This window comes from Hemitrygon akajei, chromosome 12, assembly GCF_048418815.1.
Source record: "Hemitrygon akajei chromosome 12, sHemAka1.3, whole genome shotgun sequence".
Lineage (NCBI taxonomy): Eukaryota > Metazoa > Chordata > Chondrichthyes > Myliobatiformes > Dasyatidae > Hemitrygon > Hemitrygon akajei.
The window spans coordinates 56,472,256-56,616,434 of record NC_133135.1 but is presented as its reverse complement, the minus strand read 5'-3'; the positions used below and the strand labels follow the sequence as shown (position 1 = coordinate 56,616,434).

Genomic DNA, 144,179 nt, shown 5'->3' with positions numbered 1-144,179 from the left:
CTCTGACAGAAATATTTCAAATGTCATTAGAAACATGGATGGTGCCGGAGGACTGGCGTATTGCTCATGTGGTTCCATTGTTTAAAAAGGGTTCTAAGAGTAAACCTAGCAATTATAGGCCTGTCAGTTTGACGTCAGTGGTGGGTAAATTAATGGAAAGTATTCTTAGAGATGGTATATATAATTATCTGGATAGACAGGGTCTGATTAGGAACAGTCAACATGATTTGTGCGTGGAAGGTTATGTTTGACAAATCTTATTGAATTTTTTGAAGAGGTTACTAGGAACGTTGACAAGGGTAAAGCAGTGGATGTTGTCTATATGGACTTCAGTAAGGCCTTTGACAAGGTTCCGCATGTAAGGTTAGTTAGGAAGGTTCAATTGTTAGGTATTAATATTGAAGTAGTAAAATGGATTCAACAGTGGCTGGATGGGAGATGCCAGAGAGTAGTGGTGGATAACTGTTTGTCAGGTTGGAGGCCGGTGACTAGTGGTGTGCCTTAGGGATCTGTACTGGGTCCAATGTTGCTTGTCATATACATTAATGATCTGGATGATGGGGTGGTAAATTGGATTAGTAAGTATGCATTTGATACTAATGTAGATGGCGTTGTGGATAATGAAGTAGGTTTTCAAAATTTGCAGAGAGATCTAGGCCAGTTAGAAGAGTGGGCTGAGCGATGGCAGATGGAGTTTAATGCTGATAAGTGTGAGGTGCTACACTTTAGTTGGAATAATCCAAATAGGACATACATGGTAAATGGTAGGGCATTGAAGAATGCAGTAGAACAGAGTGATCTAGGAATAATGGTGCATAATTCCCTGAAGGTGGAATCTCATGTGGATAGGGTGGTGAAGAAAGCTTTTGGTATGTTGGCCTTTATAAATCAGAGCATTGAGTATAGGAGTTGGGATGTAAAGTTAAAATTGTACAAGGCATTAGTTAGGCCGAATTTGGAGTATTGTGTACAGTTCTGGTCACCGAATTATAGGAAAGATGTCAACAAAATAGAGAGAGTACAGAGAAGATTTACTAGAATGTTACCTGGGTTTCAGCACCTAAGTTACAGGGAAAGATTGAACAAGTTAGGTCTTTATTCTTTGGAGCGTAGAAGGTTGAGGGGGGACTTGATAGAGGTATTTAAAATTATGAGGGGGATAGATAGAGTTGATGTGGATAGGCTTTTTCCATTGAGAGTAGGGGAGATTCAAACAAGAGGACATGAGTTGAGACTTAGGGGGCAAAAGTTTAAGGGTAACACGAGGGGGAATTTCTTTACTCAGAGAGTGGTAGCTGTGTGGAATGAGCTTCCAGTAGAAGTGGTAGAGGCAGGTTCGGTATTGTCATTTAAAGCAAAATTGGATAGGTATATGGACAGGAAAGGAATGGAGGGTTATGGGCTGAGTGCAGGTCAGTGGGACTAGGTGAGAGTAAGCGTTCGGCACGGACTAGAAGGGCCGAGATGGCCTGTTTCCGTGCTGTAATTGTTATATGGTTATATGGTTATATGGATGAATAAGGTATTGCAAACTCAAGTACAGTGTCCCAAAGGATACTACATGTCTTATTCTATCATCACTTACTTCAACTGATTTTCGCTACTTTCTTATTACTGCTCCATATCTACCTATTCATCTTATTTCATTATCTGGACTTTATACTTCCATATGAAAGGCACATGGATTCAATGCTGTTGATGGTGATCGGTTGGAGCTTAAAAGAGTTCAGAAGGAACTCAGAGTACAGATAAGGGGGGCAAAGGAGCAGTATAGGAGGAAGCTAGAACAAAAGCTGCAGAAAAAAAGCATGAAGGAGGTGTGGGATGGGATGAAGATCATCACCGGATGCGGTGCAAAGCGGGGGGCGAACATAAGTGGAGATGTGGAGAAAGCGAACCAGCTGAACAACTTCTTCAACAGGTTCGACAGCTCAATCTCATCCTCACCGCAGAAATCCACACCAGGCTTACTTCCCTCACAGGAAAATAGCCACTCACAGGAGACCTTGCCCACGCCCAGGATTACGGCTGCACAGGTGGAAGGTCAACTGAGGAAGATCTGTACCAGCAAGGTGGCTGGACCGGATGGAGTTTCCCCACGATTACTGAGGGCCTGTGCGACTGAGCTGGGAGAACCACTACAGCGCATCTTCAACATGAGCCTGGAGCAGAGAAGAGTACCCAGACAGTGGAAAACATCCTGTATTGTCCCGGTACCGAAGAAACCACAACCAAAGGAGTTGAATGACTTCAGACCTGTTGCCTTGACGTCGCACGTGATGAAGACCATGGAGCGGCTGATAATACAGAATCTGAGGCCACAAACCAGGCATGCCCAGGATCCTCTTCAGTTTGCGTATAAGGAGAAGGTGGGAGTGGAGGATGCTATCACGTATTTGCTGCACAAATCACGCTCTCACCTAGGTGGGGTCAGTTGTGCTGTGAGGATTACATTCCTTGACTTCTCTAGTGCCTTTAACACCATCCAGCCCAAGATCTTAAGGCACAAACTAACGGAGATGGGAGTAGACTCTCACATGGTGGATTGGATAGTGGACTACTTGACAGATAGACTTCAATATGTGCGGTTGGGAGACTGTAGGTCTGACACGGTGGTCAGCAGCACAGGAGTGCCACAGGGAACCGTACTCTCTCCGGTCCTGTTCATCCTGTACACATCAGACTTCCAATATAACTCGGAGTCCTGCCATGTGCAGAAGTTCGCTGATGACACGGCCATAGTGGGGTGTGTCAGGAATGGACAGGAGGAGGAGTATAGGAAACTGATACAGGACTTTGTGATATGGTGCAACTCAAACTACCTGCGTCTCAATATCACCAAGACCAAGGAGATGGTGGTGGACTTTAGGAGATCTAGGCCTCATATGGAGCCAGTGATCATTAATGGAGAATGTGTGGAGCAGGTTAAGACCTACAAGTATCTGGGAGTACAGTTAGATGAGAAGCTAGACTGGACTGCCAACACAGATGCCTTGTGCAGGAAGGCACAGAGTCGACTGTACTTCCTTAGAAGGTTGGCGTCATTCAATGTCTGTAGTGAGATGCTGAAGATGTTCTATAGGTCAGTTGTGGAGAGCGCCCTCTTCTTTGTGGTGGCGTGTTGGGGAGGAAGCATTAAGAAGAGGGACGCCTCACGTCTTAATAAGCTGGTAAGGAAGGCGGGCTCTGTCGTGGGCAAAGTACTGGAGAGTTTAACATCGGTAGCTGAGTGAAGGGCGCTGAGTAGGCTACGGTCAATTATGGAAAACTCTGAACATCCTCTACATAGCACCATCCAGAGACAGAGAAGCAGTTTCAGCGACAGGTTACTATCAATGCAATGCTCCTCAGACAGGATGAAGAGGTCAATACTCCCCAATGCCATTAGGCTTTACAATTCAACCGCCAGGACTTAAGAACTTTTTAAAAGCTATTATTAATGCTTTTTGAGATAGTGATTTAGATGCATATCATATTTTTTACTGAGTTAAGTATTGTATGTAATTAGTTTTGCTACAACAAGTGTATGGGACATTGGAAAAAAAAAGTTGAATTTCCCCATGGGGATGAATAAAGTATCTATCTATCTATCTATATCATTGATGATCTATTATAAAATATAGGAGCAGAATTAGAGTATTTGGCTAATCGAGTCTGTTCTGCAATTCTATCATGGCTGATTTATTACCTCTCTCAACCCCATCCTCCTGTCTTCTCCCCATAACCTTTGATACATTTATTAATCAGGAACCTATCAACCTCTGCTTAAATATTCCCAATGACTTGACCTCCTGCCATCTGTGGCAATGAATTTCGCAGATTCACCACTATCTGGGTAAAGAAATTCCTCCTCATTTATGTTCTAAAGGAACGTCCTTCCATTCTGAGGCTGTTCCATCTCGTCCTAGATTCCCCCACTATAGGAAACAGCATCTCCACATCCACTCTATCTAGGCCTTTCAATATTTGCTAGGTTTCAAGGAACTCTTCCTTCATTCTTGTAAACTCCAGCAAGTATAGGCCCAGAACTATCAAACGCACCTCATATCTTAACTCTTTCATTCCCAAAAACATTCTTGTGAACCTCCCCTGGATCGTCTCCGATGCCAGCACATCCTTTCTTAGATAAGGGGCCCAAAACTGGTTTCAATACTCCAAATGATGTCTGACCAATGCCTTTCTCAAACTTCAGCACAATGTCCTTGCTTTTATATTCTAGTCCTCTCAAAATGAATGCTAACATTGCATTTGCCTTCCTACTGCAGATTCAACCCACAAGTTAGCATTTAAGGAATCCTGCACACATCTGATGTCTCAATTTTCTCCCTATTAGAAAATAGCCAAAGCCTTTTTTTCCTTCTACCAAAGTGTACAGCCATTCACTTCCTTGCATTCTATTCCATCTGCCACTTCTATGCCCATTCTCCTGATTTGTCTAAGACCTTCTGCAGACTCCCTGAACACTACCTGTCCCTCCAACTATCTTTGTATCATCTTCAAACTTGGCCATAAAGCCATCAATTCTGTAATTCAAAGCACTGGCATATAACAGGAAAAGAAGTTATCCTGTGGAACACCACTAGCCACCAGCAGCCAACCAGAAAAGACCCCAGTTGTTACCACCCTTTGCCTCTTGCCAGCCAGCTGATCTACCCATGCTAGTATCTTTTCTGCATTACAGGAAAGATGTCAGTGGATGTTGTTTACTTGGATTTACAGAAGGCCTTTGCCAAAGAACCACACATGAGGCTGCGAAGCAAGATCAGAACTGATATTATTGCTTATCAGGCTCACATATGGCACCTTGGCAAAGGCCTTCTGAAAATCCAAGTAAACAACATCCACTGACATTATTTTGTCCATCCTGCCTGTGATTTCCTCAAAGAATTGCAACAGATTTGTCAGGCAAGATTTCCCCGTAATGAAATCATGCTGATTTTGGCCTATTTCATCATGTGCCTCCAAGTACTCTGAAGCCACATACTTAATAATGGATTCCAACATTTTACCGACCACTGAAGTTAGCCTAACTGGCCCGTAATTTCTTTTCTTCTGCCTCTCTCCCTTCTTAAAGAGTAGAGTGGCATTTGCAATTTTCCAGTTTTCTGGAGCCATTGCAGATTTTAATGATTCTTGAAAGATCATTAATTATACCTTTACAATCTCTTCAGCAACCTCTTTCAGAACTGAGGGGTGTAGTCCATCTGGTCTGGGTGACTTACCTACCTTAAGACCTTTCAGTTTCCCAAGCACCTTCTCCCTAATTATAGCAACTACACTCACTTTATCCCCATGATACTCTTGAATTTATGGCATAATGCTGGTACCTTTGAAACACGCACCCTTTCAGGAAGAAGTGCACACTAACAGCTCTCTGGTCATTTGTGAGAAAAGGCATAGTGAATGAGGTGAAGTGAGGATCTGTGTGGGAAGACATGCCTAGTGCAATAGTCAGGAAACAAAAAAAAGGCCAATATACACATGCAGTCAGTGATTAATAATGCAAATTATTAGTTAGCCTTCATTGTGATAATATTTGATTATAGTGTAATACCCTGGTTCATACTTTTACTGTTATGCTGTATGTATTTCATTTTGGCAGTTCTGTAAGAGCAGTCTGTTCTGTTTTCATACTTGTTTGGGTTATTGTTTAAGATAAGAGAAGAGGAGAAATGTGTCCGTCCAATTAGGATGGTTGAATCTAGGGAGGTTTCTCTGGTGAGGGACACCGAGGGTGGGCTTGGGGCTTTTGTTCGAGAGGAGATGAAGAGAGAAGACACTGGGGAGAACCAGTCATAGTATATGATCCAGTGGGAGACCCGTTTGTTCGAAATAGATTGCAAGCGACATTAGGAAGTTGGTGCGTGCTTTCACTTTGACCAAGGGCCCAGTGCGTGAGTGACAGAGAAGTTCAAGATGAGCTCCTTCTTTCTTTCTTTATCAATCTTTTTAATAATTAAAAAAGTACATATATATAAACAAGAGGAGAATTATCTCAAATATCTATATTGATAACAATTCATATAAAAGGTAAAATAAACATCATCAAGTTCATACATAGTATTAATCTATTATTATATAATAAAAAATAAGATAATCAATTCCCCTCTTATCATTCCATGAAAAGAAGGAAACAGAGAAACTTTCTGAACAAATCCAAAGTTTCAAGAAAGTAACTGGAAGAGCAATAAATCAAACCATATGAAAATATTGAATAAAAGGTCGCCAGGTTTCTTCAAATTTAAAGGATGTATCAAATGTCCGACTTCTTATTTTCTCTAAACTTATACCGGACATAATGGAGGTAAGCCAATAAAAAAAACAATAAGTAGATTAGAGTCCTTCCATTTAAGAAAAATGGCTCTCCTAGCCAATAAAGTTGTAAAAGCTATCATCCATTGAGCGGAAACAGGAATATATCTTGCTTCGGGTGGAGTGATCCCAAAAATTGCTGTAAATAAATTGGGTTGTAGGTTGATAAAAGATGAGCTCCAATTTCTGCACATTTGACTGTTTAATTAGAACGGGCTCTTTTCTTTTGTTATTCTTTACTAATCCTTTAGTTAAGATTCATAAACACAATTCCGTTCATCGTATGCAGTGTACTGTCTGTTATTTCATGGCACTGATTTGTAACAGGGTAGCAAATTACACAGCATCCACGCAGAGGTTTGAGGTGGGGTCAGCCATCTCAATCTCACTCGTTTGGCGGGGCTTGAATAGGAATACAGGAATAAGGAAGTCTTATTGCTATTGTATAGAGCTTTGATGAGATTCTATCAGAAGTACCGTTTCCAGTTTTATTCCAAACACAGGAAGTGCAATAAAGATTTACTGTGGCAGGGTGGCTCTAAGAGAAGAGATTTTGTAGATTGGGGTTAGATTCACCAGGGTTTAGAGGAATAAAGATGATCTCACTGAAACATGTAAAATATATAAATGACTTGACAGGCTAATTTTCAGGAAAGGCGTTTCTTCTAACTGAAGATGGTAGGACCAGGGACACGTTTTTGGAATAAGGGGTATGCTATTTAGGACTAATATTAGGAGAAATTTCTTCACTTATATTGTGTTAAACTTTTGGAATTCTCAACCCCAGAAGGTTGCGGAGATTTAATTTCAAAGCACAAATTGATAAAATTCTTGACAATAAGGGAATTAAGGGATAGAAATTGTTTCAAAATAGCACACATATCAGCCACCATCTTAATGAATGGCAGAGCAGACTCAAAGAACTGGTTGACCTGCTCCTGGTGTTGCTATTGTTACGAAGGATGAACAGCTCTGATGGGCAGAAGGGTACAGAGTTGCCCATGTCCCCCTCCCCTGGGAGAATTACAAACCGTTACTGTTGCCAGGCTGCTAATGAGAAAGAAAGAGATGGAACAAAAACATACTGGGACTGGAACTTTTGCTTCAGATAAGGGAGAGATAACACACGGAGGAAGAGACTTGTTGTTCCACCATATTATGACTCCTGTAAGATGTATGGCTCCGGAGAGGGCTGTTTACTTGGTACTATTCTGTTCATTAAAATTGCTCAGCGAACAGCCGGAGTGGGCTGGTTTGATGGACTAAGCCATTCAAAACTGATTGACACCTGAGACCCCGTGAGTAGGGATAAAAGTGAGGTCTGGGGAGACACCCCTCAGAAACACCAAGAGACACACTAGTGAGCACTGTTTAAGTGTTGGAACCCATGAGAAAAGTGTGGGGCATCGGAGACCGAACAAAGGATCGGTCAATTTTAACTCACAGTGTTTATAACGAGGCCGGTGGGGGCTTGTATGTGTGTCCACCCTTGCCTGGGTGACGAGTCCACCATAGAAGAACGGTCTAGCTAAAGGACAGAGGGGTCATACCTGAATGGCCACAACAACACATCGACGGATCAAGAACATAAAGGAAGGTTTGACTGGCTGTCATTGTTTGCTCGCTCTCTCTCTCTCTCTCTCTCTCTCTCTCTGTCTCCAACAATTACAACACATTGACCAACAACTACCTCAGCCTGTATGAACTGAACTGAACTGTATATTCACATATGACAATTCATTATCCCCTAGACATCGATAGATCTTGTTTATTATTGATTATTATTATACCCACACTTTTAGGTTTAGTATTGCTAACGTGTATTATCTGTATATTTGCATTGTTGATATTGATTTGTATATTTTACTCATAAACACTGTTTTGATAATAGTACCAGACTCCAACGGATACTTCTATCTTTGCTGGTAAGACACCCAGTTACAGGGTACGTAACACTATGTTGTTACAACTGCCTTAAGGTCACTGCCCTCTTTCTACAGCCAATATGAAATGCTACACTGCTAGAAAAAAAGTAGAAGAAAATTATTGACAAATGGACGAAGTGTATAACTGTATCATGGGTTCTAATCTCACAAAACTCTGTAACAGTATTGATGTAACTAGGGTCTGACTTGAGATTCCCTGGGTTGTCAACTGATCATTTCTCTTCAGAATGCAACACAATTTTTCTTGGACTCTTTGTTCTAAAGAAAGATAATTGATATGAAATGTTGGCTTGCTTTCTCTTTCTACAAATGCTGCCTGATGTGTTGAGTATTTTCAACATTTTATTTCATCCATAAGCAAAACTAGTCTTAGAATGATAAATAGTGATGTGCCCCTTTCCGGTCCTATTAACTTTCTGCCTCTGTGGCTCGCTAGTATGTTTGGTGCTTGTGTGGCATACAGAGCAGAGTGGATTGGTATTCATATGTTTCAAAACATTTTTAGTCATTATTTTAACTGATTTTAATGCAAAGGTCAAAAATTCTTAAGTTTCTGATGTGCTTATTTGCCTTGCTTCTAGTGTTTGTAGAAAGTCTTTGTCAGTCAGGTTACGGAAAGATCATGAATAGCCACAGTTTCTGAGCCTGCTCTTACTCCTTTTTCTGATTGAGAAGTTTGAGCTTCACAGTTCTCCTGCCAGCCCAGACATTGCTGCAAAATGGCAAAGCTCTGGTGGCCACAATAAATTGAAGTTAAACAGTTAAAGATCCTTTGTGTTGGTCATCCTTGATATTTTGAAGATGATAACTTATCAAGAAAATCTTGAAGAGATATTCCTGCAACAGAATATGCCAGGTTGTCCAACAGGTTAAATATACAATACCAATTGTTTTTATCCACATTGTGTATTGAATGGACACTCATTGTTATTGAAGTCACCAACAATGGATCTACTTTCAACTTCTGCCTTTTCTGGTTCATTTCCATTTCTGCAAACTCTTTCCTTTCAATTTCAATGAATACCATCCCTAAAGTTTGTGAATCATCACGAAAGAAAGTAAACATGATCTCAAGAGCACCTTTACTATGTTATCTTCTATTGATGTTCTGATAAAAACCCGTTTGTCTTGGTGCTGACTATATGTTTTGTCAAGTATGACAGCGTGGTTCATGGATTTGTTTCTATGATCTTTCCAGCCCTTCCTCGGTTTCAAGGTATTAATCACCATATTTTTGTTAGGCTCAGTTTTGTTTCTGAAAAATTAGTGTGTTCATTACACCAAAAAGTGATTCAGTGCCTTTATCTGTTCTTCAGATTTCTTAATGGAGCTTATGCCTCAATAATCAGCCAAAAAGCACATCCATGCTTCCAGCCTTTGGCCTTCTTTTTCTTTCCTTTCCATTTTTCTTTGGTTCAGACTCATCTTCATCTTCCGTTAGCATGCTGACCTTTCCAGGCTTTAGACTGTATGTGTTTGCTGTGCTTCGACTGCTTTGCCGTTAGCACTGTGACCTAATTTCTGATAGTATAAACATCAAGTTATTCTGATAGATCTGAATAGTTTCCTTGACAACGATGACAGTCTTGTCATTATTGCTTCACATGGCCTAGATCTGATGTAGAAACCCTTTTTCACTCAAGGCATACATGTGCAGATCTGTTTCCTGCATCCTAACTGGAAACAAAGCAATCTCATACGATATTCCCTGCAAATACTTTAAAGTTACATTAACACAAAAAAATCATTTAATTCATTGTTCCCCTAAGTTTTTAATTGTGGGGTGCAAAAATATAATTTTCAGTATTTTCTGAGGGTAATTGATTAAAGTTGTGAATAAACTCTTCTGGGACTTCAAGTCAGGTGTAGATATCAATTGTAACTGACGATTCAATGACAAAGTCTACTGTCTTGTTCAGGGATGATGCCAAGGCATGTCTAGTCCAGAGGTATTTATTCACTGTTTATTTGTCATATAGCACTAGATCCTTTTTGATTAAAGTGGCCCCATGATATTACAGCAACTGTGTTGAACTGGTTGCAAAGTATTTGTAGGTAAACTAAGATGTCATAATTATCCTGGCCCATTTCCGCTAGCAGGACAGACACCTTATACTACCATCTGCCACCTCTGTTGCATTATTAATATGAAAGAATAATTCCAAAAAGATACCAAACATTTCCTGCTTCTTTGTGTACTCTCTGATTTCTATTAACCTATATAACTTTATGTTTGCTTCTTAGATACATCTCTGGACTTGCTGCACTTACTTGCAATGTTCCCAAGTTCATACACTTTCTCTAGTCTCGACTTTCCATAGGGTCCTTTGCTTATTACCATTGTCCGGGCTGTCTGCGCACCCTAGTAAGTGAAGAGCCAATCAAAGTCAAACACACTTCTGAAGGAGCAAACACACGTGACTGTTTATTCCAGCAGACACTCTAAATTGAACCAACAAGTCTTTGTAGACATAAGTCCAAAAACTGGAATTAATCAACAGATCAGACAACTCTTACAGCCAAGTACTGCAGACGGCAATTGATGATATGATTCTGCTGAATGAGGTGGTAAGCTTAAAGTACAGATATTTCGTAAAACCCATTACTAGGTATGTTGCAGGATCTGTTTATAAGTAAATGTTTTGAAGCAAAATAGCAGACCATATTGTCATATCTTGTTGGTGCCAATTTCCTTTATCTCACTCCAGAGACATCTTTCATAGGTCCCTCGAAAAGAGACCCAAAAGCTTTTTCTCTCTTGAGGGTGACCTTACTAAAATGGCAAGCTATTCTTTTGTCTCATTTTACAATACTCTTGTCTTCTTCCGGCTTGGCTATCCTAAACCATCAATGGAAAATGTTGTTTAAAAACTGGAGCAAAATCATATGTGTAGCACATTACACGACACTGAATTCTGTGAGTCAAAACTAATCTGATGTTTCCTCCCTTATTGCCAGCCGCGACCTCTTCTAGATTGTGCAGTACTTTCTTCATATGGCCTAGCAGAGGATGCCGCTTTTCAAGGGAGCTGTGAGGGAAAAATGTCAATGGATATTTGAAAAGCTGATCCAACAAACGTCAAACACAGAAGATTCTGTAGATGCTGGAAATTTTGAGCAACGCACGTGATGAAGAGTTTCGGCCCAAAAAATTGGCTGTTTATTCCCCTCCATAGATGCAGCCTGACTTGCTGACTTGCAGCAAATGTTGTCAGATTTAGTGCTATCATACATCAGTGGACAGAAATCTAAATTCATTAGTATAAAATACAAGATTTCCGTTAAGATACAGCACATGTACAGTATTTTGTATAAGATATGATGAAAATTTTTGTTTATCCTGAAGGAAATTATTGTTGCAAGGTTACTCAGTCAGAAATATATACTTTAAAATACAAAATGTAAGCATTGAGGTATGAAACAGAATACAAAATGTGCATTAAAAAGTAATAGTGCAAAATACAGATGTGTAATGTACTGATATATGTAAGGAGGAGGAGTTGTATAGTATGGTAGCCACAGGGAGAAAGGATCTCCTGTGGTGTTTTACATGAGAGTTGTAAGTGCCTCAAATCACTGTCAGGGGTTGTAGCTGAGGCTCTACATTAGGGACATTTAAGAGACTCTTGGATAGGCACAAGGGTGAAAGAAAAATAGAGAGTTATGGGTTATGTAGTTGGGAGGGGTTAGATTGATTATAAAGTAGGTTTATAAATTGGCAGATCATCTGGAACAAGGGGCTCATGTTGTGCTGTATTTTTCTGCATTCTATGTAATGGAAATGTTGTTACCAATTTACTGTGTCCTTGACAGTTGACATACTAACCATGAGGTTATATTGTGATGAAAAGTTGCAGCTATTAAGTTTATTGTGGTCAATGTGTCGTAGATTGAGGTTAACACTTAGCACACAGCTAATACCACTTAGAGAAGTTGAAAATGTTAATCAGATTGATTGAAAATCATCATAAAAATTAATTTTAACAGTATCAGTAGAAGACAGAATTTTTTGAAGGTATTATTCAAAAGATTAAGATATACTATGGAATTTATTAGAAATCCATATTTTTGATGATTATTTCAGAGAAGCCGAAAGGAACAGAAATCTTTTTTCGGCCATAAGACCATAAGACATTGGAGCAGAATTAGGCCATTTGGTCCATTGAATCTGCTCTGCCATGGCTGATCCTTTTTACCCTCCTCAGCGTTCCCACTCCCCAGCCTTCTTCCCGTAACCTATGATGCCATGTCCAGCCAAGAACCTATCAAGCTCTGCCTCAACGATCTGGCCTATACAACTGCCTGTGGTAATAAGTTCCACAAATTCACCACCCTCTGGCTAAAGATATTTCTCCGCATCTCTGTTTTAAGTGGATGTCCCTCTATCCCGAGGCCGTGCCCTTTTGTCCCAGACTCTCCTTCCATGGGAAACATCCTTTCTACATCTACTCTGTCTAGTCCTTTCAACATTTGAATGGTTTCAATGAGATTCCCCCCCCCCCCATCCTTCTAAATTCCAGTGAATACAGACCCAGAACTATCAAATATTCCTTATATGGTAACCCGTTCATTCCCAGAATCATCTTTGTGAACCTCCTCTGAACCTTCTCCGATGCCAGCACATCTCTTCTTAGATCAGGAGCCCAAAACTGTTCAAAATATGCAAGGTGAGGTCTCACCAGAGCCTTATAAAGCCTCAACATCACATCCCTGCTCTTGTATTCTAGACCTCTTGAAATGAACGCTAACGTTGCATTTGCCTTCCTCACCACCGACTCTACCTGCAGGTTAGCTTCTAGGGTGTTCTGCACAAGGACTCCCAAGGCCCTTTGCATCTCAGTTGTTTGGATTTTTTCCCCCATTTAGAAAACAATCTGCACATGCTAGCAGAGCTTGGATTAAATATGAGGCAGTATGGCAATATTCATTCCCAGAATCCAACATGTGAGGTTCCAAACTAAGTTTCATAAGCTCAGTATTTGCATTGTTACTCCCTTTTAAAAGTTGTAAAATCAGAGATCATGATAGTTACAGCATGCTTAATATGAATATGAAAACTCCTGTAATTCTGCCTCTGGTCCATTGTTGGTAAGACTTTGAACTCTTACTTTTGCACTTGATTAATATATTGAATTTGAATTGAAATCTGTGGCGACCCACTCGAGCGCACTCGAACCGGCTCACAAAGCGGCGCGCACCAGCATTGAGGCCGGTCCCAAAGAGGGCGCCAACCCTGCTTCACCAGCAAGGGGAAAAGCCCGCGTGCGGGACGGGACTGTGAATATGCGCCCACTACAGCATTCCCGCCCAGGGAGGGCGGGATCAGGAAAGCTTTAAAGCGAGGCCGCGAAGTTTGAATAAATCTCTTTTTGCAACTGCAGCTCACCAACTCCGTGTCGTTATTCCAGCGCTGCGTGTAGCACACCGCTACAATTGGTGACCCCGACGGCCCAAACGATATTTGGGCCGAAGATAAACGACACCGCATCTGTTCATGCAGTTTTGTTAAAACTGCCAAGCTTCTGGACGCTGCGACCTCACCTATGGTTCCAGCAAGCAGAAGCCCAATTCCACATTCGGCAGATAACCTCAGATGCCACACGTTACTACTAAGTGGTGAGCTCCCTCAACCAGGAGACAGCCGCCCAGGTTGAGGAGTTCATACAGTCGCCCCCAGCAGATGGCAAATACACAGAATTCAAAGCCTTGCTCATAGGGACTTTCGGACTCTCACGGCGTGAGCGAGCTGTCCACTTACTGCACCTGGATGGTTTAAGGGACAAGCTACCATCTGCATTGATGAACGAGATGCTGTCCCTGGCCGGAGGTCACAAGCCCTGCCTCATGTTTGAGCAGGCATTCCTAGAGCAGCTGCCCAAGGACATACACCTGCTGCTGTCCGACGCGGATTTCAGCGACCCCCGGAAGGTGGCAACCCTGGCGGACATGCTGTGGAAGGCCAAGAAGGAGAGTGGGGCATCCGTCACACAGATCACCAAGCCATGCGCCCAACAGCAGACCAGACCAAGCCTGGCAGCAGAGCCCACAAAACCCAGAGGCAGGGGTGCGAAGGCTAACAAACAATGGTGCTTCTACCACCAGCAGTGGGGCACAGAAGCCTGCCGCTGTAGCCCGCCCTGCAAGTTCCCGGGAAATGCCAGGGCCAGCCACCGCTGATGGCTACGGCGGCTGGCCATCGGGATAGCCTCCTGTATGTCTGGGACAAGCGGTCGGGCGCCGCTTTTTGGTTGACACCGGAGCCGAGATCAGCGTCTTACCTCCGATGAGTTACGACACCCGCAACAGAGCACCAGGTCCCACCCTGAGGGCCGTGAACGGCAGCACAGTAAGGACCTACGGCACCCGTACGGTGCAACTACAGTTCGACTCCAGCCGGTTCACGTGGGACTTCACACTGGCTGCAGTAGCCCAACTGCTTCTGGGTGCGGATTTTTTGTGAGCTCACAGCCTACTGGTCGACCTGCCAAGGAAGAGACTGGTCCACGCTGAGACCTTTCAAACGTTCTCCCTGGGTGAAGCCCAGTTGCCGGCACCACACCTGGACTCCATCACGCTGTCCGACAACGACTTCACCAGAGTCCTGGCGGATTTCCCATCGGATCTGGCACCGCAGTTTACGGCAGCCATGCCCAGACCCACATTTGGTACAGCACCACATCCCGACACAGGGACCACCCCTTCATGCCCGTGCTCGAAGGCTTGCCCCGGACAAGCTCTGACTGGCAAAGGAGGAGTTCAAGAGGATGGAGGAATTGGGAATCATACGGCGGTCCGACAGCCCATGGGCCTCCCCCCTGCACATGGTGCCCAAAGCAACAGGGGGCTGGAGACCATGCGGTGACTACCGCAGGCTGAACGAGGCTACAACACCGGACCGCTACCCTGTGCCGCACATTCAGGACTTTGCAGCAACCCTGCACGGTGCAAGGATCTTCTCCAAGGTAGACCTCGTCCGGGGATACCATCAAATCCCGATGCATCCAGACGATGTCCCCAAAACGGCACTCATCACCCTTTTCGAGTTCCTCCGCATGCCGTTCGGCCTGAAGAATGCCGCACAGACGTTTCAGCGGTTAATGGATGCGGTGGGTTGTGACCTGGACTTCGCTTTCATCTATTTGGACGACATCCTCATAGTCAGCAGCAGTCGTCAGGAGCATCTGTCCCACCTCCGTCAACTCTACGCCTGACTGAGTGAGTACGGTCTAACAATCAACCCGGCCAAATGCCAGTTCGGGCTTGACGCCATTGACTTCCTGGGCCACAGGATTACTAAAGACGGGGCAACCCCTCTGCCCGCTAAGGTAGACGCGGTCCGCCATTTCCCCCGACCCACCACAATCAAAGGCCTTCAGGAATTCGTAGGTATGGTCAATTTCTACCACCTCTTCCCCCCTTCAGCTGCCCGAATCATGCGCCCCCTGTTCACCCTGCTGTCGGGTCCGGGCAAGGACATTACCTGGGACGAGGAGTCCGCTGCCGCTTTCATTAAAACGAAAGAAGCCTTAGCAAATGCCGCGATGCTAGTGCACCCCAGAACGGACGTCCCTACCGCCCTCACAGTGGACGCATCTAACACGGCAGTCGGCGGGGTGCTGGAACAACTCATCGAGGGTCGCTGGCAACCCCTGCCGTTTTTCAGCAAACACCTGCGACCACCCGAGCTCAAATACAGTGCTTTCGACCGGGAACTGTTGGCGCTATACCTGGCAATCCGGCATTTCAGATACTTCTTAGAAGGTAGGCCTTTCACCGCGTTCACGGACCACAAACTGCTTACCTTTGCGTTCACGAAAGCATCCGACCCCTGGTCATCCCGCCAGCAGCGACATCTGTCCTACATCTCCGAATACACGACGGATGTCCGGCATGTCTCGGGAAAGGACAATGTCGTGGCGGATGCCCCTCCCGCCCTAACATCCAAGCCCTGTCCCGGGGGTAGACTGTGAAGCACTGGCGGAGGCGCAGCAGGCAGACGAGGAGATCCCTAGTTACAGAACTACAGTCTCTGGTTTGCAGCTCCAGGACCTCCCCGTAGGCCCAGGTGAGAGGACCCTACTCTGTGACGTCACCACCGGCCAACCCCGTCCTCTCATCCCGGCAGCCTGGCGGTGGCGCGTTTTCGACTCCTTTCACAACTTAGCGCACCCCTCCATCAGGTCAACCGTCCGGATGGTAGCCAACCAGTTCGTTTGGCACGGTCTCCGCAAGCAGGTCAGTGAATGGGCCAAAATGTGCATGCACTGCCAAACAGCCAAGGTGCAGCGGCACACCAAAGCTCTGCTGCAGCAGTTTCACCCCACCCGCCGGCGTTTCGGCCACATTCATGTGGATATCGTGGGCCCTCTGCCAGTGTCGCGGGGAGCGCAGTACCTCCTGACTATCGTGGACCAGTTCACAAGATGGCCAGAGGCGGTCCCGCTCACCGACACCACCCCCGAATCTTGCGCCCGGGCACTGATCGCCACCTGGGTGTCTCGCTTTGGTGTACCGGCCCACATTACCTCCGACAGAGGCACCCAGTTCACCTCCAGCCTGTGGTCAGCTATGGCCAGCCTTTTGGGGACACAGCTGCACCACACAACTGCCTACCACCCACAGTCAAACGGACTAGTGGAGCGTTTCCACCGTCACCTGTAGTCGGCTCTCATGGCCCGCCTCAAGGGGCCTAACTGGGTGGACGAGCTTCCCTGGGTCCTGCTCGGAATCTGCACGGCGCCCAAAGAAGACCTGCACACCTCGTCAGCCGAGTTGGTGTACGGCGCACCCCTGGTGGTCCCAGGAGAGTTCATACCAGCCCTAAGGGGGCGAGAGGAAGAACCCGCAGCAGTCCTGGACAGACTACGTGAGAGGCTCGGCAACCTGGTCCCCGTACCCACTTCGCAGCATGGGCAGAACCCGACCTGCGTACCCAAAGACCTGCAAAAATGTGTTCGTCTTTGTACGACAGGGTGGACATCGGGCTCTGCTACAGCGGCCCTACGAGGGGCCATTTACGGTGATCAGAAACAACGGGTCCACATTCGTGCTGGACATTGGGGGGAGAGAGGAGGTTTTCACGGTGGACCGACTCAAACCGGCCCATGTGGACTTGGCGCAACCGGTCAAGATTCCGGCACCGCGGCGCAGAGGCAGACCTCCCAAACAGGGTCCGACCCAGACTGTGGACATTCGGGGGTGTATTGCCGGTTCTGGGGGGGGGGGGGTTATGTGGCGACCCACTCGAGCGCACTCAAACCGGCTCACAAAGTGGCGCGCGCCGGCATTGAGGCCGGTCCCAAAGAGGGCGCCAACCCTGCTTCACCAGCAAGGGGAAAAGCCCGCGCGCGGGACGGGACTGTGAATACGCGCCCCCTACAGCATTCCCACCCAGGGAGGGCGGGATCAGGAAGGCTTTAAAGCGAGGCCGCGAAGTTTGAATAAATCTCTTTTTGCAACTGCAGCTCACCAACTCCGTGTCGTTATTTCAGTGCTGCGTGTAGCACACCGCTACAAATCCATAATTTTGACAATTTCTAAACTTGGAGATATGTTTTCATGCATCGTAGAAATATTGTCCCTCTCTCCTACTGTAGATGTAGACTAAGAGAAGGTGCTGGAAGGAAGTGACACCATGGCTTTACATACAACGAAATGCATTGTGGTTAATTCAGAGCACACATGATTGGATAGAGTTTGAACTTGCTGGAAGAACCAATTACTCAGTTTAGGATTGAAAATACAAGATAATGCATTATTAATTATAACACTGCAATAGATTGAGAGGGTATTACAGAAATAGGAAAATAATCTGGTAATCCTGTGAGTTGTTTCCTTTCTGCTTAAATGTTTAAACGGAGTACAAAGGGATCAGGGAATCCTAGTACATGATATACAAAATGTTAGCACCCGATTAGAAATACCAAGAAAATGTTGAAAGTTTTGATTCAGATTGGTGACTTTGTATCTGGAATACTCTATTCGATTTTAATCTCCGCGTTGAAGGAGGATATGATGGACTTGCATCAGAGGCAATGCAGAGAAGATTCACAAGGTTGATTTTTGAGTTAAGGATTTAGTGTGTGAACAGAAGTTAAACACATTAGCTTATTTTGTTTGTAGCTTACAATTAATTATAAGAAAATAATTTATTGAAAGATAAGATTCTCAGTGAGATTGATATTACAGATATCAAGATGGCATTTCCCCCAGTATGGGTATCTGGAACTAGTCGGCATTAAGATAAAAATATGGAAGAATTTCATCACTCATTTGGTTGTGAATCTTTGGAGGGTTGTTTAGGTGAAGTCATTGAATAGAAGTAAGGGTGAGACTTGCAGATATTTGAATAGGAGGGTGTCAAAGAGTATGTAGAGAGTAGGAGAGAGAATGAGCTATGATGTTGGTGAATGAAGGAGTAGACTTGAGGGTTGAATGGTCTACTCCTGCTTCTATCTCTTGTGTTCTTATATTCCCACCTGGAGATGATCATGGCCCATATTCCAAAGGAAGACAAAGCGATACTCCTGAGTGACTACAATGAAAGGGCTGGAATGTAAGCAAGCCTGTGGTAAGGCTTAAGAGGTAAAGAATGAGCAAGGAAAGGCAACGACATTGGAATTCTCCACCTGACAAAATGTTTGAATGAGGTATTGTCATAATCAAAACCTGTTTGGATTGAGAGACTAAAGTCCTCAAAGCAGCACATTCAATCCAGGGATTGACAATGTTCAGATTATATCATTATCCCAGCAAGAGACTGCAAGGACGTTGGCATCATCCATGCCATAACTGGTATTGATTGTAGTTTGACTGACCACTGCCTAATCTACTCTGTTATCTCTATTGGCCCAAAACAAAGAAAATGGCATGAATGATACTGCAGGTCCTTAGGACTTATCAAAGAAATCTCTTCTCAGAAGTACTCCATCAACTGGCAGATGAGTCCCACCCAATGAGAGGTAATGTAGTCCACCATTATTAACACCTGCAAAGGAACTTGTCAACTAGAAAATACCAGGAGGGGTCTGAAGAGTACAACCATAATATCCAGGAGCTAAATAACCACAAACCCGATACATTCTTAGATTGGAAACTCCACCAAGGGAAATAATAGCTTTAAAAGCATCTGAAAGTCAAGGTCTAAGGAGGGCCATGTGAGAGGGAACAGTTAGATTGATGTTGGAGTAGATTAAAAGGTCGGTATAATATCATGGGTTGAAGAGTACTGTGCTGTACTATTGGATGTTCCATGTCCAACCAAATGGATGTGATCTGAATAAAGTAAATGAGTAGAAAGAATGTGGGAGATCTTGCAACTCGCTGATAATCACAACTTGTACAGATTCTGCAGCAATGTCAAAACTATCCACAGTCGAAACACACAATATTGTTGAGAGCCAAAACTGAGGAGAACTTGTCAACAAGCACCACCTGTTCGAAGAAATACTTTGAAAAACTCATCAACTTAGACTCCGTCCTTTGAAGGAATGCCCTTGACTGCATCCCACAGTACACTGTCCATCCAGTCCTGCTGCCATCCCAGACTGACAAGAAACTGGAAAGGCCTCACCGCAACTGAGAAAGATTGTGTCCTTTAAAGTGGCAGTATCCTTGTTGAAATCCGAAGTTTTGCAGGAAAGGACCTTTGGACAAACATTTACAACTTCGTCTCCTTTGCTTGGCATGAGGAGGACTTGCTATGGGCATCAGGGATACTGTTATCATGATCATCCACAAGGGAGACAAATCTGGTGACTGTAGCTGCAGAGCAGCCTCTCTGTTGGTGTCTCTTCCATCGCTTGTTCCCAGTGACTGCTTCCACAATAATCACCCTGCTCCTGGCAGTAAAAGGTCACAATGAAACCTTTGCATTTCTTGGGGATCATTTCTCAATGAAGGTAAGACATTGATGATGAAATTCTCATCCCCTGCAATACCACAGCTGGGCCATTAGCTATCTGAGAAAAAATGTGTTTGAAAGTAACAATATCAAGCCCAACACGAAGCTCTTAGCTCTATTGGATAGCAGTAATCCTTGCCCTGTTGTACACTTCAATTAAATATTTATTTTTTTGAAGTACTTCAAAGCCCTAGAAAAGTATCTCTTGTGCCAACATCTGCAGATCCTACATTGACCTCATTGGCCACCTCAAAAATTAGATGGAAGTCAGTTATCTTTAATCCCAAGGGCCACGTAGGAAAGACAGGATAAGATTCAGAGTACTGTTGTAAAAAATATACCCTTGTGCTAAATGAGGTTATGTTTATGAAATCAATATGCAGTAAGTGCAACTATGTCAAGAAGTGGGTGCAAGGGACGTGTTAACTTGACTCAGGATCAACATGTATTGTTATGGTGATGTAAACTCTCAAGCTCAAGGCAATGCAGTTGAAGCAAACATCATCTGTTGTTAACGTGCAAAAGGACCATGGCAAAGCATGCTGTGTTGGTAATGATCAAGAGAGATATGATGCAGTATTCATTGTAGCATATCAGAAAGATGTCCAATCTATACCTCAGAGTGGTTGGTATACCAGATGGGACCGATAAAGGTACACTATGATAGTAACATGAATTCAATGTAATCTTATCAGCTGCCCAACTCAAAGTAGAACACGCAAATGTTTTTAGTCACACTTGAGAGAAAATAACCAATAGTATATCCATCAAGGTAAGCTCCAGTAGTCTACTTCAATGCACTATTTAGTAAAAATCTTTGGAGGAAAGTGCCATTTGGAATCAGAGCAGCACCACGGGAATTTCAGGGAAAGTTGCATGATATATTTGTAAGTGTTATTGGGTTTAGGCCAAAACTGATTACTTCTTCAAAGAAAAAGGACAGTGGAAAATACCGTGCTGGATCATGACTGAGCACGGCAGATACTCAAAAAAATAAACCCACTCAAACTGGAACAGATATAATCTGCACAATTTGCATCTGCTTTCTATAGTTGTCATTTCCTTCAAGATCTTAGCTTGAGCTCAGCTCTGGCTTTTTTTAATCTCCTCATCAAAGGGGAGAAATTAATTTTGTAAGTGTGGTACATCATAGAGCAGCACACAAGGGCATCCATTGGCCCAGATGCTGGCCATGCTCTGTTAGTGGGGTTCTGGAGCCCTTTGTGTGTAGCCATCAACTGCGTATTCAGTAATGATTATCAAGTACTGCAACACACTGCTCCAGGCATTTTTTGTCCTCTTGTAGGTACTAGTACTTACTGTCTACAAAAAGACTGGTTAGTACTGTTCTTAGCACATGTAGTATTTTGTTTCTTCACTGGGACGTTGCCGCTTCAAGGGGCACCTAAAACAGATGAAGCCATATTAAAAACTGGAAAGAAGATAAAAAATAAAATCAGCAGCCAGCATTGGAAGTAAATAATGTTAAACATTGTCATTGCTGAAATACTGTACAAGCTGACCCAAGATATAAACAAGTCCTAAGTAGGCCTACAGATTCCAATGCCCTGATAGGTATGCACTGAATATGTGTGTCAGTGGTCTCAGCTGCTGCCTAACACCTGAAGTTATCCAGTAATTTCTGGGCTGGTGATGGACAGTTCTATGGCCAAGGGAGAGGAGGACCTGTGGAGTCTAGTAATAGGTAAGGTGAGGGTTGGGTGAAGGGAAGAGGCAAAGAGACCTTGAAAATCCATGAGCAGAAAAACATCAAAACCTGGAGATAGGTGAGTGTACATTGAGGAAGAGGAATCAATGGTCGACTCTAGTATGAGTAAACCTCATTTCCTGATTCCTTAGGACTGTCAGTTCTAAGCTCCACATCATTTCCTGGATATCCTATGTAAACCTTATCTCTGTGTATAGACTCTCCCAGATACCGGTTCCACATTTGCGACGGTGCTAATGCCTCTTGACTCTGTCTCCGTGCTTGTGTCCTGCACTTGGGTTTGTCCCCAGCCATGTCCTTGCAACAGAACGAACTGGCCAACAATGAACTCAATGGACATGGACCCTGAGCAACAGGCCCTTGTCAGCCAGGGCTCCCTACTGGGCTTACATGATCAACTGCTTGGAGAAATCATGAAGGTCAGTGAGCAGGTTGACCAGGTATCCGCTCCCCTTACTCCGTCCCTTCCACGAACCCAGTCTGACCAAGCCGCACAGCCTGGGATGGCTACGCTCCTTGGGTCGGCAACACAATCACCTCGAGAGCCGCACGTACCTGAACCAGAACCCTACGCCGGGGACCTAGGGAAGTGCCGGGCTTTCTTACTGCAGTGCTCTCTGGTTTTTGAGCAACAGCCACGTACGTACAGCTCGGACAGATCAAAAATTGCGTACATCATGGTGCTGTTACGAGGAGATGCCTTAGCATGGGCCACCGCGGTCTGGGACAACCGGCCAGAGGTCTGTTCCTCCTTCTCCACCTTCGTCTCCGAAATGAGGAAGGTTTTTGAACTGCCCATTCACGGTAAGGACGCTGCTAGGCGCCTACTGACTCTCTGTCAAGGCTCATGAAGCGTAGCGAAATACTCCATAGAGTTCCAAACATTAGCGGCTGACTCTGGGTGGAATGATGAGGCACTACGGGAAGTGCTTCGACAGGGTCTCTCTGACAAGATAAAAGATGAATTAGCGGCAAGGGATGACACGGACAGCCTGGACTCTTTAGTCTCTCTAGCCACTAGGCTAGATAATTGACTTCGAGAGCGTCTGAGAGAAAAAAACGGTCACCCCACGGCCCACCTTACCATCTTTAGCCAGCCCTAACCTCTCTCTTCCTTCTGTTCCTTGCAGAGCTCCTACTCCTACTGTTCTGGTGAGTCAGATGACACCCTCTTCAGTTCCCCAAACCCAGATGCAGATCCCAGCTACCGTGACCTATCAACAACAGTCCCTATCCCTATCCGCCTTGGTGGATTCCGGTGCCAAAGGAAATCTGCTGGACGAGGACATAGCCTCCTGGCTGGAATACCTCGGGAACCCTCCGGAGGCCTGGGTGCTGGACGGCAAACTTCTGGCCCAGGTCACCCACTGTACGCAAACCCCCCCACCCCCCAACCTTGATTCTGTCCGGAAACCAACGGGAGAAGGTACGATTTAATCTCATCCATTCTCCTCAAGCCCCATTAGTTCTAGGATACCCCTGGTTGAACCACCACAACCCCTCCATCGACTGGTCTACTGGGAGGATAGTCAGCTGGAGCCCGTTTTGCCACGCCACCTGTCTGCAGTCATCTCCATCCCCTAGGGAGGCTACCGCGACCTCACCTGCCTTGGAACCCCTCAACTTATCCAGAGTTCCAGCAGAATACCATGACCTGGGACAGGTATTCAGCAAACAGCGGGCTCTTTCCTTGCCTCCACACTGGCCATATGACTGCACCATCGACCTTCTCCCCAGGGCCTTATTACCCACCAGTCACCTATATAACTTGTCCCAACCTGAGAGAGAGGCCATGGAGAAATACATTAGTGAGTCCCTCGCAGCCGGCATTATTCGACCCTCATCCTCCCCCATGGGCGCCGATTTCTTCTTTGTAGAGAAAAAGAATGGGTTGCTTTGCCCCTGTATTGATTACTGAGGCCTCAACAACATAACTGTTAAAAATAAATACCCACTGCCCCTCATTAACTCAGCATTTGAATCACTTCACCGAGTCACCATCTTCTCGAAGTTGGACCTTCTTGGACCTACCATCTAGTCAGGATAAGGGAGGGAGACGAGTGGAAGACAGCATTTAATACACCATTAAGCCACTTCGAATACTTGGTCATGCCGTTTGACCTCACCAATGCCCCGCCGTTTTCCAAGCCCTAATCAATGTTGTGCTGAGGGACTTCACTAACTGCTTTGTGTTTATCTAGATATCCACAGGAATCTTGATATTCTCCAGCAGCCTCCAGAAACACATTCAGCATGTCTGTCAAGTCCTACAGAGACTATGAGAGAACAAGTTATTTGTGAAGGCGGAGAAATGTGAGTTCCACATTGCTTCGTTCAGCTTCCTGGGCTACATCATCGAGAACGGGCAAATGAGGCAAGACCCTGAGAAGATCTGGGCAGTGGAAGAATGGCCCAGACCCATGACCTGCAAGCAACTTTAGCGGTTTTGGGGTTTGCAATCTCTTATCACTGATTTATCACAGATTACAGTCAGGTGGTGGTGCCTCTTACCCGACTTACCTCGCCTACAACACCTTTTTGTTGGGACTCCGAGGCTGATTTGGCACTCACTGACCTGAAGAGGCATTTCACGACTGCTCCCATCCTGGTTCAACCGGACCCCTCCAGTCAATTCATTGTAGAGGTTGACACCTTCAAGTCTGGGGTGGGAGCAGTTCTGTCCCAATGATCAATTCCGGACGAGAAGCTTCATCCTTGTGCCTTCTTTTCTCGCCAGCTGTCCCCCGCCGAATGGAATTATAACGTGGGGAACTGAGAGCCACTGGTGGTCAAGCTAGTATTGCAGGAATGGAGGCACTGGCTGGAGGGGGTGGAACAACCATTTATTGTTTGGACTGATCATAAGAACCTTGGAATTATCCAGACCGTCAAATGTCTGAACCCCCGCCAAGCCATTGGGCATTATGCTTTGGCCAGTTCAGGTTTACTCTCGCCTACTGGCCGGGGTCCAAGAACGGGAAACCTGACGCGCTCTCCCACCAATACAATTCCAAGGAGGACACTTCCAGCCCAGAGACCATCCTCCCACCATCCTATGTGGTGGCGACCCTCACTTGGGAGATTGAGATCATAGTAAAGGAAGCCCAACGGGACGACACTAACCCCGGCAACGGTCCCACCGATCACCTTTTTGTGGCCGATTCCATCAGGTCTCAGATTCTCCAGTGGGGGGCACACATCTCGGTTCACCTGCCACCTCGGGAATGATTGGATACTGTCTCTCCTGAAAAGACACTCTTGGTGGCCTTCCATGGAGGTGGATACCCATTCCTATGTCTCTGTGTGTTCCATCTGTGCCCATGGAAAAACCTCCCATCGGCAACCTGCAGGATTACTTCATCCCCTACCTGTCCCTGGTCGTTCTTGTTCACACATCGCCCTAGATTTTGTCACCGGTCTGCCCCCTTCACACGGAAACACCACCGTACTCACTGTGGTGGACCGGTTCTCCAAGGCTACTTTGTAGCCCTCCCTAAACTCCCTATGGCACAAGAGACCACAAATCTTCTGGTCCACCACGTCGTCCGCCTCCATGGGATTCCTGTGGGTATCATCTCCGATCGAGGTCCCCAATTCGTCTCACAGGTATGGAAGTCCTTCTGCCAAGTCCTGGGTATCTCCATTAGCCTGACATCCAGCTTCCATCCTCAGATGAATGGACAAACGGAACGGGTCAACCAGGATTTGGAGGCGGCGCTACGTTGCATAACAATCAATAACCCGTCTACCTGGAGTGACCACCTCGCGTGGGGAGAGTACGCCCACAACTCTCTGGTTAGTACTGCCATCGGATGACCTCCCTTTGAATGCTGCCTTGGGTACCAACCCCCGCTGTTTCCTGCACAAGAAGAGGAGATTGCGGTGCCGTCTGTTCAGGCCCATATCGATCGGTGCCGCAAGGTTTGGGAGGACACACGCACGGCCCTGCTCCGATCAGCTGATCACAACTGGAGGATTACCAATCGCCATTGGACTCTGGCACCTGAGTATCGACCTGGGCAGAAGATGTGGCTCTTGTCCAAGGACGTTCCTCTCAAAAATGAGCCTAAGAAACTCGCCCCTCGCTTCCTAGGACCTTTCGGAGTCGGAAGTATCATCAACCCCACAGCAGTCCGTCCTAAGTTACCTAAGGCTAAGCACATCCACCCTACTTTTCAAGTTTCCCATTTAAAACCAGTTTCTGTCAGTCCCTTGTATCCTCCGACCGAAAACCCTCCACCCGCCCATATCATCGACAACCATCCTGGATAAACTGTCCAGTGACTACTGGATGTGCGCCGTCAGGGCAGGGGCCTCCAATACCCGGTAGACTGGGAAGGATACAGCCCAGAGGAGCGTTCCTGGGTTCCCTGCTCCTTCATCCTGGACCCTTCCCTCATCCAGGACTTCCATCGGGACCATCCGGACAAGCCTGGAGAATCGCTTGGAGGCTCCCGTTGGGGGGGGAGGGGGGGATACTGTCATGGTCCCGATTGGGAATCCCCCATCTTGCTATTATCTCCTTGATTCTACGTTAATCCCCTCCTCTGATTTCCAATTGTTCCCAGTTCCATTAATTACAGCACACACGAGGAAATCTGCAGATGCTGGAAATTCAAGCAACACACACAAAATGCCGGTAGAACGCAGCAGGCCAGGCAGCAACTATAGGAAGAAGTACAGTCAACATTTCCAGCCGAGACTGACGAAGGGTCTCGGCCCGAAAAGTCGACTGTACTTCTTCCTATAGTTGCTGCCTGGCCTGCTGCATTCCTCCAGCATTTTGTGTTAATTACAGCACACCTGCTTTCCATCAGTGAATGCAGGATAAAAACCCTGCCAGTTACATAGAACAGTACAGGTCCTTTGGCCCACAATATTGTGCTGACCCTTAAACCCTGCCTCCCATATAATCCCCCACCTTAAATTCCTCCATACACCGGTCTAGTATTCTCTTAAATTTCACTAGTGTATCTGCCTCCACCACTGACTCAGGCAGTGCATTCCATGCACCAACCACTCTCTGAGTAAAAAACCTTCCTCTAATATCCCCCTTGAACTTACCCCCCCCCCCCTTACCTTAAAGCCATGTCCTCTTGTACTGAGCAGTGGTGCCCTGGGGAAGAGGGCGCTGGCTGTCCACTCTATCTATTCCTCTTAATATCTTGTATACCTCTATCATGTCTCCTCTCATCCTCCTTCTCTCCAAAGATTAAATCCCCAGCTCCCTTAATCTCTGATCATAATGCATACTCTCTAAACCAGGCAGCAACCTGGTAAGTCTCCTCTGTACCCTTTCCAATGCTTTCACATCCTTCCTATAGTGAGGCAACCAGAACTGGACACAGTACTCCAAGTGTGGCCTAACTAGAGTTTTATAGAGCTGCATCGTTACCTTGCAACGCTTAAACTCTGTCCCTCGACTTTTGAAAGCTAACACCCCATAAGCTTTCTTAACTATCCTATCTACCTGTGAGGCAACTTTCAGGGATCTGTGGACATGTACCCCCAGATCCATCTGCTCCTCCACACTACCAAGTATCCTGCCATTTACTTTGTACTCTGCCTTGGAATTTGCCCTTCCAAAGTGTATCACCTCACACTTCTCTGGGTTGAATTCCATCTGCCACTTCTCAGCCCACTTCTGCATCCTGTCAATGTCTCTCTGCAATCTTCGACAATCCTCTACACTATCCACAACACCACCAACCTTTGTATCATCTGCAAACTTGCCAACCTACCCTTCTACCCCCACATCCAGGTCGTTAATAAAAAGCACGAAAAGTAGAGGTCCCAGAACAGATCCTTGTGGGACACCACTAGTCACAACCCTCCAATCCGAATGTACTCCTTCCACCATGATCCTCTGCTTTCTGCAGACAAGCCAATTCTGAATCACTCTGGCCAAACTCCCCGGATCCCATGCCTTCTGACTTTCTGAATAAGCCTACAAGTGGAACCTTGTCAAATGCCTTACTAAAATCCCTGTAGACCACATCCACTGCACTACCCTCATCTATATGCCTGCTCACCTCCTCAAAGAACTCTATCAGGCTTGTTAGACACGTTCTTCCCTTCACAAAGCCATGCTGATTGTCCCTGATCAGACCATGATTCTCTAAATGCCCATAGATCTTATCACTAAGAATCTTTTCCAACAGCTTTCCCATCACAGACGCAAGGCTCACTGGTCTATAATTACCCGGACTATCCCTACTACCTTTTTTGAACAAGGGGACAGCATTCACCTCCCTCCAATCCTCCGGTACCATTCCTGTGGACAATGAGGACATAAAGATCCTAACCAGAGGCTCAGCAATCTCTTCCCTCGTCTCGTGGAGCAGCCTGGGGAATATTCCGTCAGGCCCCGGGGACTTATCCATCCTAATATATTTTAACAACTCCAACACCTCCTCTCCCCTAATATCAACATGCTCCAGAACATCAACCTCACTCATATTGTCCTCACTATCATCAAGTTCCCTCGCATTGGTGAATACCAAAGAGAAGTATTCATTGAGGACCTTGCTCACTTCCACAGCCTCCAGGCACATCTTCCCACCTTTATCTAATCGGTGCTACCTTCACTCCTGTCATCCTTTTGTTCTTCACATAATTGAAAAATGCCTTGGGGTTTTCCTTTACCCTACTCGCCAAGGCCTTCTCATGCCCCCTTCTTGCTCTCCTCAGCCCCTTCTTAAGCTCCTTTCTTGCTACCCTATATTCCTCAATAGACCCATCTGATCCTTGCTTCCTAAACCTCATGTATGCTGCCTTCTTCCACCTGACTAGATTCTCCACCTCACTTGTCACCCATGGTTCCTTCACCCTACCATTCTTTATCTTCCTCACCGGGACAAATTTATCCCTAGCATCCTGCAAGAGATCCTTAAACATCGACCACATGTCCATAGTACATTTCCCTGCAAAACCATCATCCCAAATCACACTCGCAAGTTCTAGACTTATAGCCTCATAATTTGCCCTTCCCCAATTAAAAACTTTCCTGTCCTCTGATTCTATCCTTTTCCATGATAATGCTAAAGGCCAGGGAGTGGTGATCACTGTCCCACAGATGCTCACCCACCTGACCCGGTTCGTTACCTAATACTAGATCTAGTATGGCATTCCCCCTAGTTGGCCTGTCAACATACTGTGACAGGAATCCGTCCTGGACACACTTAACAAACTCTGCCCTGTCTAAACCATTGGAACTAATCAAGTGCCAATCAATATTAGGGAAGTTAAAGTCACCCATGATAACAACCCTGTTATTTTTGCACTTTTCTAAACAATGCCTCCCAATCTGCTCCTCAGTATCTCTGCTGCTACCAGGTGGCCTATAGAATACCCCCAATAGAGTAACTGCTCCCTTCCTGTTCCTGACTTCCACCCATACTGACTCAAAAGAGGATCCTGCTACATTACCCACCCTTTCTGTAGCTGTAATAGTATCCCTGACCAGTAATGCCACCCCCTCCTCCCCTTCCCCCTCCCCCTATCCCTTTTAAAGCACTGAAATCCAGGAATATTGAAAATCCATTCCTGCCCTGGTGCCAGCCAAGTCTCTGTAATGGCCACTACATCATAATTCCATGTATGTATCCAAGCTCTCAGTTCATCACCTTTGTTCCTGATGCTTCTTGCATTGAAGTACACACACTTTAGCCCTTCTACCTTACTACCTTTACACCCTTTATTCTGCTTCTCTTTCCTCAAAGCCTCTTTATATGTTAGGTCTGGCTTTACTCCATGCACTTATTCCACTGCTCTATCACTCTGGGTCCCATCCCTCTTGCAAATTAGTTTAAACCCTCACGAACCATGCTAGCAAACCTACCAGCAAGGATATGGCTCCCCCTCGAGTTCAGGTGCAACCCATCCAATCTGTACAGGTCCCACCTTCCCTAGAAGAGATCCCAATTATCCAAAAATCTAAAACCCTGTTCCCTGCATCAACTCCTCAGCCACGCATTCAACTGCCATCTCCTCCAATTCTTACCATCACTATCACGTAGCACTGGCAGCAATCCTGAGAACGCCACCCTCGAGGTCCTGTTCTTCAGCCTTCTGCCTAGTTCCCGAAACTCACACTTCAGGACCTCATCCCTCTTCCTGCCTATGTCATTGGTACCAACAAGTATCATGACTTCTGGTTGCTTTCCCTCTCGTACCAGGATGTCATGCACCCGGTCAGAGACATCCCGGAACCTGGCAGCCGGAGGCAACAAACCATGTGGGTGTCCTTCTCACATCTACAAAATCTCCTGCCTGCTCCCCTGACTATAGAGTCCCCAATGATGACAGCTCTCCTCTTCTCCATCCCACCCTTCTGCACCACAGGGTCAGACTCAGTGCCAGAGGCCCTGCCACCGTGGCTCACCCCTGGTTGATTGTCCCTACCAACTGTATCCAGGACGGTATACATATTTTTCAGGGGAATGCCTACAGGGGTGCTCTGCAGTACCTGTCTACTCACCTTCACCTTCCCCCCTCTGACTGTCACCCAGCGACCTGCTTCCTGCAGCCTAGGTGTGACTACCTCCCTGTAGCTCTCATCTATGACTGCCTCATTCTCCCTTATGAGTCGAAGGTCATCCAGCTGCTGCTCCAGATTTCTTACACGGTCCTCCATATCGGCTAGCCACATGCACTTCTGGCAAATGTGACTCTGCGGGAGAGGGGAGTTCCCCCAAGACTGCCACATCTCACATGAGAGGCACATCACCGTTTCATTGTAAAGCCTAACTGGGAGCAAGCTCGTCCTCTGCCTCTTCTCGACGAAGCCTCTTGAGTCAAAGCCTCAAAGCTCCACTCCTTCACTGGTCAGCCCACTCACTGGCCGCTCTGCTTAAGCTACCCCTCTATTTATTTGTTTGAGTTTTTCCAAACTGCTTCATCACCTGACCTCGATTGCCCAATCGGCTGCTTTCTGCTGAGTCTGAGCTATTCAAATCTTGATGGACTTGATTGCACAATCTTGGTTCGTTGGTCGACTGTAGTGTAAGTAAACCTCGTTTCTCGTTCCTTAGGACTGTCAGTTCTAAGCTCCGCATTGTTTCCTGGATATTCTACGTAAACCTTGTCTCCGTGTATAGATTCTCCCAGATACCGGCTCCCTGTTCGCAATGGTGCTAACGCCTCACGACTCTGTCTCCGCGCCTGTGTCCTGCACTTGGGTTTGTCCTCAGCCTCATCCTTGCAACACCTTCATCCTTCTTGATGGTAGAGGTTCTGGGCTTGGAAGGTTCTAGCAAAGCAGTCTGGATATAACTACAGTGCATGTTGTAGCCATTGTGGGCTAGTGGTGGAAGTGATGGATGTTTAGGTTGGTGAATGAGATGCCAGTTAAGTGTAATGCTTTTTCCTAGATCACCATAGAGTTATAGAGAGAAGCAGCCTGGAAACTTGCAATTTGACCCACCAAATCAGTGTCAACCACCTCCAACTTGTCATGGTGCACTCACAGAGGACTGGACCCAGGAGTGGAGGAGTGACGGGATCCCCAGGACAAGTCAGAAACAAGAGACCATACATCGGAACCAGACCTAAACATCATCGAAAATCTGTGGATAGACCTCAAAAGAGCAGTGCCTGCCAGATGGCCAAGAATCTCACAGAACTAGAAGCCTTTTGCAAGGAAGAATGGGCAAAAATCCCCCAAACAAGAATTGAAAGACTCTTAGCTGGCTACAGAAAGCATTTACAAGCTGTGATACTTGCCAAAGGGGGTGTTACTAAGTACTGACCATGCAGGGTGCACAAACTTTTGCTTTGGGCCCTTTTCCTTTTTTGTTTTTGAAACTGTAAAAGATGGAAATAAAAAAGTAATCTTGCTTAAAATATTAAAGAAATGTGTCACCTTTAACTTTATGCCTTTTAGAAATCAGGTCATCTTTTACTCACTTAGCTATTTACCGTAACAGAAATTTTGACCAGGGTGTCCAAACATTTGCATGCCACTGTATCTATGTACTTTAGTTTTATTTTCCTCTGATATGGGGAAGTTCTTCCTGTTGTCTACCCTATCTATGCCCCCTATAATTCCATATTCCTCAATCCTGCCTCCTGTTAACCTCCTCCACTTCAGGCAGAATAGATCTAGCTCCTCCAGTCTCTACTCACGACATCCTGAACCTTTCACCAGCACTCTCACATGTTTCCTCTACCTTGGCGGCCAGTGTAAGCAGTAGTTCAGCTGAAGTCTGAAAAAAGTTTTATAACTTTGGAAGATACTGATATTGCCAACCTTTGACAATCTTTGGACTGGTTCTCCAAGGTCCCTCTGTTTCTCTATACTCCCTAGGACCCTATTATTCATATTGTGTGTCTTAGCCTCACCAGTACTCCCAGAATGTGAATCTTCACATTATTCTATCATTTTCCAGCCTATTCACTCTCACGTTGATATCTCTTTATAGCCTAGGACTACCATCCACACTAATGCAACACTGCCAATCTTTGTGTCATCCACAAACATGCCTCCCACATTCAAATCCAAGTCACTTATGTGTATATCAAACTGCAAGGAACCAGAACTAATCCTTGTGGGGCACAAATGTGAAAACAACCCTCTACCATCATGCTCTGTCTCCTATTGCCAAGTCAATTTTGACTCAAGTTTGCTAATTTGCTTTAGATTCCATGGGCCCTAACCTTTCAAACTAGCCTCCCATGTGGTACTTTACTGACCTGTGTGTAAATCACATCTACAACCTTGCCCTGATTGATACACTTCATTATCTCTTCAAATAATTCAAACAAATTGGTCAGACCGATCCGCCCCTGGCAAAGCCACATTGGCTGCCTCTGATTAATCCCTGCCTTTCCAAGTGATTATTAATACTCTACCTCTGAATTTTGTTTTGGTACTATCCCTACAATTGATGTCAGGCTTACAAATCTGTTGTTACCTGGCTTTACCCTGATGCTTTTCTTGAGAAGGGGAACCATGTTTGCTGTCCTCCAGTCATCTAGTACTTCACTTGTGCCCAGAACAAGTGATCAAATAAATATTGGTTCATCCATATCCATCTCTACAATCACTTTAAAAGACAGTGGATTCTAGTTAATTAGGGCAGCTGCTTATTTGGGACAACTCTTAAAGAAGAAAAATGAATCAAGAAAATATCCAGGGTTCCCTTCATTTATTTGGGACACTGTGCCAATTAATTGGGATGGGGTCTGTTGCTGAAGTTTCTAATTAGTGTGCACTTGTGCGGCTGTTAAACACTGCACCTTGATGTTCCCTTACTCGTTTGTTTTGATTACTGGATGTTAATGCCACTGAATGTACAATTGGCTGGTTGGACTCTCTTATTTTGGAAACATTTGTTGCATGGCACCTTTTGTGCTATGAATGTTGGTAGCCATTTAGTGACCCAGATCTAAATGCTTCAGGATTTCTGGACGTTGCGATGGGTTACTTTATTTGCTGAGGGTGGTGAACGTTATGTAATCATGAACTGATGTGTCAGCTTCTAACCTTCGCTGATGACTGTGAGGAATCCCTATGTGGTGAACTACATATACCTGTCTGGACTGCTCCTGTGGCTCCTCCCACAGACCCCTGCTGACTGCTTCTGTGGCTCCTCCCACAGACCCCTGTATAAAGGCGATTGAGGCCTGATGCCCGGCCTCATTCTCCAGGATGTAGTATTGTTCATTCTTCCAGTCAATAAAAGCCGATATCTTGCTTCTTATGTCTCAGAGTGAGTTATTGATGGTGCATCACCCTACAATGATGTTCTGCATTTGGGATGATTAAATTCCAGCAACAGCAACCATACTCCTATGCAGTGTTTTCCTATTGCTCCCATTGACTTCAGTTTTGCCAGAGCTCTACAGTATTCTTGGTCCCTTGATGTCATTAAAAGTCACTCATGTCTCATCTGTGGAATTCAATTGTTTGGTCCATGTTTTGGACTCAGGCCATGATTAAGTCAGGAGTCGAGTGGTTCTGACAAAACCCAAGCTGGGCATTAATGAGCTGACTATTGGTGAGTAAACAGTACTCGAAAGTAACACCAACCAGCATGTTTTTCTTTTTCTCTCTCTCTCTCTCTCTGCCTTATGTCATTGTTTATTTTGCTGTGCGAGTTTATGTCAATGTATGTTTGTATACTTGTACAACGCTTCTGCTACAAAAAAAACAGGCTGATTTTCATGGTATTTATATACAGTATATGTATATGTATGCCTATGACAATGAACAATGAACTTGAACTTTACTGGTGATTTAGAGTAAGCTGATTGGGCAGTAATTAGTTGAATTGGGTTTGTTGTGTTTTCTGTGAACAGGATATATCTTGGCAAATTGCCAGGTTGTTGGGCAGAGACCTATATTGTAACTGCATTGGAAGACCTTGGCTTGAGGTGCAGCGAGTTCTGGAGCACAGGTCATTCGTACTACAGCTGGGGTATTGTCTCGCTCTATAGCCCTTGCTGCATCCAGTCCTTCTGGCCACTTGCTGATATCACATGGAGTGAATCGATCTGGCTTCTGTATCGTTGGGGATCTCTGGAGGAAGCCAAGATGAATAATTGCTTTTGCAATCCTTGGTGAACATGTTCTGAATGCTGCTGTCCTGCCTTTAGCACGCTCATTGCTGAGCTCTGTCATCATCCTGAATGGGGATATTTCTGACGACTTCTCTTCCATTTAACTACTCACTTGCCCATCACTATTCTTATCAAGATATGGTTGGACAATAGAGCTTCAATCTGTTCAGATACTTCTCTACTTTACAGTGCTCAACTACACACCAAGAGTATCTATTTGGCTCTAAAGCATTTGTGATCAAAGCCCTTTGTTGCATAAAAGTGCCTCTTCAATTGCCTGTGATGCTGGCGAATAAAAGGCAATATATTTGTTGATGAGCAGCAGCAAAATCCAAATACCCAAGTATTCCATCTATGGGTAAATAGCCCTGCCTTGTGGGCGTCCTCAGGAGAGACAAAGGCTACGGGAGTAAACACAGACAGAAAATCCAGAGTGGAGCCCCTAAGGCAGTTGGACGTCACTGAACATTCTCCAGCAGCCCCTGAAGCCAAGCTGCTGCCAAATGTATTGCCTCATAAGCTTTCCTTTGGACTACACTGGTGAGGCCAAGAAAGGAATCTTGATAACTGGACATCTCACAATCTCCATACCTTCCACCCAGTCTTGTGTGCCGTGAGGTCACTCACTCCATTGTCCTTTGAGAGAGACGGATGCCATCAATCAATCATTTCAGAAAAGCTTCTTCACTAAATAATTATTATCTGGATAAGCTCCAGTTGAAATTTCATTCCCCCATGTCTACAGAGGTAAGATTATTCAAGCAACTTGATTAATATTAGGTTGCTCAGTGGAGATCAAACATTCAATGTGGGACTTTCTTTGCTTGGCCAGCATTTTTATCTGAACTTATGAAAAAAATTGTATTCTGCTACACTTTTAATGGAATAAATGTACATCTATATTTGATTACTAATAGAATGGAATTTTCTAATAATTTGAAATTAATGACCACATAAATTGAAAAGTTCACAACCTTTATATATTTTTTGTGAACTTGATCTCTACTAAAATTAAAGCAAAGTTTTTTTGACATAAGCATTTTGCAATATTGAGCTATGGGTGAACAAAGTAGGTCAGGATCTCATGACATAAATAATTCAAATGTGAAATGTATGCTGGGTTTGAAATATGTTCTTTAAAGTAGGTAAATCTATTGATTGCTTATGTCTTTTTTAAATATATTAATTTTACTGGCATAAAATGTACAGAATTATATTGCATTTATAATCTATTTAAACAGGAATTTTTTTTAAAGATTTTTAAAAGATTTTTTAAAAGTTGAGAGATTCGTGCCCTTTGTAACACCATGTGTTTTTTTTTAATTATTCAATTTAAAGTCCAAAGCAACTGGCTTTTTGTAAAGTATGAAAAATTGTAATGGATCCTTGCATTATTTAAAAATATATGTGAGATATTATTCATGTTCATTTAAACAGCAAAACAAAATCTTACAGAAGTCTAAGAGTTATATGCATAAATCAAAGTTTCAGTCATAGCATGCGTGCTTCTTAAAAATAAGCTTGAGGATAGAACTTTTGCACGTGTTGGAAATACTGTATGTTACCAAGTCTCAGCAAGAACAAGATATAATTCAGCAGGCGAAAGGGGTTTTCCCAATGAGTCATGTGATCCCGTCAGTACTCAGATGGAAAGTATAGTACTGAACTGAAATTAGTGTCAGCCTAGATTCAGTGGTTTTACTATAATCTGTGTGAAAATAAGAGTTCGTTGTTAAGAAGGGAAGCAGGTCCAAAGATTGCTGCAAAAAAAACACAGCTCAGGAAGTTCTACACGGCAATCGGTGGAAAGAAACGCACCTTCATGGAAATAAAGTAAGGCAAATTGATTTCTGTTTATTTTAACCGTGAGAACAAATAAGTGGCAGATTCGGAATTAATATTTTTGTTAACGAAAAGAATATGTCACCGTTAAAGGGCTTTGTTCTTGAGAGAAAGCTACCTGGCGTTCAAGAAAATCCGTTCTATAAATCAACCACTCGGTATAAATTCAGGACGAAGTATTTCCATTGGCAGAGTATAACTTTATGGCTTAACTTTAAGAACATCAGCAAAGAGAAAGGGTAAGTATATATTTTTTTTCTTCTTATTGAGATTGTTAGAGCATATTTTTGATATTTTTCAGCATTTAGTAAGGCACCTTGGAACACGTCAATCTGTAGCATTTAGTTGTGAACAGCTTGCACTGCAGTACTAGCAAATTTGAATACACCTTTCAAAGAAGGTGAGCAGCTGAAAGAGTCAAAAATAAAAACAGAAAATGTTGGAAATGCTCAGCAGATCAGACGGCATTTGTGAGAAAAGTATTTCAGGTTGGAGACTCTTTATTTGCAAGGGTACACAGAAGGAGATTTACTGGATAATTTTCTCTTTTAATTGGGAAAGAAATAATGGTCCAAATTCTATAACATCAGTAAATGATACTTACTTCTTTCATTTTTTTAAATTTTATCCAGAGTAAAATGTAGATGGATCAATTGCTTCTGTCGTTTTTCCCAAACATTGCCCAGTATAACAAAGCTAAATGATATGTGTTATACTATTTATTCCAGCTATTTATGAGTCTCAGCCTCAGAATAACATTCATATGGCACCAGCTTAGACATCTGCGTTAAATTGAAAATGCAGCTCAATACCAGGCAATTGACCCATAAAATTACCCTGAAACTCATATTGTACAGAACGTTTGAGTTTGGCAGCAGAGGAATCCTTTGTCTTGTAACAACCTAAGATAATATGCTAACTCACTGTCAACAACAAAATGCAGTGTTGTATAAGGACCACCATCAGAACAATACAAAATTAAATTTTGGAAGTGAGTTAAGATTTTTTTTTCCCAGAAAGCCCTTTTTCCAGAGGTTCGGGTCATGTAGCACATTGGAGCATAATAGTAATGCAGATTTAATTTCCAGCAAGGTTTATTGGATGATAGGTGTTTGCAGTCTTCATGAATATCAACTCAATTTTTAGCCAATATTCTCTAATTGTAATAACAAATGAGAGTTTCATCAGACAGCATGATCAACAGCTTAACCAACTATTTTACTGACTTAGAATGTAAACATTACTGAACAGCTCATTGTCACTAGAATGTTCCTTTTCCATACTGATTGGATGATTGGTGGCACCCATTTGGCTTTCCAGACTGCACAGTCCGGCTTCTCCCTTGTTAAGGTTAACTTTATTTCTCACCGGTACATTGAAACATTGAGTAAAATGCATCATTTTGCATCAATGACCACGCAGTCTGAGGATTGTTCTGGGAACCTCACAATTGTCTCTATGCTTCTGGCCCCAACAAGGCATGCCCACACCTCACTAGCTCCAACCACACGCCTTCGGAACGTGGGAGGAAACTAGAGTACCCGAAGGAAACCCGTGCAGTCATGGAGAGAACGTACAAACTCCTTACAGACAGTGGTGGGAATCGAATCTTGATCTCACCGCTGGTGCTGTCACAGCATTACTCAAAGCTTTCCGTTACTGTGCTGCCTAAACTATCACGTGGCCCCTGCCCTCTGTGCAGTGTGCCCCACATAGACTCTTCTATCTCATCAACTGTGTCACTGAGGCAATGTTGTTCCCTATTTGTACTAATCTTTTCCGTTATAGTGGGAGAGATACTAAGTTCTGTGAAAGGCTTTATTACTCAGGAACATTGAATAAGAAAGCACTTTGCAGGCTGTTGATACTATTAAATTGTGGTCAATTTTGTTAGTTTGCTCTTTCTTAACATGATAATAAAAATAACATTGTGTATTTCGCAAACATTTTAACTTGTGTTCCAGTATTGGCCTTTTAATAAAGGAAACTGGGTTGAGATATGGGTTAGCAATTAGAAATTATTCATTAGTCATTATCTTGTATTCATTGTGGTACAGATAATGTAACTTGTATATTCCTGATATTTTATATTCATGAACATACTTTTGTGAATACTTTCTAAATATTGTGAATATTTCTTTAATTTAATCAGTATTTTTGTCTATAAAGCCTGTTCTTTCATCTTCATATTTATCTTGCCGTGCTCCAGCATTTTCTTTAAATTGTGCTGTTTGATCCAACACTCAGTCAAAATCTTTTAAGCAGCTAACATAACATATTGGAATTTCTTTCACTTATTCTTATTTTTTCTACTCTTTAACTAATCAATAATAATAATGTTCTGGTCAGTAAAGTGGGTGTGAGATTGTGTGTTATAATGTAAGTTTTCTTTATAATGGTGAACTGAACGGCTAGACTAACGGACTTTTCAACATTTGTGATAAGTGATTTCAGCTACCTGAGAAACTTGAAAAGTTTATTACTATAATTATACCACAAACAACAATATATCTTTCATAATAAGCTATTCCAATGATTTTTCTAGCTAAACATGAATGACAATGAAAAACAGAATTTCTACCTTGCTAGGCAAAATCATAATTTACAGGAACAGATCTGATGACCTAAATAGCTTTTTTCACATTCTAAGAAAAATACAGGGGAAAATATTGCTCGCAGAATCTGATGGGGATGTGAAAGTAGTGAAATACATTTGTTTTAGAACAACTTAATTTAATGAGTAGAGTATTAGGTTTTTAAAAATTTTGAACAGGTGTGTTGTGATCTACTTGTTATTAAACACTTTATTCCAAAAGATGTTATAAATACAGCTATCTCGTATGCCATTCAACACGAATATGCAACGTGTCCATCTCTGTAACATTGTCCACCACCTCTTTTGAACAGCCCCCTCTGGTGCTGAGCTGCAACCATGTTTTCAACATCTTGTAACTTATGACTTCCTTTCTTGACTTTTTTTTACAAACTTTAACTGGCCCAAACTTTAACTGTAAACTGACGGGAAATGTGTTTTTTAGGTTTAAGGAGGCAGATGTCCATTCTGGCTACTTGCTTGTACTGTCTGCTTGCCTCATCTGGTGACAAGGAAAATTACTTGCTCTCCATGTAATAACACTAATAATAGATATATACTACAATCACTCCCACAACAAAATGCATCTTCCAACTTCCCTTTCTCTAGGTCTCAATCAAATTCTCCATTGCTCTAGCTGTACCACAGTTTATTTGGTGACTCCACTTTCAGAAGAAGTCTCCTTTGTCTTCACTTATCTTCACCAATAGAACCTGAATACATTTGTCTCGCTTCTTAAATATGTCTTGTCAAATTATCTATCAGGTAGCAGAATTGTTTTGTCACTCTGCCCAACTATATCTATTATTTATAATATGATTTCCCCATGGAACACATTTTCCCTACCCTATCTGGGGGGATGAATCTCTCTAAGGTACTTTTTTCTGCCTCATTACCCTCTCCATGCCTCACTTTCTGATTTTTTCTGGTAGTTCCCTTTGCCTCCTCTCACATAATTGCCTAGAGCTGAAGTCTATTTCTTTCAGTTGTACTTGTTTTAATTTCATGATATCCACATTTACCAGCCAACATTATTAAAATTCAAACTCAAGTAAAAGAGGTGAAGTAACTCTTACAGTTCAGGTCCCACTTGGATTGCACAAATCAAGATTTGTATACATGTATTTTCCTCCATTGTTCCTTGCTTGTCTCAAAGTATGACCGCTACTACAGTTTAAACATCTGTTGAGCATTTTTATGTCAGCACACAAGTCATTAATGGCCTGTAATTCATTTGACTGTCATCTATGGAGCAGTTTGTAGCAGACATAATTGACTCCCTGCCTGAGAGTGTAGTGTCAATTGGCTCTATCCACATTTCAGTGTTATATTTCTCTAATCTTAGTAGAATGTATGTTTATATTCCTTCATGTGTTTTCCTAAATGCATGCTAGTTACCAGCAGTATGCTTCCAGTATACGCTGTTTAATTTCAGATTTATGGTATCTACTCTTATTCTTTTTCTTTAAATTGTGTAACATATTCCAGTATAACAATAAAACATTTTTGTATTTTTCATTTTCCTATCTAATTCCAAATTGTAACAGTCAGATGTACCAATCTGCTTATTCAAGCACAACCCCGGGTACACAGTTTGACACAAATCAACATAATACATACTTTGAAAAAGATTAATTAATTATAATAATTGGACAGAGGAAAAATGGGAACTTTTGAAACTTGTTTAAAATCATTACATGTGTTTTAATATCATAAGTTTGAAAAACCAAACCGATCAATCTTTCTTATTTGTGTAGTTGCTTCAAGTATTAAAAAACAAAAACTTCACAGTTTGTACTAATGTGGAAACTTTATTTCTGTTGTTGCTAAGGCTCTGTACAAAATACTCTTTTACAGGAATGTTTAGTGACTTCACCATGGGTCTAGCTAGTATAATAAAGACATTAATGGCAATAATATTTTACATCAAATCGTTTGGTGAGTCTTTTGTTTCTATTTTGCATTGCTCATTTAAATGTTAATAAATAACTAACATGTTAATGACATCAGATACACCCAAAACAATTCACGGATAATAATACTTTTAAATTGCGGTCAATGTATAATACAAGAAAATACATTTTTGCAGAAACAGCCTTTATGTGCAATGAGAGAAATAGCCAGATGGAAGCTTCAGATTTGAGGACAAGGTTTAGCACTGCTGGGATATCTGTGCCACCACCCAAACAATGTGAGAAAATGCTTGTGGGAGTGTTGATGATTAAGGCGTTCCAGCAAGATACCAGAAAGCAGCAGTTAGGGCAATGCTAAAGCAAGCAGAAAGAATCAGTATGTTTTCTTCTTTGAGGTCTGTTCAGTACGTCAAAAATTATTGCACGCAATCCTTATTTTGGCGCGTGAATTCTGTTCCACATGTTGCATGCCCCCACACTCAGTACATCTAACACCTAAAATACTATAAGAATTAAGACAGATGTGTCTCTAGCAGTGAGCAACACTGCAGAAAGCTGTGAAACAGCTGAGGAATTCTGAAGGCGGTAGATGTAAATCTTGAATAAGGAAAGCTGAGGTGCCCTGAGCACAGCTTATGATTCTACATTGATAAGAAGAAGATTGATCACCTCTGCAATGATTACAGACACTGAGATAGCACCATGCATTTTAGATTTGTGCTTCAATAAATTTGTTTAATTAGTTATAACATTTATGTTGAATTGGGTTAATGAAACTGTTAATGAGTCTACTGGCAGAATTCTTTATTTAATTGATGCTACGTGAGCAAGTCAGGTTAATATGTGCTGTAACGTTGAACACTTCCACAGCGGGGCTAACCTGTCAAGTGATAAGGATTGTGTTGGAACCAGCTGATTTAGCAATCACAAATAAAAACAAAATGTGAAAGATCAAGCAGCAAGTATAGGGAGATAAGCTTCGGCAACCACTTGTTCTTTAAGATTAGAAATAGAAAACTTGCAATGTTGTAAGGGGCATGTGTTCTAAAATGGCAATAAGGTAATTTATCAGAAAAAGCAAATAGAACTCTTTTGCATACATCTTAAGCTGCGAATATCATCTTCTAATTGTAGAGCTGAAAAATCCTCCCATGCATAATGCTTTAAGAAAACTAAGCAAAAAAGTTAAAAAAAAAACTGCAGTGGTCTCAACACATTCATTCAGAAAAAATACTATTTCGCAGTTGAAATAATAACTAAAAAGAGAAAATGCTGAAATTACCCAACAGTATCTATGGGAAGGAGATAATGGGCTGAATCTTGCAAGTAACTGCAAACTGCCAGGATGTCTCTTCATAAATGTACATCTCAACACAGAAATCCTAAATTTGCCAACAGACTATAGCCAGTGAAACTCTCAGTATTCTCCACATGAAAGCAAGTGGTGGGGCACAAACTTGCTAAGCTTACCCTGTCGACCCTGCTTGTGGGCCCTACACCTCTTCTGAAATGGTACAAGATCTGGCAGCTCATTCATTTAAAGAGACGTCTTACAGATTTCAAGAAGAAAAATAGGATTTAAGTAGATTACATTTATTTGATTATTTATTTCAATTTTTAATCGTCTTTGAATTAATACGAACTACATACGCACAATATGTATGCCATTTAAATCTTGATAGTCTTGACAGATTGCAAAATGTGGGATGTAGCATTGCTGTCTGACAAAGATTTAATCGACAGTTTCCTGCCCTAGGCTTGTTCAGGCCTACCCATGTGGCCTGATTTCATTGAGTGCAGCTCTGATATCACACAAGGGTTAGCCAATCAAATCTGGGACACTCTCAGCCTGTGTGGTCAACCTTCAGGTAAATAAAAGGGCAATGAAATAGAGCATAAAAGAAAGAACCAAAAGAAGTCGAACATTTGGCTCCTCATGCCCATTGAACTTTCAGTCTAATGGCAGTTGATGGAAGAGTGGAGAAAATAAAATTAATTAGCATAGATTAATATAAAATTGTGTTCTTAATGTTCGTCATGTGCATGGTAGACTGAAGGGCTTGTTCCTGTGCTCGATCTCTCTATGAGACTCTTAAGATTCGATTCTTTTTGCACATCCTGTGAGTTGGGGTGATAAATCTTGTTTCCAATCAAAAGCACCTGTGTGGGTGTAGGCAGGCGAGACAGCCAGTGTGAATGAGTTAGGCTGAAGGGCCAATTTCTGATTTCAAAAACTCTATGACTGTCCATGACAACAGTGGATCTTTTTCCACAGCACCACCTTCCTGATGTAATCACATATCCCTCGATTCCCATAAGATCTAAAACATTATCAATCTTTATCCTGAAGGTCTACAATCTTCTTGGGTAATGAATTCCAAAGATTCACAAACACTTGGATGAAGAAATTTCTCCTCATCTTAGTCTAAAATGGTCAGCTTTTTATGTAGCGATGTCATCCTCTGGTTCCAGACTCTCTTGCCAGGGGGAGCATGGTCCTTGCTTCTACTCTGTCAACGCCCATAAGAATTGTGTACATTTCAACCAGATCACAGGTCATTCTTCTCAGCTCTAAAGCTAGTGCTGAATGTGAGCAGCAGTTGTTATGTTTGTTGGATGGCCTTTTCAACTCTGTTTTCTCTTTCAGTGGCAGCTATTTCCCTCATTCAATGTCCTGGTAGAGTCGTGGTAAAGCCGGCTCCTGTCTTCCTGGTGGGTTCAAACATCTCAATCACCTGTGTGACTGGGAACCAGCAGTGTAATATCAATGAATTTAAACTTGATATTAATAAAAAAACAGTACAAATGAAGCGCTTTAATAATACTGCAGCTCATCACTGGATAACCAACGTTACGACCCATAACTCCGTAATAACCTGCTATGTCCAGTGCATTGATGGGACCGACATGTTGGTTTGTAGAGAAGACCTTCATTCTGGTTGTAAGTATGTGTTTCGAAATTACTATCCCTTATTGTAGCTTCATAATGATGCAAAGGATTTTCTTCCCACTAAATATCCTTCCTCTGTGGCAAAATGTATACATTCGCACAACAGGGCTGGCTGTTCTAAGTCCTAAGTACTTGAAGTGATGTAATAATGATGGCTGTCCATCCTTGAGTTAGGTCAATGCTGAAGAAGCCTAAGCACCATTATATCATGTGGAAAGGCATGCATTACAAATGGTAGATTATAGCTCCAGGAATGCTGTTGGTAGGCAGCAGGTAGAATGTCCACGTTAGCGGGAAGGCTGACACGACTGATGGGACACATTTCCGTACTGCTGGAACGCTGCACGCTTTGGGTGGGTATTTCATGCAGATTTAGACTACTGCAGAACTGGTGACAGAGAGCTTGAGAAGGAGCAAAGAGCATGGCGTCTCTCCCCTTCCGATAAAACACGTGCTCTGCTTTTTCTTCTAACTCAAACATCTCTCTCCCCCTTCCAAAGTAAAAAAAACCGTGCAGCTCTTCAACAGGTACAATAGGTGGTCGTCTTGGATTCATTTTAAAACTTCCTTGTCGCTACTGTTATGTTTTGTAACCTCAGAAACTAATCAGAAGGAAGATACAGGAACTGGGATATGTTTTGTTGACTTAGTTTATCTTTTAGTAAGGCAAGCACCTGTGATGTGGTGCTGTAATGCCATATGCCATTCGTGTACTTCTTACATATAACCCAAAATGAAAAATGTAAACAACAAAGAAAACTGAATCAAACAGTATATTTACAATATTGCTCAAATATCAAGATCAAACTATGTTGCTTCTGAAGGGATTTAGATAATAATTATATTTACAGCCATATCATTGAAAGTACACCTTGAGGCATGATGGTAGATCTCAAATTATGTAAAGACTTTATCAATGCTGTGATTTATGTTGTTAGACCCACCAGGCCAGCCAAGAGATCTGAAGTGTGTTTGGAGACAAAACTATATGCAATGTATGTGGAAGGCAGGGAAAAAGACATTTCTAGCAACTCAACATACTCTCCATCTCCAAAGGTGAGTAAACGCTTTTACATACTGGTATCTGAAAATAACAATGCTGCTTCATAAGAATACCAAATGTCATCTTGGTGGTTCGGCTGCTTCCTCACGGTATCTCTAGAAGATTTTTCAACAAGCTGATTGCTCTAACCATTTTTCATACATCTCTCTTTCAAGAATCTGGGACACAAACGAGGAACGGTGGTTGTAAGTTGCTTGAGGTGTTTTTACCAACTTGGCTCAAAGGAAACCTCCGAGCTTGGGCATCTCTGCCCCTTCCTATCAATGGCCTGGTTAGGGTTGGAGAGTCCAGGAATAAGCAGATTCCAACTTTGTTCATGTACTTCCAGTGGAATTACGTGCATAAAGCGGAGCAAGCACTGAGAATCCTCCAGCTTTCAATTCAGTTCATATCAAGAGAAGTATCTTTACCTTGAGTAATTAGGCAGATGGCAAAAGAACAAATAAATTGTGCTTCAAAGATGCTGGAATGTACTGTATTAACCATCTTCCTGCCTGGGCTGTATCTCAGATGTGGGTATATCTGAAATGATATAGTTCATTGCCAATTTCAAAATCCACTTTGAGAAGCATCTTAATCTGGCCCACTGCAGATCTTGATGTGGGCACTTACAGGCATGATTCATAGCTGCCATCTTTGCCACATGATCAACATGGTTGCTGCTCATTTTGCCTGTACGAGCAGAGAATGAAGCAACAATGTGCCTTCATTTTTAACAGCCAATAATACAAGTGGGCATAGAAACACAGAAACATAGAAAACCTACAGCACAGCACAGGCCCTTCGGCCCACAAAGCTGTGCCGAACATGTCCTTACCTAGGTTTACCCATAGCCCTCTGTTTTTCTAAGCTCCATGTATCCATCCCGGAGTCTCTTAAAAGATCCTATCATATCTGCCTCCACCACCGTTGCTGGCAGCCCATTCCACGCACTCACCACTCTCTGCGTAAAAAACTTACCCCTGACATCTCCTCTGTACCTACTTCCAAGCACCTTAAAACTGTGCCCTTCCGTACTAGCCATTTCAGTCCTGGGAAAAAGCCTCTGACTATCCACACGATCAATGCCTCTCATTATCTTGTACACCTCTATCAGGTCACCTCTCATCCTCCGTCGCTCCAAGGAGAAAAGGCTGAGTTCACTCAAACTATTCTCATAATGCTCGCTCCCCAATCCAGGTAACATCCTTGTAAATCTCCTCTGCACCATTTCTATGGTTTCCACGTCCTTCCTGTAGTGAGGTGACCAGAACTGAGCACAGTACTCCAAGTGGGGTCTGATCAGGGTCCTATATAGCTGCGACATTACCTCTCAGCTCTTAAACTCAATCCCACAATTGATGAAGGCCAATGCACCGCATGCCTTCTTAACCACAGAGTCAACCCGTGAAGCAGCTTTGAGTGTCCTATAGACTCGGACCCCAAATCGCTCTGATCCTCCACACTGCCAAGAGTCTTACCATTAGTGCTATATTCTGCCATCATATTTGACCTACCAAAATGAACCACTTCATATTTATCTGGGTTGAACTCCATCTACTTCTTAGCCCAGTTTTGCATCCTATCAATGTCCTGCTGTAACCACTGACAGCCCTCCACACTATCCACAACACCTCCAACCTTTGTGTCATCAGCAAACTTACTAACCCATCCCTCCACTTCCTCATTCAGGTCATTTATAAAAACTACAAAGAGTAGGGGTCCCAGAACAGATCCCTGAGGCACACCACTGGTCACCGACCTCCATGCAGAATATGACCTGTCTACAACCACTCTTTGCCTTCTGTGGGCAAGCCAGTTCTGGCTCCACAAAGCAATGTCCCCTTGGGTCCTATGCCTCCTTACGTTCTCAATAAGCCTTGCATGGGATACCTTATCAAATGTCTTACTGAAATCCATATACACTACATCCACTGCTTTACCTTCATCAATGTGTTCAGACACATCCTCAAAAAATTTAATCAGGCTCGACCTGCCTTTGACAAAGCCATGCTGACTATTCCTAATCATACTATGCCTCTCCAAATGTTCACAAATCCTGCCTCTCATGAATTTTTCCATCAACTTATCAACCACTGAAGTAAGACTCACTGGTCTAATATTTCCTAGGCTATCTCTATTCCCTTTCTTGAATAAGGAAACAACATCCACAACCCTCCAGTCCTCCAAAACCTCTCCTGTCCCTCATTGATGATGCAAAATGCATTGATGGACAAGGAGGCATAAATTAATGAGTCCCCACACAAAAAAGAAACAGTACGCATCTGCGTGCCTGAGACTGTAATGCTCTGCCCTCTATGTTTGGGTCACTGACCTAATGTGTTCATTGACACAATCACTGTCCTCCTGTATTTTCACATGTCCCACTGCTGCTTAGAAGAGTTCCTCTTGCCAAGAGTCACTTTGTCACTTAACATTTCCTGTCGGAGGACGCAGATACTCCTGCTCCTAGTGTTACTTTATGTGCATACAATCAGTCTATGTAGATAATCTAATCTTATCTGTATATGGCCACCCTCAGCAGTTGGTTGTATATTGTTTTTTAGTATATAGGATTGCTTTTATATTTGTACTTATTGTGGTTTTCACACTCACTGTGCATCGGATCTGGAGTAACAATCATTTCACTTACTCATTGTCAGGAATGACAATAAACAATCTTGAATCTCAGCCAACAAGGCCTACTTTTAGCCACGCACACCTGGAGTACATGTTGCAATGAAGATTCGGTGTCTTGAATCTAGTGCTATTCACATCACTGGGCTCAATCTATGCTGACAACCACCAGGCTGAAGAAATGCTGAAGTAATGCCTTTCCCCATTCCCCACCCTGAGTACCACCCACTCCCACTGATTTTCTAAACCCTTAACCCTATGTTTTCCCTCACTTCCATGACAGACTTTTACACTTCTCCATTATGGCTCTGTATTATGATTCCTACCAGTAAAAATCCATCAGCACTGCTCATTGCAGGGCATCTGCTTCCAACATTGCACCTGAAGAGAAAACAACCCTTAAGAGTGTTTTATATCATTTTCCCCAATGTCCTTGTGTTTCTTTTTGGGCAGTGGAAGATCTCTAATCAGATGTAACTGCTTATTCAGTTCTCATTTCACACACTATGTTATAGTAAATTTCAGCCTTGAGGCAGGAGAGACTATATTATCACTTCTTGTAAAAATTAGGGTAGTTTTCACTCCATGTGCAATGTTAAAATGGAGCTTGCATGGTTCCACAGTTGGAAAAGAGGGTCAGTTACAAACTACCACAATGTCACCTTCCTGACCTTGTCCTTGCATGTAAGGATGATTGGAATAAGGGTTTGAACGGTCACTTTCTTTCAACCAACTGGCCTCTTGCAGCAGTCGATAGCTCTAACTCTGCTGGACCATGCTTTTGTTGCACCGATATTGCCTTCGCACCAGACTCTATGCTTCATGTTGGAGGAAGGGATTCGTAGGCAGAAAGGAAACAGGAAAGAGCAGCAGTGAGAAAGGGCAATTGTTCAGCAACAAAAGAAACAATAATCTAGATGGAGCAATCTTTAGGCGGAGGAAAGATATAAAGTCAATACAGACCATGGTGTTGAATACAGTTGTGAAGTGTTTCTTTAAAATGCTGTCACCCTTATGGCCTGGCAAATCTTTTAATCTAGTTTCCTAGACTATCTTAATAACTATACTGCACAGCTATGTAATTGGCTTTAGTTTTCTTGAGTAAGCTATGTTCTTCTCAACTAAATGTAATTATCTATCAGCAAAAAAAACAAGCTGTTGGAGGAGCTCAGTGGGTCAGTCAATGTTTCGGACCGAGAGCCTGCTATTATATTCTATATTATCATATTGTCCTCTCATTTCTCTAGAAAACCCTTTACTACTTACTACTGATTGACAATATATCACAAGACAGACTCCTAACACACTAATATCTTTTTATTGTTGCCGTCCATTTCACCTTTTCTCATCCTACTTCCCATTCTTCAAGGCCAAGTTTATTAAGTATTATCTTTGTTTTGTAGAATATAGGACAGTACAGCCAAGGAAAGGGCTGTTTAGTCTACCATAATTGTGCTAACGGCAATGCCATTTTAGATTGCTCATCTACCTGCACATGGTCCAATCCCTCCATTCTCTGTCTGTTTATTTCCCTGTCTAGATGTCTCTAAAAAGTTACTGTTGCATCTGCTTCTACCAGCCCCCCGGCAGCATTTTCCAAGCACCTACCCTCTCTCTGTTAAAAGAACTTACTCGTTTCATCCTAACTATGCTACTACTCCAATGTGTCCTTCTCCTCTTTGTTTTTTCTGTTAATTGTTCTAGCTACACAGTTCAGACAACTGTTATCATGACCTGTCTTAATCTACTTATCAACACAGATACATAACAGCAACCACTTGTGTTCATATGATGCCACTAATGTGGTAAAATGTGTCAAAACAGTGAATAGGTTCTTCTTCAAGCAAAAATTGACTCCAAGGACATCAAAGAATACTGAGGAAGATGGTTTCTTTATAAAGTGTCCTGTGGGTGATGAGGAGCAGATACATGTACTATGCTTAGATTTCTAGAAAGTATTAGATAAGGTGTCACAGCAAAGATTGTAAATTTTTAAAAGTCTCCATATTTTGGAAATCTGAAACAAACACATAAATATTGAAAGCATTCAATAGGCCATGGTTTTGACTGGAAACTAACTGTTTTTCTTTTCCAGTATTTTAGATTTTTGTTCTGAATGTAAGTTATTTTGTAAAATCAAAGCTCATGGTGCAAGGGGGTGTTGGTTTGGTATGGATAGAAAACTGGCTGGTTAACAGGGACAGGAGAATAGGCCAGATGTAATGCAATGTGCCACAGCGACCAGCCAGAAAAAGTCCTCAGCTCCTGCAATTTATGTACATGGCTTGAATAAAGACCAAAGAAGTGGTTGCTAAATTAGCTAATAACATAAAGATATGCAGAGTGTTACGAACCCCGTAACTGGGTCACTTACCAGCAAAGATAGAGAGGTCCGTTGAAGTCTGATGGTACTATTTTTAACAGTATTTATTGGTAAAAATACACAAAAATAATATCAATGCAAACATACAGATAATATACGTCGTCAATACTAAATCTAAAAGTGCGGGTATAATAATAATCAATAAGAAATAAGCTCTATCGTTGTCTAGGGGATAATGTATTGTCCGATGGAAATATAAAGTTCGCTCAGTTCAAGCAGGCTGCAGCCTTTGGGGACCGCTGGGTTTGCAATGGTTGGAGAGAGAGAGGGATTTTTGGGAGAAAAACTTGCCGGATTTCCTTTTATGATTTCGATCCATCGGAGTCTCGTTAGTGTGGCCGTTCACTTGTGGCCTCTCCTTTAGCTAAGCCGTTCTTCCGTGATGAGCCCACCACCCTGGCAAGGGGGGGATGCATGCAAGCCCTCACCGGCTGTCGCTATTAAAGGCTGTCACGGGATCTCTAGCGTTTCTCCTGGTGCATCTAAAGGGGTTGTCCCCCAGACCCTCTTTTATCCTCACTCACGGGGTCTCAGATGTCAGTCAGGTTGGGATGATGCAATCCCTCAACCAGCCCACTCTGGTCGTCCCCTGAGGGGTTTCAATGAATAGTACAGTACTCAATACACAATTCCGTCTCCAAGAGACAATGGCTGTTATCAGTGGCTCCGTTCCGCTGAGGCCAGGACACATTCCAAACCCTGTGTATTCTGCATGTCTCTCTCTCATTTCCTGGGTCCCAGACCCGAATTAATAGCGATCTTGCGATTCTCAAAAAGGAGGGGGCGACTTTGTACCCTTCGGCCCCTCAGAGTTGCTGCACATTCAAAACACCCCCTTCCTTCTAAGATTTTTGCCACAGGTAAAAATTAATTAATACAGAGTCTTACAGGATTTTCAGAATCTAACACAATACAAAAGAGTTTTTTTTTCACTACAGAGTAATACAGTTATACATTCAATTCGGCATCTAAACAGTTAGCGATTACATTGTCACTTCCTTTAATATCTTAACATCTTGTACCTTAATAAATTCTTGTAGTATCAGACTCCAATTTAATAACCACCTATTTTTATTCCTTTTCTTCAGCAAACAAAAACTAAAGAGTTGTGATCTTAGCTTACGTGTATACTACAAAAGTTCATGCAAACACTAATCTTTATTTCACTTTCAAACTTAACAGTCAATCTTCCATGGGGTTGTCTTTATTAGTTACATGCTTTGTCGAAATCCCTTAAAACCGGATCTTGTAATTTAAAGTGACATCCCGTCAACCCTCGCCCCTTTTCCAGTTAACTCCCACGTGGTTAATTCCAGTGTGGAATAGGCTTTTGCATGCTCCTTTCATAGGAGTTATTTTATCAACAAGGTTTCCCAAACGTAGCCCATTTGCTGAATCTCCACACAATTCTTTATTTTTAAGCCAGTCGTTAATTTTATCTTCAGGACCCTTCATTCTATCAGTTTTCAATTTAAGATCTGCAAGCGATCCCTCTTTGTCCAAACAGCATTTCAAATCCTGCCTCTTCACAGCACACTCTTGAATAACAATAGCGTGTGGGGCACCTTTACATTCCAAATCAACCTGTAATTGATTTGCAGGCACCGCGTTACCAAGCCATTGTCTCTGCAGCCTAGTTGCTGCTTCTGACAGCAATCCAGACTTTAAATTTTCTTCATTCAATTTAGGAACTACACTTTTCCCTTTCCCTTCAGTAACAAGATTCACATCACCACCTTTTGTCTCCTCACTAACTTTTAACACACCTTCGAACACAAACAACTGGGAATTCTCACTTCCCACTAGTACCAAGTTTAACCCTTTCTTCACTGAACCAAGTCCATCTGTCCCACAAGGACTGCATTCCTTTTCAACTGAATCAAATACCTCAGACTTTTTCTGATTTCCATTACTAGGTTCAGTACCACGTGCATCCACCTCTTGAACACACTCAAATGGGACATCTGCCTCTTCCGGGCTTTCAATACCTGTACCCTTTTCAAATTCTAAGTTCCCCTGATCCTCCCAGTTACTCTCTGGGCAACTCCCTTCCAGAGTAAACTCAACCCCGCGGGTTGAAACAACCTCATCTGCCAACCCAGCAGACTTCTTCAAAGTAATGGCATCCTTTTCATCTAGGACTGCCCTCATTTCATTATCAGGAACACCTTTAAAATTTTCAACTTCTTCAAACAGTTCTGCCAAACCAGACAGATCATCCATGTCCAACCCTGGACCTTCTAACAGCCTTATCTGTTTCTCATCTTTACTCCGTGCCTCTATAAATTTCCTCCTGGCTAAGGGCAGGTCTACCTCCTCTCCCTTACTCTCTTTCACTTTCCTATTCTCCGTTTTACCACCCTCTAACTCCTCTTGGTACAGGGTCGGTAAAAACATCTCAGCCAAATCGATACTGGCCTCTTTCTCAGCTGCCTTTCTCGACATGCTGCGAGTGGTCGCGCATGCGGGATAGATCTTTGAATCTAGGGGCGGGTCCTCAACACTTACAGGCTGGCTCGTCAGCTCCATGGCCGACCAAACGTCACCACCAGCTAAATCGTTACCCAGAAGGAGGTCTACATCAGTTCTCGGGAATTCTGATCGCACCCCTATTTCAACTGGTCCAGATACCAGCTCACAATTTATAATGATCCTATGCAAGGGCACCGCTTCTGTCCCTTTTCCTATGCCTCTCAAAGCTACCTCTCCAGTCTCCTGGTGCGTCTAAAGGGGTTGTTCCCCAGACCCTCTTTTATCCTTACTCACGGGGTCTCAGATGTCAATCAGGTTGGGATGATGCAATCCCTCAACCAGCCCACTCTGGTCATCTCCTGAGGGCTTCAATGAATAGTACAGTACTCAATACACAATTCCGTCTCCAAGAGACAATAGCTGTTATCAGTGGCTCCGTTTCGCTGAGGCCAGGACACATTCCAAACCCTGTGTATTCTGCGTGTCTCTCTCTCATTTCCTGGGTCCCAGACCCGAATTAATAGCGATCTTGCGATTCTCAAAAAGGAGGGGGCGACTTTGTACCCTTCGGCCCCTCAGAGTTGCTGCAAATTCATAACAAGAGAATTAAGAGTGAGGAAGATACAAAGGAATATAAATGGTTAAGTGAAGGGGTAGAGATGTGACAAATGGAGGATAATGTGTGGAATATATGAATTTGTTCAATTAAGTGGGAAAAATTAAAATTGGTGGGCGATTACAGAGCTCGAAAATGCAAAGGAATTGGTGTGTCCTAGGAAAGATTAAAAAAATTATTCATTGCTAAAGGAATTGAATTCAAAAGTAGAGAGCTAATGTTTTGGTTGTCTGGCATGCTAGTAAGACCACATCTGGAGTATTGCTTAAGTATTGATCTCCTTACTTAAGGATGGATATAAATCTTTTGAAGCTGTTCAGAGAAAGTTTGTTATATTAATACTCGAAGCTGGAAGGTTATCCTCTGTATAAAAGTTGGATAGGTTAGTCTTGGATTTGCTTGTGTTTAGAAAGGTGAAAAGAGATTTAATTGAAACATGGAAGATCTGGAGGGAATTAGACAGAGTAACGTGGAGAGGATATAATAATCTAGAACTGGGCTTTGCCTTTAACAGTTTGCCCATTTGAGATTGAGATGGTATCTTCTCTCATTGGTTCATGTCTTTGCTATTCCCTTACAAAAGGAGTTTCTGCAAATATTTTGACAATGGAGGATGACATATAGTTGATAAGTAGGGGGTAAAGGTTGTAATCAGATCAGCTATGATCTTACTAAACAGCACAGGCTCGTTAGGGTGAGTGGGTCAGCTTGTAGTGTAGCTTGAATCAGGATGGGTTGCTTGGGGTGCTTGAAACAATATTTTAAAATGTCTTGATAGTCATGTAAAGCGCCTTGAAAAAGTATTCAGCCCCAATTCTTTGTTTACTTAAAAAAATATTACAACCAGAGATTTTGATCAATTCAATTGAAAATTTTTATTTGTGAATCACTGTGGAGCCCAAAAAACAGGGGAAACTGGGAAGCATGAAAAACTAAAAATTCAAAAGCTGAAATGTCAGCTGTCCTGACGAAGGGTCTCGGCCCAAAACGTCGACAGTGCTTCTCCCTATCAATGCTGCCTGGCCTGCTGTGTTCCACCAGCATTTTGTGTGTGTTGTAGTTCAGAAGTGTTCATCCCTCTTTGCTCAGTACTTAGTTGAACCACCTCTCACAGATATTACATCCAGGAGTCTTTTTGGATAAGTTTCTATTAGCTCTGCACAACATGATGGAGCAAGATTCACCCATTTCTCCCTGAAAAATTGCTCAGGCTATGCCAGGTTAGTTGAGGAGCAGTGGCAGACTGTAACTTTAAGGTCTTGCCAGAGATGTTCAATCAGGTTCAAGTCAAGTCAAGTCACTTTTTATTGTCATTTCGACCATAACTGCTGGTACAGTACATAGTAAAAATGAGACAATGTTTTTTCAGGACCATGGTGCTACATGACACAGTACAGAAACTAGACTGAACTACGTAAAAAACAACACAGAAAAAAACTATTAGACTGCAGACCTACCCAGGACTGCATAAAGTGCACAAAACAGTGCAGGCATTACAATAAATAATAAACAGGACAATAGGGCAGTAAGGTGTCAGTCCAGGCTCTGGGTATTGAGGAGTCTGATAGCTTGGGGGAAGAAACTGTTACATAGTCTGGTTGTGAGAACCCAAATGCTTCGGTGCCTTTTCCCAGATGTCAGGAGGGAGAAGAGTTTGTATGAGGGGTACATGGGGTCCTTCATAATGCTGTTTGCTTTGCGGATGCAGCGTGTAGTGTAAATGTCCGTAATGGCGGGAAGCGAGACCCCGATGATCTTCTCAGCTGACCTCACTATCCGCTGCAGGGTCTTGCGATCCGAGATGGTGCAATTTCTGAACCAGGCAGTGATGCAGCTGCTCAGGATGCTCTCAATACAACCTCTGTAGAATGTGATGAGGATGGGAGGAAGGGGTAGGAGATGGACTTCCCTCAGCCTTCACAGAAAGTAGAGACACTGCTGGCTTTCTGACTGGGCCACTGAAGGACATCCATTTTCTTTGTTTGAAGCCACTCCGTAGTCGCTCTGGCAGTGTGCCTTGGGGCTTTGTCCTGCTGAAAGACGAACGTCCTCCCCAGTTTAAGCTTTCTGGCAGAGGCTAGCAGGTTTTAATCCAGGATCTTTCTGTCTTTAGTAGCATTCATCTTCCCATCAATCCAGACCAGCTTTCCAATCCCTGCTGTTGAAAAGTATCCCCAAAGTAGGATGCTACCTCCACCATACTTTACACTAGGGAATGGTATTACCTGGCTGATGCACAGTATTAGATTTGCACCAGAAGTACCACTAAGAAAAAGCATATCCTTACCTGTAAACTTTGCAAAGTGTCACTTAGAAGATACCATAAAGATGACAAAGGGCTTGTGGTTGGATGAGACTAAAGTGAAACTTTCTGGCATCAACACTAAACAACACATACGTGAAACATTGCAGAACCACCTTCCTGGCCATTGAATCTCACTGTAGACCTCATTTGCCCAGTCCACTGGAACTGACTTTACAGGGTAGGACAGGCATGTCCCTGTCTCACCAGCGTATGAATCCCTCACCTGGTTTAGTCCGTCAGTTGAAGCAGTGTACCAGGGTGCGGCTGCTGTTGAATGCAAACAGCTACTTGGAGCCACGGGTGAGAGCTGAGTGTCCAGTAGAGACCAAAGGTATCCTTCAAAATGATCGTCAATATCTTCAAATTTTTGTAGTTCCAAATTTGTTGAAGTAGTGAAGTTGTTTCATTTTCACTCCGGGTGGTTTCTAGCATTTCCAAGTCTGAATTCTTGAAACCACAGTGAGCAAAACAGTTCTAAGTTGTCTTACTGCTTATTTCTCACCAACTATCAGTGATTTTTGAATACAAACACACGCAAATGACGCCATTTAAAAACTGTAGTGTGTACTGGCCCCACAAGCACATGCAACCGACACTAGTTAGAAACTGTTCTGCAACAGGCTCCTCTCCCAATTAATTGGCACCGTGCCCCAAATAAACAAAGAGAATCCTTGATTAGTTTTTGTTCTTTAAGAGTAGTCCCAAATAAGCAGCTATCCTGATTAATTGATGTCCCAATTAACCGGAATCCACTGTAGTATATACAGAAAAACTGAAATGTGTAAGGCCAGTAACTAAACTTGAAGTAGAACAAGTCCTTTTATGAATAGCATGGATGTACAAAAATTAATGGCCTCTTTATATGGCTTCCTAACTCCATTTTATACCAATGTTAGGTGACATGCGTGAGCATTTTACACATATACTTGAAGAATGAGGAGGTTTTTCCTCATCACAAAATGAATGTCACATTGGTATATTTCCATGCCCAAATTAAGCATGAATAAGTACTGACCATAAGTTGTTTTTTTCATTGAACTTTCCTTATTACTGGCATTTGCTGTGCATTTCTGTGGAAAGATGCATTGTGGTCAGAGATGCTGGGCCTGCAAAACCGAAAGAATATTTTGTATTTACAGCATTCCTATCAGTAGTAATTTGGTAACCCTGCGGCAGGATACCTTGTTCTATTAGATTAATTTATAAATCTTTTTTTCTGGCACTTATTTGTTTCTTTAAAACGTCATCTGTGGCCAGGATAATTCTAGCCACAAAACCGAGCTGTCACTGTACGTTGATTTTCAATTGAAGTTCTTATTTCGAGAATAACTAATCAAGTGTTAAACCATGAGTTCCTCTGGTAATTAACCTCAACTACAGGCTTGCAAAGCTGAAAGTGAAACCCTCCAAATGGTAATGGATTTGTTAATGTATCTGTGAGCATTATTTAGTGAAGTATTACTATCAAGGTGAAAAATGCCCACCTTTTACTGAGAATGATCAATGGATTGAGCCATGCTCCATTTATGACCTGTCCATTATTCTGGTACAAGTGCCTGAGGTAATGTTCAGACAAGAAAGCAAATGTTGTTTGGGATAGTGTTGAGGAGCTTACTGCCTACTAAAAATCTCTCCACCACAAAAAGCTGCTGAGATAAATTCAACTAAAATTTCAAAACTGTGATTGACGGATACTTATCATGTAATGTAACAAAAGGTTATGAAACCGAAAATGCCACATGGAGTGAACTCTGGAGCATCATCCAGATTGCATTGCGTTGGTTTCCATGGCATCCAGCTTTATCATGCCGTCATCTCCCATGTTCCACCGTTCTTCTCTACCCTGTTGTTTCCAAGTTGTCAGCGCTGCTAATCTGACATTCAGAAATGAATGAACACAGCAATTTTCTAAATAACTACAGGAAAGTCAAAGCAAGAGTCTTCAATCAGTGCCATAAATTCCCTGAAGGCTTCCTCGTCCTCAACCCCAGTTCCCGGCCTTCTCCCCGTAACCTTTGATGCCATGTCCAATCAAGAACCTATCAACCTCTGCCTTAAATACACCCAATGACCTGGCCTCCATAGCTGCATGTGACAACAAATTCCACAAATTCACCACACTCTGGCTAAAGAAATTTCTCTGCATCTCTGTTTTGAAAGGGTGTTCCTCTATCCTGAGGTTGTGCCCTTTTGTCCTAGACTCTCCCACCATGGGAAACATCCTTTCCACATCTACTCTGTCTAGGCCTTTCAACATTTGAAAGGTTTCAATGAGATCCCCCCTCATTCTTCTGAATTCCCGCGAGTACAGACTCAGAGCCATTAAACGTTCTTTGTATGATATGCCTTTAACTCCTGGAATCATCCTTGTGAACCTCCTCTGGACCCTCCCCAATGCCGGCACATCTTTTCTAAGATGAGGGGCCGAAAACTGGTCACAATACGCAAGGTGACGTCTCACCAGTGCCTTATAAAGCCTCAGCATCACATCCTTGCTCTCGTATTCTATACCTCTTGAAGTGAATGCTAACATTTGCCTTCCTCACCACTGACTCAACCTGCAAGTTAATCTTTAGGGTGTTCTGCACAAGGACTCCCAAGTCCCTCTGCATCTCAGATTCCTGGATCTTCTCCCCGTTTAGAAAATAGTCCGCACATCTATTTCTACTACCAAAGTGCACGACCATGCATTTTCCAACACTGTGTTTCATTTGCCACTTTCTTGCCCGTTCTCGTAATCTAAGTCCTCCTACATCCTACCTGTTTCCTCAGCACTACCTGCCCCTCCTCTAATCTTCATATCATCTTTGTAAAATTTATTTATTACCACAAATAAATTTACAAATAATAAAGTGCATATACAATACAAGTTAAGAAGTAAACAGTGTAACGCTACTGCCATTTCATGCGTGATGAGACCTGAGTGGCGGCAGGGAGTTTAGCAGTCTTACAGCCTGGGTGAAGAAGCTTTTCCCCATCCTAACAGTTCTTGTCCTAACACTACGGGACCTCTTGCCCGATGGTAGGGGGTCAAAGGGATTGTAGGATGGATGGGATGGATCATTGACAATGCTAAGGGCTCTTCATGTGCAGAGCTCCAGATAAATAACTCTGATGAGTGGAAAAGAGACCTCAGTGACCCTCTCAGCAGTCCTTGCAATCCTTTTCCGGACTTGTGGTCAGATGCCTTGCAATTCCTGTACGAGACGGTGATGCAGCTGGTCAGGACCCTGTTGTTAGGGCTCCAGTAGAAATTGATTAAAATGGAAAGGGGCAGGAAGCCTCACTCACCTCAGTCTGCCCAGGAAGGAGAGATGCTGCTGTGTTTCCTTGACCAAAGGGTTGGTGCTGAGGGCCCAGGTGAAATTGCTTGTTCACTTCTACTCTTTGACCTATTAAAATCCTCACTTGAAGTGACACTTCAGTTTTAAAACCTCCCCAAGCCTTGACTGATGCTATCTGTAACACCTTCTATCCTGACAAATTACTGAGATATCGATTCTCCACCAATAGTCTCTTGAACATCCCCAAATACAGTCACTTCACAAATGGCTGCCATGCCTTCAGATATCAAATTTTGGAGTTTATGCCTTTCTTCCTGTTATTTCTCCTACAAAATAAATAAATAAAGATGCATACATCAGGATGCTCTTTATCGATTAAAGCTCAGCATTTAATATCATCGTCCCTTCAAAACTCCAAGACCTGGGCCTCCATACTGTCTTGTACAATTGGATCCTGGATTTCCTTCCAGCAGACTCCAGTCAGTTCAGATTGGCAAAAACATCTCCTCCACAATCTCTGTCAGCGCAGGAACACCACAGGGATGTGTGCTCTACTCACTTTACACCTATGATGGGTGTGGTTAAGTACAGCTCCAACATCATATTCAAGTTTGCTGTGCGGGCTGTATCAAAGGTGGTGATGAATCAGCATACAGGAGGGAGATTGAAAATTTGGCTGTGTGGTGTAATAACAACAACCTCTCACTCAACGTCATTAAGACCAAGGAACTGATTGTAGACTTCAGGAGAGGGAAACCAGAGATCCATGAACCAGTAATCATCAGAGAATCAGAGGTGGAGAGGGTCAGTAACTTTAAATTCCTGGGAGTCCCTATCTCAGAGGACCTGGCCTGGACCCATCATATAAATATAATTGCAAAGAAAGCACAACAGTACCTCTCCCTCCTCAGGATTCTGCTGAGGTTCAGCATAACATTAGACAACCTTGGCAAATTTCTATAGATGTACCCCTCAACCATCAGGCTCTTGAACAAAAGGAGATAATCACACTCATTTTACTTCTGGTGTTCCCACAACCGATGCTCTCGCTTTAAGGACTATCTATCTTGTTATTTCATGCTCATTATTTATTGCCATTTATTTATATTTGCATTTTGCACAGTTTGTTGTTCATTGATCCTGTTTACAGTCACTGTTCTATAGATTTGCCTAGTATGCCCACTCAAAAAAGTAATCTCAATTGTATGTGGTGACATGTATGTACTCTGATAATAAATTTTACTTTGAACTTTGATTCTAAGAAAACTTATGACCCTTTGATTTTGTGAAAGAGATTGCACAGCTGTAACACAGTATGACAGCTGTATTATCTTGTGTTACAGCGTGAAAACTGGAGAAGAACAGAGATTTACAGCAGAATCCAGAAACAGCTGTGTCACTGTCCCCAGACACCATCTCAAAGACGCCTTGGAATACAAGGTTTGGGTGCAAGCTGTGAATGCATTAGGAAATGCAACGTCCAGGCTGTTAACTTTTGAGCTCAATGATATAGGTAAGAGTTATAACTGAAATACAAACCTCATTTCCAGAAAAGTTGGGATATTTTCCAAAATGCAATAAAAACAAAAATCTGTGATATGTTAATTCACATGAACCTTTATTTAACTGACAAAAGTACAAAGAAAAGATTTTCAATAGTTTTACTGACCAACTTAATTGTATTTTGTAAATATACACAAATTTAGAATTTGATGGCTGCAACACACTCAACAAAAGTTGGGACAGAGTGAAAATAAGATTGAAAAGTGCACAGAATATTCAAGTAACACCGGGTTGGAAGACTCCACATTAAGCAGGCTTGACTGGGTATAAAAGTAGCGTCCATCAAAGGCTCAGTCTTTGCAAGCAAGGATGGGTTGAGGCTCACCCCTTTGTGCCAAAATTCGTGAGAGAATTGTTAGTCAGTTCAAAAGGAACATTTCTTAATGCAAGATTGCAGAGAATTTAGGTCTTTCAACATCTACAGTACATAATATTGTGAAAAGATTCAGAGAATTCAGAGACATCTCAGTGTGTAAAGGGCAAGGTCGGAAACCACTGTCGAATGCATGTGATCTTCGAGCCCTCGGGCGGCACTGCCTAAGAAACCGTCATGCTACTGTGACAATTATAGCCACCTGGACTCGGGAGTACTTCAGAAAACCATTGTCACTTAACACAGTCCGTCGCTGCATCCAGAAATGCAACTTGAAACTGTATTACGCAAGGAGGAAGCCATACATCAACTCTATGCAGAAACGCCGGCGAGTTCTCTGGGCGCGAGCTCATCTCAGATGGACCAAAAGACTGTGGAACCATGTGCTGTGATCAGATGAGTCCACATTTCAGCTAGTTTTCGGAAAAAACGGGCATCGAGTTCTCCGTGCCAAAGATGAAAACAGCCATCCTGATTTTTATTTATTTATTTATTTATTTATTTATTTATTTCATTAGTTTTTTTATTAGTTTTTCAAAACATTTTACAAATTAAAAACTCCAAATCCCAATGAGGAACATTAATACAGTGCAAAATTAAGCATACAATAACAATATGCTACAAAGGAAGAGAATTAACAAAAAAGCACCTAAATTAAAGCCAAGTAAGCTTAGTATCCTCCCCAAGCCCCACAACACAAGAAAAAACAACAACAACTCCAGACCAACTGCAACTCAATATAGGGAGTATAAGTCAGAACAGTCAAACTCCCAGACTGTGAATACACTTAGCAACAGAGGATAATAATGCCTACTACCAGAAAAAAAAGGGAGCTGAAAGCAAGGGAAGAAGAAAAAGAAACAAAACCCCTAGTCAAGAGGAAGGTTATGAAAGTACTCGATAAAAGGTCCCCAGACCTTATGGAACTTTAGATCCAAATTCAGAACTGAATAATGAATTTTTTCGAGGTCCAAGCAGGCCATAATGTCGTTAAGCCATTGCGCATGAGTGGGCGGGGCAACATCTCTCCATCTAAGGAGGATCAAGCGTCTAGCCAGGAGAGAGGCAAAGGATAATATTCGGCATTTGGTCGGACCCAGACATAAATCTGTCTCGCCCCAAAAACCGAACAGAGCAATTAAGGGGTTCGGTTCTAGGCGCTGATTCAGAATACACGATAACGTAGTGAAGACATCTTTCCAGAATTTCTGCAAACTAGGACAGAACCAGTACATATGGATGAGAGAGGCCACGCCCCTCTTGCATTTATCACAGAGCGGACTAATGCTAGGGTAGAATCGAGATAGTTTAGATTTAGACATATGGGCTCTATGAACAATCTTAAACTGTAAAAGGCATTGGCGAGCTGAAAGGGAGGTTGAGTTAACCAATTTGAGAACTGAGTCCCAGCTCTCCTCGGATAAGGAGATATTTAAATTCTGCTCCCAGGCCATTTTAATTTTATCCACAGGGGCCCGTCGTAAGGCTGCTAGTTTATCTCGGATAATTGATATTAAACCTTTACCTAGTGGATTGATGGAAAGAAATAGGTTCATAGCATTTTTCACAGGCATTTCAGGAAAGTTAGGAATTAAAGGAGCAATAAAGTGTCGGATTTGGAGATATCTGAAAAAGTGAGCGTTAGGCAGGTTGAACTTAACAGAGGGCTGCTGAAAAGAGGTGAAGCAATTATCAATGAAAAGATCTTCAAAATGTCTAATGCCCTTCCTGTACCAAACATGGAATGCTGAATCGTACGTAGTAGATAAAAAAAGGTAATTATGTGCGACAGGGCTGGAAACGGAGAACCCCTGGAAGCCATAGCATTTCCTGAACTGAGCCCATATACGCAAAGTGTGTCTTACCAGAGGATTAGCTATTGATCTGGGCAGACTACTAGGGAGTGCAGAGCCAAGAAGTGCAGAGATAGATAATTCTTTAGTGGAGCTCAACTCCATTGCCACCCAGTTAGGGCACTCAGGTTGGCCGTGGAAGAAAGACCAAAAGGTAGCACAGCGTATATTAGCTGCCCAGTAATATAAGCGAAAGTTAGGTAAAGCCATGCCACCCTCTTTTTTAGATTTTTGGAGATGTATTTTATTAATTCTAGAATGCTTATTCTGCCACAAATATGACAAAATAATAGAGTCTAAGGAATCAAAAAAAGATTTAGGAATAAAAATTGGGATAGATTGAAATAAGTATAAAAATTGGGGGAGAACATACATTTTAACAACATTAATATGACCTACCAAAGACATAGATAGAGGTGACCATTGTACCAGATTCTGTTTTATAGCATATGAAAGATTGGCAAAGTTTTCACGAAAGAGATCTTTAAACTTCTTTGTGACTGTAATTCCAAGATAAGTAAATTGATTATGGACTACTTTAAAAGGGAGATCACGAAATGTTAGTTCCTGATTTTTATCAGCGAAAGGTGCAAAAGCCAGCATCTGTGATGGTATGGGGGTGCATCAGTGCCCACGGTATGGGTGAGTTGCATGTATGTGAAGGTACCATTGACTCTGAGGCGTATATTAGGATTTTAGAGAGACATATGTTGCCATCAAGGCGACGTCTCTTCCCTGGACGTCCATGCTTATTTCAGCAGGACAATGCCAGACCACATTCTGCACGGGCTACAACAGCGTGGCTTTGTAGACACAGAGTGCATGTGCTTGACTGGCCTGCTGCCAGTCCAGATCTATCTCCTATTGAAAATGTATGGCGCATCATGAAGAGGAGAATCAGACAACGGAGACCATGGACTGTTGAGCAGCTGAAGTCTTATATCAAGCGAGAATGGACAAAATTTCCAATTGCAAATCTACTACAATTAGTATCCTCAGTTCCAAAATGATTAAAAAGTGTAATTAAAAGGAAAGGTGATGTAACACAATGGTAAACATGCCTCTGTCCCAACTTTTGTTGAGTGTGTTGCAGCCATCAAATTCTAAATTTGTGTATATTTACAAAATACAATTAAGTTGGTCAGTAAAACTATTGAAAATCTTTTCTTTGTACTTTTGTCAGTTAAATAAAGGTTCACGTGAATTAACATATCACAGATTTTTGTTTTTATTGCATTTTGGAAAATATCCCAAATTTTCTGGAAATGGGGTTTATAGTTACAGATATATTTTACTATCTGTAATTTCAGGGCTCGCGACTCTGGTTCAGTAGGTGTAGAGTACATTTAAGCAATTTATTGTTGAGCCACTTAGGTAGAAACGTGTAGTCTCCCTAATAACCATCATCTAATTCCTGAGGGCAAATACATTTTTGTAGATCTTGGGTGTGAACAAGACAGGACTTACATAATGAATCACAACTCTGAACAAACCGAAGGACTTACTGTTTAAACTGTGGCCATTCCAATTTATTCTTGCAGTCACCTTGACACAAGTAAGAGAGATGACAAAGTGAATTTCATATTGGGGCCCATGTGTATGCCGTTCAAGGCCAGCATGAAGGTTTGCATAATGATCCAATGAAGCTCAATCTCCACTTGACCCAGATTTGCTGTCAACAGGGAAATGTGAGACCCGGTGGGGATCAGGAACTGTTCAGGAAGCAAGTAGTGCTTTAAAAATCATTTGAAATCATAAGGAATTTCCAACCCTGAGTTCCAGAGCCGCCCGATACAAAATTTACTGTAATTTGAAACCACGGTCACCAGTGACATAGGACTCAGTGAAACTCTCCACTTGAAAGGAATTACTTCGGACTCCACAGAAGTTTGTCAGGTTACTAGTGGAGGCCACCGGTGGGTATAATTAGCTGTAACTAACCTAAGGAGTATTATGGCTTTGATCGTGAATATATAGGTAAGCGCAAAAGCTGCAAACATATCCTGCACATGTCTGCTAGGTTGAATGTCCTCTGAAATTCTTCTGGAGGACTGCCATAACTTTGGCAGAAGACTAGAATGTCTGAAGCACTGCAAGATGGAATTCTGCACTAATGGAACCTGGCACAAAATAAATTCCCATGACCATCTTTTACAGAGGAGGGGAGAAAGTTGGGAGAATTATAATCTAATTTCAATGCCAATTTCTAACAATATCTTCCATTCAAATAGTTGTGCCTGACACTCCTGAAATCATAAAAGCTGAATTTCTAAACAATTCATCATGCAAGGCCATTATTCACTGGAAAAAATCAACACCAAGTGCAAAATGTGATGTTGAAGTGAAATATAAAGTAACGTCAGAGCCGGAAATCAGCTGGACTCTGGTAGGTTCCAGATTTGTTGCAGAATTCAGATTTACATTGTTTATATCGTTCTTTTATGTCTTTCTGGTCCTCCCTGGACAGGATTAGTAATAAATTTTCACCAAGACCGATAGATGGTGTCAGATTCCTTATTTAGAGGCATAAGATAATATTCACAAATGGAAAAATTGTACTGAATGGAATTGAATTTCTAATTAACCTCTCTTCTTCCTGCAACTGCCATGCCTTTTACGCTGCTTTTAACCAACAAATATGCTCCTGCAGATCTTTTAGGAATCATTTCAACCTTGAATTTGGTACGATGGATGTGGGGTGGAGGAATCTCGAGACAAGCTTTATTTTTTACTTTTGAAAACTTTGTCGTAGTTCTGCACTTTCCTCTCCTCTGTGGGTTCTGACGTGGCAGATGAGGCCAGTGAGGAAGCTACAAACTGTGCCACAGCTGGGGCAAAAGGTGCTTGATGGAGAGGTAGTATAGTGTGTTCCTCTGGCATTCAAACAAGGCAGAATCCATACATGGAACTATTACAGAGACTTGGATGTCTCAGGGGCTGCTGAGTGTGCTAGGCTTTAGATGTTTCAAAAAAGGCAGGAAGGCAGGCAAAAGAGGTGGGGTGTGGCATTGTTAATCAGGGATAGTGTCATGAAAAGGAGGAAGTAATGGAAGGGTTATCTACTAATTCAGTGTGGGTGGAAGTCAGAAACAGGAAGGACCAATACTTCTACTGGGTGCTTTTTATAGACCTCCCCAATAGTAATTGAGGAGCAGATAGGGAAGCAGATTCTGGAACAGTGCAATAATAATAGGGTTGTTGTAATGGGAGATTTAACTTTCCTAATATTGACAGGCATCCCCTTAGAGCAAGGGGTTTAGATGGGGTGGAATTTGTTAGGTATGTTCTGGAAGGTTTCCTGACACAATATGTAGATAAGCCTACTAGAGGAGAGGTTTTACTTGATCTGGTATTGGGAAATTAACCTCTCCCAGTGGGAGAGCATTTTGGAGGTAGTGATCACAACTCTATCTCCTTAACCATAGCGCTGGAGCAGACAATTTGGGAAAATACTTAATGAGTTTAGGGGGAAATGTGATGCTATTAGGTAGGAACTTGGGAGCATAAATTGGGAGCAGATGTTCTCTAGGAAACGCACAGTAGAAATGTGGCAAATGTTCAAGGAACTTTTACATGGAATTCTGCATAGGTATGTTCCATTGAGGCAGGGAAAGGATGGTAGGGTAAAAGAACCATGGTGTACCAAGAATGTGAAAAATTTAGTTAAGAAGAAAAGAACAGTTGATAAAAGGTTCAAGAAACTAGGTGCTGATAAAGTTCTAGAAAATTACAAGTTTGCCAGTTTAAGAATGAAATTAGGAGAGCTAGAAGGAGCCATGAGAAGGTCTTGGTGAACAGGAATAAGGAGAACCCCAGAGCATTCTACAAGTATGTGAAGAGTAAGAGGATGAGCCATGTGAGAATAGGACCAATCAGGTGCAATAATGTGCATGGAGTCAGAAGAGGTATTAAATGAATACTTTGTTTCAGTATTCACCAGGGAAAAGGACCTTAGCAATTGTGGGGATGACTTACAGTGGACTGAAATGCTTGAGCATATAAACATTAAGAAGGAGAATGTGCTGGAGCTTTTGAAAGACATTGAGTTAGATAAGTTGCCGGAACTGGACAAGATATACTCCAAGCTACTGTGTGAAGCAAGGGAGGAGATTGCTGAGCCTCTGGCGATGATCTTTGCATCATCAGTGGGAGAGGGAGAAGTACCAGAGGATTGGAGGATTGCAAATGTTATTCCCTAGTTCAAGAAAGGGAGTAGAAATAACCCTGGAAATTATACACCAGTGAGTCTTAATTCAGTGGTGGGCAAGTTGTTGGAGAAGTTCCTGAGGATTTATGAGCATTTGGAGAGAAATAATCTGATTAGGGATACTCAGCATGGCTTTGTCAAGGACAGGTCATGCCTTACGAGCCTGACTGAGTTCGCAGAAGAATTAACAAAACACATTGTTGAAGGTAGAGCAGTGGATGTAGTGGATATGGATTTCAGTAAGGCACTTGATAAGGTTCCCCATGCAAGGCTCATTCAGAAAGTAATGAGGCATGGGATCCAAGGAGACCTTGCTTTGTGGATCCAGAATTGGTTTGCTCACAAAAGGCAAAGAGTGGTTGTAGATGGTTCATATTCTGCATGGAGGTCGGTGACCAGTGGTGTTCTGCAGGGATCTGTTCTGGGACCCCTGCTCTTTGTGATTTTTATAAATCACCTGGATGAAGAAGTAGAAGGGTGGGTTAGTAAGTTTGCTGATGACACAAAAGTTGGGGGTGTTGTTGATAGTCTGGAGGGTTGTCAGAGGTTACAACAGGACATTGATAGGATGCAGAACTGGGCTAAGAAGTGGCAGATGGAGTTCAACCCAGATAACTGTGAAGCGGTTCATTTTGGTAGGTCATATTTGAAGGCAGGATACAATATTAATTTTCAGACTCGTGGTAGTGTGGAGGATCAGAGAGATCTTGGGGTCCGTGTCCATAGGACACTCAAAGCAGCTGCACAGATTGACAGTGTTGTTAAGATGGCATATGGGTGTTGGCATTCATCAACCGTGTGTTTGAGTTCAAGAGCCATGAGGTAATGTTACAGCTATATAAGACCTTGATGGGACCCCACTTGGGGTACTGTGTTCAATTCTTGTTAGTCTATAGTATGTGGATACTACAGAGAGAGTACAGAGGAAATTTACAAGGATTTTACCTGGATTGGAGAGTGTACCTTATGAGAATAGGTTGAGTTAACTTGACCTTTTCTCCTTGGAGCAATGGAGGATGAGAAATGACCTGATAGAGATGGTTTAGATGATGAGAGGGATTGATTTTTTCCAGGGCTGAAATGGCTAAGACAAGTTTTAAGGTGCTTGGAAGTAGGTACAGAGGGGATGTGAGGGCTCAGTTTTTCACATAGTGAGTCATGGGTGTGTGGAATGCACTGCCAGGGATGTGGTGGAGATGGATACAATAGGGTCTTTTAGGAGACTCTTTGATAGGTACATGGAGCTTAGAAAAATAGAGGGCTATTCAGTGGGGTAATTCCAGGCTGTCTCCAGAGTAGGTAACATGGTTGGCACAACATTGTGGGCCGAAGGGCCTGTAATGTGCTGTAGATTTCTATGTTCCATGTTCTATGATATTATATTTTTTTCTCGGAGACTTTGAGAATAGTTCTGAAGCATCTTTGCAGTCTTTTTAATCTGTTAGGAACAGTGTGCCTTTTTCAGGAGTTTGGTATTGAGCGTGTAAATGATGTGGTTTGTCCATGCAACTGATTGGCTGTAATTAGATCTACCATAGGATATTAATATGAGACAACACTGCCATTGATTCATTCAATGAATATGGACAATTTTACATCATCAGCTTTGGTGTTTTGAAGCGCCTAGTATGAGTAGTCGAGGTCTCTAAAGTGTGCAGCTAGGTAGGAATCAACACTTCCTGGTAGATCATGATTTTTGTGCTCTGTTTGAGATCTTGATCTTCAAAAGTTGTTTTTTTTCCTCCCTCTTAAATGGTCATAGGCCATGCTAGTGCATTGAAAGCATTTGTGAATTTTTTTCATCAGCATCACCCTTTACTGGGACATGGGTCCAGAAGTATGGGATGTGATCTACATTTCCCAGGGTTTGTAGACCTTTATTGTGCAGTTGGGACAGGCTGTTGGAGGACTGAAGTTCACTTTGTTGATTTCTCTGAATCACTGACAATCTGATCTCCAAAAGTGAATTTAGGTAGGCACTATCTGCACTTCCTTCAACTTGATAACTCAGGTTGGGAATGGCCTCTGTTCTGGCGTGGAGACAGCAAAAATGAACAGTTTCCCACTTGTCTTTCAAATTACTTCCATTCCAGTAGGAAGCATTTTGGAAGTGAAGTGCAGCAGTGTGTTGAGAAAGGTGAAGAGATTAGCAGCAATGGTATAGCCTTCATTCCAAAGTGGATTTAGTTCTGTGGTGGGCCCACTGTGGTCGGTTAGTCTCACAGTCAATGTGTCTTCACACAGCAAAACATGGGATGGAAACCAGTTTCTAAAGGCTGGGGAGCTTGAGTGGATTCTCTAGATTCATCCAAAGATACATTGTACTGTCTGCCATAGGGAAAACCTATCAGACTGTTATCAAAGCTTATCAGACCTTCATGAGAGGAGTTCAGCCATCCTTAACTAGTTTTTTTTTAACTTTTTAAAATTTTTATTGAACACAAACAAAAACAGAAACACTAAACATATGTTAACAAAGCCAGGGAATCACACATAAGCAGCAACAAATATATAACTACTAACTTTAAATATACAAATACACAAGAAAATCCACTCCAAATACTGTTGGACAGAAGGAACTATATCTGAAAGGAGTCACAAAACAGAAATATTTACAGAGATAACCCGAAATGTTGACAGATTTGTACAGTCTTTACAGCTTTATGGTTATGGGAAGTTTTCAGAGTATTAACGTATAGTTTGAAGTCTGACGTAAAAAATAGAAATGTAGGTTTCTTATTGCTGTATTTGCATTTATGGATATAAAATTTGCTGTAAATTAACAGAAGATTTATGATTTTTAAAAAATGATCCCTATGAGATTTGGTATCATTAGTAAACCCAAGTAAGATATTTTCAAAACAAAAAGTAAAATCCACTTTAATATATTAGTCACTTGGGGAATCTGAGGAGGAGGAGGAGGAGGCGGAGGAGTATTTGGGGCTTATTTAATAAATTTTTATTGAGGAATAAAATTAAAGAAATTTCATTTAAAATTATACATAGATATTATCCAGCCAATATTTATTTGACAACGTTTAATTCTGATATTGAAACTAACTGTTCTTTTGTGGTTTCTATCCAGAGGATTTATTTCATCTGTTTTGGGATGGTGACTATATGAAAACACTTTGGGTTGATGTTTGTCAATTTATAGACCATCCTTAACCAGTTTGGCCTACTTTTGTTTCCAGGCACAAAACATCCTCTGACGCGATCTATCAAGCCATCTGTTAAGGGGAAATTATGACAGATATGAACGTTAGTCTTGCCAAACATGCCCACATCCTGAAAAAAAATATAAAGTTAACCTGAACCCTCCCCTTAATCATTTCATCCAGGTGATCAGAGCAGTTCCCTGAAAGGCACTATGGAGCTATCCACCCGGAGTGTGTGCTTATGATCTTCACTCCATGACAACCCCAAGAGCAATGCAGGGATCAACTACTATGCCTGGTCTTTTCACCCTTGGAGATATTATACCCGCTATGCAGCACTTTAATATTAGTACAAAATTCTACTGGGTTTTCTTCAGTGTATCTCTTTTATAAACAGAATAATGACAATTATATATTATGCTCCTTTGAACAGATAACGGAATAATGTGCCTATGCGTTGTGATAACAAAGGTACTCTTGCTGTGAGATTTTAATATGTAGCAAACACTGTCTTATGACAATATATTTTAATGCCTTGGATTTAAAATGAGTTACCAGAGATGATGTTAAGGATTGTTTTCCTGTCATCTATTTTAGATTGCTAAGAGTAATATCACTGACAATTCGAGCTATCTCAGCCGCTGTGAACCCTTCAGAGAATATGAGCTTCAGATCCGCTGCATCCATGTTCAAGGCTATAAGTACAGCAGTGAGTGGAGTAGGTCATTTATAACCAAAACCCCTGAGGCAGGTGAGTTGAAGGAATTCAGTGGTGAGATAATAGAAACTAACATATACCTAGTAAACCCATCACCATGTAAGTGAAATATGAACAACAATGGTCATTGAGCAAGTGTGTGTGTGTGTGTGTGTGTGTGTGTGTGTGTGTGTGTGTGTGTGTGTGTGTGTGTGTGTGTGTGTGTGTGTGTGTGTGTGTGTGTGTGTGTGTGTGTGTGTGTGAGAGAGAGAGAGAGAGAGAGAGAGAGATTAGATGTGGACTGTAAATTTAATGTTGTATACAATTGCTTTTAAAGAAATTTCTTAATACAGGAGAGATTATATTTGGTGATCTTAGATTAAGTACTTGGGTTCCCTTTCTCTTCAGACCATAAAGACTAAGTATTCTGTTTAGTCGGCTGTATCCTATCCTGATCATTAATCTCCATCAATTTTTATGCACCACCTTTCCTAACACTTTAGCTTTCCTTCCTTGTCTCCCCACCCATTACTCCCACCTCGCTATTTTAACACATGGAGCTGCTGTGAAGAGATCTTTCTGATATGATGTGAGATCGAATTACTTGAACACAAGACTATTTCAAAAATTCATGTCCAAACCGGCATTCCCTTGGGCACTAGGAGGTCAGAATATATTGATATTGACGAAGCAATGACTAGGTCTCAAGAAGATGATTACCTTGTTACAGGTGAGGGGTGTGGCAGTAAAGCAAGCATTCCTTACACGTGAGATTATAAACATTCATTGTATGGTACTGGGCCCTATTATTGAGTGCGGTCCAAGAATCCATTAGATTGCCTGGGATTAAGAGGTGGTAGTAGTGGCATTGCTGGCCTGGGAAGGGAGAGAAACATCTGCTGGTGATGCTGTTGTGCACAGTATTCGGTGTTACTCACTGGAAGTACACATCTGGATTTTGGATATACTTTGGGTCAAATGTAATACTTCCTGTGATCAGCTAGTGGTCATTTGGATACTACTCTGACAAGCTATTACTGTCCATGAACTACTAAGTTCAGGTTAGTAAGAACAATAGAAAAAAACCCAAATAAATCTCTTGTATTGCCTGGAACTTTATTCATTTCCATCATGCCAATATTTCTGCTGTTTACTGAAATACTTTTTTCAGATTCAAATTATATGGCAATGTATTTGTGAACCTTCTAATTTAAGAAAGGAGTGTGATCCCATTGAGTGTCATTGCAGATGTGAAGTGTGAACTGGGAAAAGCGTTTCATTGAAGGTTCAGTCAATATAATCCCTCAACTTTCAGTCCCTGTGCAAAACATAACTCTTCCATTAAATGCAGTATCATTGGCTTTGAAGGAGAAGAATGTGGAGGATAGGGAGATCAGTGTAGAGCATGCTACTTTGCTGGGGCATTTTGAGATAAAGATAGAGGTAGTGTTGGATCTTTTAAGAAGTTCAACTTGGACCACATGTGGAATATTGCATTCATTTCTGGCTGCACCATTATAGGAAAGGCACTAAGGCTTTGAAGAGGGTGCAGAAGAGGTTTATCATGATACTATCTGGAGCAGAGGGCAAGTGCTATAAGAAAAATTAAACAAAGTTAGGTTATTTTCTCTGGAGTGGGATAGAACCATAAAACCATAGAACATTACAGAGCAGAAACAGGCCTTTTGGCCCTTTTTGGCTGTGCCGAACCATTTTTCTGCCTAGTCCCATGACCTGCACCTGGGCCATATCCCTCCAAACCCCTCTCATCCATGTACCTGTCCAAGTTTTTCTTAAATGTCAAAAGTGAGCCCGCATTCACCACTTCATCTGGCAGCTTCTGCATGAAGAAGCCCCCCCCCACCAATGTTCCCTTTAAACTTTTCCCCTTTCACCCTTAACCCATGACCTCTGGGTTTTTTCTCCCCTGGCCTCAGTGGAAAAAGCCTGCTTGCATTCATTCTATCTATACCCATCATAATTTTATACACATCTATCAAATCACCCCTCATTCTCCTACGTTCCAGGGAATAAAGTCCTAACATATTCAACGTTTCTCTGTAACTCAGTTTCTCAAGTCCCGGCAACATCCTTCTAAACCTTCTCTGCACTCTTTCAACCTTATTAATATCCTTCCTGTAATTAGGTGACCAAAACTGCACACAATACTCCAAATTCAGCCTCACCAATGTCTTATACAACCTTGCCGTAACATTCCAACTCTTATACTCAATACTTTGATTTATAAAGGCCAATGTACCAAAAGCTCTCTTTACAACCCTATCTGTTTGTGACACCATTTTTAGGGAATTATGTATCTGTACTCCCAGATCCCTCTGTTTTACTGCACTCCTCAGTGTCCTACCATTTACCTCGGATGTTCTACCTTGGTTTGACCTTCCGAAGTGCAATACCTCACACTTGTCCGCATTAAACTCCATGTGCCATTTTTCAGCTCATTCCTCCAACGGTCCAAATCCCTCTGCAAGCTTTGAAAACCTTCCTCACTGTCCACTACACCTCCAATCTTTGTGTCATCAGCAAATTTGCTGATCCAATTTGCCACATTATCATCCAGATCATTGATATAGATGACAAATAACAATGGACCTAGCACTGATCACTGTGGCACACCATTAGTCACAGGCCTCCACTCAGAGAAGCAATCCTCCACTACCACTCTCTGACTTCTCCTGTTGAGCCAATGTCTAATCCAATTTACTACCTCACCATGTATACCTAGTGACTGAATCTTCCTAACTAACCTCCCATGCGGGACCTTGTCAAAGGCCTTACTGAAGTCCATGTATACAACATCCACTGCCTTCCCTTCATCCACTTTCCTGGTAACTTCCTCGAAAAACTCTAACAGATTGGTTAAACATGACCTACCATGCACAAAGCCATGCTGACTTTTTCTAATAAGTCCCTGTCTATCCAAGTACTTGTAGATCCTATCTCTTAGTATTCCTTCCAATAACTTACCTACTACCGATGTCAAACTTACCGGCCTATAATTTCCCGATTTACTTTTTGAGCCTTTTTTTAAACAACGGAACTACATGAGCTATCCTCTAATCCTCCGGCACCTGACCCATGGATATCGACATTTTAAATATTTCTGTCAGGGCCCCTGCAATTTCAGCGCTAGTCTCCTTCAAGGTCCAAGGGAATACCCTGTCAGGTCCTGGGGATTTATCTACTCTGATTTGCCTCAAGACAGCAAGCACCTCCTTCTCTTTAATCTGTATAAGTTCCATGACCTCCCTACTTGTTTGCCTTGTTTCCATAGACTCCATTCCAGTTTTCTTAGTAAATACAGATGCAAAAAACCCATTTAATATCTCTCCCATTTCTTTTGGTTCCATACATATCCAACCACTCTGATCTTCAAGAGGACCAATTTTATCCCTTACTATCCTTTTGCTCTAAACATACCTGTAGGAGCTCTTGGGATTATCCTTCACCCTGACTGCCAAAGCAACCTTGTGTCTTCTTTTAGCCCTCCTGATTTCTTTCTTAAGTATTTTCTTACTCTTTTTATACTCCTCAAGCATCTTTTTTCCTCCCTGTTGCCTATACCTGTCATACATCTCTCTCTTCTTCTTTATCAGATTTCCACTATCCCTCAAAAACCAAGATTCCTTATTCTTATTCATTTTGCCTTTAACCCTGACAGGAACATACAAATTCTGCACTCTCAAAATTTCTCCTTTGAAGGCCTCCCTCTTACCAATCACATCCTTGCCAGAGAACAACCTGTCCCAATCTATGCTTTTTAGATCCTTTCTCATTTCTTCAAATTTGGCCTTTTTCCAGTTTAGAACTTCAACCCAAGGACTAGATCTATCTTTATCCATGATCAATGTGAAACCAATGATGTTACGATCACTGGAACCAAAGTGTTCTGCTACACACACTTCCGTCACCTGCCCTAACTCATTTCCTAATAGGAGATCTAATATTGCATCCTCCCTAGCTGGTACATCTACATATTGATTTAGAAAACTTTCCCGAACACATTTCACAAACTCTAACCCATCTAGACCTTTAACAGTATGGGAGTCTCAATCAATGTGTGGAAAATTAAAATCCCCTACAATCACAACTTTCTGTCTCCTGCAGTTGTCTGTTATCTCACAGATTTGCTCCTCCAATTCTCACTGACTATTGGGTGGTCTATAATACAATCCTATTAATGTGGTCATACCTTAGGCTGAAGGAAGTCCTGATAGTGGTTTATAAGATTATGAGAGGCGTAGATGGAGTAGACAGCCAGTACCTTTCTCCCAGGATTAGTGTCTATTGCATGAATTTAAGGTAAAAAAGGGAAAATTCAAAGGAGATGTGTGGGGGAAGTTTTTTACAGAGAATGGTGGGTACCTGGATTGTGCTGCTTGGGGTGGTGGTAGTCAAATGCAATAGAGGTGTTCAAGAGGCACTTGGACAGGCATATAAATATGTGGGTTATGGAAAGAAATGGACATTGTGTAGGGAGAAGGGATGAGTTTAGCTGGGCTTTTAATTACTAATTAAAGTAGTCTGGCACACATTATGGACTGTAGGGCTGTTCAGTGTTCTGTGAGTCAAACTGTTATGAGCTCACACCCTTATTGTTCCACCTGCTGGTAGAGCTATTACATGTCTAGGCCTCCTTGTCAAATGCTTGCCTTGTAGTAATTACTAGTAATCAAATTGATGCACCATCAATAACTCACGCTGAGACATAGGAAGCGAGGTATCGGCTTTTATTGACTGGAAGAATGAACAACACTACATCCTGGGGAATGAGGCAGGGCAACAGGCCACAGTCGCCTTTATACAGGGGTCTGTGGGAGGGGCCACAGGAGCAGTCAGCAGGGGTCTGTGGGAGGAGTCACAGGAGCAGTCAGCGGGGGTCTGTGGGAGGAGCCACAGGAGCTGTCAGCAGGGGTCTGTGGGAGGAGCCACAGGAGCAGTCAGCAGGGGGTCTGTGGGAGGAGCCACAGGAGCAGTCAGCAGGGGGTCTGTGGGAGGAGCCACAGGAGCAGTCAGCAGGGGTCTGTGGGAGGAGCCACAGGAGCAGTCAGCAGGGATCTGTGGGAGGAGCCACAGGAGCAGTCAGCGGGGGGTCTGTGGGAGGAGCCACAGGAACAGTCAGCAGGGGTCTGTGGGAGGAGCCACAGGGGCAGTCAGCGGGGGTCTGTGGGAGGAGCCACAGGAGCAGTCAGCAGGGGTCTGTGGGAGGAGCCACAGGAGCAGTCAGCAGGGTCTGTGGGAGGAGCCACAGGAGCAGTCAGCAGGGGTCTGTGGGAGGAGCCACAGGGGCAGTCAGCGGGGGTCTGTGGGAGGAGCCACAGGAACAGTCAGCAGGGGGTCTGTGGGAGGAGCCACAGGAGCAGTCAGCAGGGGTCTGTGGGAGGAGCCACAGGAGCAGTCAGCAGGGGTCTGTGGGAGGGGCCACAGGAGCAGTCAGCAGGGTCTGTGGGAGGAGCCACAGGAGCAGTCAGCAGGGGTCTGTGGGAGGAGCCACAGGAGCAGTCAGCAGGGGGTCAGTGGGAGGAGTCACAGGAGCTGTCAGCAGGGGGTCTGTGGGAGGGGCCACAGGAGCAGTCAGCAGGGGTCTGTGGGAGGAGCCACAGGAGCAGTCAGCAGGGGTCTGTGGGAGGAGCCACAGGAGCAGTCAGCAGGGATCTGTGGGAGGAGCCACAGGAGCAGTCAGCGGGGGTCTGTGGGAGGAGCCACAGGAGCTGTCAGCAGGGGTCTGTGGGAGGAGCCACAGCAGCAGTCAGCGGGGGTCTGTGGGAGGAGCCACAGCAGCAGTCAGCGGGGGTCTGTGGGAGGAGCCACAGCAGCAGTCCAGACAGGTATATCTAGTTCACCACACAAATATGTTTTCGAATGACTCATTTCCCCATCACACACTCTTGGGCTTTGAAGATTCAAGATTGTTTGGTGTCATTTCCAGTACACACGTGTAAAGGAGAATAAAATAATTGTTACTCCAGATCCAATACTACACAAAATAACACAGCAAAATAAAGAACACCATAAAAATAATTTAAAAGCTCAATACGTATAAATACATAAGATAGCTTATACACTTAGATTGGTTGTATGTCCATAAAGTGACACTAGGCACAGGAGTGTCTGTACATAAGGTAACTGACAGGAAATGATAACATAGTGGAAGTGGAGTGGGTGGAGGTGTTGGTCAGCCTTACTGCTTGGGAAAATAACTATTTTTGAGTCTGGTGGTCCCACTGTGGATGCTACATAGCCTCATCCCTGGTGGGAGTGGGACAAACAGTCCATGAGCAGGGTGGGTGGGATCCTTCATGATGTTACAGGCCATTTTCTAGCACCTTTCTGTATCTATGTCCTTGATGGTGGGTAAGCTGCTGCAGGTGATGCACTGTGCAGTTTCAACTACCTGTTGTAGAGCTTTCCTGTCTACCGCAGTGTGGTTTCCGTACCATGCAGTGATGCAGTTTATAGGATGCTCTCTACAGCACATCTGTAGAATGACGTGTGCATAGTCCAGCTCTCTTCAGCCTCCTCAAAAATTAGAGATGTCGGTGGGATTTCCTGGCTGTGTAGAATGTGTTCTGGGACCATGAGAGATTGCATGAAATGTGTGCTCCTGGGTGTTTGAAACTGCTCCCAGTTTCCACTGCTGTTCCACCAATGTAAAGCGGCCTGCGAGTGATGTGAGTGCTCCTGAAGTTGGCAACCATCTCCTTTACCTTGTTGAATAAGAGGTCATTCGCCTGGCACCAGGCCTCAAGCTCTTCCACCTTGTCTCTGTAGGCCGTCTCATCATTGCTGGTGACCCCGCCACTCTAGTGTCATTGGTGAACTTGATGATATGATTACTCAGGTGTTTGATCGTGCAGCCATGTGTGAGCAGAGTGTACAGCAATGGGCTCAGCCCACAGCTGTGAGAGGCACCTGCGTTGAGGAGAGCAATTTTGTGAAGGGCATTTTTACAGCATTTTGGCATTAGCAAATTTGATTATATTTGCTTGTCTTGTACTAATTGCTGAAATTTTTCCCTTTATCCCTTTCCAAAAGAAACTCAGTCATTTAATTATTTGTTTCTCTTAGTACTGAGCACTGCATATTGCTTTAATGTCATGTTAAAGCTCAACACTCACTTGATTTCTCATAAAGCTCACGTTCATTCTTTGGGGTTTCTTGTTCCATGGATGTCTGCGAAGAATAAGAATTTCAGGTGACATACTATATACATTCTCTGATATTAAGTTGAACCATTTGAAGCTTCTAACACTCCTGTAGTTCTCAGCCCCTTTAGTGTCCATACCTCTACCATGTCAGACATACCCACTACTTGTCATGTGACTTGTATGCTCTTAACAAGCCCAGTCAGACTCCAGCAATCCTTAAACAATCCTCAACATAATAGGAGAACAGAGAGTAGCTCTGCTTGAACTCCTGGCTTGTTCTCACCTGAAATTTTCAGCCGTCAATAAAGCGTTAGTGACAAGGTCTATAAATCCATTCATGCTGGGTGCATTTCATCCCTGCCTAAATTGAAAAAGATTTTTATATGTATCTGTATCTATATATTTGGGCAAATATAATGGAAGTCCACACGACAAGGTTCACTGCCCTGACCTGTAGACATACTGTATGAAATGAGTTATACTGTCACAGTGGAAAGAGTGGAAATGTAATACTGAAAAGAGTTAAAATTGAATTGTGTTTCTGTTAAAAGCCATTATTCCAGCAACAAGCATTATTTTTCTTCCCTGATGAATCGTTACAGAACCAGTGGGAGTTTTAGATGCATGGAGTTTATATGAGCCAACCAATCTGAACAAACATAGAAGAATAATCATCTACTGGAAGGTTTGTTGAACACTTCATACCCAGAATGTTGTTATAGTCAAAGGCACAAATAGCCATCAGCAGCAGTATTAATGATAGGACAAAGAGCAGTAATGAAAACATCCTGATGTTATTTCTGTCAAAATGCTTGTTAGCACCCAGTATAAGTGGTGATGCATTAAAATGGGATGTAGGTTATTTTACCTCTTATCACATTTTTGGCATTTAAAAGTAATCCAAACAAGATAGAAATGTAGTATTGTCACATACACACAACCCTGTAAAAGTATCAGCAACAATAGAACACACCTGGAGTCTGGTTTTGCTGTTAACAAAACACTATTTTATTAGTAACTATGTCATATAGTAACTTAAACCAGGTAAATCAAGAGTTAACGGTGTACATAGGTGTAATTAAAGTTCAAGTTCAGGTCTTACGATGGTATGTAAGAAAGTTCAGTTCAGCTGCACGGGATCGAAGTGAGAGAGAAATACTTGTGATCTGAATAAACAGGTGTCGTCGATTCTCCTCGATGTCGTCCAAATCTTCCAAGTCAACCAAACATGACCAACTTAAGAGCCCCGTCTTCGAGTGATAATCTACCAACCCAGGCAAGGGTCAGGCACAATGGTAGATTCCACAGGGTTGCCCTTTACACGTCACGGATCGTTTCCTCTTAATCGATCCTCAGCCCCACCCTTTGTGGGTACTTAAAAGTTCAGTGGCAATTTCCGCCACCGGCCTTCGTGTGACTGTGTCCTTGTAAAAAGTAAACAAGCTGCAGAGAAACCATAACATTCGACTGTCCATCAAATAACTCCACCCATCTCCCTCTCCCTCTCCCCCCTCCCCCTCTCACTCTCACTCTCCCTCTCCCTCTGGAACAGCTCAAACAGTGTCCAAAAGTCACTCTCATTCTCTCAGCATTTTAAAGTGACAGTCCACAGAAAAAATGAACTCTAGGGGTACATAACAGTATAAATTCAGTTTCAAAGTGCAGAATTCTTTTCTGAATCTGTCTTTCAGTGCTTGCAAGTAAGTATCTTGTAAATATGCCACAATATCCAGAAAATATATTGTTCATTTGCACCCAATACTTGTGTGCATGGATGAATGTAGTGACTAACATGGCTGCCCACCTTCCACTGTCATTTCAAACTATGCTCCTGATTGAAAGACACCCCACAACTTCAGTGAGGTTCCTTCACAGTTCCTTGTGGGGATGCCTTTCCAGAGCATCGTGCTCAGAGAAAGCAAGCCTGTTCTTGATGCTGCTCTTCTTGCAGACAGCCGGACCTTCAGCAGAGTTTTGAAGGCAGCATTTTGCAGAGCATGTTTATTTCTGAAGAGCAGCTTTTCTTCCGATATCCAGTTCCTAAATACCCTGTATTCTTCCTACACAGAGATAGATCTGCTTAACACATTGATGCAAATTGAAATAAACTGACAAGGAAAAATCAATTTTCCATGGTGCTCTTCCAAAATGAGTGTGACAGGATGTGCTCCCACTGATACTCCTACCTTTAGTCCCTGCCTGTTGCCTTTTGCCGGGTACTCCTCTATACACAGAATCTGATTCCATGCTGTCCTTTAAATTACCCACCATTTAGAAATGGTGAGTGCAGGTCTGGTTGAAAATGAAAATATTGTTCTCTGGTTTAGTATTAATTTTGCACATCAAGTTTCCTTTTGCTGGATTGGATAAATATTGCAGAAATGTTTCAGTGTTGGCAATGAAATGCAAAATGATCTCCTGTGGAACCATGTAATTCCTCCAAGTTGGCTGATTTTAAGTGAGCTCCCTCTCGTGACAAACTGTGAGATTACAGAATTTACAAACCTAATTTCAGTTTTGACTTCTGCCTTCCCTTTCTTAGTTCCACTGTGAAGACAGTGAGCCGACAATTTTGTGAGGCTCAACGGAGGATGCTAATGAGGCTGAGACACTTCTTCCATGAGGCCAGTTTTAGTGCTATCAAAGCAGAAGCACAGGCTTACTGCTGTGCCCATCTGGGTTTCTACTTTTTCATTTGTGGCTTTGAGAACAGAGCTGCTTGAGTTCTTGCCAGAAGTATGCTGGAACCTCACAATTTGTGCAACTCAGGCTCCCCTGATGTCTGCATGACCCTGTTGTAATTTTGAAATGTCAGTGGGTTGAAAGGGAGCCATTTATCCATGTTTATTCATTCTTCAGATACTGGCAAGGCTAGCCTTCACTGCCCTTCATAGCAATGAGGGGCAATGAAGCCATTGCCTTGAACCGCTGTAATTCTTCAGTGCTGTTGAGGAGAGAGTTCCAGGCTTTAGACCCAGCAATGATGAATGGATAGCGACTGTATATGTTTACAAGTCAGGCTAGTGTACCAATTAGGAAGGACTGGGTGGCAGACTTGTGTAGGTTGCTCATAATAGAAACATAGAAAATAGGTGCAGGAGTAGGCCATTCGGCCCTTCGAGCCTGCACCGCCATTCAGTATGATCATGGCTGATCATCCAACTCAGAACCCTGTACCTGCTTTCTCTCCATACCCCCTGATCCCTTTAGCCACAAGGGCCATATCTAACTTCCTCTTAAATATAGCCAATGAACCGGCCTCAACTGTTTCCTGTGGCAGAGAATTCCACAGATTCACCACTCTCTGTGTGAAGAAGTTTTTCCTCATCTCGGTCCTAAAAGGCTTCCCCTTTATCCTTAAACTGTGACACCTCGTTCTGGACTTCCCCAACATCGGAAACAATCTTCCTGCATCTAGCCTGTCCAATCCCTTTAGAATTTTATACGTTTCAATAAGATCCCCCCTCAGTCTTCTAAATTCCAGTGAGTGTAAGCCTAGTCGATCCAGTCTTTCTTCATATGAAAGTCCTGCCATCCCAGGAATCAATCTGGTGAACCTTCTCTGTACTCCCTCTATGGCAAGAATGTCTTTCCTCAGATTAGGGGACCAAAACTGCACACAATATTCTAGGTGCGGTCTCACCAAGGCCTTGTACAACTGCAGTAGAACCTTCCTGCTCCTGTATTCAAATCCTTTTGCTATGAATGCCAACATACCATTTGCCTTTTTCACCGCCTGCTGTACCTGCATGCCCACCTTCAATGACTGGTGTACAATGACACCCAGGTCTCGTTGCAACTCCCCTTTTCCTAATCGGCCACCATTCAGATAATAATCTGTTTTCCTGTTCTTGCAACCAAAGTGGATAACCTCACATTTATCCACATTAAATTGCATCTGCCAAGAATTTGCCCACTCACCTAACCTATCCAAGTCACCCTGCATCCTCTTAGCATCCTCCTCACAGCTAACACCGCCGCCCAGCTTCGTGTCATCCTCAAACTTGGAGATGCTGCATTTAATTCCCTCGTCTAAATCATTAATATATATTGTAAACAACTGGGGTCCCAGCACTGAGCCTTGTGGTACCCCACTAGTCACTGCCTGCTATTCTGAAAAGGTCCCGTTTACTCCCAGTCTTTGCTTCCTGTCTGCCAACCAATTCTCTATCCACATCGATACCATACCCCCAATACCGTGTGCTTTAAGTTTGCACACTAATCTCCTGTGTGGGACCTTGTCAAAAGCCTTTTGAAAATCTAAATATACCACATCCACTGGCTCTCCCCTATCCACTCTACTAGTTACATTTTCAAAAAATTCTATAAGATTCGTCAGACATTTCCTTTCACAAATCCATGCTGACTTTGTCCGATGATTTCACCTCTTTCCAAATGTGCTGTTATCACATCTTTGATAACCGACTCTAGCATTTTCCCCATCACCGATGTCAGACTAACCGGTCTATAATTCCCCAGTTTCTCTCTCCCTCCTTTTTTAAAAAGTGGGGTTACATTAGCCACCTTCCAATCCTCAGGAACTAATCCAGAATCTAAGGAGTTTTGAAAAATTATCACTAATGCATCCACTATTTCTTGGGCTACTTCCTTAAGCACTCTGGGATGCAGACCATCTGGCCCTGGGGATTTATCTGCCTTTAATCCCTTCAATTTACCTAACACCACTTCCCTACTAACATGTATTTCCCTCAGTTCCTCCATCTCACTAGACCCTCGGTCCCTTTCTATTTCCGGAAGATTATTTATGTCCTCCTTAGTGAAGATAGAACCAAAGTAGTTATTCAATTGGTCTGCCATGTCTTTGTTCCCTATGATCAATTCACCTGTTTCTGACTGTAAAGGACCTACATTTGTCTTGACCAATCTTTTTCTTTTCACGTATCTATAAAAGCTTTTACAGTCAGTTTTTATGTTCCCTGCCAGCTTTCTCTCATAATCTTTTTTCCCTTTCCTAATTAAGCCCTTTGTCCTCCACTGCTGGTCTCTGAATTTCTCCCAGTCCTCAGGTGTGCCATTTTTTTTTTGCTAATTTATATGTTTCTTCTTTGGACTTGATACTATCCCTAATTTCCCTTGTCAGCCACGGGTGCACTACCTTCCCTGGTTTATTCTTTTGCCAAACTGGGATGAACAATTGTTGTAGTTCATCCATGCGATCTTTAAATGCTTGCCATTGCATATCCACCGACAACCCTTTAAGTATCATTTGCCAGTCTATCTTAGCTAATTCACGTCTCATACCTTCAAAGTTACCCTTCTTTAAGTTCAGAACCTTTGTTTCTGAATTAACTATGTCACTCTCCATCTTAATGAAGAATTCCACCATATTATGGTCACTCTTACCCAAGGGGCCTTGCACGACAAGATTGCTAACTAACCCTCCCTCATTGCTCAATACCCAATCTAGAATGGCCTGCTCTCTAGTTGGTTCAGAAAACCATCCCGCATGCATTCCAAGAAATCCTCTTCCTCAGCACCCTTACCATTTTGGTTCACCCAATCTATATGTAGATTGAAGTCACCCATTATAACTACTGTTCCTTTATTGCACGCATTTCTAATTTCCTGTTTAATGCCATCCCCAACCTCACTACTACTGTTAGGTGGCCTGTACACAACTCCCACCAGCGTTTTCTGCCCCTTAGTGTTATGCAGCTCTACCCATATAAAGGGGGAAAGGCTTAATAAATATTTGTTTTTTAGAAGCACTGATGTAAACCTCCTAAAACTGAACACACACAAAATGCTGGTGGAACACAGCAGGCCAGACAGCATCTATAGGGAGAAGCGCTGTCGACGTTTTGGGCCAAGACCCGAAGGGTCCACCAGCATTTTGTGTGTGTTGTTGTTTGAATTTCCAGCATCTGTAGATTTCCTCGTGTTTGCTCCTAAAACTGGCAGAGGTAGATATAGGTTCCAGACTGATTCTTCTCCATGGTGAGCCCTTACGTCTTTCAACACTGCCCCACTAATGAGCTGCCCAAATGTCAAACACTATATGGATGGTGTGACCTGACACACCAGTATGCATTCTGTTTGGGTCTTGACTCCAACTTCCCTCCAGGCCAGTGGAAAAGTTCACAGAAACATCCACCCCATGCTTTGTTAAGTCTTAGAGTTGATTAGAGTTGCTGTTGTTAAGTCTTTCCTTACACAGTTCATTTAATAAGTGCATCAATCAAGCCTCAACATTGGAAGGAAAACCTGTCAATTCTGGAAATCTGAAATTTTGATGCAGTTTCTTAAACCTGAAATGTTGACAAAGTTCAAAGTACATTTATTATCAAAGAATGTACACTACACTATGCACAACCTTGAGATCCGTCTCTTGCAGACAGCCACAAAACAAAGAAACACAATAGGATCCACAACAAAGCACACACAACAAAGACCGACAAACATTCAGTGGGCAGAAAAAAGTACAAATCATGCAAATGATAAAAGAGTTAAAAAAAATACACAGAACAAGCACTGCAGAGGCCCCAAAAGTGAGTCCACAGCTGAGGAGTCAGTTCAGCGCTGAGGTGAGTGAAGCCTGTCCAGGAGCCCCATGGGTGCAGAGTAACAACTGCTCCCGAACCTGGCAGTGTGTGACCCAAGACCCACTGCCCAATTTTTTAGTAGTGAGAAGAGAGGAAGATGGGTTAAGTGCAAGCATTCGCGATGTGCTCATGGCTGTTTCTCTCTCTATGGATGCCTCCTGATCTGAATTGAATTGAATTGACTTTATTTCTTACATCGTTCACATATGTGAGGAGTAAAAATCTTCACGTTACGTCTCCATAGAACCACAGAACATTACAGCACAGAAACAGGCCCTTTGGCCCTTCTTGGCTGTACTGAACCATTTTTCTGCCTAGTCCCACTGACCTGCACCTGCAACATATCCCTCCATACGCCTCTCATCCATGTACCTGTCCAAGTTTTTCTTAAATGTTAAAAGTGAGCCCACATTTACCATTTCATCTGGCAACTCACTCCACACTCCCACCACTCTGTGTGATGAAACTCCCCCTAATGTTCCCTTTAAACTTTTCCCCCTTCACCTTTAACCCATGTCCTCTGGGGTTTTTTTTCTCCCCTAGCCTCAGTGGAAAAAGCCTGCTTGCATTCACTCTATCTATACCCATCATAATTTTATACACCTCTATCAAAACTCCCCTCATTCTACACTCCAGGGAATAAAATCCTAACCTATTCAACCTTTCTCTGTAACTCAGTTTCTCAAGTCCCGGCAACCTTCGCTGCAATCTTTCAACCTTATTAATATCCTTCCTGTAAGGTGACTAAAACTGCTCACAATACTCCAAATTTGGCCTCACCAATGCCTTATACAACCTCACCATAACATTCCAACTCTTATATTCAATACATAAAGGCCAATGTACCAAAATCTCTCTTTACGACCCTATCTACCTGTGATGCCACTTTTAGGCAATTATATATCTGTATTCCCAGATCCCTCTGTTCTACTGCACTCCTTAGTGTCCTACCATTTACCTTGTATGTTCTACCTTGGCTTGTCCTTCCAAAGTGCAATATCTCACATTTGGCTGCATTAAACTCCATCTGCCATTTGTCAGCCCATTTTTCCAGCTGGTCCAAATCCCTCTGCAAGCTTTGAAAACCTTCCGTCTGAATGTGCAATGTGCTTATTATAGTAATTTGTAACAAATAGTATGTAAAGTAAGATATACAACAAGACAATATAGCTTATTTCAATTGTGTCAGCATGAATTAATCAGTCTGATGGTCTGGTGGAAGAAGCTGTCTTGGAGTCTGTTGGTCCTGGCTTTGCTACGGTACCGTTTCCCAGATGGTAGCAGCTGAAACAGTTTGTAGTTGGGGTGACTCAGGTCCGCAATGATCCTTTGGGCCATTTTTACACACCTGTCTTTGTAAATGTCCTGAATCATGGGAAGTTCACATCCGCAGATGTGCTGGGCTGTCCGCACCACTCTCTGCAGAGTCCTGCGATAGAGGGAAGTACAGTTCCCATACCAGGCAGTGATGCAGCCAGTCAGGATGCTCTCAATTGTGCCCCTGCAGAAAGTCCTTAGAATTTGGGGACTCATGTCGAACTTCTTCAACCATCTGAGGTGAAAGAGGCGCTGTTGTGCTTTTCTCACCACACAGCCATTACGTACAGACCACGTGAGGTCCTCGGTGATGTGAATACCGAGGAACTTGAAGCTGTTCACCCTCTCAACCCCAGATCCACTGATGTCAATAGTGGTTATCCTGTCTCTGTTCCTCCTGTAATCCACAACCAGCTCCTTTGTTTTTGTGACTTTGAGGGAGAGGTTGTTTTTTGACACCACTGTGGCAGGGTGATGACTTCACTGGAGGCCGCCTCGTTATTATTTAAGATGAGGACAATCAATGTAGTATTATCGGCAAATGTAATTAGCAGATTGGAGCTGTGGGTGGCGAAACAGTCTTGGGTGTACAGAGAGTAAAGGAGGAGGCTTAGGACACAGCCCTGAAGGCCCCTGAGTTGAGGGTCAGAGGGACAGAGGTAAGGGAGCCCACACTTACCACCTGCCAGCAATCTGATCCAGGATCCAGCTGCACAAGGCAAGGTGAAGCACTCTGTGGAGTGTTTCCAATATTTTTTGTTTCAAGCATCAGTACGCAGTGATTTTTAGCAATGGCAGTAATTGGATTTTCTGTCTCTTCCTCTCTCCGGCAAAACCTAATCATTTACAGGCGAAGCATTTGCCCCTGTACTGACCTAATCCATTAATCTGCCAACAGTAATAGATAAATTAGTGATAGGAGGCAAAATTGTAGCGATCTCTTGGTTTTCCACAAATGTAACCCTTCATTAAGGAACTTAATGATTCTTTTTAGCCAAGAAATTTCTGCCGTTTATTAACATAATACTCTCCTTTCCCTAGCCTCTCCTCCATCCTCAGGAAACCAGGGGAATTATTCTGGGTTATCATCTTTATTATCTACAAAATGGACAGAGAAAATTCATCCAGCAGAATGTAACAGAAACCCAGTACAGCTGGAGTACACCCTGGGAATCAGACACTATCTTCATCACCGCATTTAACTCCAAAGGAAACACAACGCCCTCAGTGCTCCACATAGGAGAAGCAAGTAATTTCAATTATTTTCAGGAGCTTTGCTCTGAAGCCAAATTCACCATTTACTTGTATTTACACGTACAACTATTTCAAGAACTGTCATTTCCTGTTACAGGTTAGAGGCTGATGTAGATTTTACTCCCACTCATTTCTCAGAATAGTCAACATTGAACAGGAAGGTGTAGATTTGACTCTGTATAGAAAAAGGGTCAGACTCTTAGTTAAGAAATTTGTAACATTTGATAGCAGACAATTAGAAAAGGCAATGGCAGACATGAACTCCATCAGAACAAGCCCGGGAATGGAAAGTAAAACTAGGGAGCAATACTGCTTAATGGTCCTGAAAATGTGAAATAATTGGTGTATGTGGCACAAATACCTTTCAGTTATTGGAAATTTTAATTCTAACATTGGCTGTACTTCTGTTTCATTGAAAAACTATATTTTTGTCTCAAGTCTTCACTGAGCAAAGATATCTCACTGAATGCTGCTTAAAGAGGGCAGAGGAAACAGGTCAAAACCAGACTAGGACTGTGAGCTGAGACCAGCTGTAGCTAAGTTGCCTTACTGGTGTGAAATGGGATTTTACTTTGTACGGGGGTAGTGTATGCAGTTGGAACAGAACAAAAGGTAACATTTCTCTGCAGCAGCCTGAGCTGTGCGTAGCCTTTGAGCATTGGCTTCTGATAAGGGTCTCTCAGCAATTCAATATGCCACCCACCCCCTCGGGAAAGAAAGTGTCAGTAGTGGAAGACTCAAACGTGGGTAAATCTGCAGATGCTGGAAATCCAAGCGAAACACACAGAATGCTGGAGGGACTCAGTGTCTATGGAAAAGAGTCAACAGTCGGCATTTCATCCCGAGGGTCCTGATGAAGGGTCTCGGCCTGAAACGTCGACTGTTAACTCTTTTCCATAGACACTGCCTGGCCTGTAGAGTCTCTCCAGCATTCTCATGTAGTGTTGGAAAACTTCCTTATGTGGTTTATAAGTCCTCCTTGATACAGGTATAATGTGAACATGCTCCAGTTTCATTGAACAATATGATTGTGCTTTTATTCTCACCAAACAGAACTAAAGGCTCCCAGAAACGTGAAGGTGGAACGGGCTAGAGAGTTCGGAATACTTGTCAAATGGGAGCCGCCAGATGAAACCAGTGAGTCTGTGCTAGGCTACGTAGTCGACTGGATAGAAACTACAACCAGAGACAAGGAGCTGCTTAGTTGGAAAAGACTTCCCAGAGCCAATCTTTCTTTGTTCGTAAGGCAGACTTCTTCATCTCAGGACTTTCTAACAGAAGAAAGTAAGTTTACAATGAACTGCAGCCATCATTGCCTGCTGTATCTCAGAGTCATGTCTCCATCCTCCTAAAGTAACCAGTAGAATTAGAGTATTGGACATCACCTCCCAATGCAGGAAAGTAGCTCCTGGTTTTGCTGAGCAGGTTTGTATGGATGTAGATTTCAAGGATTGGTCTTGTCTCCATGGTAGACTTTTACCAAATGTGCTATTGCTATCACAGAAATATCATTGACATAGAATAAAATCATGAAAGAGGACAATAGGTATCAGACTCCCCATGGTAGTAGAGGTCATAATAAGGTAGATTATATATGTGTGGATTTGTACAGAGTGCTTATTTTATATTCTTTGGGTTCTGTTTGTCACAAAGCAGTTTTGTTTAATATAGCAATTTATCTTCGTTATTTAGGAGGCATTATGCCAAGAAAACGCTACAATATTTCTGTCACTGCAGTCTACCGGAATGGACGAGGAAGATCTAGCTTAGTGCAGGGATATTCAGTAGAAGGAAGTAAGTGATTGGCATAATATTCTTTTTTTTCTATTTTTTTCATATATCTTTAATTTCCTCTCTAGCAAGTAAGAGTGACTGATTGTCAGACTTTATTCCCTTGTCCGAGAGATCTTTTAAATATACAAAAAAAATCAAATCAAATCAAGCTTAATTATCATTCAGAGAGTACATGGATACAATCAAACGAGACAGGGGCCCAGGCACTTAGCATACGTTCAAAATAGTGAGAGTAGGGCCCTGAGCGACATGCAAATTGTTGCACAGCCCCGGCAATCCAGCCTGTCCTTCCACCGGTCAAACACTGGAGGGCAGCACAGATGGACGAGGCCAGCTCCAACCGAGCACAATGCAAACTACGCTTCATACAACGTCATCTCATCTGGACAGCAGCAGCAGCAGGCAAGCCTGCTTGAGGCCTTGTCATCGCTACAGCCTAGGCTACGCTGCTGCCTCAAGGGAACCAGGCCTGCGGCATCTCACATTATCAATGTCCAACAGGGTCCTGTGATCTCAAGGGAAATTTGGACATTCATTCATGGTCACACTGCACTCTGCTTTCGCACACCAGCTCCAACGCCGTTGAGTGACAGGGGCAGCAAGGTTTGCACCCAGGTCACCTCCTCCAAATCTTCTCTGCCCTTCCGCCAGCTTCACCTTCTCTGGTCTGAGCGCTGGTTTCCCCTTCTCCCGGCTCAGATCCGGTTTCTCCTCCCAGCCGAGCACAAGGCTTCCCCTTCTCCCGGCTCAGATCCAGTTTCTCCTCCCAGCCGAGCGCAAGGCTTCCCCTTCTCCCGGCTCAGATCCGGTTTCTCCTCCCAGCCGAGCACAAGGCTTCCCCTTCTCCCGGCTCAGATCCGGTTTCTCCTCCCAGCTGAGCGCAAGGCTTCCCCTTCTCCCGGCTCAGATCCGGTTTCTCCTCCCAGCCGAGCGCAAGGCTTCCCCTTCTCCCGGCTCAGATCCGGTTTCTCCTCCCAGCCGAGCGCAAGGCTTCCCCTTCTCCCGGCTCAGATCCGGTTTCTCCTCCCAGCCGAGCGCAAGGCTTCCCCTTCTCCCGGCTGAGGACCGGTTTCTCCTCCCAGCCGAGCGCAAGGCTTCCCCTTCTCCCGGCTCAGATCCGGTTTCTCCTCCCAGCCGAGCGCAAGGCTTCCCCTTCTCCCGGCTCAGATCCGGTTTCTCCTCCCAGCCGAGCGCAAGGCTTCCCCTTTTCCCGGCTGAGGACCAGTTTCTCCTCCTAGCCGAGCGCTAGGCATTGCTCTTTGAGTCCAGTACAGTCTTCACATCATAAATAACACATTTTAAAAAGAAAAGTGCACAGTATGGAAATAAACCCTTTTGCCCACCAGCCAAACTGATCATCAACCATTCATTTACACTAACATGACATTAATCCAATTTTTTAAACTTTTTCCTTATGTTTCACCTCCTCTTCCTGTACTCACATACTAGGAGTATTTAACAATTGCTAATTAATGTACCAATACACACATCTTTGGGATGTGGGAGGAAACCAGAGCACAAAGAGGAAACCCGGATAGTCGCAAGGAGAATGTGAAAATTCAGCAGCAGCAGCACCCAAGGTTAGGATTGAACCCCATATCACTGGCTCTATTTCTACCACCCTCTTGTGTCATGTAATGTCACAATCAGTTCAATCAACCTCACGCAATGTCCCCACACATTGCATAAGTCACTGGTCAGAACCAGGATTCCAGATACTTTTCTTTAAGGGCCTGACAGCAACCAGCAGCAATGTTGCTGGCTCTGATCAAACAACTTAGTACAGATTAGATTCAAATGGAGAAACTATCTCTGGATGATTCATTTACAAACTACACAGAACACTTGCAAACTAAGCCATTGTGTAAACACCCTTCAATGTCTTTTCATTCATTTACTGGAACCCTGTCCCAATTTGAACAACAGGACAGGACATTTCTGCAGCATGTTTAACTATAGTCACTGTATTTCACAACACGGCCACATTCTCCTGTGTGATTTTTTAGGTGTGTTCTCCTGTTTAGGTGTGCAGCAGAATAAATATCAGCAATCTATAGTGAATTTGTAAATTCATGTCAGGGTTTTTTTACCTTGATTGATGCTGAACAAAACATAGGAATGTAACTCATATAATCTGCAGAGAAGCTATAGCTCCAAGGAAACACTGAAAAAAAGGGAAAGTAAGAATGCTTGTAGATATGAAACAGATTCCAAGTGCTAGGCATGTACAGTGGAGCTAGAAAGTTGTGAACCCTGTAGAATTTTTGCGTAAATATGACCCAAAACGTCGTCAGATCTTCATTTAATTCCTAAAACTAGATAAAGAGAAATCAATTAAATAACTAACACAAAAATGTTATTCATGTGTATTTATTTATTGAGAAAAATGATCTAGTATTACATGTATTTGTTGGAAAAAGTATGTGAACCTCTGGGGTAATGCCTTCTACAAAAGCTATTTGGAGTCAGGAGTTCCAATCAATGAGATGAGATTGAAGGTGTGGATTGTAGAGGTGTCCTGCCCTATAAAAAAGACACACACAACCAGGTTACTGACAGAGCCTTCTCTTCTCAAGAAAGATCTGTTTATATGCACTATGCCTCGATCAAAACAAGTTTCAGAGGACCATAGACAAAGAATTGTAGAGATGCATGAAGCTGGAAAAGGCTTCAAAAGCATTTCTAAAGACCTGAGTGTTCATCAGTCCACAGTAAGAGAAATTGTTTACAAATGGAGAAAACTCAGTACTGTTGCTACTCTCCCTAGGCATGGGCATCCTGCAAAGATCACACCAAGAGCACAATGTGCAATGCTGAAGGAGGAGAATAAGAACCCAAGGGTAACAGCTAAAGACCTGCAGAAACCTCTGGAACTTGCCAAAGTCTCTGTTCATGCATCCACTTCAAGAAAAACACTGAACAAGAATAGTGTTCATGGAAGGACACCACTGCTCCCCAAAAAAAAACATTGCTGCATATTTCGATTTTGCAAAAGACCATCTACAACACTTCTGGGACAATGCTCTGTGGACAGATGAGACAAAAGTTTAACTTTTTGGAAGAAAGGCATGTAGCTATTTTTGGAGAAAAAAGGGAACTGCACACCAACACCAAAACCTCATCTCAACTGTGAAACAAGGTGGAAGGAGCAACGTGGGTTGGGCTGCTTTGCTGCCTCAGGGCCTGGACAGCTTGCAATCGTTGAGGGAACAATGAATTCAAAATTGTATCAAGACATGTTACTGGAGAATGTCAGGGTAGCTGTCCATCACCTGAACCTTAATAGAACTTACTAGAGTCCTCAAAACTACTTGCTCCTCCACCTACATATTATCTGTAATGCAACAAGACAATGATCCAAAAGACAAGAGTAAAGCAACAGCAGAATGATTTAAAAAGAAGAAAATTTGTGTTTTGGAATGCCTGAGTCAAAGTCCTAACCTTAATCCTATAGAAATATTGTAGAAGGACCTGAATCAATCAGTTCATGCAAGGAAACCCACCAACATCCCAGAGTTGAAGCAGTTTTATAAGGAGGAATGGCCTAAAGATTCTCCAAGCCTCTGTACAGGATTGATCAACAGTTACCAGAAATGTCTGATTGAAGTTATTGCTGTCCAAGGGGGTCACACCAGTTACTGAAAGCAAAGGTTCACATACTTTTTCCAACAAATACATGTTATATAGGATAATTTTTCTCAATAAATACATGAACATGTATAATATTTTTATGTTATTTATTTAATTGGGTTCTCATAATCTAGTTTTAGGACTTGCGTGAAGATCTGATCACATTTTAGTTCATATTTATACAGAAATAGAGAAACTTATACAGGGTTCACAAACTTTCTAGTACCTTGGTATAGTGTTGTAGAGGAGGTAATTTGAACCCTTGTCTTTCACACAACAAGCAGGAGCAGGTTAAATCGACAATTAATGAAATCTTCCTGGGTCTGTTTTAACTTTGAAACTGGACTAATCTAAGAAGACCTTAGTCATAATGTTCAAATGCAACTCTGTACCAATACTTTGGTGGTGATCTAAATTTAATGTCTCCCATAAGACCTTAAGATATAGGAGCAGAATTAGGTAATTTGGTCCATCGCATCTGCTGATGCAATTGGCTGATTCAATTTTCCTCTCAGCCCCATTCTCCTGCCTTCTCCCCATAACCCTTCAGGCCCTGACCAACCAAGAATCTAATCAACCTCTGCCTTAAATATACATAAAAACTTGGCCTCCATAGCTGCCTGTGGCAAAGAATTCCACAGATTTACCAGTCCAGCTAAAGAAATTCCTTCTCATCTCCATTCTCAAAGGACGTGCCTCTATTCTGAGGCTGTGTCCTCTGGTCATAGATTATCCCACCATGGGAAATATCCTCTCCATATCCACTCTATCTATGTATTTCACCATTCAATAAGTTTCAATTAAGTCACCCCTCACTTTTCTGAATTCTAGTGAACAGAGGCCCAGAGCCATCAAGCGCTTTTCATATGACAAGCCATTCAATCCTGGATTAATTTTTGTGAACTTCCTTTGAACCCTCTCCAGTTTCAGCACATCCTTTCTAAGATAAGGGGCCCAAACCTGCTCTCAATACTCCAAGTGAGGCCTCACCAGTGCTTTATAAAGTCTCAGCAGTACATCCTTGCTTTTATATTCTAGTCCCCTTGAAATGAATACTAAATTTGCTTTTGCCTTCCTCACCACAGGTTCAACCTACAAAATAACCTTTAGAGAACCTGCACAAGAACTCCCAAGACCTTTTGCACCTCAGACTTTAGTATTTTCTCTCCATTTAGAAGAGTCAATCCTTTTGTTTCTTCTACCAAAGTGCATGTCTGGACACTTCCCGATATTGTATTCCATTTTCCATTTCTTCGCCCATTCTCCTAGTCTGTCTAGGTCCTTCTGTAGCCTCTCTACTTCCTCAAAACTACCTGCCCCTCCACTCTCTCATATCATCTGTAAACTTTGCAACAAAGCCATCAATTCCATCATCCAAATCATTGACACATAATGTAAAAAGAAATTGGTCCCAACATAGACCCCTGTGGAACACCACTAGTCACTGGCAGCCAGTCAGGAAAAGCTCCCTTTATTCCCACTCTTTGCCTCCTGCCAATCAACCACTGTTTTATCCATGCTAGAATCTTTCCTGTAGTACCATAAGCTCAAAGCTTGTTAAGCAGCCTCGTGTGGCACCTTGTCAAAGGCATTCTGAAAATCCAAGTATACAATTTAAATCGATTCTCCTTTGTCTATCCTGCTTGTTAATTCTTCAAAGAATTCCAACAGATCTGTCGGGCAAGATTTGTCCTTGAGGAAATCATGCTATGTCCTATTTTATCATATGCCTCCAAGTACCCTGAGATCTCATCCTTAATAATCGACTCCAACATTTTCCCAACCACCAGTATCAGACTAACTATAGATTCCTTTCTTCTTCGTCTCCCCCTTCTTGAAGAGTGGAGTGACATTTACAATTTTCCAGTTTTGCGGAACTTTCCAGAATCTAGAGATTCTTGAAAGATCATCGCTAGTGCCTCCAAGATCTCTTCAGCCACCTCTTTCAGAGCCCGGAGGTGTACGCCATCTGGTTCAGGTGACTTAGCTACCTTCAGACCTTTCAGTTTCCCAAGAACCTCCTGTCTAGTTATGGAAACTTGACATACTTCATGTCCCCTAACACCTGGAACTTCCACCATACTACTAGTGATTTCCACAGTGAAAAGTGATGCAACATACTTATTCAGTTCATTTGCCATTCAGTTGTCCTCCATTACTACCTGTCCAGCAGCATTTTCTAGTGGTCCAATATCCACTCTTACCTCTCTTTTACACATTATATATCTAAAGAAACTTTTGGTATCCTCTTTAATATTATTGGCTAGCTTACTTATGTATGCCATCTTTTCCTTAACAATTTTTTTAGTTGCCTTCTGTTATTTAAAAGCTTCCCAATCCTCTAACTTCCCACTAACATGCTCTATTATATGCATATGCCCTCTTTGGCTTTTTTGTTGGCTTCGACTTCTCTTGTTAGTCACAGTTGTGTCATCTTTCCTTTAGAATACTTTTTCCTCTTTGGGATGTATATATCTTGTGCCTCCCATTTGACATTCCCAGGGCTTAGGAATCCTTAACTGATGAAGGAGTATGGAAGCAGCTGGAACCAGCAAGTGCTTTTTGGCACTGTTTGTGGACAATGTAAAGCAGGAATGCCTCCAGCTGTCAGGAAAACACTAATTTATTGAAGGTTCAAAGGTTTAAAGTTTCATTTATTATCAAAGTAGGTATGCAATATACAATTCTTCTCCAGCTAGCCATGAAACTCAGAAAGCCATGGAAGTAAGTTCAAATCACCCCCCGCACAAAAAGCAGCACCATGATCATCAGCCCCCCAAATCGCCCTCCCCCACAAAGTGCTCTACATGTCCTAACTTTATTGCATCTCATCATAGCCTACCCAGCTTATCGCTACTGCCTCCTGATAAGTATTGAGTACTCCACTGACACTCCATTGAGTATTGGGCAGTGGTTTTCATGGGTGAAAATATAACTAGCCCATCAAGCTATTTTCTTGCCTAGCAATTTGAAGATGTGAAAGTCTAAAGGTATTTTGCATGCATAGAGAGTTCTTCCAATGAATAAAGTTCAAAGCAGGTTTATTATCAAAGAACATAAATGTCACCATATACAACCCTGAGATTCATTTTCTTGCAGGCATACACAGTAAATCCAAGAAACACAATAGAATCAAAGAAAGACTGCATCAACAAGATGGACAAACAATCAACATGCAAAAGACAACAAACTGAAAATACAAAAGATAGATAGATAGATAAATAAGTAAGCAATGAACATCGAGGGCATGAGGTGAGATTCCATGAAAGTGAGTCCATAGGTTGTGGCAACAGTTCAGTAGGGGTCAGTGAAGTTATCCCCTGTGGTTCAAGAGCCCGATGGAGCCTAACAGGAGGAGGATTGGCTCAAAAATTGGGAAAGATCACCCTATCTACTCCATGGTGCAGCTATGCAGCCCTGATAGTTGCCAAAATCAGAAAAATTCAGCTTTTGCCTGCAAGTGAGCTTTTTATGTGTTTAAAGGCACACGAGTGAATCTGCAGATGCTGGAAATAAATAAAAACACAAAATGCTGGCAGAACTCAGCAGGCCAGACAGCATCTATGGGAGAAGGTAGTGACAATGTTTCAGGCTAAAACCCTTCATCAGGAGGGTGAAAGCACGTATAGCACCCTCCTGATGAAGGGTTTCGGCCCGAAACGTCGTCACTACCTCCTCCCATAGATACTGTCTGGCCTGCTGAGCTCTGCCAGCATTTTGTGTTTTTTTTATGTGTTTATCTGTATTTCAACTTCAAAAAAGTAAAGACGAGAGCTTCCTGCATCTCCTTTTCAATGTTATGTCTTTCTTGTTTCAGAACCTACAACGGGACCAAATGTTTCATTGATGAAATTGGATGGACCGCAAGTTCAAATAAAGTGGGAGGAGATTCCGCTCGAACAACAGCAAGGATTTATCATAGGCTATACTATATATGTGAAAAGAGGTTCAGATGGATCCAGCCTTGTTCCATGTAAATCTATTTCTTTTATACTCTTTTTTTTAATAATGATTAACTTTACTTTTTCTCTTCTTCCTGTCTTGAGGGGGAAAAAGTGGTTTTAGTGCAGTTAATGCTGCTGCAAAACTTCTCTATGCTGGTTCAATGACAGGAGCAGGGTCACTTCTAACCGGTTCCCCATTGGTAAATTACTTCTCTCTCTGTACGAGGCAGAGATTGCACTGTGCCAGAACCCCCTCCTCCACAACCCTGCGGTCCAAACACTTCTGCGTCCAAAACCATTTGAACTTTCAACTCCATCTCTAGCAATTGTTTGATACCTATGTTGAATAATCTTACATGTCATTTTAATTATTGATGCAAACAATACGTGAGGCTTAATAGTCAAATGCAACAAAGCACAGTTGTGTACAATGTCCTGTGAATGTTAATCAAAATGGTTCTACTGGCCCCGGATGAGGGGGGAGGTCGAAGAATACTGTAGGGGATGCAGTCGTTGCATCCGGAGGAAGACCCTGCCCGCGTCGACGGCTCCACTGTCGCACTTGCAGAGTGCGGGACCTCTGGACCTGGTATGTATGGATTTCCTGTCGATTGAGCCTGATACCAGCAACACCGCGAGTCTTAGTCATCACCGATCATTACACTCGCTAAGCTTCGACTGACCCAGGCCCCAGTGTTGGCTTTTGCCAATCCCCAGAAGCCATACGTGCTGCACACGGATGCCAGCCGAGAGGGTCTAGGGGCTGTTCTGTACCAGGGGCATGGCAAAGCATTGAGACCGGTAGCCTTTGTCAGCCAAAGCTTATCGCCATCTGAGAGAAACTATCCCACTCACGTTGGAGTTCCTGGCGCTGAAGTGGGCGGTGGTGGACAAGTTGAGCGATTACCTGTACGGAGCCAAGTTTGAGGTGAGAACGGATAACAATCCTCTCACTTATATTTTGACTTCGGCTAAGCTGGATGCCACAGGACATCGGTGGCTGGCGGCCTTGTCGGTATATGATTTCAGCCTGAGGTACCGCTCAGGAAGCAAGAATGTCGATGCGGATGCTTTGTCTCGTCGGGAGCCGGGGGAACAGGAGAAGGACCAGGAGTGGGAGAGTGTCCCTGCCCCTGGAGTGAAGGCTATGTGTCAGTTTGCTATCACCGTGAAGGCCGAGGGAAGAGGAAGGCTGGAGCGGTTGACATATGTGGTGTCAGGAGAACCGAGGGTGATTTCTACTGTTCTGAGTAGTTATGTCGCTGCTTTCTGCACTTGGGTTGGGTTTTGTGTTTTGCAAGAAGCCTTGGGGAACTCTGGTAATGTCATGAGGGCATGACATTTGCTGGTGGGGGGAGAATGTACAATGTACTGTGTATGTTAATCAAAATGGCTTCTTTGGTTTGCTAGAGTAGGAATGCTTTTATGTTTGATAAGTGTTTTCTCTCGCAGTTGTTTAGCTTTGGACTTGCTGATATGGGGATTGTATTCATTTGTTAACCAATGGGGAATGTTATTTTGTCTTGTGAGGCTGGGAGCTTGGGGGTTTCGCGGTCTTCTCAGGGGAGGCGGGAAGGAGACATCGAGGAAGGTGGACGTGCGCTGCACTGCTCGGTCGACCACCAGGGGTGGTCCCAGGTGCGAGGACGTGGAGGTCGGAGGCAAGCGATGAGGGGTCGAATGGTTCGATGGTTGAGCTCCAACGATGTGCACTAAACTGACTGAACTTTGATAAGTTGGTGCCTTTTACTTTATTTTCTTTTCCTTCATATATACTGAGGTAGGGTTGGTGAGTGGCTGGATCTCCTTTTCCCCTAGACATATACCAGCCTGTTGGGTAAGTGTTACATTTGTAAGCTCACTAATTTTTTGTGCAAGCTGCTGTGACAAAAAATTACCTTCATCATTAACTCTTCAGTGAAATACACATCAGTTTACAAGTATGATGTTCACTAATAAGTTTAAATAATTACTGAATTAGGCAGCAATTATTTAAAACAGAATTACACAGGAATTTGTAGTCTGGTGAATCTCTGAAATCGACTCTGGAGGGTGACAGAGTTGGAAATGATTAAACTTTGAATGATTACGGGGAGCTGGCGGAGAAGAGATGAGGACTGGAGCACTGGGAAAAATCAGTTATATGAGGTGCAATAGGGTCAGTGAGTGAATGGATCTGGCCTGTTCCCTGTTGACAATGTTTTGTTGTGTGTTTCAAGAGCTGTTTGAGGGAACAAAAGAAAAATAGCAAAGCTATGGTATACTGTACGTGCTTTCTAAATGAACAGAACAGGAAGCAAAGCGTAGGCTACTAGATCAGTGGAGTTCCTTTAGTGACAAGAAAAACCTATCTCAGTTGCACATTATGAACACTGTGTACAGTAGGAATACAAAATAAACATGAGAGTGCAAAAGGCACTGCTAAATATCTCAGGTTTCCACATCTACCTTATAAAATTATGCTTATTGTAATAAGTTTTCTCATTTATCTAAATAGTATTTCAGAATATTTCCATCAATGCGACATAGGCCTTCAGTTTTTACACTTCTTATTTGTGTGTGTTGCATTGTATATCATCTTCCATCTAGTGTAACCATGCAGGCAAAGGAAAAAGCGATGTAAGCACATTTTTTCTGCTATCTGGTCGAGGCCTTTGTGTTATCTACGTCAGGGACTGAAAGCCAATTCTCTGTCTGCATCACAACTAAGTGTAGTTTCTTAAGCATCATTTACCACAGAGTAAAATCAACCCTGGTAGAAGGTTATGATTAGTTTCTGCTTGTGTCATATACATGAAGTATGGTAAAAATCAGAAATGTTGCAAATGACAGCCAAATGCTAATTAAATGCCAGTAGAAACCTCCTAGCTGCCTGACCTTCAGTGGCCCACTTGGACAACACCAGCAACAGAAACCTGGCCACTCCTAGGCCACCAGTTTTAAACAGTAGACCATAAGATATAGGAGCAGAATTAGGCCATTCAGCCCATCAAATCTTCTCCACCATTCCATCATGGCTGATCCCGGATACCACTCAAACCCATACACCTGCCTGCTCGCCATATCCTTTGATGCCTTGACCAATCAGGAAACAATCAACTTCTGCCTTAAATATATGCACGGACTTGGCCTCCAACGCAGTCTGTGGCAGATTCACTACTCTCTGGCTAAAAAAAATTACTCCTTCCCTCTGTACTAAAGAGTCGCCCCTCAATTTTGAGGCTGTGCCCACTAGTTCTGGACACCCCCTCACCATATGAAACATCCTGTCCACATCCACCCATCTAGTCCTTTCAACGTTCAGTAGGTTTCAATGAGACACCCCCGCATTTTTCTAAATTCCAGTGAGTACAGGCCCAAAGTTGCCAAACGCACCTCATATGTTAACTCCTTCATTCCTGGAATCATCCTTGTGAACCTCTTCTGGACCCTTTCCAACGACAACACATCCTTTCTGAGATAGGGGCCCAAAACTGTTTATAATACTCCAAGTGCAGCCTGACTAGTGTTTTATAAAGGTTCAGCATTATCTCTTTGCTTTCATATTCTATTCCCCTTGAAATAAATGCCAACATTGCATTTGCCTTCTTAACCATAGACTCAACCTGTAAATTGATCTTCTGGGAGTCCTCAGTCTGTCTGCACCTCTGATGTTTGAACCTTCTCCCCATTTAGGTAATAGTTCACACTATTGTTCCTTTCACCAAAATTCATTATCGTACCTTTCCCAACATTGCATTCTATCTGCCACGTATTTGCCCATTCTTCCAATGTGTCTAAGTCCTGCTGCAATTGCACTGCTTCCTCAGCACTACCCACTCCTCCACCTATCTTCATATCATCCACAAACTTTGCCACAAGGCCATCAATTCCATTGTTTAAGTCATTGACAAACAATGTGAAAAGCAGCAGTCCCAATACTGACCCATGAGAAACATCACTGGTCACCGGCAGCCAACCAGAAAAGGCCCCTTTCATTCCCACTCGCTGCCTCCTGCCTGTCTGACATTCTGCTATCCATGCCAATACCTTTCCAGTAACACCATAGGATTTCATCTTGTTAAGCAGCCTTGTGTGTGGCACCTTATCAAATGCCTTCTGAAAATCCAAATAAATGACATCCACTGCCTCTCCTTTGTTCACCTTGCTTCCTTGAATAATTCCAACGGATTTGTCAGGCAAGATTTCCCTTTACAGAAGTCATACTGAGTTTGACTTATTTTATCATTAATCTCCAAGAACCTCGAAACCTCGTCCTTAATAATAGACTCCAACACTTTCCCAACCACTGAGGTTAGACTAACTGGCCTATTATTTCTTTTCTTTTGCCCTTCCCCCTTCTTAAAGAGTGGGGTGACATTTGCAATTTTCCAGTCCTCTGGGACCATGCCAGAATCAAGTGATTCTTGAAAGATAATGACCAATGCATCCGTTATCTCTTCAGCGACCTCTTGCGGGACTCTGGGATGTAGTCTATCTGGTCCAGGTGCCTTATCCACCTGAAGACCTTTAAGTTTGCCGAGCACTTTTTCCTTTGTAATAGGCACTCACTCCTGCTCCCTGACACTCACAGACCTCTGGCACACTGCTAGTGTCTTCCACAGTGAAGACAGATACAAAGTACCCATTAAGTCCATCTGCCATTACTTTGTTCTCCATTACTACCTCACCAGCATCATTTTCCAGTGGTCCAATATCAACTCGCACCTCCTTTTTACTCTTTATATGACAAAAAAACATTTGGTATCCTGCTTTATATTATTGGCTTACCTGCCCTCATATTTCATCTTTTCCCTTCTTATAACTTCTTTAGTTGCCTTTTGTTGGATTTTAAAAGCTTCCCAATCATCCAACTTCCCACTCACCTTTGCTACCTTACATGCCCTTTCCTTGGTTTTCATGCAGTCCTTAACTTCCTTTGTCAGCCACGGTCGCCTACCCCTGCCATTTGAGAACTTCTTCCTCTGCGGGACATATCTATCCTGTGCCTTGTGAACAATTCTCAGAAACTTCAGCCACCTCTGCTCTGCCATCATCTCCACCAATATCCTCCTCCAATCCATCAGGACATCCTCTCTTGTGCCTCTGTAATTCCCTTTATTCCTTTGCGATACTGATACGTGTGAGTTGTGCTTCTCCCTCTCAACTGCAGGATGAATTCTATCATATAATGATCACTGCCTCCTAAGGGTTCTGTTATGTTAAGCTCCCTAATAAGATCTGGGTTATTACACCACACCCAATAGCCTTTCCTCAAGTAGGCTCAAGCACAAGCTGCTTTAACCAGCCATCTCATAGGCATTTAACAACTTCCCTGTGTTGCGATTTGACACCACACTGATTTTCCCAATCCCCTTACATACTGATGTTCCCATTACAGTTGTGTCATTACCCCTATTACATGCCTTTTCCAGCTCCCTTTGCAATCTCAACCCCACATCTTGTCTGCTATTTGGAGGCCTATATATGATTCCCATAGTGGTTTTTTCACCCTTGCAATTTCTTAACTCCACCCACATAGATTCATCATTCTCTGACCCTATGTCTCCTCTTTCTAAAGATGTAATTCCAGCTCTTACCAACAGAGCCACACCACTGCCTCTGCCTTCCTGCCTGTCCTTTTGATACAAAGTATATCCTTGATGTTAAGCTGCCAACTATGGTCTTCTTTCAGCCACGACTCTGTGATGCCCACAACGTCATACCAACCAATCTCTAATTGTGCCATGAATTCATCCACCTTATTCCAAATGCTACATGCATTTAAATACAGCACCTTCAAGTCCTGCATTCTTCGCCCTTTTGAATTTTGCCTCTGTGGTACAATTTCTTTGCTCTGTCTGCATTTGTACTCAATCATTGGCTTGTCCTTCTTTACATTCATGTTACACCCACCATCTACTTGCAAACCTGCTGGCTCATCCTCAGCTCGAGAATTCAAAGGAAAAATATTACGAGAATTTTAATGACATTGGTCCAGGTTTGTTTATTTCTTAAAAGTTTCTAAAATACAGCTTGTATTTTAGAAGTCACTTAAATTTTTACTGCTTTATATTTCTATTTTCTTGACTTCTTTATGTATTATGAGCATGTTCATGCTTCCACAGCGTGGTCTGGGGCTTTTGTTGTCTCATTGCTTCACTGGAAAAAAATTTTATTTCAGCAAATGCTGCTGCTTTCGAGTCAGCCATACAGCATTGTATTTGTTCATTCATTTCTACTTAGAGATACAACACAGCTATTGACCCTTCCGGCTCAACGAGATCACCTCACCCAGTTACACCCGTGTTACCAACTAATTAACTAACCTGAATACCTTTAGAATGTGGGAGAAGACCAGAGAACCCCGAAGAAAGCCATGTGGTCACAGGGAGAAAGTATAAACTCCTTACAGACAGCAGTGGATCTCTGGCACTGCATTAGCATTATGGCTACTGCTTTCCTCCCATGAACTTCTTTTCTGCCATTGGGTTTAGTTTATCTTCCACTTTGGAGGAAGTGAATGAATGATAATGCAAGTTAGTACTTATTATATGATATTTTGTTATTTTCCTGTATGAAGATTTAAAAAGTACAGCATTAATACATATTGCAGAGAACTGGCTCTACATCGCAAAAGAACTTAGAGCTTAAAGGATAGATTTGTGGATGGAATATTAAGGAATGCAAAGTCTTTCATAAATATTAAAAACAGTGAAAAATTCTGGTGTCTGAAAAGGTGATCTTCACCTGATATGGCTGCCATAGTAAATATGTACTTTGAATTTGTATTCAGCAAAAAGGAGAAAGTGAATGACAGATTAAAGGAGAAGCTAGCAGAGAAATAGCATTGGATTTAAATAGATGAAGAGGATGAAAAGGTTAGCAGTGCTCTAAGTAAAGCAGTTAACCAAATCAAGAAACTGCAGAGGTTCTGACCATTGTTAACCCTTGTTCAAAAAGCAGAGTGAGATCACCTGCCATTTATAGGCCTATCGGTTGGTTTGGGCAAACATTCAGAAACATGAAATAATTTTTGTTTAAATGGATATTAAAAGGCAGCTAGCAAGAAATTATAAAAATCAATTACTAAAACACAATTTGTTTAAGTAGCATTTAACATAAATTAATATAATATGATTAATGTTATGTTATGTGCAGTTCCAAATTATTGTGAAGTACCAGGTAGTAGTTGTTTGCAAAATTGTTATCCATGGGATTTAAAATGAAGTGGATGAATAGATATTACATTAGCTATGAGAGTATTGGGTTTGGAAATTCAATTATGTGATGCATATATTTTAATTGCTACACGACTCAGTGACCCAAATTATCTTAAGTCTGCTTCGATGCCTTAAGGAATTGCAATGATTTTAGTGAATTGATACCTCATAAAAGCAAAATGTATTATACAACTCTCAACGACATGTTTTCTTGTCTGCTCAAGCATATCATGCGTATCACCTGTCCTCTTACGACCAAGGAAAGTTCCATTCCATTAGCTCAAGGAATAAACAGATAGGTCATCAATGTCCAAATTCAGCAAGTCCTCAGCATCATTTGGACCAGACATCAGGATCATTATACAGTACAGTATCCAACTGGGCTTTTGTCTCTCTGGCAGCATCCTTGCACAGTTGCTTAATGTCATTATGTAGGGGCTTGGGGCCCACACTGGGAGAACTTTACAGTATCATCAGCTCTCTACAAAACAAGCACCTGGACAGTCTGTTCATAATTGTGGGAGACTTCAGTCATGTTAACCTGCAGGACATTTTACCCAAATCCTCCAACATGGCACCAAGGCCTCTAGGGGAACAAACAAGCTGTTCCATGATTACACGATGCAGTACTTACAAAGCCATCCCATGCCCTTCATCTTGGCCACTCTGACCACAGCTACATAAAGTTAATCCCAGCATACCGACTGCTGCTGAAAATGGAGAAACCAGTCTATACGACCATCACTGTATGGCCTAACGAGGCAAACTCCATGCTTCAGGACTGTTTTGAATGGACCATCTGGTAGATGTTCAAGGAGGTCGCCGCTAATGGAGCAGATGCAGACCTCGAGGAATATTCCTCATCTGTCATCAGCTACATCGAGAGCAGTCATCTCACAGCCCAACCGGAAGCCCTGGCTGAATGCAGAGGTATGTTCTCTACTAAAAGACCAGGACATTGCCTTCAAGACCAGTGATAGAACACCCCATCGTAGACATCAAGAAGGCAAAGACTGCCTCTGCACAAAAGGTTCAGGAACTCCTGTCTGATAATGGTCCCCAGCGTATGTGGCTGGGCATCAAGAGCACTACTGACAATATAAGGCAAAACATCATTGACTGTACCAGTGATGCCTCCCTCCCCGATGCTCTAAACAACTTCCATGTGGACTTCAAGGCATGCAACACAACACTGGACACAAAAACCACCCCCTTCCCAAATGAGCAGCCACTGCCTGTAACACCAAGAGACATGAGGAGGACTCTGCAGAGAGTCAGCAACCACCCCCCCCCCCCCACCAAGAAGGCCGGGCCAGACCATATTCCAGGCTGAGTACTCAGGGAGCATGCACACCAACTCCCTGGCATCTTCATGGTCATCTTCAATGCTTCATTCATCCAAGCTGCCATCCCCTCATGTTTCAAATCAGCCACCGTCATTCCGGTACCAAAGAATTCCATACATTCACAACTAAATGACTACGGCCCAGTGGCATTGATGCCAATCATCATGAAGTGCTTTGAATCCCTGATAATGACACATATCAAAAACTCCATTGCTGCCAGGTTGGACAATCACCAGTATGATTACCGACAGAATCACACCTGGCCCTGCCACCTAGAAAACAAAGACACTTATGTCAGAACGCAGTTTCTGGGCTTCAGTTTGGCATTCGACACTATTGTCCCACAGACTTTGGTAAACAAATTCTTACTCCTTGGTCAAAGTACACCAACATGTAGCCCTTTCTAATGAACAGATCTCACTCAGTCAGGATGCACTATAATTTCTCCCCCCCATCATTCTCAACACGGGTGCTCCCCAACGCTGCGTGCTGAGCCCACTGCTGTACACTCTGCTCACGGACAAACACTCAAGCCATCACTTTGTCAAGTTTGCCGACGACACAACCAGGGCCCATCACCAACAACGATGAGACAGCCTGCAGAGAGGAGGTGGAAGAGCTCAGAGCCTGGTGCCAGGCAAATAACCTCTTCCTTAATGTCAGCAAGACAAAGGAGATGGTTATAGACTTCAGGAGAAATCACATCATTCACAACCCCTTTACATCTTGGCACAGCAGTGGAAACTGCAAGTGGTTTCAATCTCCGGGGAGTGCAACATCTCACAAAACCTCTCATGGTCTCAGAACACCTTCTTCACAGCTAAGAAAGCTTACCAACGCCACCACTTTCTGAGGACGCTGAAGAGAGCTGGACTTTGCGCATCTGTACTCACGTCATTCTACAGACGCACAGTAGGGAGCATCTTGACATGCTGCAGCACTGCTTGGTACGGAAACTGCACTGCAGGAAGTCTCTACAACAGGTGGCCAAAACTGCCCAATGCATCAATGGCACCAGCCTACCTGCCGTCAAGGACGTATATATAGAAAGGCACCAGAAAAGGGCAGACAACTTTGAAGGATCCTACACACCCTGAATGGGGACTTTCTGTTTCAGTCCCATCAGAAGGGAGGAGAACATGTGACATTCACACCAGGACCATAAGACTCAAAAACAATTACTTCCCCCAAGCAGTAAGGCTGATCAACACCTCCACCCATTAACCACCCCACCAATACTTTATTATTTCCCATCAGTCAGCTTATGTACAGCCTAGTCTCATTTTAAGGACATACAATAAATTTATGTATGTAAGCTATCTTATGTATTTATATTTATTGCATTTCATTATTATTATTATTATTATTATTATTATTATTATTGTGTTCTTTGTCGTGTGTGTGTTTTTCTTTGTGCTGCATCGGATTCAGAGTAACAATTATTTTGTCCTCCTTAAACTTGTGTACAGGAAATGACATTAAACATTAAACAATCTTTATCCAGGATGTCAGTGAAACATCTCTGAGGATTGTGTTGACATCCCCTTTCCCACTGCTTGCCAAGTTGCAGGGTGACTTCCAGCAGCGATTGAATTTGTTGCTTGCCTCCCATTAAGAATATTGGATTTGTGGGACAGAACTCTTGAACTGACTCCGACATAATCTATGTGAATGAAGATTACTTCATGATGGGCATTTTCAAACTATTCAAATCCTTGCATAAAGTGCTCACTAGGAAACCATATCCTCGTGGTAATGGGCCAGACTGGCCTGAGTCTCCAGTAAATTGCTGTTTTAGCTTGCGTCTGATGGACAGTTGGATTTTTGCAGATGTTCAACCCCCTGGTAGATTTCCATGCTTCCGAGGAGTACCCGTCATGCTATTGTTTAATGGCCGTGGGATATTTGCACTGTGATTTGGATCTGAATAGACAGGACGTAACTTCTAAGATGACAAATAACAAAACAACTGGCAAGTGTGGTGCATTGTGGGGAAGCGTGCTGTACACTTCAGGAAGATAGGATGCAATGAACCAACGCCTGCCGGATAAAATTTAGGAAGTCGGGAGGCGTGATACATAGAGTATTGGTGAGGAGGGAAGAAGGAGAGGCAACATAAAATAAATGGATATGCACCTCCAAGGACTCCTGTTAAAAAGGCAACTCAATCCTGGGTCCCACAATGCAGGCGGAGAGCACAAATGCTAGGAACTCAAACATGGAATGGAATGGCCTGCTAAGCTGTGGTCACAGAGCAGGTTTACTGCAATGAAACCAGGGATGTGGGGCTTCATTTAAGAGGGGTGGCTAATTAAAGTGGGTTTTTCCCCTTAGGTTGTGGTTTTTATTCTGATGGTCAGAACGTTAGAAGGTTTTGATAAAGCAAGTGACAAATGCTGGGAACCAGAGAATTCTCATAACTGCTTGGGGAAAGAAACTAAGGGGTCATGAAGAGAAATATCCTAAGCAGTCAGCGGCCACAATCTGGAATGCATTGACAAAAAGGAGGTGGAAGCAGATTCTGTAGGAGTTTATGGAAGTGAATTAGAAAGATGTTTCAAAAGGAATCATGTTCCTGGCTCTGGGAAAAGAGCTATGAAATGAGACTAATAAAGATAAGGGTTTTTTCCCAGCTTTTGATGAATTTTATAGCAGGACCTGATTGATCATTTTCGAATTCATCTCCTGGTATTCAGTATTCCTAAAAATGTGGCCGGTTTATTGCCATAAACATTAGCAGAGTTAATTGACTAACTCAATTGCATTCACAGGACATTAAAAGATTTACTTTACCTTGGTAGATAATGTCACCAACATTGCCGTGAGGACCTATTGGCTGACACTTGAATTTGACACTGTTTACACCATTCATATGACTGCCACAACATCTGCAGGAGAAGGAGAAAAGGGAGCAGAGATACCCATCAAACTTGGTGAGTAAAACACTGAGAGGCTTTTAACCTTGGAGAAAGGAATCCACCAGGGTTGGGGAGGCAGATGTGAAACTAAATTTTAGGTTGTATGATGACAAGCCAGCTCCACTCTGCCTGTACATCACCTACTTGCTAAAGTAAGAAGGGTGCAGCAATCAATAAATACAGTAGTTATTCCTTTTATCTTTAGGATAACAAATTCAGAGGTGACGAATGGTTTTTCTGGAAGTTGGAGTGGAGAAGGGAAGACAGTCAACAAATTTTATCTTGGTCTTGAAATTCTGTCCCTTAGTGTCCCTAAGAAAATATTGATAGGCATTTGTTTGAATCACTGAATATTTACTTATTTATTTCATTTAGTGATACAGTTTCCAACCCTCTGATCCATGGTGGCCCAGCAACCCCACAAACCTGATTAGCACTAACTTAGTCACAGGACAATTTACATTGACCAATTAACCTACCGGGTACATCTTTGGACTGTGGGAGGAACCGGGGAAAACCCACACATTCCACAGCGAGGACATACAGCAACTCCTTACAGAATGACACTGGAATCGAAGTCTGAACTCCAGAAGGTCCTGAGCTGTAGTAGAGTCACGCTAACCGCTATGCTATTTTGTGTAATGTCCAGGTCAGGATTTTATAAGTTAAATGGGAACTTGGAATCATAGAACCATAGAACATTACAACACAGAAACAGACCTTTTGGCCCTTCTTGGCTGTGCCGAACCATTTTTCTGCCTAGTCCCACTGACCTGCACCTGGACCATATAACTCCATACCCCTCTCATCCATGTACCTGTCCAAGTTTTTCTTAAATGTTAAAAGTGAGCCTGCATTCACCACTTCAACTGGCAGCTCATTCCACACTCCCACTACTCTCTGTGTGAAGAAACTCCCCCTAATATTCCCTTTAAACTTTTCCCCCTTCACCCTTAACCCATGTCCTCTGGTTTTTTCTCTCCTAGCCTCAGTGGAAAAAGCCTGCTTGCATTCACTCTATCTATACCCATCATAATTTTATACACCTCTATCAAATCTCCCCTAATTCTTCTACGCTCCAGGGTATAAAGTCCTAACCTATTCAACCTTTCTCTGTAAGTCAGTTTCTCAAGAACCGGCAATATCCTTGTAAACCTTCTCTGCACTCTTTTCAAACTTATTAATATCCTTCCTGTAATTAGGTGACCGAAACTGCACACAATACTCCAAATCTGGCCTCACCAATGTCTTATACAACCTCATCATAACATTCCAACTCTTATACTCAATACTTTGATTTATGAAGGCCAATGTACCAAAAACTCCCTTTATGACCCTATCTACCTGTGATGCCACTTTTAGGGAATTATGTATCTGTATTCCAAGATCCCTCTGTTCTATTGCACTCCTCAGTGTCCTACCATTTACCTTGTATGTTCTACCATGGTTTGTCCTTCCAAAGTGCAATATCTCACACTTGTCTGCATTAAACTCCATCTGCCATTTGTCAGCCCATTTTTCCAGCTGGTCCAAATCCCACTGCAAGCTTTGAAAACCTTCCTCACTGTCCACTACACCTCCAATCTTTGTATCATCAGCAAATTTGTTGATCCAATTTACCACATTATCATCCAGATAATTGATATAGATGACAAATAACAATGGACCCAGCACTGATCCCTGTGGCACACCACTAGTCACAGGCCTCCACTCAGAGAAGCAATCCTCCACTACCACTCTCTGGCTTCTCCCATTGAGCCAATGTCTAATCCAATTTACTACCTCTCCATGTATACCTAGTGACTGAATCTTCCTAACTAACCTCCCATGCAAGACCTTGTCAAAGGCCTTACTGAAGTCCATGTAGACAACATCAACTGCTTGCCCTACATCCACTTTCCTGGTAACCTCCTTGAATAAACTCTAATAGATTGGTTAAACATGACCTACCACGCACAAAGCCATGCTGACTCTCCCTAATAAGTCCCGGTCTATCCAAATACTTGGAGATCCTATCTCTTAGTACTCCTTCCAATAATTTACCTACTACTGACGTCAAACTTACCGGCCTATAATTTCCCAGATTACTTTTAGAACTTTTTTTAAACAACGGAAAAACATGAGCTATCCTCCAATCCTCCGGCACCTCACCCCTGGATACCGATATTTTAAATATATCTGCCGGGGCCCCTGAAATTTCAACACTAGTCACCTTCAAGGTCCAAGGGAATACTCTGACAGTCCTGGGGATTTATCTACTCTGAGTTGCCTCAAGACAGCAAGCACCTCCTCCTCTTCAATCTGTATAGATTCCATGACCTCACTACCTGTTTGCCTTATTTCCATCGACTCCTTGCCAGTTTCCTTAGTAAATACAGATGCAAAAAACCCAATTAAGATCTCCCCCATTTCTTTTGGTTCCATACATAGCTGACCACTCTGATCTTCAAGAGGACCAATTTTATCCCTTACTATCCTTTTGCTCTTAATATAACTGTAGAAGCTCTTAGGATTATCCTTCACTTTGACTGCCAAAGCAACCTCATGTCTTCTTTTAGCCCTCCTGATTTCTTAAGTATTTTCTTGCACTTTTTATACCCCTCGAGCACCTTATTTGCTCCTTGTTGCCTATACCTGTCATACATCTCTTTCTTCTTCTTTATCAGATTTCCACTATACCTCGAAAACCAAGATTCCTTATTCTTATTCACTTTGCCTTTAATCCTGACAGGAACATACAAACTCTGCACTCTCAAAATTTCTCCTTTGAAGGTCTCCCACTTATCAATCATATCTTTGCCAGAGAACAACCTGTCCCAATCTATGCTTTTTAGATCCTTTCTCATTTCTTCAAATTTGGCCTTTTTCCTGTTTAGTACCTCAACCCGAGGCAAGTAACTGTGTTTCCATGAGGATGCATTTTTGTTCATGTCATTCTGGCAATTTCAGTTCTAAAAGCCTGGCAATTTTATATCATATCTCCCTATAAATATTACTCTCTGCAGTCATGAATAATAGGCTTATTTATTTCAATGAAGGTCTTTTTATTCTTGAATGTTGTTATAACTGCTCCCAAATGGTTGAGTGATACTTTGATAGTAAGAGTTGTAATTTTTACCATTTTTCTGGCATTCAGCTCTTTTGCCTTAGTAGGAAACAAATTGTCCTGGAAGAACTTTATTGAGTTCTGAACTGCGGAATAAGTTTCAGCAAGCAGATTAATAGGGATAAAATGTTCCAGCATTATTGATTGCTTCTTCCAGAAGAGAGTAAAAGGATTGAAATTGGGTGGAGGAACAGGTCGTGTTGAGAGGGAGTGTGCAGAAGAACTTCGACAGATTAGGACAATGAGCAAAGAAGTGGCAGATAGATGACAGCGTAGGGAAATATATGGTCATGCACTTTGATAGAAGGAATAAAGATGTAGACTACTTTCTAAATGGGGAGCAAATTCAGAGACTGGAGGTGCAAAGGGATTTGGGTGTCCTAGGGCAGGATTTCCTAAATGTTAACTTGTATGTTGAGTTGGCAGGAGGAAAGGTAAACGCAATGTTTCAAGAGGATTAGAATATAAGAGCAAGGATCTACAGTAATGCTGAGGCTTTATAAGATGTTGGTCAGACCACATCTGGAACAATTTTGGGAAGTGTTCAGTGGTGGAGAGTCCAGGACCAGAGGGCACAGCCTCAGGATAGAAGGATGTCCCTCCAGCAAAGAGATGAGGGAGAATTTTTTTTAGCCAGAGGGTGATGAATATGTTACCACAGATGGCTGTGGAGGCCAAAGTATTGGATATATTTAAAGTAGAGGCTGATAGTTTCTTGATTATTAAGAGCATCAAAGGTGACAGAGATAAGGCAGGAGAATGCATTGAGCGGAAAAATAAATCAGCCATGATAGAATGACAGTGCAGACACAATGGGCTGAAAGGCCTAAATCTGCTCCTTTGTGTTATGGTCTTATTAAAATTATTTCTGTCTATCAGCCAATGTTACGAGTTACAGGGTGAAGTTTTTACCATATTTGTTGTAAACCAATAGTACATGATGCAACTGAGATAATTTTGTTGGAAAGCAAAGCAGGTGTAAGCATCTCTCCTCCTTCATGCAATAGGTGTTTTTATTAATGTACTCAATTGTGGGCTTTTCTCCACAACCTCTGAATCTGGCCTTCATTTGTTGTCAAAGATTCCTGACTGAAAAATCAAAGTAAATTTATTATCAAATTACATATATCACCATATACAAATCTGAGATTCATTTACTTGAGGACATAGTAAATCCAAGAAACACAATAGAATCAATGAAAGACCACACCCAGTAGGATGGACAAACAACCAGTGTGCAAAAGACAACAAACTGTGCAAATACAAAAGAATAAATAAATAAATGTCGAGAACATGAGATGAAGAGTCCTTCCAGTTGTGGGGACAGTTCAGTGATGGGGCGAGTGAAGTTGGGTAAAGTTATCCCCGCTGGTTCAGGAGCCTGGTGGTTGAAGGGTCATAATTGTTCCTGAACCTTGTGGTGTGAGTCCTGTGGCTCCTGTACCTTCTTCCTGATGGCAGCAGCAAGAAGACAGTATGACCTGGGCGGTGGGGTCCCTGATCATGGATTCTACTTTTCTGCGACAATGGGAAAAGTGTGTGTGGAATAGCTGTTCAAAGGTTCAAAGGTTCAAAGGTACATTTAATGTCAGAGAAATGTATATAATATACATCCTGAAATGCTTTTTCTTCGCAACCATCTGCAAAAACAGAGGAGTGTCCCAAAGAATGAATGACAGTTAAATGTTAGAACCCCGAAGTCCCTCTCAACTCCCCTCCCTCCCTCACATAAGTGGCAACAAGCAACGATCCCCCCTCCCCCCACCAACAAAAATAAAGTGCACCCGCTACTAGCACTCAAGTGTGAGCAAAGCAATAGCAAGGACACAGACTTGCAGTTACCCCAAAGACTACATTGTTCACCCGATAGTTCAACATGCTGCAGGCTCTCTCTCTCTCTCCTAATAAGGGAGAAAGAGGTGACTCCATTTTCCAATGAGTGGGGAGAGATAACAAACAACTCGCTAGTTTACGATGTTAAAAGTCTGTTATATCACTTTTGTCGAGCTCTGTGCCTGGAGCTCACAAGGATCCCGGATCCCCAGGCACACAGCAGATGTTCTGACTCCCCCAACAACACACAGATCTCCTGTAGTGACACCGACCCTTGATTTGCCTGTCTTCAGCTACTCGAGATCCTAGGCTCCTGAAACCATGCCGAAATCTTAGGCCGAGACTTTGGCATGCCAATTAGCCGCCGATTGTGGAACCCCGAGACAGGGTCCTATTCCCGCAAAGAACCATAGTCAGCATGTAACTCCAGGTCAGGGTCTTCAAAAGAACCCTGAAAGGGAAAAATAGAGATATTAAAGATGGAAGTAGGACTGTTTTCGAAGCTGCGAGCAAAGGAGTCACTGTTGGGCGCCATAACTACTTAGCCCCCAAGTAGTTGGGGGGAACAACTTTAAAAGTTTGAAATCCAGTATAGTTGATGGGAAATAGAGCACATTATTTCAGAGCACCACCCTCAAGAAGAAAACATATGAAAATACAAACATTTTTAATTTTATACAGCCTTAACAACCATAATCTGCCCAACACACATGAAATGCTGGAGGAACTCAGCAACTCAGGCAGCATCTATGATGGGAAATAAACTGTCAACATTTCGGGCGAAGACCCTTCATCAGAACTCAGCCCAAATATTGAATCTTGTGTTGCTCAAGATTTTCAGCATCAGCAGGATCTCTTGTGTTTTGATCCACCCAAGCACTGTGCAACTAATGTAAGTGTAGTCATTTTTTAAATATAGGGAACGTGGTGGTCAGCTGATGCATAGCAGACTCCCAAAGCAGCAATGTGATAATGATTAGTTAATCTATTTTAGTGATAATAACGTCTAAATATTGGCCAGGACACCAGAATACTCATCAGAGTGCTGCTATGGAATCTCGTGGGTCCACCTAAGATATCTGATAGAGTCTTAAAAATAGAGTCATATAAGTCTACAGCACAGAAACAGGCCCTTTAACCTATATGGTCCATGCTGAATTATTATTCTTCCTAGTCCCATTGACTTACACCCAGATAACAGCCCTCCATATCCCTCCTGTCCATGTACTTATCCAAATTTCTCTTAAATATTGAAATCAAACCCGCATTCACCACTTCTGCTGGCAGCTCATTCCGCGCTCTCACCAAACTTTGAGTGAAGAAGTTCTCCTTATTTTCCGCTTGAACATTTCACCTTTCACCTTTAACTCATGATCTATAGTTCTAGTCTCATCTAGCCTTAGTGGAAAAAGCCTGCTTACAGCTACCCTATTTATACCCCTCATAATTTTGTATGCCATTATCAAATCTTCCCTCATTCTTCTATACTTCAGAGAATAAAGTGCTAACCTGTTTAACCTTTCCCTATAACTCAAGTTCTCAAGTTCCAGCAACATCCTTGTAAATTTTCTCTGCACTCTGTAGGTGACCATAACTGCACACGGCCTAAGTTTAAGGTCTCATTAAAGTATTATACAACTTCGACGTAACATCCTAACTCCTGTACTCAATACTTTAATTTATGAAGGCCAACATGCCAAAAGCTCTATTTATCTACCTGTGACATTACTCTGAAGGAACTATGGATTTGTATTCCTAGATCCCTCTGTTCTTCCATACTCCTCAGTGCCCTACCATTCAGCACGTGAGTCCTACTCTGGTTTGTCCTCACAAAGTGCAACACCTCACACTTGCCTGCATTAATTATCTCATCCAAGAGGTGATTTTTCCATCAAGCACTGGAGAGCCTTCCTCTTATGTGTGTTTTACTTAAATGTTTGAATCATTAATAGTATGAACTTAACCATCATATTTGCTTATTTCATTGTACTTTTTTTTAAAAAACATCCAATTGTGAAAATAACTGTACGTTCTTATCTGTTATTGGCATTTTTAGAATATCATGGCATTGCTCTTCCACTGCAGCTAAGCCTGGGGATAAGCATTCCAACAGCCTTCCTTTTGGCACTAACGCTTGCAAAATCAGTCAGGAAAAGGTGAGTACTTGGATTGATCAACAACGTCATCGAGCAAATTATTAAGGTAGGAAGTACTACTGTTAATGCTGTCTTACAGTACAGACTTTGCCAAATTTGAAACTGAACCTTAGACACTGAGAAACAAAGGCAAGCTTGCATTCTATGATGAGATGTTAACTTCAGCTGAGATGAGAATATAACTATTGAGCTGAGGTGCAAATCTAAATCTAAATCATTACCCAGGAAACTGATCTCTCGATTAACTGTCTATTTTGTGGTTTACACCTTGATAGATTTTAACTTTCACATAGTTTGGCTGGTTTAAAATGAACCCTGCTTTCCTGCCCCCACCCCTGCCCAGAGTTTTTTGTTAACTGCAGAGTTCAGAGCTCTCAAGTTCCTGAAGAGTAGACATATTTGTAACCATCTAAGCAAAACCTCCAACATGTGTTATCCAGTTTCACCCATGGAGAATGGTCATTCATGCAGTCCCATGAAGAGTTCATACCTGAAGAGAGGAAAGAAAATACTGGTGCAAAAACCAAACTTCCCATTGAATATTATTACGTTAATAAAGCAAAATATGCCTTCAGACTCTTCCTGAGTTCACAAATTTAAAATAAAGTGTCACTGTTGGCCCAGTAAAATCTCCAAGGAGCTCCAGTAATACTTTGCTGCGACATAGAGGATCAATCATTAGTACTTGGTAGCCACACATTATATTATTAGTACAATAATGGAAAATGTGTTAAACAAAATCTTTGGTTACTTTCCAGCTTAAGAATATTTATCCCTGAAGATGTATTACTGATGCTTTTGTCTGCATAGAATTAATGAATTTCTGATGATTCAAAATATCTGCTTGTCTATTTGATAACTATTTATGCTCAATTTTACTGAACTAGTAAGAATTCCTTAAAGCCCAGAGAAATTAAGTACAATATATGTCTTCAGCATTTCTGTTTGTATATTGTGGGTTTCCCTGCTGATAAGCAAAGAGTGCTCCTTCTGGGAACAGGAAGTTCAACAGGAAACAGGAAATAGAAGACATAACAACAGAAAGATTTAACAGTTCTGAACTTCGCCTTGATAACTCTTTTCTCATCAATGTGAAAGGTGTTACTAAGAAATGGAAATTTTCAGTAATTCAATAAAGCACACTTTTACTACTACTTACATCAGCATCAGGCATTCACTGATGGATGTGCTGATTCCCAACTGCCACTGATGAGGTGATGTTGAACTGGCTTCTAGGGTCTCAGCAGTCTGCCTGAAAAGCTACTGCTACAATGTTGTTAGGATGAGAGTTACAGTACATCAGCAGGGCAGGATGTTCATTGGCCTTTCTATTCATTATTTTTTGTGATCTGCTCATCACTTGCATGTATTACTTATCTTTAATGTCGTTGTGAAGGTGGTAGTGACCTATTGCCCTGGACCCCCCCTGCCTTTTTGCTAAATATACTCACAGGGTGATGTCGGGAGAATTAAGCACTGCAATGCTGAAAGATCAGAAATATATTTCCAGGTCAATTTGAAGGGAAAGATGCAGGTGCTGGTATACCCGTGTGCCAATTGCCCTTGTCCTTCTTGGTGGTGGATTTGGGCAGTGCTGTTAGGGTATATAGATGGGTAGTTTATGTGCACTGCAGCCCGTGTGCCTGTGCTGAAGGGAATGAACACTTCAGCTGATGGAAGGGCAGCAACGAGGTGTTTTGCATTGATCCGGATCGCTGCAAGCTTCAGGACCCTTGTTGAAACTGCTGTCGTCCAGGCAAGAATTCCACCATACTCCAATCTTGTGAGTTGTAGATAACGAAGTTTCAGGGTAACAGGAATGAGTTAGTCACTGCAGGGCCTGTTCTTGTGGCCACAGAATTGATGTGGCTGGCTTGTTGAGTTTCCGTTCAGTAGAGACTGTTAGGATGTTGAATATTAATACAGGTAAATGACATGGGTGATCATGCTTTTTTAGGAGATGGTTGACACTTAGCACTTTGTGGTGTAAATGCTACTTGTCACTTCCAAGAATATGCCTGACTGTTGGTGTATGCAGGCGTGGGCTGCTGCATTTACTGAGGAGTAACAAATGGAATTGTACTCTGTGCAACCATCTGAGGATATCCCTATTTCTGTTCTGGGTAAAGCAACTGAAAATGGGCCAGCCTACCACATGCCCTGAGTGATATCCAGGGGTTGAGGTGAATGAGCTACTACAGCAATCTTCCCTTTGTAGAATGATTCCACCTATTGGAGTATTATTCTACTTATGTTAGTTGACTAGTTTTTTAAAAAAGATTCCCTAAAGCCACACTTACTCAAATGCTATCTAGGGAAAGGAATAAACAGTTGATGCTTCAGGCTGAGACCCTTCATCAGGACTGGAGAGGAAGAGGGGAAGAAGCCAGAATAAGAAGGTGGGGAGCTGGAAAAGAGTACAAGCTAGAAAATAATAGGTGAAGGAGGGAGGGTGTGAAGTAAGAAGCTGGGAGGTGACAGGTGGAAAAAGTAAAGGACTGAAGAAGAAGGAATCTGATAGGAGAGGAGACTGGATCATGGAGAAAGGGAAGAAGGTGGGGCAACAGGGGAGGGTGATGGGCAGGTGAGATTAGAAGAGGTAAGAGGGAAGCCAGAATAGAGAATGAAAGAAGAGGGAAGGGGAAGGTGGAAAAATTACTGTAAGTTAGAGAAATCAATGTTCATGCCATCAGTTTGGAAGCTACCCAGATGGACTATAAGGTTTTGCTCCTCCAACCTGAGCGTTGCCTCATCGTGGCAGGAGAGGAAACCATGGACTGATATGTCGGAATGGGAATAAATGTTGTTAGCCTGTCAACGTTTCTGATTTATCTTCCATCTTGAACACCTCTCCACATTAGGATGCAGGTTTAAGATAACAACCCAAAATTTGGCACATTATTTAAGAGCTATGAGATTTTTTTTAAATCCTCTCTTCAACTCTGTAGTTATGAAAATATGAATTAGGAGCTTCCTTTTTCCCAAGACAATGTTGACTTTTCCCAATAGCCTTTTTTTTTGGTGTGCCCTATTATAATATCTTTAATAATAGCTTCCAGCATTTTCGTCATGACAGAATCTTTTGTTCTGGTGTATATCAATGACTTCAATGAAAATGAAGATGGATGATGAATAAATTTGCAGATGACACAAAGAACAGTGGAATTGTGGTCAGTATAGAACATAGAACATAGATTAGTACAGCACAGTACAGGTCCTTTGGCCCACAATGTTGTGCCAACCCTTAAACCCTGCCCCACATATATCCCTCCACCTTAAATTCCTCCATGTACCTGTCTAGTAGTCTCTTAAACTTCACTAGTGTGTCTGCCTCCACCACAGACTCAGGCAGTGCATTCCACACACCAACCACTCTCTGAGTGAAAAGCCTTCCTCTAATATCCCCCTTGTAGTGCAGTGATTCTCAACATGGGCCATATTGTCCCCCAGGGAGCCATGCTTGTTTCCAAATAGGCCATAAGTAAACAAACAAGAAACTGGGAGCACATGAGTTTCTGAATGGGCCATGATAAGTTTACTGTTCTAACGAAATATTACTAAAATGTGTATATATAAAGAAATGCATATATGTACATGATTTAGTTGGAACTCCAAGGTAGTGAATGGGAAAATAAGCTAATTGAGGCAGCAGAATAGCTTAGCCTGTGTGGGTGTGGGGTGTGGGGGGGTGAAACATGTCAATCGTTATCCCTGCTTCACCAGACACAAATCACCATTCACAGCCGCTGAGGTAAGTGTCGCGGGGTGTCCTGTTCCACATCCACCCCCAAAACACTGATTATACTAGTGGGCAGGTGGGCATGGCCCAGCACCATACCCTGCAGTGTGCTCCACCAGTGAGTGATGATGATTACTTTGTTATAGATCGTTACATGTTAAACGGGAGCCATTGGCACCAGCCGCAAGGATCTCACAACTTACCCAATGTAACAATATTAAGTGTTTCGTTCATTGCTGGTTGGAAGAATATTTTATATATATTATAAATCAAGTATCCGATTCAGAGCTTTGGAGTAGTTCTATTTTTCATACACAACTGTAACATTATATTTAATGTACGAGATAATACCTGTAACCTGTTAAAATATGATGGTATATTAGAATAATTAGTACAGTTAGCCAGAAAAAAGTTTTAGCAACTATTGGAGACTGTGGAGTGTGGGGGCCACAGAGGTAAGTGGAAGTGACAACTGTACCACAAAGAGGAAGTTTCAGAACCACTGGTATGGAGAGCTATCGAAGGATGCAGCAGAATGTAGATCAGTTACAGAGAAATGGCAGATAGAGCTTAATTCGAGCAAACGTGAGAAGTTACACTATCCAGGCCATGCTCTCTTCTCACTGCTGCCACCAGGAAGAAAGTACAGGAGTGTCAAGACCGACACCACGAGGTTCAGGAACAGTTACTACCCCTCAACCATCAGGCTCTTGAACCAGAGGGGATAACTTCACTCAACTTTACTCGCTCCATCACTGAACAGTTCCCACAACCTATGGACTCACTTTCAAAGACTCTGCATCTCATGTTCTCAATATTTATTACTTTATTAATAGGATGAATATTATTCTTTTTTTTTCTTTTTGTATTTGCACAGCTTGGTGTCTTTTGCACACTGGTCTGTCCTGTTGGATGCAAATGTTTATTGATTCTGTTGTGGTTTCTGTTACTTACTGTGAATGCCCACAAGAAAATGAATCTCAGGGTTGTATATGGTGACATATATGTACAGTACTTTGATTATAAAATTTACTTTGAACTTTGGGAGGCCTAATGTAAAGAGAAAGTATGCAGACCCTTTGGAGCTTTAATGTACAGAGGGATCATGGGGTCCATGTCACTCGCTCACTAGAAGTGGTCACACAAGTTGACAAATTGACTCAAAGCTTTCATTGGTCAATACATTCAATATATGAGTCAGGAAGCCTTATTCTAGCTTTGGACCGGCAGCTCTTGGAGTATTATGTGCAATTCTGGTCACCCCATTACAGGATGGATATATAAACTTTGGAAAGAGTGCAGAAGAATCAGAATCAGGTTTATTATCACCGGCATGTGGCGTGAAGTTTGTTAACTTAGCAGCAGCAGTTCAATGCAAAACATAATCTAGCAGAGAAAAAGATATTAAATAAAATAATAATAATCAATAACTAAATCAATTACAGTATTCACATATTGAATAGATTTTTAAAAACATGCAAAGACAGAAATACTGAATATTAAAAAAAAGTGAGGTCGTGTCCAAAGCTTCAGTGTCCATTCATGAATCAGATGGCAGAGGGGAAGAAGCTGTTCCTGAATTGCTGAGTGTGTGCCTTCAGGCTTCTGTACCTCCTACCTAATGGTAACAGTGAGAAAAGAGCATGCCCTGGGTGCTGGAGGTGCTTAATAACGGACGATGCCTTTCTGAGACACTGCTCCCTAAAGATGTCCTGGGTACTTTGTAGGCTAGTGCCCAAGATGGAGCTGACTAGATTTACAACTTTCTGCAGCTTCTTTTGATCCTGTGCAGTAGCCCCTCCATACCAGACAGTGGTGCAGACTGTCAAAATGCTTTCCATTATACAACTATAGAAGTTTTTGAATGTATTTGTTGACATGCCAAATCGCTTCAAACTCCTGATAAAGTATAACCACTGTCTTGCCTTCTTTATTACTACTTCAATGTGTTGGGACAGGGTTAGATCCTCAGAGATCTTGACACCCAGGAACTTGAAACTGCTCACTCTCTCCACTTCTGATCCCTCTATGAGGATTGGTATGTGTTCCTTCATCTTATCCTTCCTGAAGTCCACAATCTGCTCTTTCATCTTACTGACGTTGAGTGCCAGGTCGTTGCTGCGGCACCATTCCACTAGTTGGCATATCTCACCCCTGTATGCCCTCTCATCACCACCTCAGATTCTACCAACAACGGTTGTATTGTCAGCAAATTTATAGTTGGTATTTGAGTTATACCTAGCCACACTGTCATGTGTATATAGAGAGTAGAGCAGTGGGCTAAGCACACACCCTGAGGTGCAACAGTGTTGATCATCAGTGAGGAGGAGGTGTTATCACCAATCCGCACAGATTGTGGTCTTCCAGTAGAAAGCCGAGGGTGCACTTGCAGAGGGAGGTACAGAGACCCAGGTTCTGCAACTTCTCAATCAGGATTGTGGGAATGATGGTATTAAATGCTGAGCTACAGTTGATGAACAGCATCCTGACGTAGGTGTTAGTGTTGTCTAGGTTTACTAGAATGCCACCTGGATTAGAGAGTGTGAACTGTAAGGACAAACTTGTGTCATTTTCTGTGAGGTGCTGGAGGCTGAGGAGAGACCTGACAGAAGTTTATATTAAATTAAGAGAAACATTGATAGGGTGGACAGTCAGAATCGCTTTCTTTCCAGAAGAGAAATGTCAAGACCTTGAGGTCCTGCATTTCGTGTGAGAGTGGGAAGTTTTAAAGAAGATGCTCAGGGTTCAGCCCAAAATGTTGCCTGACCTGCTAAGTTCCTCCAGCATATGGTGTATGGAGTACAGGGCAAGGTTCTTTTTACAAAGAGAATGATAGGTGCCTGGTTCGAGAAGGACTGGTGGAAGCAAATACATTAGTGGTGCTTAAGAGACAGTTCGACGGACATGCGAATACAAAGGGATATGGATCCTATATAAGCAGGAAAAAATTAATTTAATCCAGCATCATGTTCAGTACAAACATTGTGGTCTGAAGGGCCTGTTTCTGCTGTCTTGAGCTGTATACATAGTGAATATGTATATACAACAAACAGCATTGTGAAGGACCCCACACACCCCTCAAACAAACTCTTCTCCCTCCTGCCATCTGGGAAAAGGCACCGAAGCATTCGGACTCTCATGACCAGACTATGTAACAGTTTCTTCCCCCAAGCCATCGGACTCCTCAATACCCAGAGCCTGGACTGACACCAACTTACTGCCCTATTGTCTTGTTTATTATTTATTGTAATGCCTGCACTGTTTTGTGCACTTTATGCAGTCCTGGGTAGGTCTGTAGTCTATTCTGTGTTGTTTTTACGTAGTTCACTGTAGTTTTTGTGCTGTTTCATGTAGCACCATGGTCCTGAAAAACATCTCATTTTTACTGTGTACTGTCCCAGCAGTCATGGTCGAAATGACAATAAAAAATGACTTGACTTGACTTGAATGTATGTTTTGTGCTATTGGATTTATGCTGTGTGATTGCTGGCAGTTTGTTTTGTACATTCACCCCAGATGAATGCTGTTTCATTTTGACTGTATTCACATGTATGGTTGAACGACATACATGTATAGTTAAACACACATCTAGATTTTTTGTTCTTGTTCTGTGGATACAAGAATGTAAGAATGTTTCTAGTATATTGGGCTCCTGAAACGGATAGAGGATGATTTTAAAGTTTATTTCTTCAATGAAATGTAATCAGCCACAAGACAATCAACAATCAAATGCATTTCCTATGTACAACAAAAATGATTTTTCATCCTATTACCCTGGAGACTATCATCAGCTGTAATCTTGTCTCTTTTCCTCATTCAGAGTTAACTTCTGCAATGTATGTATTTATTTATTAATTTATCACTTATTTTATTTTACTTCTTACATCCAAGGGAGTAAAAATCTTTATGTTGCCCAAACACTAAAATTGTATATATAATTGTTTTGTATACATGTACTTACAGTCAGACACACAATCAGATCAATGTACAGTCAGACACACAATCAGATTGACGCACAGTCAGACACACAATCAGATCGACGCACAGTCAGCTACATAATCGGATCAATGTACAGTCAGATACCAATCGGATCAATGCACAATCAGATATGCAATCAGATCAACGTGTATTGATAAATCTGATGGCCTGATGAAAGAAGCTATCCTGGAGCCTGTTGGTCCTGGTCTTAATGCTGTGGTACCATTTGCCTGGTGAAGCAGCTGAAGCAGTTTGTGGTCGGAGTGGCTAGAGTCCCTGATGATCCTTCGGGCCCTTTTTACATTGCTGTAAATGTCCCGAACAGAGGAAGGTTCACATCTATAGATGTGCTGGGCTGTCCGCACCACTCTCTGCAGTGCCCTGTGACTGAGGGTAGTACAGGTCCTGTACCAGCCAGTGACACAGCCAGTCAGGATGCTCTCAATGGTGCCCCTGTAGAAAGTCCTTAGGATTTGGGGATTCATGTCGAACTACTTCAGTCATCTGAGGTGAAAGGCGCTGTTGTGCTTTTTTCACCACACAGCCAGTATGTACAGGTCCCCCTGAGATCCTTGGTAATATGTATATCAAGGATCTTGAATCTACTCACCCTCTCAACTACAGTCCCATTGGTGTCAATAGGGGCTAGCCTGTCTCCATTCTTCCTGTAATCCATGATCAGCTCCTTCGTTTTTCAACATTGAGGGAGAGGTTGTTCTCCTGGCACCACTGTTTCAGGGTATTAACTTCTCCTCTGTAGGCTGACTCATCATTGTTGGAAATAAGGCCTGTCAATGTCGCTTTATCTGCAAATTTGATCAGCAGGTTGGAGCTAGGCAGAAATCTAGAAGTCAATTTATATGACTTCAATATGACTGATGTTTAGTGACATCAGGCTTGGTGACTTGTTCCACTGAAGTTGCTTTGGATCTTGGCCCAAGCACAGATTCTTATTTAACATGGGTCACTTTCAACCTTGTGACAAGGCCTTGCATGTTTGAACAGTACGTCAAAGCAAAGTAGCAAGTTGACAATCAAAGTGTGAAAATGTAAGCAAAGTAACAGAGGACTGCTGTACCTCTTAGGGCCATGTCCCTGTATGTCCGAAAACCAGAAGAGGAGGGGACAAGAACAGATGGTAAATAACAACATCCTCGCAAATGAAACCTCATCGACTATAATTTCTGATTTTATGAGCAATACTGGTGTCAATATCATGACAAGTAGACAAAAGAAGTCAAAATTATTATCACTGAGAAAAATAAAAAGGGAATTAAAAGGAAGGAGAGCTCAAGTTTATTGAATAGTGATCTATAGTCTAGACACTAGCTCAACTAGTTCAGAAAGTGAGCTAAAGAAGCAATAATTTTTACTTCTCTCGCCTGTGTGCAGAGGAGGTCAATATTGACCAAATACAGGGTATTTAGTATGAATATTCAAAAGATATTTTTAAGATTTTGGGTAAAAATTGCACAATAGAGGGAGCTAGATTGGTTAAAAAGGTTCATTGCAGTCTTATTCTACAGCAAATTTGGTCACAATATCCAGTTAATGGTAATTTAAAAAGTACAATTCCCTATGTTTTTATTAATGCTTTATATTTTTATACAAATTATTTGTTTACCTTTTAGAATTAAAACAATATTGAATATGTTTTTGCCTGGCTGGGTTCATGAAGAATTTCCAGATGTGGAAAACAGCAAAGTGGCTAAAGGACTGGAGGTAAATATTAAGGGACAAATTTTCTCTGTATTTAATGTTAATATAGAACATTCTGTAATTGTTAAATGAATACTAAAACTAGTTTGCTCACGGAGGAGTTAATCTACTGTATGGAATATGATATATCAAGAAAACTAATACAAGCATAAAGAATTTCGGAGCTAATTATGTGACAATTCTAGAAAATAATCCAGATATATTTTATTTTTGGCAGTAAACACCAACACAAAACTTCTCTTGAATTTCTTCACTACTAACTTAACAAATAATCACAAGTAACTTAATTGTAATAAATGATACTGAAAAACTGTAATGCTACATATCCTGTCACTGAAATCGAGAATGCATGCACAACTAGCACTGGCAGCTCATTCCACACTCTCACAACCTTCTGGGTGAAGAAGTTTCTCTTCACATTTCCCTTAAACATTTCATTTCAATTTTCTATGTTCCAAGGAATAAAGTCCTAATCTATTCAATCTTCCCTTATAATCAGGTCTCCCAGAGCTGGCACCATCCTTGTAAATTTTCTGCGTACTCTTTTAATCTTATTTACATCTTTTCCTGTAAGTACGTGAGCAAAACTGCATAAAATCATTATCATCGAGATCATTGACATAGACGACAACCAACAAGGGACCCAGCACCGATCCCTGCAGCACACCACTAGTCACAGGCTTCCAGTCAGAGGGGCACACATCTACTTACACCCTCTGGCTTCTCCCACAAAGCCAATATCTAATCCAATTTACAACATCATTTTGAATGCTGAGTGACTTAACCCTCTTGACCAATCTCCAAACAAGGAACTTTTTCAAATGCCTGGCTAAAGTCTATATAGACAACATGCTTTCACCAACTTTCCTGATAACTTCCTCTACAGGAAATATCCTCTCCATGTCTGCTCTATCTAGTCAGAAGAAGTCATGACTACTGACCCTGATGTGTGCTCTTTGTCCCATTCCCACTGACCCTATCATCCTTCATCCCACTCATCCGACACCACATTCCTTGGCACCACAATACTCAACCACCTCAACTTTTGATCACTAAATTCTTTAGTTCAGCTCAGCATTGTGGGCCAAAGAGCCTGTCCCTGTGCTGTATTGCTCTATGTTCTATAATTTCTCCTGTCTAACCATTTTAATCCTATTGTTTATTAATCTAATTTCTAAATGCTTATTGCTTCTGTGTTAACTTTCTGTCTTTAAGAATGCAGGTAACTTAACTCAAGAGATGAATGATGTTAATTGCATTCAATTCTACTGGGATGAAAAACACATTTAGAACTTAAGAGTTTGCATTATCACTGTGTATAATATTTTCTGCATTAAAATGTTTCTCATGAAATGCTTAATTTAGCAACTCAATGCAGGCAACCTTGGTTGCCTCATAATTATTCACACTTACACAGAATGAACAAATGATAAAGTCTTAGGGGAAAATGAAACCTGATGCTGCAAACAATGATTGCAAAACGCAACTTGTTATGTTTATCTTCCCATTCCATCAAACAGCATGCTAAATAGTTGTGAAAAGAAACTGAACACAAATCATTTCTTTTCTACATTGTTCAATAACTTACGCTTGTACTCCATTTATGACAAAAAATATTCTCAATACTCTTACCGCAGTATGTGTGCAATTACTTAGTCAGAGGGTTTAGAAAAGTACAGCAAAGAAATAGGCCCTTCAGCCCAGCTAGTCTATGCCAAACCATTTAAACTGCCTACTCCAATCGACCTGCACCTGGACCTTAGCCCTCCATACCACTGTTGTCCAGATACCTATCCAAACTTCTCTTGAGTGTTGGAATTGAGCTCACATGCACCACTTACGCTGGCAGCTAATTCCACACTCTTACAACCCTCTTGAGTGAAGAAGCTTCCCCTCAATTTCAGATTAAACTTTTCACCTTTCACCCTTAACCCATGACCTCTAATTGTACTTCCACCCAATCTCAATGGAAAAAGCCTGCTTGCGTTTACCCTATCTATACCCCTCATAATTCTGTGTACCTCTGTCAACTCTCCCCTCAGTCTTCTAAGATCCAATAAAGTCCTAACCTATTCAATCTTTCCTTACAACTCAGCTCCTCCACTCCAGCAACATCCTTGTAAATTTTCTCTGTACTCTTTCAACCTTATTTACATCTTTCCTGTAGGCTAGTGACCAAAACGGCACACATCATTTCAAATTAGGCCTCACCAACATCTAATACAACTTCAACATAACATTCTATCTCATCTACTTTCATTTATGAAGGCCAATGTGCCAAAAAGCTTTCTTTATAACCCTGTCTACTTGTGACGCATCTTTCAATGGATTATGGACCTGTATTCCCAAATCCTTTTGTTCTACCACACTCCCCAGTCCCCTACTATTCAGTGTGTAAAACCTACCCTGGTTGGTCCTACTGAGGTGCAACCCTTTGCACTTGTCTGCATTAAATTCCATCTGCCATTTTTAGCCCATTTTTCCAACTGGTCCCGATCCCACTGCAAGCTTTGATAGTCTCCTTTGCTGTCCACTGCACCCCATATCTTGGTGCCATCTGCAAATTTGTTGATCCAGTTAATGACATTATCATCCAAATCATTGAAATATATATGACAAATAACAACAGACCCAGTACCAATCTTAAGTGGGAGGGTGAGCAGCCAGAGGTCATGGTTCATGTCAGTACCAATGACATGGGTAGGACAACTAATGAGGTTTTGCAGAGTTCAGGTAGTTAAGTGCTAAGTTAAAAGACAGGACATCCAGGGCTGTGATCTTAAGATTGCTATCCATGCCACATGCTACAGAGATGAGAAACAGGAAGAAACACATGACTAATGAGTTGGTGCAGGCGTGAGGGCTTCAGATTTTATTTACCATTGGGCTCTCTTCCATGGAAGGTGGTACCTGTACAAAAGGGATGGTTTGCACCTTAACTGGAGGGGGACAAATATCCTAGCAGGAAGCTTTGCTGGTACTAAATAGGGTGTGGGTGGGATTGGTTTAAATTCGAGTTGCAGGGGTTGGGAACCAGAGTGCCAGAACTGATAGTGGAGAGATTGTGGAGACAGATATTTTTAACAAGGTCAGGAAGCAAAAGGTAGAGCAAGGGGGGGACTAATGTTCTGAGTTGTGAATATTTCAATGCAAGATGTATTGTAGGAAAGGCAGATGAGCTCGGAGCATGGATCAACACATAGAATTATGATATTGTAGCCATTAGTGAGACTTGGTTGCAGGAGGGGCGGGATTGGCTGCTCAGTATTTTGGGGTTCCGTCGTTTTAGATGTGATAAAGCAGGAGGGATTAAAAGGTGAGCTGTGGCGTTACTAGTCAACGAAAATGTCATGGCAGTGCTCAATCAGGGCAGACTGAAGAAGTTGTCTAGTGAAGTTTTATGGGTGGAAATGAGGAGTGAGAAAGGTCTATATTATCGATGGCCCAACAGTCTTCTGGATTTAGAGAAACAAACTTGTAGAGAGATTGCAGACTGTTACAAAGAAACATAAGGTTGTAGGTGATTTTTAACTTTCCACATATTGTCTGAACTCCCATAATATAAAAGAACTAGATAGGATCGAGTTTGTCATATGCATTCTGGAAAGTTACCTTAATCACAACATAGATGTCCCAACGGGAGAGAGAGTGTGATTCTAGATCAATTAGGGAATGAGACAAGGCAGGTGACAGAAGTATGTGTAGGGGAACACTTTGTATCTGGTAATCATAATGCCATTAGTTTCAAAGTAATTATGGAAAAGGATAGGTCTGGTCTGCGAATTGAAATTCTAACTTGGAGAAAGGCCAATTTTGATGGTATCAGAAAGGATCTGGCAAGTGAGGATTGGGACAAGTTGTTTTCTGGCAAAGGTGTACTTGGTAAGAGAAAGGTCTTCAAAAGTAAAATTTTGAGAGTACAATGCTTGTATGTGTCTGTCGGAGTTAAAGATAAAAGGTTTAGTAGGCCTTGGTTTTCAAGATATTTTGAGGCCCTGGTTAAGAAAGAAAAAGGATGTGCTTAGCAGGTATAGGCAGGTTGGAACAAATGAGTATCTGAGGAGTGTAAGAAATGTAAGAAAACACTTAAGATAGAAATCAGGAGGGGTAAAAGAAGGCATGGGGCTCCTCAAGCAGACAAGGTGAAGAAGAATCCTATGGGCTTCTAGAGATATGTTAAGCAAAAAAGGATTGCAAGGGACAAAATTGGTCCTCTAGAAGATCAGAATGGTAATCTATGTGTGGAGCCAAAGGAGATGGAGAACATCTTGAAAGGATTTTTACTCTGTGTCAGGAAATGGACACGGAGTCTATAGAAGTGAGGCAGAACAACACCAACTTTGTGAACCCTATACAGATGGCAGAGAAGGTATTGTTTGCTGTCTTGAGGCAAATTAGGGTGGACAAATCTCCAGGGCCTGACAAGATGTTCCCTCAGACCCTGTGGAAATTTCAGGGGCACCTTAGCAGAGATACTTAAATCATCCTTAGGGACAGGTGAGGTACCAGAGGACTGGAGGATATCTAATACTGTTCTGCTATTTAGGAAGGGCTCTAAGAATAAATTAAGAAATGATAGGCCAGTGAGCCTGACATCAGTAGTGATAAAGTTATTGGAAGATGTTCAAAGAGATGAGATATATAGGTACTTGAGATAAACTGAGAATGATTAAGGATAGTCAGTCTGGCTTTGTGTATGGTAAGTTATGTCGAATCAATCTTACGGAGTTGTTCAAGAAATTTATCAGGGAAATTGATGAAGACAAAGCAGTGGATGGTGTCTACACGGACGTTAGCAAGGCATTTGAGAAGATCCTGCGTGGGAAGTTGGTCAAGAAGGTTCAGTTACTCAGCATTCAAGATGAGGTAGTAAATTGGATTAGACACTGGCTTTGCACGAGAATCCAGAGAGTGGTAGTAGATGTTTGCTTCTCTGATTGGAGGCCTATGACTAGTGGAGTGCTGCAGGATCGATGCTGGGTCCTTTCTTGTTTGTCATCTATATCAATGACCTGAGATTATGGAGTACCTGGAGGCACATGACAACATAGGCCAAAGCCATCAGTTTCCTGAAAGGTAAATCCTGTCTGACTAACCTACTGCAATTTTTTGAGGAAATTACAAGCAGGGTAGACCAAGGAGATGCAGTAGATGTGTTGTACTTGGATTTTCAGAAGGCCTTTGACAAGGTGCTGCACATGAGGCCCACAGGGGTCAGTGTTGGGACCATTGCTTTTTACAATGTATGTTAATGATTTGGGCTATGGGAGTAATGGATTTGTGGCTAAATTTGCCAATGATACAAAGTAGGTGGAGGAGTGGGTAGTATTGAGGAAACAGAGAGCCTGCAGAGAGACTTAAATAGTTTACGGAAAAGGGCAAAGAAATGGTAAATGAAATACAATGTTGGAAAGTGTATGGTCATGCACTTTGATGGAAGAAATAAACAGTAGGTGGGGAGAGAATTCAAAGTGCAGAGATGCAAAGGGACTTGGGAGTCCTTGTGCAGGATACCCTAAAGGTTAACCTCCAGGTTGAGTCGGTGGTGCAGAAGGTGAATGCAATATTGTCATTCATTCCTAGAGGGACAGAATATAAGAGCAGGGATGTGATGTTGAGGCTCTATAAGGCACTCGTGAAACCACAGTTTCAGTATTATGTGCAGTTTTAGGCTCCTTATTTTAGAAAGGATATACTGACATTGGAGAGGGTTCAGAGAAGATCCACAAGAATGATTCCAGGAATGAAAGGGTTACTGTATGAGGAACATCTGGCAGCTCTTGGGCTGTATTCCTTGGAGTTCAGGAGAATGAGGGGGGATCTCATAGAAACATTCTGAATGTTAAAAAGCTTGAACTGATTAGTTATGGCAAAGTTATTTCCATGGTAGGAGAGTCTAGGTCAAGATGCACGATTTCAGGATTGAAGGTCGTCCATTTAGAACAGAGATGCGGAGAAATTACTTTAGTCAGCGGGTGGTAAACCTGTGGAATTTGTTGCCACGAGCAGCTGTGGAGGCCAAGTCATTGGGTGTATTTAAGGCAGAGATAGATAGGTTCTTGATTAGCCCGGGCATCAAAGGGTATGAGGAGAAGGCAGGGGAGTGGGGATGACTGGAAGAATTGGATCAGACCATGCTTGAATGGCAGAGATGACTCGATGGGCTGAATGGCTCTTATATCTTATTGTCTTATGTCTTATAATGTGGTTAATTGGATCAGCAAATCTGTGGATGACACCAAATCTGGAGGTGTAGTGGACAGCAAAGAAGACTACCAAAGCTTGCAGCAAGATCAGGGCAAGCTGGAAAAATGGGCTGAAAAATGTCAGATGGAATTTAATGCAGACAAATGTGAGGTGTTGCACTTTGGCAGGACCAACTAGAGCAGATCCTACACGGTGAATGGTAGGGCATGAGGAGTGTGGTAGAATAAGGGAATCTGAGAATACAGATCCATAATTCATTAAAAATGGTGTCACAAGTAGACAGGGTCCTAATGAAAACTTTTGGTACATTGCCCTTCATAGATTGAAGGACAGGAGTTGGGATGTTATATTGAAGTTGTATAAGATGTTGGTGAGGCCTAGTTTGGTGAATTGTGTGCAGATTTGGTCACCAATCCACAGGAAAGATGTAAATAAGATTAAAAGAGTACAAAAATAATTTACAAGGATGTTGCCAGGACTGGAGGACGTGAATAATAAGGAAAGATTTAATAGATTATAACTTAATTCCCTGGAGAAGATTAAGGGGAGATTTGATAGAGGTATAGAAAACTATGAGGGATATAGACGGGGTAAATGCAAGCAGGCTTTTCCACTGAGGTAGGGTGAGAGTACAAATAGAGGTCATGGGTTAAGTGAGAAAGGTGATATCTTTAATGGGAATGTGAGGGGAAACTTTTCAGTCAGAGGGTTGTGAGAGTGTGGAATGAGCTGCCAATGCAAGTAGTGGATGTGATTTCAATTTCAACATGTAAGGGAAGTTTACATGGGCACATGGATGGCAGGTGTATGAAGGGCTGTGGTCAAGGTGTGGCTCAAATTGACTAGGCAATTTAAATGGTTCAGCATGAATGGTATGGGCTGATGGACCTGTTTCTGTGCTGCAGTTTTCAACAACTCTCTGACCCTAATAAATGTTCCAAAGTACTCATGAATTTTTATAGAGTTAAATACTTCTCAGGGCAAAGACTTTTCTGACACAACAGATCTTAGCCATTTACTTAGTAGAAAATTGGCAACTTTAAAAACAGTTGAGCTTGCACGTTTTGAGTCTTTAGCTCTTTGAGGCTTCAGCGAGGAGAGCCCTGAATGGGAGATGGCACAAAAAAGTATCAGGTAGAATCTTTTTTCTCCCTCACAGTTTATTGTTTTTCCTTCTTTATAGTTGCTCATTTCTCAACACTGGAGGTGCCAGGCAGCATAGTGGAATGCTCCTTTTGCAGGATGTGAGAAGGCAGGGAGACCTCCAGTGTTCTCGGTGACTCCACCTACAAGAAGTGCATTCAGTTGGAGCTGGAACTGGATGCACTCTGGATTATTTGGTAGGCTGAGGGGGTGATAGATAGGACATATAGAGAGGTAGTTACACCTAGTGTGCAGCACGCAGGAAATTGGGTGAGAGACAGGATGGGAAAGGGGTTAAATAGCAAGAGCAGGGTACCCCTATGGCCATCCCGCTCAACAACAGGTTTGGAAACTGTTGGAGGACCAACTGTTTGTCCAACTAAAATAATCTCTTGTGCCTACACAATGTCCATATCCCTCCATTTTCCTTACATTCTTGCGACATTCAATAGGTTGAGATGAGATCCCTCCTCACTCTTCTGAATTCCAGTGAGTGCAGGCCCAGAGCCATCAAACACTCCTCATGTGATAAGCCTTTCAATCCCAGAACACATTGAATTTAATTAAAATAAATGTGCCTTGGAAGTGCTTTACTCTTAAGGACTGGATAACAATGAGCCCCCTATGAATCATTTCCAGAGCTCCATCTGCCAAGATGCTCAGAATCTCTCGAAGATAGGTTCTGATCACAGCATGCTACAGCCACAAACATCTCCATGTAGATGCCAGTGTGCAAATAGCAGAAAAATAGGGAAATGCTTTTAACGAATTTGAGGTCAATTTAACATACATCTTGGACACTGTATTGCAAAGTGTGCATTGACTGATCCAATTCAAAGCAATTTTGCTATACGTAGGCTTGTCCAGGGATTAACTACCAGTGCTAGTTATTTATTTGAAATCATCTTCATTTTGCCTAAACTTCAGAAGTGAAAGTGAAATCACTGAAGTTATGTTATTTGAAGTGAAAAATATAGCTAATTACTTAATAATAAGATCTAACTCAGACACAAGCTATGGCAAAGAGTTTGTAATCTTATTCATCAATTCTTTGAAAGACTGTTGATACCTTGTTTGAATTTCATACAGTTTTGCATTTATTTCCATTGTAGAAGAAAGATGAATATCCCTTTCCACGCTCTCCAATACATCGGATGTACAATGATCCACCAATAACAGAGGTGCAGGAAGCTTTGCTACCAAAAAGCAACAGAAACTCAATCCAGAACGTTAATGAAAATTTGAATCACGAAATAGACCAAGGAGCTTTTAAGAGTCATATATTGGATACTCCAGAAGTGCAAAATTCTAATCCGTGTCAAATAAATGAGGAAGTTGAAATTGGCTACAAGCCTCAAAGCTCTGTGTGTCAGGTGGCAACTTTATCACATAATGAAGACCAATTGATTCGCAAGGATGAGATTGCTCAAAATGAGGAATACAAGGGCTTCAACATTCCAGTGTTTCACAGAGTAGCAGATATTTCCACCATTGTGGATACAAGCATTGATTTGAGCTCAGGCCTTACAGGGGCACCAGAACCTTTAAAGTACTTGCTTAAGAGAGAAGAGACTCACTTCCCACTTAGTGAACATCGTGGGATATATGCAACCGAGAGCTTACTTCAAGAACAAACTCTACTCCCAGATGAACTTGTGGATTGTCTACTACACCTGGAAGAAAACTCCACTGGTTTCAAATCGTACTTTCCCCAGATTGTGGCTATTCAATGACACTGCTTAAATAGACACCAAGTTCTGTGTCTTACCTCAAGACTCTAAAAGTTGGATTATTTTTTTTAACTGGTTAAAAAAAATGGTCTGTGAGCCATTTAATTTAGATTGTACATAGAAGATATGGGTTGGAGCATAAGAGTATGATGCCTTCAAAACAAAATAAGAAAAGCAAATGATATATCTTTTGTTCTTCACTGAATAAGTGTGGAATGAAAAACAATACAGACAAAATGCTGGAGGAACTCAGCAGGTCAGGCAGCATCTGTGAAAGTAAATAAATTCTCGGCGTTTCAGGCCGAGACCCTTCTTCAGGACTGAAGTGTGGTATGAGCTGCTAATAAACACAGTTAATTTTACATTAACCACACTGCCTTCCCCACCCCACATTTCTGCATGTAAGATCTCTGAGAACAAACGGAACTAACAAATTCAAGGTTAAGGGCTGATATAAATGGTCAGGATTTCTAAGAACATGATGCTTACTGTGATTCTTTAGTCTGTGAGCATGTTAAATGTGCCCTGTTAAAATGGCATCAGATGCAGTTTTAGATTAGTATCCCTTGAATTTAATATTAATGTAACCTCCTGATCAAATAAAGCAATGGGAATAGAGGTTGATTTGAAGATTATGATACACTGTAATCACTCAGTTATCTTCCACTGTATCTGAAAAATACTGATTTCTCGAATCAACACTTTTTTCAATTCCACGTGTCTACAAATATGTGTTCAAAATGCTATCTGGAAATGCTGGTATTGTGCTAAGTAGCCACACAGTTGTGGTATTGAGCTAGCAACCCAGAGCACCAGTTAATGACATATTGTGGCATTAAAACCACTTGGGAATGTGTGTGTTAATACTAGAACATAACTGTACTAAAAGCTGCTGTATTAAAGTAAAAATTTCAGTAATTAATTAATCTCTTTCAGGAGTGTTTCAGGAGGAACTCTGTATAGTTTCCTCAGGCAATATAGAGAGGGCTATACTAGAGAGAAGGCAAAGCTCAACCTGTTCTGGGGTAATTGGGGATGGCAAGTGACTAAAGTGATGGGGGAAGATGGGGAGAGCATTTCGGGAACTTTGACCATAGATCTGTTAGTTATAAAATAGTTATGATGAAGGATAGAACTGGTCCGCAGTTTCAAGATGTAGATCCAGCAAGGCAAATTTTGATTGTATTAGACAGGAACTTCCAAAGATTGATTGGAATAGACTATTCGCAGCCAAAAGGAACCTCTAGCAACTGGGAGGATTTTAAAAGTGAGATAACAAGAGTTCAGGTCCACTTGTTAGAGTGAAGGACTAGAGACCCTAAATGACAAGAAATAGTGAGCCTGGGCCAGGAAAAAGAAGAAGGCATGGGTCAGGTACAATCATCTGGAATCAAAAGAATCCCTGGAAGAGTATAGGCATCTAGAATCACCTCAATGTTCAAGAATGAGTATTCTTGATCCAGAACTATACTCAAGAATGAGTGTAAGAAGGGCGTAAGATAGCTTTGGCAGAGAAGATTAAAGAGAATACGAAGAGATGTTGTAAGTATATTAAGGGGAAAAAGAATAAATAGGGAGAATAGGGCCTGAACTGGACACCTATGTGTGGAGCCACAAATGGGCAAGGTTCTCAATTAATATTTCTCCTCTGTTTTTACTATGGAGAAACACATAAAGGCTTCAGAACTAGGGAAAGTAAATGGTGATGCATTGGTGAAGTGCTGAACATATTAAAACATATGAAGGTAGATTCTCTGGGGTCTGGCCATGTCTATCCAAGAACATTGTGGGAGGCTAGAGAACTTCGAGGAGTCCCAGCCAAGATACTTGCATCATCATTACCCATGGGTGAGGTGCTGGTAGACTGCAGGACTGCAACTGTGTGTTTATTTAAGGACTGCAAAGAGAAACATGGGAGCACTAGACCTGTAACCCTAACATCCGTGATAGGTAAGTTACTGGAGAGGATTGTGAGGGATAAGATACATATGGAAAGACAGGGTTTAAAACACAGAACGGTACAACAGAGGAACAGGACCTACAGCCCACAATGTTGTGCCAAACCAATTAAATTAGTAATCAAATGGTCAGCTAAAGTAATCCCTTGTGTCTTCACAATATCCTTCCATGTTCTTCATATTCCTGTGCCTATCTAAATGCCCTTAATGTGTCTACCTCTATCATAATCCCAGGTACCCACCTCTCTCTGCATACAAAAAGACCTGCCCCTCACATATCCTTTGAAATTACCCACCTCGCTTCAAATGCATGCCCTCTGGTATTAGACATTTCAACCCTGCAAAAAATATACTGGCTATCTACCCTCTCTGTGCCTCTCATAATCTTATAAACCTTTTTCAGATCTCCCCTCAACCTTCGCTGTCCCAGAGAAAGCAACCCAAGTTTAGATCATAAGCCCATAAGATATTGGAGCAGAATTGGGACACTCGGCAAATAGAGTCTGCATCACCATTCCATCACAACTGATTTATTACCCCATTCTTCTGCCTCCTCCCCGTAATCTTCAAATCAAGAACCCTGACAAATCAAGAACCTATCAATCTCCACTTTAAGTATACTCAGTGACTTGCCCTCCACACCACCATCCGTGACAATGAATTCAACAGACTCACTACCTTCTGGCTAATGAAATTCCTCCTCATTTATTCTCTAACTGGATGTCCATCTATTCAGACCATTAAGGCCTTAGGCTGATCTAGAAGTTTAGATCGCATGGAATCCAGGGAGAGCCGACTAACTGGATACTCAATTGGTTTGATGTTAGGATAATGGTGGAAATTTGTTTCTTTGACTGAAGGCTCGTGACAAGTGGTGTGTCTCAGAGGTCAGTGCTTGGCCAGTTTTTGTTTCTCATCTATATCAACAATCTGTTTAAGAAGGCACAGGACATGGTTAGTAAGGATGCAGACAACACTAAAGTAGGTGGCATAGTGGACAAAAAATAAGGTTATTAAAAATTACAGCAGAATCTTGATTAGTTAGGTAAGTAGGCCAAGGAATAACAAATGGATTTTAATTCAGATATGTGCAAGGTGATGCATGCAAGTCAAGTCAATATAGGACTTCCATAGTAAATAGTAGGGCCCAAGGGTATGTTGTAGGACAGAGGGATGTTGGAGTTCAGGTATATGATTCCCTAAAAGTGGTATTGCAAGTAGATAGGGTGGTGAAGAAGGTTTTTGGCACGCTGGCCTTCTTTGGCTAAAGCACTATAGAAGTTGGGAGCTCATGTGATGATTGTATCTCGCTGGTGAGGCTGCATTTGGAGTATTGTGTACAGTTTCGGTTGCCGTGCTGAAGGAAAGATGCTATTAAACTGGAAGGAGTGCAGAAAAGGTTTGCAAAGATATTACCAGAACTTGAGGAACAGAGTTATAAGGATAATTTGAACAGGTTAGGACATTTTACACAGAGCATAACGGCCTAAGGTGTCACTTGAGAGAAGTGTATAAAATGATGAGGAGGTGACTGGACTTAGTCTCTTCCCCATGGTTGGGAAATCAAGAACCAGAGAGCCTATAGGTTTAATGTGAGGGGGAAAAGAACCTGAGGGGAGCCATATTTTTACACAGAGAATGGTATGTATATAGAATGAGCTGCCAGAAGGAGTGTTTGAGGCAGATATGATGATAACTTTTTTAAAATGGTACACTGAAAGGAAAGGATCAGAAGGATTTGGGCCAAATGTGGGCAAATGAGATTAGCTTGAATAGGTGTCTTATGGCGTGGTTTGTTGAGCTAATGAGTCTGTTTCCATTCTGTATGTCTCTCTGAAAAAAGCTGTCATAAGTTTATAAATTATGTGGTTAACTTTCAATACCTTGAGGCGAGGAAGAATGGGAATGACTGTCTCATCCATGTCTCAAAAGCAAATTGGAAGTTACTGAGTTGAAAAAGTACTGTGATTTTAATAATTTCCCTGCTCACCTAATAAGTAATTTCATTGTCATTACCACACAATGTAGCCTCAATTGACAGAGAGAATTCTATAATTTTTGCAATTCAAAATTAGATGAAAAAGTCCCGGAAAAACTCAATAGGTAAGGCAGTAGCTGAGAAGGGAGTAACAGAAGGGAATCACTGACATATGAGTGAAATCTGTTTTCTTTTGTGGTAGCAGTACAAGGCAAGACATAAAAAGGACTATGTTATAAATAAATAACTAGTGTGAAAGAGGAATAGTATGCTGTTCGTGGACCGTTCAGAATTCTAATTGTGGAGGCAATGTAGCTGTTCCCAATGTAGCTGGCAAGTGTGTCTTCAAGCTCCTGTACCTCTTCCTTGATTGTAGTTATGAGAAGAGGATGTGACCTGGAAACGTTCCTTAATGAACCTCCTCGAGTAGCATTTTGAAGATGTCCTCAGTGGTGGAGAGAGTGGTGCTCAAGATGGAGTTGTATGTGTCTACAACCTCCTCTGGCCCTCTCTTCTGCTGCACATTGGAGCCTCTAATGATACAACCAAGCAGAATACCCTCCATCATAAATCCACCAAGATTTACAAGAGTCTTTGGTGACATATCATATTTTCTTAAACCCCTAATGTAGTACAATCACTGGCATGCCTTCTTCAAGATTGCTTCAATTAGTTGGGCCCAGGATAGATCTTCTGAGATGTTGACAGCCGGGAACTTGAAGCTGCTCACCCTTTCCAACTCTGGCTCTTTAATGAGGATTAGTGTATATTTTTCTGATTTCCCTTTCCTGAAGTCTTGCTGACATTGAGTATGAGGTTGTTGTGACACCACTCAACCAACCGATCTATCTCGCGCCTGTATGTCACCATCTGAGCTTCTGCCAACAACAGTGGTTTCACACTTTTCCTCAGAACAGGAAAAGAAATAAAACATTTGAAAATTTTGGAAGTTTGGAGAGGGATGGGTGAGAAAAGAAACATTTGTGTTAAGATAGAATGAAGGAGAGATGAAGTGACAGAAGATTTGGTAACAGGACAAGGAAAGAACCAAATGATGGGTCAAGAAAAGATTCAAAAACCTCATCAGAATTTTCTGAATTTAGTGTATAGTGACACAAGGGTGGACTGAGCTAAAGTCTGTCCATAAACAGCTGTAAAAATTCTTTGACAAAGGGATAAACTACATTCCTCAACTTAACTATCAAACCTGCCATGATTTTCAAAATCACTCAGAATCAATTAAGCAAGTAAGAATGTGAATTTTAAAAAGACATTTAATTAACTAAATTTACATGCCTCGTTGAATAAATAATTATACATTTATCTGGGTCTCCCACAGGCCTGAATAGAATCACCATTGTTGTGCCAGATCTGTGCTGGTAGAGGTTTACTGGGCAGGTTTCCCCTCAGAAAGCTGATTGCATTCATTCTTTTTAGCAACATTCTGAGTCCATTACTGGCTGAGGCAAATATCACATGTTTTAAATGGATCAGACCAGTATGACCACCTAAACTACTTCTGATTGCCCAAGTATCCAAAAGAAACTTTCAGATTTTTCCTCCAATTTGACCATAAAAAAAAGGAGCAGAATTAGGCCATTTGGCCATTGATTCTGCTCTGCTGTTTAACCATGGCTAATTTATTTTCCCTCTCAACCTCATTCTCCTGACTTCTCCCCATAACCTTTGGTGCCTTTACTAATAAAGAACCCATCAACCACCCACAATAAACTGGCCTGAGTTATACCCTTAATTTCTGCCTCATCCAGGAGAACACGAGGCAGTGTATATCATGATATCAAAGGCTTCAAGGTAGCAGGCTGGATACACCAGAAGACCCTGACTACAATAATATCTTCATGTGTTTGTCACAATATTTTTCCCAATAGCTTTATAGCTTTGGGATTGTTATTGCAGGGATTTAATCATTAACAGGCTTTTTGATATTTGGTAAATAAACTCTGATGTAACTGCTCAATCTTTTGCAAACACAATATTCATTGGCCTCTGTATAGCCTGATCTGAAACTGGCCAAGATAAGATCATTTGCATTTGGATCAGCAAATCTCTGACAAAGGAATTGCCCCTTGAGAAAGGTTTGGACCCAAAATGTGGACCAGGGAGAGCCTACCTGTCCTGGAAATTTGTGACACTTGCAATCATTGGCTTTGGAACCTAGAAACACGGTTGTTCAACTACAGCAACCAAATTGCACTTTCTGTAAAAATTCTGAATTCAGCACTTTGAAACTGATGGCTTTTTACACTTTTGCATACCTAACACCTCCTATTTTCCAATTCTGTTCTGCTGATTTGGTTATTACTCTGCAGAGACCTGGGAAAATGAAATGGAAGCTACCGTGATGTCATTCCATGATCTTAACTTCTCATATCATTCTTGCATCTGCTCCAACAGCTATAGGGCTGCACCTACACATCACTTAGACTTCTTGAGATAAGCAAAAGATAGAAAAGGGATCCCCCTGGTCAGTCAACTTGGTTTCATTGTAAATTCTTCATTCCCTAATTCACTAAGTTTTCATCTCTTTCCCTGTTGTGAAGTGCAGGTTAGCAGGAAGATGGTAGGTGTGATATATAGGTACTGGTGCAAAGCATGGAAACTTATCAAGGTTAGCTGCAGTGTGGGAAACTGATGTTAATTATCTATTTGATTTTGGAGGGGAGGAGGGGCAGTTATACAGGATCTGGTGAAATTGGAAGGAATCCAGTGGTTAGCCAGAATTAGTGAATGGAGGAGCAGAATCCGAAAACGCTTGGATTCTGTGCCACTGGAAGGAACTCCAGTAAATTTTCAATAGGCTCTTAGCGGAATTGGAGAGGAGGAGCACAGATTGTGACTGTATTTGATAGCAGGTCCCAAGATAGGTATTTCAAGTTCTAAAACACCTTAAGCATCATGACAATGAATTAACAATATTGGTCACATCTGATGACTGTATCTTTCAACAGACATAAGTTTTAAAGTTGTGAATATGAGAAAAATGTTCCAACTTCCTTATATTTTGCAAGAAAAGTCCCCTTAGCATTTACCCCAATTTCCATTGATTTCAAGTCCACTTGATTCTGACAGTTCTGTGTTGGAGAGGCCGCAGACTGAAAACAAATCTCAGCTACAAAAATCACTGATACCAAAATCCAGGGCTAAAAGTTCCATTTAGACTCATTGGCCGCTTTATTAGGTACACCTGTATTCCTGCTCACTAATGCAAATATCTATTTAGCCAATCATGTGGCAGCAACTCAATACATAAAAGCAAGTAGATATAGTCAAGTGGTTCAGTTCAAATATCAGAATGAAGAAGAAATGAGATCTAAGTGACTTTGACCGTGGAATGTTTGTTGGTGCCAGGCGAAGTGGTTTGAGTATTTCAGAAATAGCTGCTCGCCTGGGAATTTTGTGCATAAAAAACTCTAAAGTTTACAGAGAATGCAAACTTCCAGTGGGCAGCAGTTCTGTGGGTGAAAATGGCTTGTTAATGATTGAATTCTAAGGAGAATGGCCAGACTGGTTCAGGCAGATGGAAAGACAACAGTAACTCAGATAACCAGGTGTTACAACAGTGGTGTGCAGAACTCAGTAACTCAGGTGTTACAACAGTGGTGTGCAGAACTCAGTAACTCAGGTGTTACAACAGTGGTGTGCAGAAAAGCATCTCTGAATGTACAACACATTGAACCTTGAAGTGGATGGACTACAGCAGCAGAAGACCACGAATATGCATTTCATGGCCTCTTTATTAGGTACAGGAGGTACCAAGTAAAATGAACACTGAGGGTATGTTTCAATTATTCTGCATGTGGAGCAGACAGCCATTTGACATTCTGCGGGCTCTTCAGAAATTATTTACAAATAGAAATGTAAAATTGTGTTGGAAATAAACTGTCCTTTAAACTTTCATCGGCCTTTTGGTCATTCCTCCTGATACTTGACTCTTTGATTTGTTGTACGTTTTCCAACATTTCTGCAAGGTGCTTTTTGATGTGAAACACTTCAAATGAGGACAATTTGTTGGAGGTAATTTTCCTAGACATTTACGGAAAGAAGAGGACAATATTCACAGTGCACTTATCGCATCATTTCCACCATGATTTGGAGCAGCTTATAATATTGGCAACTGCCTGAATGTGAAGAAGACAGATTAAATATCCAAAATGGGATCCAATAGGAAGGCACTGCAGAACTTTGTCAAGTGGATCATCAAGTCAGCTATCTAGGAAGTTGCCAAGTACTGTACATTAGAACTCTGATAATCTGGCATCCTTAGGACTGAGAGATTTTTTTCAATGAACCAGATGAGTTTAAAGAGAGCTCAGTGAGTTAAAGGGAGCATGGGAACAGCACCTGAATGAGCACGATACTGACCCAGTGGGATCATAGAACAACTAACAAACAGATTATTGGAACTTTAATGAATGGACCTTAGTGAAACATTACTGCATAGGAATCATTATTAATCCCTCAGTTGTCCAACGTGGTCATCTGCCCTCATCCTCCTTTTCAAACCTACAGCTTTTCTTATGTTAACTACACCATCGATCTCCAACACCCCTCCTCCATCATCCATCTGTGTGGGGGCATGTTGGCCAGCCAAGTAACTCACCTTCAAAAGTAGAATATTAAAATAAAATGCTGATTAGGTAATATCTATGGAGAGAAAAGTGGAGTTGTTGACTAGTTCTGAAGAAAGGTTGACAATCTGAAATGTTGAATCTTGACACTTCTGATGACTTTTTGTTTCAATAAGAAATAGTCATCAAATTTTCACCCCAGACATTGCCTGACCAGTTGAACATTTACTGTTTTTGTACAAGGAATAGTTTCCATTTGCATTTCCCTTGGTGACCCTAGGATCTGCCTTTGGCTATTTCCTATGCATTTCCTCTTGGCAACATCACCCAAAATTGCTCTGTGCATCTGTTTCCACATCTATGCTCATCACATCCACTTCTTGCAGTAACACTTCCACTATCTCTAAACTGATAGATTATTCCTCCAAATTCCTATACCATATGAGAAGAAATTTCCTACAACTAATTACAGGGAAGAACAAGACCATTATCTTTTTTCCTCATTCTATTGCTGTTTACAATGTGATGTAATATTAAAGCTCCTTGTTAGTTTCCCTTTTCTATATTCTGGAAACCTGAGCTCATTCAGGACTGACCACTTAATTCTTACCATTTGATCACCTCCTTTGAGCTCACTGGCCTTTATTTACTCACAATCAAGTAAGTATCTGTTTTAAAGTTCTGAACTTTGTTTCAACTCTCTCCCTAGTCTTACACTTCCCCATCTCTATTATCTCCAATCCTATTACTGTCCAAGATATCTAATTTCTTTTGTTTCAGGCCTCTTGGCCAATTCCAGTATCATCACTCCACCATCAACAGTTGTGCTTTCAGCTGTCAAGAGTCTAAGATCTCAAATTCCATCCATAAGCTGTTTTTCCATTCATAAACTAACATCTACAAAACACTGTCATTCAAAAGCTACATTCAACAGCCACACAGTTCATGGCTGCTTTTAAAAACAAATTCACCTGTTATTTTCTTGTTTATTTTCAAATTGTAGAGGAAGTACTTAGATCTGAATGTAAATAGCTTTCACCCTATTTATTATGAGAGGAATTAGTCTCGTTTCCTTTCTCTAAGATGATTGTAAATGTTGCTTTAAGCTGTCAAGCATACTTCCTCTTTGAGAATCTCAGTTACATGCCTAAAAAACAAAATTAGTGCACAGCCTGTGTTAGCTGCAATGCATTGACAGGAGATTGCTCTGAGCATAGTATTCATCCAAAGACAGAATTCTATAACATCATGGAATCTCAAATTAAGAAGCTGCTTTTCCCCTTTGAATTCCTTTCTATGACCTATTAAATTCTATAATCCAAATTGAAGCCATGCACTTCCGATGCTTCATCTACCTCTTCACATAACCTTGATGATATTCTACATTTCATTTCAGTTAGTCAGGTTAATAAGTACTAATTGGATTATTCTTAATCTGATCAAAACCAGATACTTTAAACCAAAAATTCAAATGTTCTCCAATGTTCTGTTTTAATTGTTGCTGAAAAAGTGCATTGTGAACAAATGCTATAGAAAAGAGGTGATATCTTGTTGTCAGAGCAAGGAAGTCATTATGGATTTCTATAAAGCACCAGTTCCATCACAACCGGAGTATTGTGTCCAATTCTGTACACCACTCTATATGAATCATGAAGACTTAGGAAAGGAAGCAAAAGAGATTTGCCAAAATCATTCCAGAGATGAAGAATGTTTCCTTGGAACAGAGAAGTTTGCAAAGGGATCTGATAAAGGTGCTGAAAATTGTAGAGATGCCATGTATAATTTGAAAAAGTGTAACCCCCAGGCAAAGGTTCAAAGTAAATTTATTATCAAAGAGTGTATATGTCACCATATACTACTGAGTTTCATTTTTGCAGGCATTCACAGTAGAACAAAGAATCAATATTAACCAACCAATGTGCAAAAGAAGATAATCTGCCCAAATACAATCATAGATAAATAACTAGATAGATAGCAAAATAAACTAACTAACTAAGAACATGAGAATAAAACTAAGAGCATACTGCAGGTTGTGGAATCAGTTCAGAGATGAGATGAGTGAAGTTATCCACGTTGATTCAGGAGCCTGATGATTGAAGGGTAAGAAATGCTCCTGAATCCGATGGCGTGTGACCTAAGGCTCCTGTACCATCCTGCCAGTGGTAGTTAGCAAGAAAAGAGCATGGCCTGGATGGTGGGGGTCCTTGATGAAGGATATTGCTTTCTTGTGAGTCAGTGCTCCTTGTAGATGTGCTCAGTGGTGGGGAGAGTTTTTCTTGTGATGGGCTGGGCTGTATTCGTCATCTTTTGGAGGCTTTTTTTTTGTTCCTGGCCATTGGTGATTCCATACTAGGCCATGATGCAACCAGTCAGGATATTCTTCACTGTTCATCTATAGAAATTCATCAAAACTGTAGATGGCATGCCGTATCTGCATGAACTTCTAAGAAAGTAGAAGGTTAGGAATCAGAAGGTTATCAGATGTGGAAGATTGATGGAAGAATCAAGAGTTATGCAAAGAGAAATGTTTTATAGGATGAATGTTTAAGGGTTTGAATTCACTGCCCATAT

The 144,179-nt window shown here is 42.2% G+C and overlaps 1 protein-coding gene across 1 annotated transcript; it reads left to right on the top strand.

Annotated features, from left to right (window-relative positions):
• The first annotated feature begins 43,535 nt into the window (after positions 1-43,535).
• Positions 43,536-133,928, top strand: LOC140736584 (interleukin-12 receptor subunit beta-2-like). The gene is made up of 14 exons (XM_073062403.1): positions 43,536-43,739; positions 44,687-44,804; positions 59,831-60,000; positions 64,508-64,662; positions 70,239-70,392; positions 78,107-78,189; positions 86,426-86,633; positions 87,692-87,922; positions 88,331-88,432; positions 95,880-96,035; positions 107,356-107,487; positions 114,468-114,567; positions 123,916-124,006; positions 132,466-133,928. Exons 1-14 carry the CDS (start codon positions 43,604-43,606, stop codon positions 133,084-133,086), a joined length of 2,457 nt encoding a protein of 818 aa, XP_072918504.1. The 5' UTR covers positions 43,536-43,603; the 3' UTR covers positions 133,087-133,928.
• Positions 133,929-144,179: the final 10,251 nt, after the last annotated feature.

Bases quoted from the DNA above. Each gene is read 5' to 3' on its own strand.
- LOC140736584 (XM_073062403.1), top strand. From the start codon at position 43,604: ATGAAGCGCTTTAATAATACTGCAGCTCATCACTGGATAACCAACGTT. The intron at 87,923-88,330 runs GTAAGTTTACAA...TTCGTTATTTAG, and splicing joins GGACTTTCTAACAGAAGAAA to GAGGCATTATGCCAAGAAAA. The intron at 88,433-95,879 runs GTAAGTGATTGG...TTCTTGTTTCAG, and splicing joins GGGATATTCAGTAGAAGGAA to AACCTACAACGGGACCAAAT.